The 118,637-nt window shown below is 42.9% G+C and overlaps 9 protein-coding genes across 9 annotated transcripts in view; 2 read left to right on the plus strand and 7 right to left on the minus strand.

The window, feature by feature from the left end:
- Positions 1–9,283: 9,283 nt before the first annotated feature.
- LOC308378919 (hairy/enhancer-of-split related with YRPW motif protein 1-like) lies at positions 9,284–12,480 on the plus strand. The gene is made up of 5 exons (XM_080855942.1): positions 9,284–9,473; positions 10,535–10,598; positions 10,711–10,794; positions 10,900–10,981; positions 11,193–12,480. Exons 1-5 carry the CDS (start codon positions 9,388–9,390, stop codon positions 11,795–11,797), a joined length of 921 nt encoding a protein of 306 aa, XP_080712068.1. The 5' UTR covers positions 9,284–9,387; the 3' UTR covers positions 11,798–12,480.
- Positions 12,481–13,681: 1,201 nt separating this feature from the next.
- Positions 13,682–18,268, minus strand: stmn2a (stathmin 2a; the record flags this gene model as incomplete). The annotated part of the gene is made up of 5 exons (XM_080855772.1): positions 13,682–13,741; positions 14,936–15,127; positions 15,533–15,708; positions 16,041–16,136; positions 18,250–18,268. 5 exons carry the CDS (start codon positions 18,266–18,268, stop codon positions 13,682–13,684), a joined length of 543 nt encoding a protein of 180 aa, XP_080711898.1.
- An 891-nt stretch (positions 18,269–19,159) lies between these two features.
- Positions 19,160–26,082, minus strand: upp1 (uridine phosphorylase 1). Its single transcript, XM_080856329.1, has 8 exons — positions 25,962–26,082; positions 25,729–25,828; positions 25,132–25,249; positions 24,872–25,030; positions 24,544–24,658; positions 24,016–24,225; positions 19,713–19,859; positions 19,160–19,406 (listed from the first exon to the last, which is right to left on the minus strand). Exons 2-8 carry the CDS (start codon positions 25,770–25,772, stop codon positions 19,216–19,218), a joined length of 984 nt encoding a protein of 327 aa, XP_080712455.1. The 5' UTR covers positions 25,773–25,828; positions 25,962–26,082; the 3' UTR covers positions 19,160–19,215.
- A 3,453-nt stretch (positions 26,083–29,535) lies between these two features.
- gra (granulito) lies at positions 29,536–30,463 on the minus strand (the record flags this gene model as incomplete). Its single annotated transcript, XM_080856176.1, has 4 exons — positions 30,309–30,463; positions 30,158–30,210; positions 29,793–29,865; positions 29,536–29,687 (listed from the first exon to the last, which is right to left on the minus strand). The coding sequence occupies exons 1-4, from the start codon at positions 30,379–30,381 to the stop codon at positions 29,536–29,538; spliced, it is 351 nt and encodes a 116-aa protein (XP_080712302.1). The 5' UTR covers positions 30,382–30,463.
- Positions 30,464–38,567: 8,104 nt separating this feature from the next.
- rbm12bb (RNA binding motif protein 12Bb) lies at positions 38,568–43,509 on the minus strand. Its single transcript, XM_080857196.1, has 2 exons — positions 43,404–43,509; positions 38,568–40,892 (listed from the first exon to the last, which is right to left on the minus strand). Exon 2 carries the CDS (start codon positions 40,867–40,869, stop codon positions 38,884–38,886), a length of 1,986 nt encoding a protein of 661 aa, XP_080713322.1. The 5' UTR covers positions 40,870–40,892; positions 43,404–43,509; the 3' UTR covers positions 38,568–38,883.
- A 7,965-nt stretch (positions 43,510–51,474) lies between these two features.
- On the minus strand, positions 51,475–55,199 carry LOC308379896 (tubulin delta chain-like; the record flags this gene model as incomplete). Its single annotated transcript, XM_080857159.1, has 10 exons — positions 55,026–55,199; positions 54,811–54,906; positions 54,666–54,727; positions 54,251–54,388; positions 53,360–53,501; positions 52,931–53,122; positions 52,551–52,646; positions 52,218–52,293; positions 51,806–51,941; positions 51,475–51,728 (listed from the first exon to the last, which is right to left on the minus strand). The coding sequence occupies exons 1-10, from the start codon at positions 55,121–55,123 to the stop codon at positions 51,475–51,477; spliced, it is 1,290 nt and encodes a 429-aa protein (XP_080713285.1). The 5' UTR covers positions 55,124–55,199.
- Positions 55,200–55,819: 620 nt separating this feature from the next.
- Positions 55,820–77,455, plus strand: setd2 (SET domain containing 2, histone lysine methyltransferase). Its single transcript, XM_080856427.1, has 23 exons — positions 55,820–56,060; positions 57,800–57,918; positions 59,386–59,407; positions 59,552–63,816; positions 63,920–64,051; positions 65,624–65,752; positions 65,936–66,059; positions 66,178–66,255; positions 66,483–66,580; positions 67,137–67,272; positions 67,529–67,663; positions 67,747–67,875; positions 68,023–68,709; positions 68,836–69,258; positions 69,374–69,422; positions 70,239–70,494; positions 70,638–71,526; positions 72,046–72,168; positions 72,673–72,809; positions 73,115–73,226; positions 74,093–74,167; positions 74,454–74,555; positions 75,292–77,455. Exons 2-23 carry the CDS (start codon positions 57,890–57,892, stop codon positions 75,454–75,456), a joined length of 8,295 nt encoding a protein of 2,764 aa, XP_080712553.1. The 5' UTR covers positions 55,820–56,060; positions 57,800–57,889; the 3' UTR covers positions 75,457–77,455.
- A 3,105-nt stretch (positions 77,456–80,560) lies between these two features.
- On the minus strand, positions 80,561–90,121 carry nradd (neurotrophin receptor associated death domain; the record flags this gene model as incomplete). The annotated part of the gene is made up of 6 exons (XM_080856982.1): positions 80,561–80,895; positions 81,176–81,318; positions 82,247–82,484; positions 83,976–84,347; positions 84,639–84,771; positions 90,080–90,121. The coding sequence occupies 6 exons, from the start codon at positions 90,119–90,121 to the stop codon at positions 80,579–80,581; spliced, it is 1,245 nt and encodes a 414-aa protein (XP_080713108.1). The 3' UTR covers positions 80,561–80,578.
- Positions 90,122–94,472: 4,351 nt separating this feature from the next.
- nbeal2 (neurobeachin-like 2) overlaps positions 94,473–118,637 on the minus strand; it is a 51,925-nt gene continuing 27,760 nt past the window's right edge. Inside the window, exons 25-55 of the mRNA XM_080855808.1 lie at positions 118,290–118,449; positions 117,925–118,013; positions 116,562–117,335; positions 114,565–114,743; positions 114,088–114,244; positions 113,250–113,393; positions 110,317–110,640; positions 109,189–109,338; positions 108,517–108,674; positions 108,154–108,278; positions 107,671–107,788; positions 107,244–107,401; positions 106,391–106,524; positions 106,114–106,221; positions 105,887–105,982; positions 105,502–105,626; positions 100,738–100,878; positions 100,388–100,518; positions 100,110–100,219; positions 99,829–99,946; positions 99,273–99,370; positions 98,809–98,922; positions 98,385–98,471; positions 98,140–98,249; positions 97,077–97,249; positions 96,328–96,422; positions 96,091–96,207; positions 95,677–95,838; positions 95,399–95,547; positions 94,941–95,076; positions 94,473–94,607 (exon numbers count right to left, since the gene is read on the minus strand). Coding sequence (XP_080711934.1) covers positions 94,500–94,607; positions 94,941–95,076; positions 95,399–95,547; positions 95,677–95,838; positions 96,091–96,207; positions 96,328–96,422; positions 97,077–97,249; positions 98,140–98,249; positions 98,385–98,471; positions 98,809–98,922; positions 99,273–99,370; positions 99,829–99,946; positions 100,110–100,219; positions 100,388–100,518; positions 100,738–100,878; positions 105,502–105,626; positions 105,887–105,982; positions 106,114–106,221; positions 106,391–106,524; positions 107,244–107,401; positions 107,671–107,788; positions 108,154–108,278; positions 108,517–108,674; positions 109,189–109,338; positions 110,317–110,640; positions 113,250–113,393; positions 114,088–114,244; positions 114,565–114,743; positions 116,562–117,335; positions 117,925–118,013; positions 118,290–118,449 — 4,848 coding nt within the window. The 3' untranslated portion in view covers positions 94,473–94,499. The remainder of the gene's footprint in view (positions 94,608–94,940; positions 95,077–95,398; positions 95,548–95,676; positions 95,839–96,090; positions 96,208–96,327; positions 96,423–97,076; positions 97,250–98,139; positions 98,250–98,384; positions 98,472–98,808; positions 98,923–99,272; positions 99,371–99,828; positions 99,947–100,109; positions 100,220–100,387; positions 100,519–100,737; positions 100,879–105,501; positions 105,627–105,886; positions 105,983–106,113; positions 106,222–106,390; positions 106,525–107,243; positions 107,402–107,670; positions 107,789–108,153; positions 108,279–108,516; positions 108,675–109,188; positions 109,339–110,316; positions 110,641–113,249; positions 113,394–114,087; positions 114,245–114,564; positions 114,744–116,561; positions 117,336–117,924; positions 118,014–118,289; positions 118,450–118,637) is intronic.

Here is a 118,637-nt window from a genome sequence, read left to right on the forward strand (position 1 = left end):
TATTTTGTCACATGCTTCTTGCGTTTGTTTTGCCACGCCATGTGTTTTCTGTCTTTGTCCCGAAACTCCGCCCCCACCTGCCCTCTGCCACTTTTCCACTTTTTTTCAGTTACCTACCACACCTGCGTTATTAATCACCCTGTTTGTTTGCCTGGTTGGTTTCTCCCGTGTCTGGTTGTCTAGTTCCCCCTTTGGTATTTAAGTTCAGTCTGTCTTGTGTTTCACGTAAGTTCGACAGTTTTAGCATTTTGAAAGAATCTGGTTTCTGTATTTCTACCCGTAGTCTTTCATGCCCTTCTTCCGTGTTTTGATGTTTTTTGAAGAAAATATTCATCTCCTGTCACGACTTGACACCCGGTGTCATGAGTTGGGACTTCCGGGCCGCTAGAGGCCGCCAAGAGTTTCTTTTGTGCTTCCTGTGTTATGTTGGTAGGTACATGTGCCATTGTTTACTTCCTGTGTCTTGTCCTTGTGTTTCCAGGGCCCTGTTCGGCGTACAACTGAAGCTAAGATAATTAATTTAGCTTGCAACATGAGATAATATAGAGATATGAGAACAGGCCAAGCCGGTCAGCTAAATTGCGCGTGCACGTTCTGCTTCAAAAGGCAGGAAAGGTCGATCACCAAAACCATGATTTTTTTAAAGGTACATTAGTCTAAACTCAAAGAAAAAGACTAATTTTTTTCTCCGCTAAGGCAGGATATGACCATGAACGCGTTATGAAGAATTCAAGACCATAATCATGTCAAAATCCAACACTGCCACCGCTGCAACAGCAATATAAGAAACTGTCTATAGGCTGTCTTAGAAGTGATCTTTTTTCCTTGGACGAATATGTGACTTTGGTGCAGCCAGGGTATAAAATTAACTTTTAGGCCTACCTGCCATTGGCATGTAAGGTGTAAAATTTACCGGCCAAAATATTTTTTTACCGGCCACTGAACTGCTCACAACACAAAATCATTAAAAAAGATTACAGAAATAATTGCTGATTGACCATTGGTCTTAGTACTACTAAGTGGGGAACTATATTAAGGTTTCAGACACTGAAAGCGTTGAGATGGGCATTAGACCGTTCATGGTCTTTTATGGACTCAAGTTTTATAGACATCGTACCAAGAACGAAAGAGCAGTTGCGGTTTGTAGAGTGCCTCTTGCAAATACTGCAGCTCATTGTGGGGTTATCATTGGACCCCATTCCCACTGCTCTGCTCAAGTCACACATCCCCACTCTCAGTCCTTTCATCACCAAAGTTGTTAACCTTTCCCTTCAGTCTGGATTTGTCCCACCTGCTCTCAAAGTTGCTGTCATCCGTCCCCTTCTTAAGAAGCCCACCCTGGACCCGGAGATTCTAGCCAACTACAGGCCTATCTCAAACCTTGCCTTCCTGTCCAAGGTGTTAGAGAAGGTAGTTGCTTCTCAACTTCAGGACCACCTCAAGCACAACTTGTTTGAAAAATTTCAATCAGGATTTCGTTCAGCCCACAGCACTGAAACAGCTTTGCTCAGGGTGACAAATGACCTGCTGATGACAGCCGATGCAGGATCACCCTCACTCCTCATCCTCCTGGACCTGACTGCTGCATTTGACACAGTGGACCACACTATCCTGCTAGAGCGTCTTCACACCACCATTGGACTATCAAACTCTGCACTCAAGTGGTTTCAGTCCTACCTTTCTGGCAGAACTGAATATGTCTCACTGGGAGGTTGCAAGTCCAGACAGCTCCCTGTCTCCTGTGGTGTTCCGCAAGGGTCGGTCCTCGGCCCCATCCTTTTCATTATGTACATGCTCCCCCTCGGACGCGTCATCAGCAGACATGGGATGTCTTTCCACTGTTATGCTGATGACACACAGCTTTATATCAAAACTGCCCCAAGCCCAACTGCAGCCATGTCATCTCTCAACGCCTGTCTTGGGGAGATCAAGGCATGGATGAGCAACAACTTTCTCCAGCTTAATAGTAGCAAAACTGAAGCCCTTCTTGTTGGTACTCCACACCAGGTTCAGTCATCCTCCTTGACTCATCTCACCTTCGACAGCCAGGTCATCCCCCTCTCCTCCACAGTCACTAATCTCGGAGTTAGGTTTGACTCTCACCTGAACTTTAATGATCATATAAAACACCTGTGCAAAACCTCTTTTTATCATCTAAGAAACATCTCCAAACTCCGTCCCACTTTAACCCTATCAGATACAGAGAAGCTTGTCCACGTCTTTATCTCCTCAAGACTGGAGTATTGTAATTCACTTTTCTATGGGATCGCTGGCAAGAACATCCAGAAGCTGCAATACATCCAAAACAGCGCTGCCAGGATTCTGATGAAGGTAACCAATATTACACTCACTACACTGGCTCCCTGTCTCTTTCCGGATAGACTACAAAGTCCTTATAATCACCCATACGTGCATTAATGGACATGCACCTCCCTACCTACAAGAATGAATTACTCCCCAAACCTCCACCTGCACCCTCAGGTCTAAAAACAGCTCGCTCCTCCGCGTCCCCAAAACCAAGCTCCGCACCATGGGCGATCGGGCCTTTTGCTCGGCAGCGCCACATTTATGGAACAGCCTCCCTGACCACCTAAGGGCAACACAGACACTGGATTCCTTTAAAGCTGGACTTAAAACTTTTTTATTCAGGAAGGCATTTCTGGCCTTGTGTTAAATCTTTTCTGTTATGCTTATGTTAATATTTAAATTTGTTTTTAATTTTATTGTATTATTATAGTAAATTTCTAATATGTAGGCACTCTGAGATTCCTTGGAATGAAAAGTGCGTTAAAAATAAAATGAATTATTATTATTATTATTGCTATCGATAGCCTTGGACACCAACCAGTCCCTACTCACTCCGCTATCAGTAAATCGCCACTTCTCGTTGAACTTTCTTTTAGGCCTACTTGCGATAGGAGCACAATCTACATGTTTTCGCTTCTCTGGTGGTTGCACCCCAGCAATATGTCGCCACATTATGATAGATAACGATTAGAGACAGTTAGCCTACGGTACGCGTCTTCTTGACCAACTGACGGACTGAATGTGAACGCTAAGGTTATTGCAGATAACGGTATATTTTCGAATGTAGAATGATGACGGCCAGCTATAATGAACCAATCGGTACCGCTTAGCGACCGTCGCCGAACAGTACCCTGGTCTGCGATTGTATCCTTTCCTGCGGTATCCGTGACATCTCCAATCTGAGCAGAGGTATGTTAATGGCATGTGGTTCTATTAAGTACTCACTCTCTTAAACCTTAAATCTCGAGAGAAATATTCGTTTGTGCGTGTGAACTTGATTTTGTGTGGTAAATGTAAACTCAGCTCAGCTGTCATAACAAGCAGGAGGAGAGCACCTTGTTTACCTCATGGTATGTGGCAGTCTCAAAACATCATAGCATTGTTTATTTAGGCTGCTCACATAGCATTTATCTTTTTATTAACAGGCCAAAGTAAAGGCTCAAAGTGGCATTGAAGATGTCCTTTGTTGAAAGATTAGTTTTTTTCTTTAATTATTGTCTATCATCTTAGCTAAAATGCTTTTGATGAGGTATGTTCACACATAAACTGCACATGAGTTATTCTTGTACGGCTTTTCCTCAAAGATGTGTATGAACTGCTGCTGTTTGATGATAATATACCTATAACTTAACAACCTGTAACTCTACTTTCATAAATAGGTTTCCCCATCTCCTCCCGTACCATGGGCCAGAGGAGCAGGACCACCTGGGTGAGGAGTTTCTGAATTATCAGACCATGCCAACAACCTCCCTTCAGGATGAAACTGAAATGGAAAACTTCTGGGCTGGAATGGCAACATGGAAACAAGGTATAATTGTCTTTCTGGCAGGTGTGGCTACATCTGTTGCTTTTATTAATGCATGCATATATTGTGTCATACATGATGCAAACTATGCATGTTGTATCTGAACTTTGTTACAGTATACTTACAGTATAAATCAAAACATGGTATGTTTTTCCATTGTGTCTTGGTTCATTTTCCATATGTGACACATGAGCCAAAGAATTTGAGAGGCTTGCTGCCGTCTCCAAGCTGGTCCTTGTGTTGCCCCATTCGAATGCAGATGCTGATAGGGTGTTTTCAGTTGTGGGACTGAACAAAACTAAGACCAGAAATAGACTGATATTTGATGGCACCCTGTCCTCAATAATGGCCAAAAAGATGGCCGACCTGGAGTCAAATGGGAGCCCCCCTCAGAGGTAATCAAGGCCTCCAAGAAGACCACAGGCCAGTACAACCTTGCCCACAGATCTTAGAAAATGACTAACCAGCTTCTGATCTGCATCTGATACCTAATTTTTATACAATGAAATGCAAAATGCGACAACAAAGAACCCGTACTGTTGCACACATTAAGACTTGTTTGCAGGACGAATGGGACAAAGTTACACCTGAAGCGCTTCATCATAAGGTGTCTTCAGTCCCTAAACATCTTTAGTGTTGTGTCAAGGAATGGCAACATTACAAAGTTGTAAATGCTTTACTGTCCCAACTTTTTTTGGAATATGTTGCAAGAATCGAAATTGAATTAAGTGTTTATTTTGAAAAAACTATAAAATTCATGAGGTAAAACCTCAAATAATATGCTGTTGTATTGTTTTCAATGTAAATCAGGTCAAAGAGAATTTACAAATCACTGCTTTAGTTTTAAGTTTAATTTAGCATTCTGATTTGGAATCGTAGAAATATTTAGTTGTTTTAATGGGCTTGAGATGTATTTGGGTTTAGTAGAGATTCTTCAGCTAAACTTAATACTACATACTAAAGTATACTAAACATTTAGATTGGTTTTCAGCTACCATTGCAAATGATGATCAAAGACATAACCCAAATCTAGGTTTAGACCTATACCCACTATTTGCTATTCTATTTATTTTTTGGTGCTGAAATTCTGGTTGTGACATAATATGATAATAATCACTACTACTACTACTACTACTGATATTACTACTAATAATAATAACAAGTGGTAATACTTTCCATGGCTACCGGCCACCATCCCCTGGACCAGTAGGGGGCTGCACTCTCACACTCATACACATGGCATGGCTGTGACAAGTCATCAGTCAGAATTTGTGGTCCAATGAAAACAGATTTGATAAGTAACCAATACAGGTCATCTGGTGCCTGGTGACATACTGCCTCAAACATATACATACCAATCAAATTACACACTTCCTTACCATGCTTCTGAAGTTACAGTAGTTTCTATTACCAGAGCCTATAGGCACACACACACACACACACACACACTGGACAGGCAGCTAGAGCAACAGGAGTAGAATTTAGTAGAATTCCACAAAAGTGAAATGGCTTATAATAAAAGACAGCACCTTTAAATAATGGAAATAGTAAGAGATGAAGATGAAAGGAAAAGCAAACACTGGTCATAAGTTGATAATAAAACAGTACAATCAATTATTTTATGACACCTCTTAAACTTAAGGTGTGAAAGAACTCAGCCTTTCTTAAAGTGTTTGTGTTGTCCTTCTCCATCTTTCTCTCTCTTTGTGCCCTTCCTGGTCATGACCTTCCTCTCTCCCCCATGTCTCTCTCTGTCAGTCACTGATAGAGATGTCCATTGTTCCCCAATTAGTGCTTGGGGAGTAAATGGTGCAAGAGATGAACATAGCCCTGAGGAAGTGCAGCACACACCCACACAGAGAATCTCTCTCACACACACACACACACACACACACACACACACACACGCTCTCTCTCTCTCTCTCTCTCTCTCTCTCTCTCTCTCTCGTCTCTCAGACTCACAGTGTGCCCCTTCATACTTCTCTTTGGTGGAGAGGGATTCTTGTGTGAAACAGCAACTGCCACAGCAATTGTGTAGTGCCCTTCTGACCCTTTGACACCATGGGAAAGTGCTGTTCTCAGCACACACATACTCTCACTCAGTAATTCAACGCCTTTCATACTTCCTCTCTCTCAAATACTCATTCTGTCTGCCTCATGTTCTATTTCATTCAACCAAGCAAGCAACCTGTACATTCTGTTAGTATTAAAGGGAAAACGTTTACTAAGGACAAAAACAATTGGTCCAGTATTGAACATTTTAACTGGCAACCACAAAACTGCTATACATGTAATCCTATGGGGCATGCATCCATGTCAAAGTTAACCTTTTTCTACAGAAATTGAAACTTAAACTTCACAAACTTCCACAGTAGTTTTTTTCCAAAGTTTCGTTACAGATATTGAAGTAAACAGAAACAGGCGTATCTGTAGGGATTCTTTCCATAATGTCAGACTTTTTGCCCCATGTGATTACATAGCCATTTTGCAGTTACCAGTTATAGTGTTTTAACTACTGGAACAATTTTGATCTCTGTTGTGCCTAGTAAGAATTTGGAGCTAAAAAGAGGAGAAAATAGGGTTTCCCTTTGAGATACAAAAAAACTAATAAAAAGCATCTGGGTGTAAGCATTGTAATAATAATAATATTATAGCATAAAGTGAAATTGATGTGACTGGTCAATCTAGGTTACTATACAATATACATATTATACCAACTGCTCCGCAGGTGACAGGGCTGAAGACATTGTGTTGGATCCTTAGATCCCACTCCCAAGGTAATTTCTCATTTTCTCTGAAGTAAATCAATTGTCCCTGTAGCCACCAATCTGAAACACAGACTATTTCAGTAGCGTGTACTCTTGATCCTATTGAAACACAAACCAAGGAACTCCACTAAGCACCAACAACACCTTGGAAGCAGCAGAACCAGGAAATGCTGGTTGGAGGGATAAGACCTTTGAATGGATACTCAGAGACGAGACCTCATTCCTCAGGCTCCAGTGGTATATGGGTGTAGTTCAAATACCAGAGCCATTCTCTCAGCACTCAGAATCTGTGTGTGTGTGTGTGTGTGTGTGTGTGTGTGTGTGTGTGTGTGTGTGTGTGTGTGTGTGTGTGTGTGTGTGTGTGTGTGTGTGTGTGTATGCCCAGAGGAACTCCAGGAAAGCTCTGTGGGTGGGCTTAATACTTTTCCACACCTTAAATCTGGACTCAGATCACTGGCATGCCTATTGGTGTAAACGGGAAGTGCTGATACATCTGTGCATTTGCAGGAATAGTATAAATGACTGGAGACAATTTCTGATTTAGTATGTTACCAAACAAAACAGGGATCTTAGGTATATTGACAATGAGAATGATTCAAGGCCATCTGTATGGTTTTACAAATGCTCACAGACAGGTCAAGGAGAATTTATATCTACAGTCACACATAGGCACACAGACTTGCAAAGAGGCACTCAATCATTCAATGCCATTTGTGAAGTGGTACACATTCTTCAGTCATCTGGGACCTTAAGACAGCATTCCTCTATTGTGGCACAGTTGCTGAGAGGTATCACTGTCTAGAAATATGAGATAATTGCACTGATGATCATGTCCAGTATACACATGTATACACATTCATAAATTCAGAGAGAAAATAAATCAAATATGGTAGGGCAAAAATAAATATAAATCCTCATAACAAATACACACACACACACACACACACCGTTGCACACACATGCACACACACACACACACACACACACACACACACACACACACACATACCAGTAGATACTTCCCCACTCCAAGTGGTTTTGACAGACACGTATAAGATATCAGGATGTGTGCACACAGGATGCACTGAGGCATGCAAGCTGCTACTGTTACTGCTGTCACTCAGTAAATCACTCCTTGGAGGGGAGAGAATGATAGAAAAGTATTTGTGTATTTGCTGGTTTGTGTGTGTGTGTGTGTGTGTGTGTGTGTTTGCTTTTAAGTGAGGCTGAGAGTGACAAGGCCAGCATGCTGCACCAGTGGCAAACATACGCGCACACACTCCTCCTACAGACTGGGGGAGAGGGGGGGTAGTCTATGGGGGAAGAACAGTCACTGGGGACGACTCACACGGAGATTGAGTTACCCCAGAATTAGATAAGGTCTGTGGGAAACAGTCCCTTCTGGACACACACACACGGTTGCACACGTGTATGCATACCCACACACAAACACTCACTTATTAGACACAAGGAAGCACGGGGGAAATCAAGGGGAGGTAGTCGGCACATGCCAAGATTACTACTCACTCCAAGCAACTGTCTCCATAATAATACTGCCACCCCTGTATATACAGTATGGCTTTCACTTCATTTCTAATAGTACTGTACCAAAAGGTCTGATAGAAAATGATTTTGCACTACAGAAAGTCCAAAGGACATTTTTATAGTAAAGAGAAGAGGATGCAACAAATACAACAGTAGGCCAATAGACAAAAATGAATGATCTTTCTACGTTATGAGGAAGGAGAGCGAGGGGCTTGGGCTTCTGATGAGGAAGCAGTTGGAACACTGCAGACATGCTGAACAGCAGTCAGGGGATTCTTATATTTTTTCCACAGATTTTGGCTTTTCCTCGGCCCATAATTGCTCAGGCAGTTGGAAAGTGTGGAAAAACAGGTATGGGCTGAACACCTATAGGACTTAAACAGGGCACAGATGAAACAACTTGTGTTTTCGCTGGTTTCAGCTTTGTGTCCCTATAACCTAAACCTGGGGTTCTCAGTCCTGAGCCTGGGCCCCATACGTTTAATATCTTCTATCTGTCTGTGCTGGCTGAAAGACTGACTGTCTATACCTACTGTATATGCACTTGGGAATGGCATTGTCAGAATATCAGAACTCACTTGACTTTATACTCAAGAGTGTTCTAATTAAACTTTAATCAGGTGTGTTTGGAGCAGGGAAAGACTATAGACGCCAGCAGAGTGTCCACAAAAACTGGACTTCTCCCTGCATTGTCTGGAGAAATATAAAACCTAAATTGAATTCTTAACTGTGATGAATGAAGTCAACATTACACTTTCCATCAAAGGCATGTTGCCATACTGTGTCTGATATTGCCTGGAGATATAAGATAAGGGCTCATTTAAAACATAACATAAACGAATTGACAAGACCAACAAGTGGCCCTCTGCCTTCAGAACAGTCGTCTGTTGAAGTCATTTGTTGGCAGAAAGCTCAGCTGTCATCGTCAGCCTCCCCAAGACACTTCCCACTGCCAACAGATCGATGGGACATGCAGGTGTGGAGGCTGTGAGAATTTAAATAAACAATGTCACTTGGAGTGGTCTATGTATTTCATTGGTCGTTCTGATTCCCATAGCCTATACAGGACCCGCCCCTTTGAGCATACGTTGTAAGTGATTCCGTGGGAACCCAACTTAACGCCAGACTGAAGACCACTGTTCAGCAGCGGAACAAACAGCGACAGAGGAGCTGCGATCTTGCCAGGACTTGCCAGGCCAATATATACTATTTTACTTGAAGTTTGCGGACTTGCAAGACAACATGAAGAGAGCTCTAGACCTTAGCTCATCCGATAGCGAACTAGATGACAGTACTGAAGTGGAAAAGGAGAGCACTGAGGAGAATGAGTATGCAATGTTTTTATAGGCTACTATTTGACAGTCACGAACATTAGCAAAAATTCAGACTAGTGAAGAATAACCTGTAGGTCATATAAAAGCTTACATCATTATGTAACGGACTCTAACCAGCCCGCTACGATAATTATAAATAAAATGTCTGTATGGTAAAGGAACGTGTAGCGGAGTCGTGGGCACAATCTGTCATCAATTTATTCACCTGCAACACAGCAGTAAGGGGCGATTACACACACACGAGGGTAATGCTGGTATCCCTTTAACAGACTTCCAAACAAGGGTAACTAATGAAAAGTTTGTAAGCTACCATATGCTGTCCAGTGTTACATCCATTACAACCTACCAGCTACAACACTAGTAGTAAAACATACAGTGATCGTATAGTGTATTTATGTAAATGATAAAATTGCAACCATAGAAACAAACATAGTACATGACAGATTATAAATGTAAGTATTCACTTCAAATTCAAATATAAGTACACACTCAGGCTCAACATACCTGCAACACAGCAGTAAGGGGCGATTACACACACACGAGGGTAATGCTGGTATCTACACAATAATGAATTAGCCAGTTAGCACCCATTTAATGGCTAGACAAACATTTACATCTAACACGTATTAAACGCCGCTAATTTGCATATTCAACACGATACAATTACCGGATATGATAGACAACAAGCTAATATCACACAAAAAACACATATCATGGGAAACTTTGAAAAATACATACTACTTATTCATTTTGTTAACGGAGAACTAAAGACACCCAGCTTACCCCTTTAACAGACTTCCAAACAAGGGAAAGTCTTGAGGTGTGTCACACCAATTATCGCCCCATTAGCAACAACACCTGAGCCCAGTAGTGGAACCAACAAAAATATATACATATATGCAGAGATTTGGGGAAGTTCATAAAAAGCACTAAACTTCATTTTTTACATTGTTACAATTAGGCAAAATATGTAGCCCACAATGTCATAACATCGACCACTAACCGAACTCTTTTATTTGTTTGTCTGTTTGTATGTTTGATTGTTTGTTTTTCAGGAATGTCTGCTTCTCAAGTGATGCACGACCCGCACCGTCTCAGGCGAGGAAGCGCCGTAGAGGGGTGCGTCGTGTTATATCATCGGGAAATATGCCAGATGATGGAAAACTACCTCACATTTTAATGTAGGCCTTATCTAGTTTGTCTTGTTAAATCATTTAATAATTCTTTACAGATAGTTGAAAAACGACGCCGTGACCGTATTAACAGCAGCTTGTCAGAACTGCGTAGACTTGTGCCAAGCGCTCTTGAGAAACAGGTGAGTTCGGTGGAGAGGGAGTCCTGTAGATAACCTTTGCCTAAATATCACTTGCAACTGGCCACATTGTATTTTAAGGCTGACAGTTATCTTGAATGTACACAGGGCTCTGCAAAACTAGAGAAAGCTGAAATCTTACAAATGACTGTGGATCACCTCAAGCTCCTCCACGCAGCTGGGGGGAAAGGTGGGCTATTTTTTGTCACAGTGATAACATCAGTCATGAACAAGGCAATTCGTTTGTGGTCCGCAATTTTAGGTATTTCTGATTATTTCTGTGTAGATTTAGAGAGCTCTTTTTATTTGTTTTTTATTTCTTATATTTCTTTTTTTTATAAGTAGTCCAACATGCAAATACTTGACGATAGATTTAACAGTGACATGTCTACTCCTCACAGGTTACTTCGAGGCCCATACAGTGGCCATGGATTACAGGAACCAGGGCTTCCGTGAATGCTTGGCAGAGGCAGCTCGTTACCTGAGCATGATTGAAGGTCTCAACACCTCAGACCCTTTGCAAGTCCGCCTTGTGTCTCATCTCAGCAGCTATGCCTCCCAGAGAGAAGTGCACTCTGGACTCGGGCACACAACATGGGGCCCTGGTTTTAGGAACCCCTTGCCTGCTCTTCTTCCCCATCAGCCCCTCCACTTGCCTCTGAAGCAAACCCGACAGAGTGTTTCTCCAGCAGGGTTACAGAGCTCCGGCAGCTCCCCTTCTCCTTCCCCTGCACATCTTTCTCTCTCGTCCCGACTGAGCAGCTCGTCACTCTTAAAGTCTGGCCCCTCACATATACCCCCCAGTGGGTCTGGCCATAACCTCCTCACCTGTACGACCGCTAAACTTCCACATCCATTCCTGCCCTCCCTCTCCCCCCTTTCTGCCTTTCCTCTCAGCCTGGGTGCATTCCCCTTGCTCACCCCCACCATGAGCCCAGCTGCAGCAGGGACAGCTGCAGTGAGGAGGCCCTACAGGCCATGGGGAACAGAGGTAGGGGCTTTCTGACAACAAACGCCTTCACTTCCTATTGTGTCTTTCTGAACTTGCTTCAACCTCACAGAGATGCCGGGGCCATCTGAATCCCTCACGTTGGATGAGATGTTGGTCAACAGCTGAGCTGGACCATTGTATAATGAGAACTCCTACTAACCTTTTCAGCTAGAAACAACATGATGAGAATTGTGGACTGCGCCTTTAAGGACAAGGCTGAGCAACATGTTTTTCATGTCTTTGCTGAATGTGGTGCCACTTTATATAGCAGACCAGTCGCTAGCATAAAAAGTAAATTTGGCTTATGTTCTCTCACTTTATTCCAGTTAGTGTCCTTCAAGTTTTTAAAATAATTTCTATGTGCCTGATCAATGTCCATTTGTTACATGACAATGTCATAATAATCTGAAGTTTGATGGTTAATGTAAAGGTTTGACATCCAGTAAGCTGCACAACTGGAACACTTTTCTCGGGACTTAATGTTCTGCTTCTATCAGACCTGGACACTTGGAGTAAGTTGATAGATATGCTAGATTTCTTATCATTTTATTTTATTTTTATGTCTACTTCTGTATGCTGTCACGGAAAAAGAAATTGCATGATTTATATGTTGAAATGAATGTTCTTGTTCTGGTTCAGTTCTGGGTTAACCACTCCACTGGATAATGGCAAACTTTTGCTCCTCAAATATTTCTAAATAAAATGTTCCTTATAAAGCATATCTCCATTCTGTGGTCAAATTTGCATTCAACCAAAAAAATCCAAAATGGATGCAAATAAATGCACATAAATTAGTGTTTGACAGAACTATTTAAAGAAGACTGACAACATCCACCACAGCTACTGCAAGTTCTGACCCAGTCTCATGGGCTTGCTATTCAGTATGTCTGATCACACGACCTCTGTGAACAGCACAGGAAATGGTTGAGGAAATACTTAACAAAGGTTCTCTGACCCCTTTATTTAGTGTGTCATTGGTGTGACAGAGAGAGGGAGGGAGGGCACTTCCTTAGTCTGTATCTTAATTTTCTTTTCATTTCGTACATTTTATAATAATCACTATGCCTTGTCAACATTTTTTCTAACTAAAGCATGTCTCCAGTAAACGAAATACTCTCATAGCAGGTGAAGAAGTCTGATGAAGCTAGAAAGCCACCTACTGGCGAGAGAACATATGACAGTGTGGAAGTAAAAGCATTGCCTTCTCAAAAATATTTGTGGTCAACACTGAACTGCTGGAAATTTGAAAGTTAAAGACTTAACCAACAGTTACTCTCATAATTCAAAACAAATAATAAGAATAATTAAGAATACATTTTAAACACTTCATACTACATTATTGTACCATTAGTGACCACATAAAAGGCAAGGGAGATGGCACATTCTTTAGAGGTCATATGGTATCCTGATGATGGTTATACCAGGGTATCAAAAGTCCTTCACATATATCATGGGAGACTAATTTCACCATATCATTCAGTATATACCTTAAATCCCATTCAAACACCTAGGCACACACAAACCTTTACATGGGCAACATGGCAGTTTTATTGAGACATTTCACAGACTGATGGAGAGGGAGAGAGAGAGAGGACTAGGGAGACAGTAAGATGAGTAATAAAAACAGTACTCATGTGTTTCTTTTTATTCTATGAAATCAAGCAAAGTCATTCATTCTGTTAAAGTGGGATGCTTGGATATTTGACTTGAATGGGTAATACTGAGATACTGAAATACTGTCAAGGTTGTGTTCTTTAACTTGTGGCATGTGCTTGTGTGTGTGTCTTGTATGTGAATGTGTGACTATGTGTGATTTTGTGTATGACTATGTGCATATTTAAAGGAGTGTGTATGAGTGTGTGTTACGGATGCTGTGGCAGGAGACTTGTGAGCTAGGTCTCACGCTGTCAGCTCCTCTCTCAACTCTTTGTTCCGGCGAACCACAGCTGCATGTTTCTCCTGGATAATGTGGACACAGGACACACACACACACACACACACACACACGTACACACACGTACACACACGTACACACACGTACACACAATCACTGTTAGGATCATATTTTTGTATAATGCTGATGTAAAAACTGACACCAGAGCTGTGGTCAAATGATCTATATATGATCAAACGCTCTTTTTAATAGTAGTTTATGCTGGAATTAGATTTAACCAATGCTTTAATTTGTGGTGTCTTAGCCATAATGCCACTAGAAAATGTAACTGTAAAACTGGTAAAAAATATTTCATTCACTGATACAAATATTTCAAAAATAAATCATGAACCTTTCCAACATTAATACTGTTGACTGGGTACTACTGACACCAAAGCTAACAGTTCACAAACCCACCAGACAGTCTAATGTTGACATTGAAATTGATTCTTGATTCTTGATTCTAGAGCTACCCTAAGCAGTATTTCTACTGTGCCAAAGAGAAATCTACTGCCAAAGCTGCATTTGTTGACATAAATGTAATCTGTGAATCACTTGTGCTGTTTTCACTCTGGGGAAACGTTATACACAATACGTGTTTAAAAACAATAACGATAACAAGCAATGAATAAATAAAATGAAGGGAGGTGACACATTGCCCTAGTGGTGTAAATAATCCTTAATAATAATACATTTTAATCAGTGAGAAGCCTCCTGCCTTAACAAATACAATTACGTCTAATGCATTCACTTTAATCCAAATTCAGGTTCAAATTCATGTGAAATAATTTTGGTTATGTGATATTCTTGCTTGACATTGACATAACACAATTTTCACTATCTTCACTTGCTATGGAAAATCTTCATATTGTTCGAGGGTTAGCACTCTTACCAATGAACTAATAGTCTTTCAATCATACTATCATATGTCAAACTATCATACTATACTGATCCTGGCAGTCAGATTTACTTTTAAATTATGGCTGTCAGGGCCAAGGTTAGATAAACTCCATATGACAGGAGAGAAACAAACCCCTTTCACTAGAAATTCCTTGAATACAGCCTAGATTTCAATTGATCTATCTTTGTCATGTTTATTAAAATGAATCCACGTAATCATCCACATGACATCTGAGTTTGTTTTCAAATTAGAGCTCTTCCTTTTGAATCAACCCTCACTATTTGACCTGTGCTCTACTCAGAAGCTCTCTTCATCTCACCTTCTCCTGCAGGCGCTCCAGGAGAGCGGCGAGGTGGGCCTCGCGATTCTCCTTGATCTGTTCCATTTTCAGCGTCAGCTTCTCCTCAGCCATCTTGCTGAAGTTGCTGTTGTCCTCCATGGCCTTCAGCAGGACATCGCGCTCGTGGTCACGCTTCTCTGCCAGAGCCTTCAGCACCTGAGCCTCCTGAGACTGTGTTACACAAGGGTTTTTTTAAGACAGTGTGTATATGTAGGTGGCAGTCAGTAAGTAGAAAAGCCATTCCACAGAATACAATTAAGAAAATGAAAAAAAAGAGTCCAGAATATATACACAGGGGTGATGTTGGATGTCGATCAAAAGATGTGAGATGCAGTGTCTGTTAGATCAGCTTGGCTGATGGCTGTGATAACTGTCTTTTATTGTGTAGTTTGTGTACCTGTGGAGTTCAGAAAAGGAATGCTTGATCCTACCCCTGTGACAGGTATGTCAACACAGTCCTTCATTTAAATTGAATCTAAATTTAGGATGTGTGGTGTATGTCACACATAGACATTAAGACATAGAGTTTACTCAGTCATGTCATCTTTCACCTCAACTCTAATGTTATGCACTCACTCTTCTTCGATCTTCAGCCGCTTCCAACTTCTTCTGAATGTCCTCCAGGGACATGTCCCTCTTCTTGGGAAGAGAACCGACGTTTTGGGCTGAGTCAGATGTCGGGGAGGGGGGCTTGAGGATTACCTCGAAGGCTTGGCCAGAGGCACGCTTACTGATGGGCTTGACCTCCATATCTAAGGCAAAAGAGAAAAGCCACCCAAACAAACAAGGTATCAGATCCTTTGTATTACAGTAATTCTATCTGGGAGCCATTTTTAAGACACTTTGCCCAGCACTGCAAATTACCCTGTCAAACATTTCCCTGAAGAATGTTGTTGGAGAATTCGATATTGGCCAGTGAAGTAGTCTATGAATACATTAATAAATGGTCTTCCAATATTGCTAACCAAACATAGGGATGAGTCATGTCTCCTCGTGCATGTACTACAAACACTGGTGTTTCATTTTTGGGGACAGCCAGTAGATTTTCAATGGCAAAACGCTGTAAAATACCTGTAGATCTTACCTTCAAACTCAAAGACTAGATTGTTGCGAACCTCTGGATAGAAGCAGGAGCAGATGAGAGAGAAGACAGACAGCTCCTTCATCTTCTCTTTGTAAGCTGTAGAAAACAGAGGTTTTGGTTGTGAACTTTTTGGTCCAATATTCTCACTTCAAAGATAGCTAGGGAGCATCACTTTCATAGGGGTTGTCTTTCATTTATTTACCAAAGATGAGACCATTCACTCAGATCAACATCATACGCACTCAGGTTAGAATAGAATAGAATAGAACAGTGGTGTTCATGTGTTTTTACTCTGCTAATGCAGTAATTTAGTGGAATAGCCTATTGGGAATATGAAGTAAACTAAGAGCGTTTTGTCTTATTATTTATTTCTATTTTTTACAAACATTTATAAAATGTTGAGTGTTTCAAGACTGAAACATGACATATCTGACGTGAAACTGATCTTCATTGCCCCCCATGAAGTTATTTGTAGTGGTATATCTTTGCATGGTTGTCATGAAAACTTGGCGTTGTTCTTCTTCTCATACAAGCAAATAGGAAGCACGTAGCAAATAGGAAGACATTTTTAATTAATAAAAAAGGCTGTAAAGCATTTTACATTTTGTAGGGATCTTAAAGCTTCAGACATACCATGCATTATCATAGTAAAAAAGTGGTATCACATCACTAAGCCACGGGAGTGGTTTTTAGGTTTATCACTCCTAAAATACTTCCCCTGTAAACATGATCCCATAACTGAATCGTACAGAGAAGTTGCCGCGACAACCAGGCCTCAGCTGGTGGCCGGCAGGTTGTCAATAGTGATTAGCCAGCCACTGCAAAGGCCACCATGTGGAACTTCCCTTTGCTGCAGGGCTGGCCAGGCTCCCATTGTGTGTTCTGTAACGTGCGACACCCATGCAACAGAGTCCAGCAGGGCATGGCATGTGGTGCAGCAGACAGCCAGCTCTCTCAGAGCAGCCGACCAGAACAGTGCATTCCAGGACTGGGGTGCTACACCTGACAACCTGCACACTCACCCCTGTCTGTCGACTACAAACAGACTGACACACACAGATATATTTGTCATCTAAGGGACGATATCAACATCAGAACCTTCTTTTAATCAAACTGAAGTGTGACAATTATGTCACAGTTGACAAAGACGATTATGGAGGATGTTGCTTCAAACATAGCCTGTTGTACATTGAACACACCAGACCTAAGAAGTCATTTGACTGGCCTACTTCGCCATCAGACATATTATGACCTTAGGGAAATACAAATATAAACAAGAATGCCATTGACATTTTCTGCAAACAAGTAAGGTTTTAATTATTAACAAATAAAACTATATTATTACATATTTGGAAATTGCACTAAAGAACCGAATCCAAATCTTGACTTCACTGGCTTTATTTGATATTTTTGCATACTTTCTCTTTTATCCCTGGCCAATTGGGATTGGCAAGTTATCGATGTGATTGTATACAACCAGTATAGTATTTAATATATGGTTGGCTATATAATTTAAGACTACAATTAGGAGAGAATGGTGGTGACACGTAAGTGAATTGGAGAAAATATTAGACATCATGACAATGAAGTAGGCTAGCCCACGTCGGCGAACATTCATAATTTAAGTCAAGCAATCATTAATGTAACTTTACAACGATGAAAATGCATAAAAAGGCACTAATAGTCTACAAAATGTGATGTCATGATAGTAGTCACGACAATGGAAGGAAACTGACTGTTTACATGAAATAACGAGACGCTCTGTTTCTTGGGTGGGGTCTGTCTGCATTCTACTGTGAACACAGGCGTTGGATAGCTGCAGGTGCAGCATCGTAAATGCTTCACCATCTAGGCCTATATCAGAGTAAAACAAATATCCTTTCTTACAGTATTAAGATATTTTCTTGGTAAATCCTGAATTAATGATGCATCTTTATGTAAGCCTATGACAGCCTGATCCATTCTTTTTAAATAGCCTAATAAAACAACGATACAGCGTGATTTCCCTTCAAATTACACAAATTTGCGAAATTATATTCTCCGAGCCTACATATGTATTTTGTTCTCCTGAGATATAGCACAATGACTTGTGATAATTTGCCATCATACATAACGGTCTGTTACCTGCCGACAGACGCAAATGTCAATCATAGGCTATACCGCCGACAGAAAAACGCTCTCAGAAAATGAAAAAAATTGTTCATCTTACCGGTTACTGTTTTGGCCATGGCTGTTGTTACTGTTATTTAACAATTCCAACAAACGTTACAGAGCTTTCCCGTGGCGTGAAGGAGGATGCTTAAGGCACTGAATCAGCAGATGACAATGCGTGCAGACTGGAGGTAGAGCCGGGTAAAGACAAGGATGGGAGCGGTTGGGTTAATGACTATGTCCGCGCAAAAGCAGATTGGCTACCGTGACGGCGTCTTGACGCGTATCTCGTCAAGGCTACAAGACGTTTATCGAAAACTCAATAGATTCGCGCTGTTCATTCATTAACTTGCAAAAAAATTAATACTGTATGTGACAATAGTGTTCCGCTGATTTGTTAAAATAAAACACATGTACACAATGTAAGCGTGGCCTACAATAATATTACAATTGCCAACCCATAGCTGAGAACAAGAACAGAACCAAAAGAACGATTACAGGCAGTTTTGTCAGTTTGAGAACACATACGCAATCTGTAATGGGTAATCTTTATTGCTGCCAAAATGCTCTTCATTACATACAGCAACAGGCATACATTTACTGACATCACTCTTCATGTTATAGTTATGCCCACCCAGAATTGCACATAGGTTCAAATGAATGCATAATTTACCCAAATTCTGGGAAAGCACTGCATTACATTATCAACGGAAGATCACCGTCAACTTTCTCTGGCAGCATTCAATGATGAACTGTTTGCAGTGTAATCTTCTTGCATGGAAAAAAAAGACATTCATATGCCAGTATGCCGTCATAATATAAGCAGAGTAATAAACATGTGTAAGCCAGAAATAATTTCTTTGTATCTTATAAAAAACATGAAAATAAAGCAACATAGGTGATTTAGGTAGAATTAAGGCCTGAAAAGCATCTTAAATCATACAACATTTAAAATAAAATGGATAAAAATTATTAGAAATTTAGAATTAACATTGCGAGTAAGCCACCGTTCCTGATGAAACTCTCAGGATGTCTTTGCCTTATCGACACCATGGGATGAGGATGAGAAGCCTCTGTTCATGGCATTTATACGCCTCTTGATGAAGTTCCCCACAAGCAGTTGAGGCCGCTGCTGGTAGTCGTTAAGGACGTCTTGAGAGCTGGTCAGCTGATCTCCCTTCTGACGATCCAACAAGGTCACACACACCACTGCCGCTACAAGGGAACAGATGATTTGATTATTGGCATTTGAATGGTGTCACAAATAGTCAACGAACAAACAAAATCACCAATATCTGTTGTTTTTGTTGCCTACACAACTACACTGCCTGGCAAGAAATATATCGTTATTTACTTGTATAATGACGACCGAACAAAGTAAATGAAAACATCAAAAGCTTAGGTGTTCCAATACTAAGCAAGTTGGTCAGCCTTTTCAAAATGAAATATATCTAGATGCTTCGTATTTAGCATGATACTTATTTTGTGCATTATACACAGATGGCTACCTAAATAACCTACCTTTAATATGGCTGAGTTTACACATGGCAGCAAATACAGAAGACTCCATCTCAATGTTGCGAACTCCAGCAGCATAGGCTTCTTTGAGGTATTTCTGTTTGTCTTCCTCTGTGTACGAACAGAAGGCCCCATCCAGCCGAGCCTGACCTGGAAGAAACGACGACAAATATGCAAGTATTAAAAAACAGACTGCCTGTTTGAACCAGGAGGCACTCACAACAGCTTTGTCCACAGACAAAAATCAACAACAGACATTTAGACCCATTGTTTAGACACACAAACACATTTATCAGCACCGATATTTAATTCAACCCTGAGAATAAGTGCTGACAATAAAAAAAAACTACAACGTCATTGTTGTTTGCATCTGCTAATGGAAACCAACTTGAAGTCGAATTAAATGGGCCAACACACAATGATTAGAGAGATAGCGCCAATTCAGTTTGGGGTATTCTTGAGCACTGTATTTTTGGGACTATAAACCACTTTACAGCATTTTATATAATTTTAAAAACAAACATGTGTATTGACCACACCCGTGTATTGACCGCAGTTTATTCAATATCACATCATCCTGTCATGTTAAACTAAATGCCAGTTGTGGTGCAAGCGCTAGTAGCCATTGAAAGTTGTATGGGATGGGCATTTCAAGAAAAAATGCTACATCCACTCCACGAACTTGCACACAGGCGCACACAGGCGCACACACACACACAAACACAGTGTTGTGTGGGAATGGAAGCTAGATGTAAGTCAAATCGTTACAACCCCCTGGCAACCACTGAATTAATGTGTTCAAGAAAGGTAAGGGGGACTTCACCCCCATCATTCACTTCATTGGTGTCAGAGTAAGCACTTGCTCCTGTAGGTACACCTGGAATTCGTCCATTGTGTTTGACTTTAATCAGTAACTTGCGTCTCGTTACATCCGGAAGCTACGTAAAACTTCATAAAAATGTAACCTGATGCATTCTTAACCACGCCCCTGAGCTTGGACAAAAGGCACGTCTTCCCAGATGTGATCACAGTGATTTGGCATTGACATTGAACACAGTGATTTGGTGTGCAATCAAACAAAGGAACACATACACATTCTTTCTTGCGCGCTCCTAACAGCGCAACCCCGAGCGATCAGGCTCAAACACACACACACACACACTCTCTCTCTAACACATCCCAACACTCCTTCAATTAATTAGTTAGTTACATTGAGCTAGATTACATATTGTGTGTTATTTTCTTATCATTGTGTCAATAAATACTTATATACACTGGTTTATTTAATGTTACACAAGAATGGACATTGCCAACCTCTTCTATTCAGAACTCCAATGACCTTCAACCATACTATTAATAAGGTAACTGTTTTTTTTTGTTACCACTGTGGAGGACACTACACTTTGTGTGGCACCCCCTAGGTGTTTAACTTAATTGATCTGCCTTTGGTTTGAATGGTTGATGCCTGTCCAATTGGGTGAGACTACCAAGATATTGTTGCTGTTGCAAGGACAGCACCAGCATGTCTTGGTGGCCCTCGCGAAGACGGTATTACAATTTACACACAATTGCACCCACATTCACCCGGCGCCTGCTCACAGGGTAAGGTACCTCCATAGTCTGGTTGACCCTTGTGAGGCTGGTACCAATTTCACCTACATTCCACTGATGTCCTCTTATTTCTCTCAGGATTGTTAAATATCTATGTGAAGCCAAATGGTTGTGATCACTCTGAACCTGATTGGTAAGCGGATTTGAGAAATTCAACTTTGCTTCAGATTATGCAGGAAATGGTGTAACTTGCTTTTTATGGTTGCATAGTTGCTATGCTAGCTAAGTAAAGGAAGCTTTGCCATTTAAACTGTTTAAGGTTATTTCAGAGTTCCATTTGCATGACATGATGGCTAGTTATCTAGCTGATGTAACAGTGTCTTCAAAATCATAACAGGGAAAGGTAAAAACCCTCAGGGTGCCTGTGCAGCTATAAACACACGCTAGCAGCTGCCAACTGTGAAGATGGTGCCCTGTGCACAAGGTAGCTGGAATAATTAAAGTCCATATTCACTTCATATTAAAATAAGTTCATATTACACACACTAGGGACTACCAACTGTTAAGATAGTTCCCTAAGCTAGAGATAGCAAGTATAGTTCATAGCTAGGTTATCTGGCAAGAGACCTTACATGTTTTACACCCCTATCGTGGAGTTTGGAGCTCCGTGGCATCCCATTAAGAAGGCTACAGTTGGAGGGGAACACACACACCCGTTTCCTTATACAGCCGCGGAAAAAATTAAGAGACCACTTCAAAATGATCAGTTTCTCTGGTTTTACTATTTATTTGTATGTGTTAAAGTAAAATGTACATTTTTGTTTAATTCTATAACCTACTGGCAACATTCCTACCAAATTTCAAATAAAAATATTGTCATTTAGATCATTTATTTGCAGAAAAATGACAATTGGTCAAAATAGCAAAAAAGATGCAGTGTCTTCAGATCTCGAATAATGCAAAGAAAACAAGCTCATATTAATTTTTAAACTACACAATACTAATGCTTTAACTTAGGAAGAGTTCAGAAATCAATATTTGGTGGAATAACCTTGATTTAAAATCACAACTTTCATGTGTCTTGGCATGCTCTCCACCAGTCTTTCACATTGCCGTTGAGTGACTTTATGCTACTCCTGGCACAAGAATTCAAGCAGCTCGGCTTCTTTTCATGGCTTGTGACCATCCATCTTCCTCTTGATCACATTTCAGAGGTTTTTTTATGGAATTCAGGTCTCGTAATTGGGTTGGCCATGACAGGGTCCTGATCTGGTGGCACTGCATCCACACCTTTACTGGCCTGGCTGTGTGGCATGGAGCATTGCCCTGCTGGAAAAAACACTTCTCAGAGTTGGGGAACATTGTCAGAGCAAAAGGAAGCAAGTTTTTCTTCCGGGACAACGTTGTACTTTGCCTGGCTGAGGTTTGTAAAAGACCATAAGGATTGAACCAAAGCGGACTGGAGGGTCTTCTAGTTCGTCTTCTCTGATGAGTCCAATTTTCAGCTTTGCCCAACACATGGTCGTCTGATGGTTAGACGGAGACCTGGAGAGGCCTACAAGCCACAGAGTCTTGCAACTACTGTGAAATTGGACTCATCAGAGAAGACGAACTTAGAAGAACCTCCAGTCCGCTTTTTTCAATCCTTATGGTCTTTTACAAACCTCAGCCAGGCAAAGTACAACGTTGTCCTGGAAGAAAAACTTGCTTCCTTTTGCTCTGACAATGTTCCCCAACTCTGAGAAGTGTTTTTTCCAGCAGGGCAATGCTCCATGCCACACAGCCAGGCCAGTAAAGGTGTGGATGGAGTACCACCAGATCAGGACCCTGTCATGGCCAGCCCAATTTCGAGACCTGAATCCCATAAAAAAACCTCTGAAATGGGATCAAGAGGAAGATGGATGGTCACAAGCCATGAAAAGAAGCCGAGCTGCTTGAATTCTTGCGCCAGGAGTAGCATAAAGTCACCCAACGGCAATGTGAAAGACTGGTGGAGAGCATGCCAAGACACATGAAAGTTGTGATTTTAAATCAAGGTTATTCCACCAAATATTGATTTCTGAACTCTTCCTAAGTTAAAGCATTAGTATTGTGTAGTTTAAAAATTAATATGAGCTTGTTTTCTTTGCATTATTCGAGATCTGAAGACACTGCATCTTTTTTGCTATTTTGACCAATTGTCATTTTTCTGCAAATAAATGATCTAAATGACAATATTTTTATTTGAAATTTGGTAGGAATGTAGCCAGTAGGTTATAGAATAAAACAAAAATGTACATTTTACTTTAACACATACCAATAAATAGTAAAACCAGAGAAACTGATAATTTTGAAGTGGTCTCTTAATTTTTCCCGCGGCTGTAGTTATGGCTGAGTGTGAATGTGTTCTATCCAATGTTTTATTAAATAGGATTTGTATGTGAAAGAGGGAGAGACACACGTTCTACCTGGAAGAGTTACTGTGCACATTACTAACTTCCAGGTGGAAAAAAATGCATTCCCATGTATGGACCGCAAATTTTACAAGATCAATGTATATACTGCAATTAAGATTAATAAGTAGAACATTTAAAGTATTCCTTAAACATTATCAAAATATTGCTACATTTTATTTCAATTTCAAGTCCAGTATCTTTGACCTCCCCAGTATTTATGCTGGAGATGATAAGGCCTTGCCACAATCACTTTTTTAGACAGGCGATTAGAACCATCACATGTAACATTTATAATCTTCACTTTTATATGGTTAGCTTACCCTCATAAAAGTCCATTGTGCACATAGTGTTAGCAACGACTGTTTCCATGTCTTCCAGGTTTTTACTGCATTGTAGCAGCTCCTCTGCCAGGTCAGAGTCTAGTTCAGTGCTACGGACCACTGGCTTCCCCAGAATAACTTGCTCAAAGCGTGGTTGGAAACAGGCATCCACTGACTGCTTGGTGATGACCACAGTGCCGGGTTTCAGGCCTGAAAGTGATACCAGAAACACAATACCAATAGCTATTGACTAGGCCAATTCTACAAACGCCCTTTCACTCCATCCAAGGTAGTATATCACACCCTTTACATTCAGAGGGCGAGAGTACAAATTTGAACCCTTATGCATGTTTGGCTTAATCTCAGTAAAGCAATGCTTCAAAATTTGAATGACATTTTACAATTACAACCTAATCTTCAAAATCGGGGTTGAACGGTCCTCTTTAAGGTACTTGTGGAAGAACTTTGTTAAGCGTGTACGATTACATTTCTGCAGTAATAAAATACTCATTAAGTGATGTGCTGTACCTATTCCACCTGAGGTTCCAATTCGCACAACTGTGACATCAGTACAGCGAGCATGGTAGAGGAGTTTGATTAGTTCATGTAGCATGATGGCTATTGAGGGAATTCCCATTCCATGCTGTAACATATGACACATGCAATTATTAGAGGGAACATAACAGCAGAAGGTTAAAAAAGGTGAATTTTCAATTAAAACAATCCATTTAGTCATTTTACCAACAGACAGAGCTATACACGGACATGCAGTCAGTACTCTGAAGTGGGCCGAGTTAAATTCTCATCAGACTGAAATGTAAGTTGTCACTCAAAAGAAAACTGTACATTTTCTTACACTGACTGAGAGCACCGGCCCCACTTTGTACATGGCATAGCGATCAGTCCCTGCACAAATGTTGGGGTAGTCAGTTTTGGGGTCAGCCAAGCCCAACTCTCGACCGATGTACTCTATGAATGCCTTCATCCTCCAGGGGCTGCCTCCCACACATACAAACTATGACAAATAAAACACTGCAGAAAATGAAAGAAGTGCATCACACAAAATTGAAACAAAAAAAAAATACTCGTATGGTCTCATTATGTATGTCGACCTACCTTGACGTCTCCAAACATTGCTGGCAAATCATGTGTGGCTGTCCCCAAGTGGAAATGGTAAAGTATATCCTCTTTCATGGCATCCAAATTAGGATTGTGCACAAGTACATTATTACAGCTAACACAGAATAGGAAAAAAATGTTTTAGGGCAAACATTACTACTTCCCTGAACTACGACAGTTTCCTCCTCAGTAAAACACATTCCCAATTAAGTACAAACATTATTGACCTGATTGATTTCTTCTACCATAATTATAACCTGCTGCAGGCTATTGTTGACAAAGGGGGCGGAATACGATAATAAGCTAAGCTTTACCAAATTAAAATAACAAAGCAATTAAAAAAAAAAAAGAGTATTTTATAACTGTACGTGCTCTGGAGCACGGAAGCAATGAGTGCGATGAGAACAAGCCAATTTCCACGTGTGATTAAAGGGGGCAAAGTATCACTGAAAACAAATGATGTAGTAGCCCACGCCAAATAATGTTATTAAAAGAGATATCACAGGAAGCACTTTTCCACTGCTGCGACGGCCTCATTATGTTCAAAAGTTATTATATAATAAATATACCTACGGTAATGAAAGGGTAGCCTACCTTTCACCTGCTCCGTTTTTCTCGTCATTAAAGCCTGGTGTCATTTTTCTTCGAAAACACAGAAGCTACTACAGACAAACTGTATTCCGGATGGTATACCCTGCAAGCAGACAGCTGATGAGTACCGATACCACATCTTCAATAGAGTAACGTGCTTACTGCCAAACATCCACAAATGGGGTTTATTCAAAACACACTACCAGGAGGCTAAAACGTGATAACTAATGATTTACCTGTGACAAGAGTAGATAGCGTGTATCCGAATATCAGTTTTCTGTTAACAGTTATGTTTGAAATAGGCTATCTGAATGCAGTTTCGTTAACTCGATTTCGACCCTTCATTCAACATCCGCTTTTGTCGTTTGGATTGGAATGGAGTACGTGACCGCGAGCTTTTGATACAAGGAAAAGAACGGAAGCCCTGCTGTTTGGCCGGTAGCCCTAACGGCGTGCTCGTGCCATTACGTTTATCAGACAAGGCTATAGATTCCCTTCTCAGGGTTAGACCAGAGTGAGAACGAATTATACCAGTCACTTTTGTTTCTAATTGTTCTGCCAGTTCTTAAGTTTTGCACTCTGACATGGGGATGAAGCCAGGTATGTTATGCATCATTCATCTGTTCAGGAATCTTGAAATAACTTATTGATTAAAAAAAATAACGACAACGACGCAACAATCATTTAGAATAATGTTTTTTTTTTTAATCATGGTGCCCAACAGTGGAATGACAGGTTCTGACTTATGTTTGGGGTCTACCAACATCACTGTGCAAATACTGCACTTAAGTGTCACTTTTCTCACTCTGTTTTCCAGGCCACATGTGCAAATTAAAAGGCACTGAGTGTAAACCAAACAAAATTAAACAAAGCACCCGCCTCTAATGAATAAACCTGGTTAGATAAACCTAAAAACATGCACTCTTGCTGATCACACAAGTTACACACCAAAAAGAAATAATCTGAAATCAAGTCTTACATAAACAAAAAAAGAGGCAAAAGGAAAGTGTGAAATTCAAAACAACAATCACAAAATATAATAAATAATAATATAGTTAAGACACAAAAAAAACACCCGCTTAACAGTTATTTACACTTCAGGCCACAATGCTTTGCAGTCTACCAGGATAGCAAACAAAAAAACAGTAGTGGTCCTTTTGGCATATCACCCACCACAGACCTACAGGTCTAAAAGTAATCCACAGATAAAAAGGATTTCTCTTCTACCTTTGCACTTTTCTTCTTAGGGAGAATTGTTCCGCTCATACTTTGCTAGGCACTAGAAAAAAAAGACAACATGAAATGTTTTAACACTAGTCATAAAGTCATTTAAAATGGCTGTTAAAAATGTTTACAAAACAAAAAAAAGATTTACTATTCCTCAGCTGAGCACAGAGTTGTCTCTGAGCACTACTTAGAGATGAAAACATACTTTGCATTATAAAAATACATCAAGGCTGTAAACATCCAAGGGTCTACCTACTTTTTCACTCCAAATGGGTAAACCTGAAGATGGTCTATATCTTTGCATCTACATAGTGCATACCGTCACTGCACATGACTGATTTCTACCTACTTTGACAGATAAGGACCTTTTGACTGATGTGCAAACTCATCGTGCTAGGTCTCCAGGAACATGCTGATGCTGGTCACCTGTAAATGGTCATGATGCTACAACACATAAATGTGCTAACACACTCCAGTGGTTGATCTTGGGTAACCAATAAGGTTGGGAGTTGATGTGTTTCCAGTTTAGAGAACAATGTGTAGCAGATGATCAGTACTGCAATATGCAGGGATTTGACCAGTGGACTAAGACTGAAATATATTATTTATTATATTATAATTTTTGGAGTCATATTTTATTAAATGCATACTAGATATAGACACCCAATATAATAATGACATGAAACTATAGATCAGTGTTATTACATTAATACATATCAGTGTCTTTCAGATAGATATGAGGGTCAGTACCAAATCTTAGATTTCTGAGTAGAAAATTCCATTTGATGCACACCAGTATGGTAAAGGGCCTTGTGACTATAACCATAACGTTACCCATTTATTTTCAGTCTCCTTATGTCTCTATCCTTTCTAATCTGTGGCATTTAGTAGGCCATGGTTTAGGTCAGTATGATCTCTTTCTGGCACCAGGATAATTATATTTTGGCTTTCCACCCAAGCCTAGTACTAAGAAGCCTGACCTTATCGCTAGGTGTGTACACGTCTGGATGCTAGGTATGAATAATGTAGAAGAAGAATGGAGAATATCTTTTTGTCACAATTTTGTGTTGTGCAGTGTTCGTTGTTGCTTCAGATTAGGCTTGTTGTTAAGTGCATGGGGATCACAAAAACAGTTTCAATAACAATTCTATTTATACGCAGATGATATTCAACCAGATGCCAGTTTTCGATAACAGTTGCAAAGGTTTTTTCACCTTCTGCCCCCTAAGCAAAAAAAAGGCTACAAGCTGACTAGATTTGACTAAACAGACCATACTAAGCCATTTCAATTTGAGTAGTCAATTATGTTGATTACATTGGGAAAACCTGACACTACAGCAAAATATTTAGTATTGGCCCCCCGCAATGGTAAATACCTAAAAGTCAATTGGATGATCATTCGTTGAGGTGCTCATTGCATCAAGCATCTTATTATAAAGCATTATATGTGTAGAAAAGTGTATGATTTTAGTGCATAAGCACCGTTGATAACTAAGACCTAAGATCTTTTACCTGGACTGACAGGTCCTCTTTTCCAGGTGATGTATTGCATAGAAAGAGCCTTCTGACATCCTGGACCCTCTAAACCAAAAGATAATGCAAGTGACCGTGTGGAATTTGTATAGCACAAAAATACACCAACGCCCAAATACACCAAAATGTATATATAATTTTGCCTTGTCCATGTGTCAGGTACAACCTAGCCAGCTGTCCTAATAACAATATTACCATGTCAATCAATATTACCACACTCATGAACTTATACTATATGCAAGCTTTTACCTGCAATGTAAATAATTGCCAGCATCAACATAGTTTTCTGTTCCATAACTCTACTTACCCTAGTAATAGTAACCTTACGAACGCACTGTATACCTACTAAGCTGTTCTACAATACTTGAATGCTCTCTACCCACCTCATCATTTATCAACATCATGTATATACCATGTTATGTTTGTATTGTACATTTACCACAGAAGATAATGGGTTTTAAAACCCCCCACTTAAAAGCCAAGGTTCTGCTCAAGGATTCTTCCTGTTAACAGGGAGTTTTTCCTTGCTCCTGTCGCCATTGTTCTTGCTCTAGGGGGGTTTAGGCCCTGGGCTCTGTAAAGCGCCTTGAGACAATTTTATTGTTTTGGCACTTAATTAATTAGATTGAGAAAATTGCTACTCCAAAACCTATATGGAATGATTTGAGAGGCACCTCAGTAGATAAGTACCTAAATATATTTTGAAATGAATGTAAACCTAGCACTTCTATTCAATTACTTTTTCCTGCATTCCTTCTGGATTTGGTTAGACAGCTGGGTTTAGGGTGTCAGTTAAAAGCTCTGCACCGCATTATAGTGAAAGTGACAAGATCAACTAATAGATTTCAAAGCAAAAACTGAATGTAACGGCAGTTAGCATACATTAGCATACATCTTTACACAATTCACAGCAGCTGTGACTGTAAGAGATAGACTTAAGTGCCAGTCTAAATGAATGGAGCCCATAGCATTTCCTTCACCCATCTCCTTCCGACCTTCTAACAGAGGACAAACACAGAGGAAAGCAATGGCAGGATTAATTAAATTATGTTATGTGATGTATATTGTGAACGTGGGAAAAAAGAAAACTCTTACCGCCTTGTCTAAAACAACTGGGTGCTCAGGTAAGAAATCAGGCCTTCTTCTAGCCATGGGAGAGCTGGCCACTTGAAGTAGAAATTCCCTGCTGTATGATATCCTTTCTGAAACCAAAAATATGCAGAATTATGAACCTAAATCCAGAGGAGTGTAGTACGGACAGATTTCATTTACATTCAGAACATTTATATCAATCAAAACATGCCTACCTTTCTTTGCAACAAGACCCTGGCTGTGTAGCTGAAGAATTTCATAAAACTGCTCCACTTCAATTCTATTAAGCTATAAAAAGATGGAATACAAAGACAAGGGATATTAAAAGATCTTACACTGGTCAGCACGATTTCGAATAATGTATGTAGGTTGTAGTGTAATCTTACAACCTAGATACTTTGACATTTCCTTTATTTCTTTTCACAAATCTAGATAAGTTGTTGCTCACTCTGCATTTAAAACTCATAATTAAATATAACTTAATTTTATACCTCAACAAACAGAATGAAGTTAAATGTTAAACCCAACACCACGAGTTTATAAACAACACTACAGTTATACAGATATAAAAACATCTTACTGAGGTGGCCTGTGATTGTGCAAAAGAATCAAAGTCTGCGTATCTCGGCTGATCTGTGATGAAGTACAACACGTTAGCAGTCATTCCACATAGATATATTAATTTATGTGTGTATAAATAGTACTCGTTCATCGATTTCTAAATAAATTACCTTGTTCAGTATTCAAGCGACGAAGTGGCCGGGCTGGCTCAAGGTGCTTCATCCGCCTCCTCGAGACTTCCATTTTCTCGTACGATATGAATGATGGTGCTTAGATATCAGGGCTGGACACAATTCGACAAAATGTCATTGACTGAGAGTAATATAATGTCATCATACGTAAGCTACACCTGTTTTGCTAAGAGCACTGTTCCGGCCGGGCACATGATCATAGATCAAACGTTACACGTCGCCTGCTATTAAAGTTTATAACGTTACATAATTGTTTCGACTTTTCATTTCTCATTTCTTTTCATTTCTTTTTTTCCCCCGAGTAAAGCAGTGGCCTTGTTTTGAGGTACTCGCACAATGCTGATGAACGATTACATTAAAACCCTAACTAGTACATTTCCATAAAAATGAAGACTAGAGCGAAAAATGTGCAATGCAACCTAGTGGACAATGGGGAGCGAGGTTTAGGCATGCTAGATGCAACTGTGATTTCAGCCACTAGGACGTTAAAAGTGACTTATAACCTTTCAAACTTAGCTAACGTTAGTTAGCAAACAGTTTTAGATGCACACTACCGAATGTATCTCATTATGCAATTCCCCTCATTCCAGACACTTTGAGGATCAAAGTAATTCTAAATAAATGGCGGACATCCTCATTTTGGCTCACATACGTTGCGAAAAAAATATATCTCCATCACTGAAGCAGTTGATCGCCGATTTGAGCTAACTATACAGCTTGAACGGTTAGTGTATTGTCTGAAAAACTTGTTAACGTTACATCAAGATACCATGTACAAAAAGTAAGCATCGTTAGTATATTTATCAAACGAGCAACTTCAGATTAAATCGAAGAGAACAGTTATCAAGTTCAACTCACATGATGTCTCTTCTCCATCCACGAGACACGCTCTCACACACCCTCGCCGTCACTCACGTTTCACCAACTAGCCTGTTGTCTGCGTCCCTTTAACGCAATGCCTACGCTAATGCTGATGGCAGTCGAGCTCGTGACACTGTTTTCGAAAGCAGAGGTGAAAATAAAATGGGACAGTAACTCGTGGTGTTTATTATTACATTTTGTCTGAGCAGTTTCAATAGACAGCCTGTAGCCAACCTCAGTCGGGTTGAACCAATCAATTTCCTACAGGAAAATACGCTTATACGTATACTCGACGACTTTTCATAAAAACCGCCTTTTTTCATATGGAGATCTTGGTTTTATTTCTTTCAGCTTGTCTCACTTTTACACCCTCTATTATGTACACGCCTCTGTGGTAAACTGCACCCCTATTTATTCTCGGGTTAAGGTAGTGCATGAGGATTTGGCTAAATGTTATCGTGGATCAATGTCTTCACAGTGGAATATTGTAGGAGACAGGCAGGCTACTACAGGTGGGCCCTAGATGATCACCAGGCATGCCCTCTATTGGCAAGGTAAAATTAATAATATAATGTGCAGACCACCTTAAGTGTAAAGGACAGGTATATTTCTTGTGATTGCTGTAGAAAAAAAAAATCTTTTGGATCTGTAGCACACATAATAGACTCTATTTGACAACTTGCATTTGTAATTATTTTACGTTATAGCATTTACAGATCATTCAACCCTTTTTAGTAACACACATGAAAAGATATTACATTTCTAATTCCACAGCGGGCCAAAACTCTCACTGTCACATGCAAGTACTCCTATCCAACAACAACCTAGTCAACCTAGTAATTATAACAAAAGAGTGTACTACAACCATCATTCAAAATACATGACAACCACAAAGAAGATACCTTTGTCAGCATTTCACTGAGGTTGTCAGGTGAGCACCTTCTTCCGTCAATGTTTTATTAAATAACACCTGACACCTGCTGAAGGCCCAACAGTGGTGTCCATACTAATGATGGGTTTGGACACATGTCAATATCAGAGACAACAACATACACACCTCAAGATACACCTCTAAAAGATTTCACATGCATACCTCAGTGTCTGGACGATGCACTGCCTGATTATATAAACTTCAATTTCATTATACTATGGCATGCCATAGTAGCCTGGATACCAGACCGAACCCCGCCCACAACATTTTTGGTCTGGAAGTTCGGTCTGGCACTGCTCCGTTGGGGAGAAAGTATCACAGATCCGAAACGGCTGTAGCCAATCAAATTGTCAGGGCGGCTTTATACGATGATGGACAGATGGCTTGAGTAGAATTAACGGTAGATTCGAAATCGTACCAAGATGGCGGCGTCTCGGGAGCCTGTTAGTGGGAAATATTTTATGTGAATTAAGCTATCTACACGACTTTTTTATGTCTACATCGACTCGGTTAGTTGTGTATGTGCAACACGAATGTTGCAGAGTATTGTAGGTCTTAACTGAAGCTCTCTAGACCATTATTGTTAGATATTTGCTAACGCATAGACCAAAAATCCATTGAAACACATAGTAGCTAGCCTCGCTGCTAATAAGTATAATGTGAGCATGCATATCTCACAGATATTGACAGCGCATTCATTTTAAAAGAGGAACTGAGAAACGCGATTAAGGCATTTGTCGATCGAAAAGATGTTTTGGCCGTCCTTCCTACGGGATCCGGTAAAAGTTGAATGTATCAGATGGTCATACTACGTTGCTCTGATTGGTTCTAGGTATCCAATTGAGCGAAGAGGCATTTTCTTTCCTGGTTCGTTGAAACACGCCCCATAATCACAGCTCAATGGAGCAGTATCAGACTCATATTCTGACTAGAATTATGAGTATGACATCGTCAGGCTAATGCCATAGGAGGGTTGGGCTGGGCGAGGTAACCCCTTCGGTGTACGAACCTGGGTGAGGGTAAAGTGTATGGCAAACTTCTGCAGACACAGTCTCCGCACAGTGCGCATGGTGCAAATTTTGTCGTCCGTACGGACTGTCTGTGTTGCAGCAAAATTTTGTGTCCATGCAGACGTATTCATAATTACTCCACAAGTTCGAAACTGAGCATTTAGTGGTTTGCATGTCCATATCCATATAGTGCATAGCATGTCCGCAGAAGTGTACCTCGACCTTAAGGGTAGGGGTTGGGGGAAGTAGAGTCCCCCGGAATTACGACCACGGATAAGGGTGACAGAATAAAAAAAGCCGCTTTATTCATGATTCTCTCAAATTTATACGCTTCTGAAATAGCAACCTCATACACAGTCAAAGTCTACCTTATGCGTGGCAAAAGGCCAAACTGCAAGCTCCACAATTTCAATTTGCTAGGCAAATTCTCCTCAACAGTATTGATAGCCTTAACAATTATTTCTCTAAGCTCTTCAACCTGTCCTCGGCCACTCAGTATGTGGAACTGTACCACCTGACTGAACTCTTCACCAGTTTCTCTACAGTAGAAGGAATCACCTCACATTAATATAAAAACCCTCTTCCACCAGTTTTCCCTGACTGATAGATACACTTCTACATTTGCTAGGTTACAGATTTCACCATCATCCTTGCCCATTTCAGATTGTCATTCATTCTTTTAACAGCTGACGTTTATTGAAGGCTCTAACACATGTCTTCTTATAACAGTAGCTGATAGTGGAGACTTTCAATAAAGGAGATAATGATATTTCTCTCTTTTTTAATGGTTTTATTAATTATAAAGTTACTGAATTATAGACCTTATTATCATTGTTGGGCCTGAATAATCTGTCATTTTCTGGATGAGGGTCTGCTACTGTTGAGCAAGCACACTGCATTATCTTATGGAAATGCATCTCTAGTGTCAATCATAACATTAACTAGCTGGTTAGAAGGGTATTTAGAATGAAGGATACACAATATATCGTCATTAAGTTATCCTGAAAGTTTTGAGTTTGGGTATAGTTTCTCATCAAGATTTAAGTTATAGATGAAAACTCTTCTTTTTGGATGAGGGGTGCCATTGAACAGACTTACATTCATTTCTTACAATCCCCATATGTCCGACTACGTTTAAAGAGTCTTTACCCACTGGATCTATGCAAATCATGTATTTTCCTGTCCCTCCCACGACATAACAGAGACACTAAGTTGACATTGAAAAGTACTGACATTAAAAAAGTAGCTTAAAAGAAATCCCACACTGAAAAAGTGAAGAATGAAGAAACAAAGAAAAGATTGTCAGAATAAACAAAAAACAATCATAACATCTTCTCAGTGGCCAAAGCTTATTTTAATAAAGTGTTTTATTGCTAATGTTCTATTTTTCAGTTTATTTTATTATTGTTAATGGCAAACTTAAAGTCTTAAAGTCAGATTCCTGCTTTCTGCACATAACTATCAAGCTATTTGCCTTCAAATATGAGACCAACCTCCTTGCTACCACACTAAAGACGACCAACCAAATACAGCCATATTTTCAAAACATATTCCAAATGCACATGCTTGGGCATCTATATTTTCATATTGTAATGTTATAAGAGAGGGGTTTTACATGAAGGTAGATCACAGATCACAAAATTCTTTCTTAAAGACCATCAAATAACAATGGACAAAAATAGTTATGTATTTGTATGGATGCTGGAAGATGCTTTAATTAAAGTACGCATTCTTCCTCCAAACTAGTGGTAGGTTTTGGCTAAATGATGGTGGTATATATTACAAAGCACAAACCACGTAATTCTTTGTCAAATCAACCTGCAGTTTTCAAGATGTACAGTACGTATTGCCAAAAGGGGTCTATTACACAAACTTTCAATTGTCTAAGTCTAAGACAATAATTGACCTAAAGTGTAGCATTTTAATAAGCATTGTTTCCTTAAAATATGCACCTCTTAACCCTCTGCACCTCTTTTGGAAGTTAAATTAAATTTTAATTATTTATATTGCCTGGCTTCTCTTAATGTGCTTAACAGGGCTGTGGCCTAAGCCTTGAGGGGAAGCATAAATCAATGGTCAGGAAAACAAACAGGAAGAAACCTTAAGGGTGACGGTGGGTGGTTACACAAGGCCAGTACTTACAGATCACTTTGGTATTTTCTGGATACTCCCTAGGTACTGGAAGTTTTCACATTCAATGACCTCACCTGCACCTGATATCTGAAACTGCCGTCTACTGTTGTGACTAAAAATATTGGGACCCTTGCATTTTTTTCAAATGATGCAATAATTTGTATGTGTATATATACAGTATATTATATATATATTAAAACATTTTTTTTATGATAATTGTGGAATAAAAGCATCTTGGCATATTGCAAGTGCATTTCTTTTGCCCCTACCCCATCCCCCTTGTCAAAATTAAGCTATGCTCAGTCTTAATGCTATGCTCTACGCCTGATTTCCCACCCGTCAACAGATTTAGGAAATCACAGACCAAAGCCCTAGATCGGAGGAAAAATGCCATTTACTCAGCGCCTGCAAATAGGTGCTTGATAGCTGTTCAAAGATGTGATCAGAGAGACACGCAGAAGACTTGCAGACACCTGACAGATATCTATCAGGCCTTTTGAATAAATACCGGGATAAAAAAAGTGTGTCTGTATATCACGATTTGTGACTATAAAAATGTTTTACACAAATAATTTCCAATATTACAAATCCACCCTACACCTTCAAAGCTATTCCACAGGTAGAGATACTTTTGTCTCTGATTTGGGGATGCTCAGGTTTGAATCAGCAATATCATTTCACTATCCACAACTGATTGAAAGTTGCCATTATTGTCTTTTTCTTATCAAGGTGGAAGAAGACTTTGGTATAGATTAGGCTGGGCCGCATAAGCAAAAGCTACTTGACTGCCTCAAGACCTGACTGCTGAGGAGACAGCAAGACTACCCAACTTGGATGTGTCCCTCATGGATGCAGTTGAGGTTTACACTGCAACAGTTGGGATGAATGGACATCGTTGGAGAATTACTGTAGCTTAAGAAAAATAATAAAATAAAAAAAACATTTCCAAAAACATCTGACATTTTTTTCAACATTTTGGCATTTAATGTATGTACTGAAAAGCAAACAAAAAATATGGTGTCAAAGTATACTGGTGTGAAGCAAACCAGACCTTCTGGGCTGCATATAGCATATTGTTAAGCAATGCGACTACCAAATTCATGTAGTTTAACATAATTCAGCACTTTGTCTTTCATGTTTCTATTATACCGTCCAATGCATGGCCATTCACTTTCTTTATCCAGGTCAATATGCCCCTCTTTACCATTTGATTGGTTGAAATCCACAGTATGAGCACTTTAATTCTGGGGATTTTAATGAATGTAAGTTAAGTTGAATAGCTGGCTGCCTTGTGTGGGATGTGTTGACCAGATATCAATGTCAAAGTGCTTTTTTTTTGTCACATGCACCAAATAGCTGAGCGTCATCAGAGCAGTGAAATTATTGTGACCTGGCAGGCAACATCTACATAGTACAAGGGCATAAAAGATCAAATACAAATATATAACATATAACATAATATAAGAGATGTGCTTCAAAACACAATATGACAATAACTGATACGGAAGAAGAAACATTCATTTCATGGTTATTCGATACATTTGGCCTATGCAGTAAATTCATTGTTTATTGTTGTTAAAGCCTTTTTAATGAGTTCGGTTTTAATATGCTATGCATTCAGTTAAAAGATGAGACAGTCGGGATTCCATCATTTGTGTGGAAGCAGAGTCTGAGGCAGTTCTAAACTAGTTTGGAGAGTACGAGGATAGTGCGTACACACTGTGAATGAGGCCCATTTTCTGGTTTGTTTCCTTGTAAAGAACAATTTCAAATGTAAAACTATACTATGGCTTGGCTGAATCTTAGTTTTTATAATTATTACATACATTATGCGCAGCTAACTTACATTTCTAATTATATATTAAATCAACACAAAGTCCAGAGTAAACCTTGCCTGTGAGACTATATAATTTTAGTAAATGATGTGTGCCTAAGAGGATGCAGTAAATGATGTGCGCCTAAGAGGATGCAGCAGCACTCTCATCAATGTTGTAAACACTGCTTTGATTCACACACAAATACATATCCGTTTGTGCAATTTAGTTGCAAATGTCAATTCTGGCAATGCTTGAATATAAAGTACATTTAGGTACTGAAGCTCGTTTATTATGACAGTTAGCAAGACTAGATAACTCACCTGTGCTTTGGCAGAAGGAATCATTTGTGCAGTGGGATCCATGACAGACTGCAGGGAAAATACTGTAACTGCACGACATTGTTTGGTTGAACCACTTTTTGAAATTATCTGCTTGCTCCCACAAAGAAGTCTTGCCCCTGGGCTCTGTGATCAGTTGGTGTAACAATATTCCTGATCGGATAGCCAAACCTGAGCATCCCTGTTGGCTATTCAGGAGAAGTGATTCAACGGTTTTGTACCTGTAGAATAGATTTGTAGGCCTACCTGTAAAATACATTTTAAACTGTAGAATAGGTATAACTGTAGGACAAATTTGTACCCACAGAATAGATTTGTAAGAGTAGCATGGATTTTTAACTGTAGGATACATTTGTAATATTGGGAATTTGTGCAATAATGTTTAGTTACAAATTGTGAAAAAGAGACAATTATTTTGTCCCTATTTTAATTCCATAGCAGGCTAAATATTTTGACCTGTCAGCAAGTGAAGTGTTGTGACGGCAGTGAGTGGAGAGCAGAGAGCGCAAGGCATGGGCTGCAGTCGGATAGTCTTTTTTGCTAAGGAAGGTAGCTAAATTGAGTGAAATGACCCGGAAGAATGTAGGTGGCAGCCATGACGAGAGCTGGTTGAAGTCTTTAAATGCTTAGGAAAGGTGCTTCAATGCCCCCTTTCTTATCCCCTTTAGCATAGGGTAGACTGGACCATCTTTTACAAAAGGAAAGGAGATAAAACCATACTACAGCTGTAACAACATTTTAAGACCCATGTCAGTAACATCAAGCGTCGCATAATCACATAGCCTAATGTAAGTGCAGTCATATTCTCTAAGCATGCACAGCAGTTCTTATGAATCCTCCTTGAATTCTGTTTAAGGTTTATTCTGTTAAAAGGAAGGTTTTCCTTATTGCCTTGTACTTTCTGTAGGGGGGTGAGACCTTGGGCTCTGTAAAGTGCCTTGAGCCAAGGGGAATTGTGTGCTACTTGCATCAATACAATTGAATTTATTTGAATGTGCAGATAAAAATGCTTCAGTTACTTTCATAGTTTAAAAGTAACAACTTTATGTGTTCCGTTCTTATTATTGTTACTTTTAACAATACCTGTTGAAAAAAAAAGCCAAGCTAGATAATGATATCAGGATAAAAATCATCAAACATACCAGACATTCAAATAAAGGTCTTTACTAGAGCACGCCATGTCATATCCTAGGCTGATACAAATATAACAATGATCATTCATTACTTAACTGTGGCCATTATCATTTTGTTGTGAGGCACTAGACATGGAAAAGCAAAAAAAATCATACATTGGGAAAACCACTTGTACATGAACATTACTGCATCATATGCCCAGTTCAGATTTTAGTTGTTTAATATGGAAAGATAAAGACTAAAACTAAGCTGACATATTTGTCTTTGAGCCCAAACATCAAACACAATACAAATATTACTCTAGATTTGCAGTTTCATATCTTGCTATAATCATTCAAACTTCACTGATACCTTTCTCTTCCCAATGGGCCTTCCATGCAATTCTTTAACAGCAGTTAATGCTTCACGGTGCGATTCAAACACAACTGTAGAAGAACTGTTCAAACCACTTCTGTCACACTGTACTGTCACAGATCCAGGAATCACTCTGTAGCCATAGCAGAAATCATAGATCTCGTCAACTTTGATCCGTGTTGGCAGATTTGAAAGCTTCACACAGCTTGGTTTATCAAACTGCTGCCCAGAAGACACAAAGCCTTGATTCGAGGGGCCCTCTCCTCTGCCTCCAAAAGCATCAGGGTGATCTAACTGCAGGTCATACTGGCCTCCTCTTCGCCCAAAAGTGTGAAAAGGCGTATCATGATGGTGTGGGTGGATGTCTGGTGGAGCCAAGCCATCCATGTACACTTCGTCTGCAGAGAGATTAGGTCTGCGATCTTGCGTTGCCGGATATCTCATCTCACCAGTTTCCCTTGGAATGTCATTCTGGCCAAAACCTGCCGAGTCAGAGATACCAAACTCTCTCATCTGAGCCCGGGTGATGCACTTCAACATTACCTCTGAACCCAAAAAACGTTGCCCATTCAGAGACTGTGCCATCGCTGCCTCATTTTCAGTTTGAAAAATGAGCAGTGCTTCACCAAGTCCAGCTCCATGTTCATCTCGTAGCAGAATAAGGGAATCTTCTGAAATTCTAAAGCCATGGAAGAAGTCCATAATCTCCACCTTGCGAACATCAAAAGGGAGATTGCGCACATAGAGGCAAACTCTGTCTGAGTCAAAGCCCTCTTTGCTGTGGGATGGTGATATTTCACCAGAATGTCTGGGCCTCTTTTGGTCATCTAGCTGCTGGTTCATTGACTGAAGCATGGCAATCATCTTCTCTTTAGAAATAGGAGCTACAGTCACGGTTTTGTTGGCCAACTGTTCCTTGTGGCGAGACAGGCCGGCACAATAGTCCCTTAGACCACTGAACAAGACAAAAGCAGCCCTTGTTCTTTTCCCATATTTATCATTAACATGAATGATCTGATCATCCTTCAAGGGAATGGGGTGGAAAAATCCTTTTATGTCCCTCTTCTCCACAGCATAAGAAATGTTCTCTACCATCACACAAAACTCCTCCTTAGAAGGAGAGGAAGATCGTGAACGGTATGCCACAGGTGAGCGTGATTTTGGGCGATCAGGTACATGTTTTCTTGAAGTGTACGAAGGGCTTGGCTTGGGACTGTACCCATTGGGGTCTATTGCTGGTTCACTGCCTCCACCTGCCTCCAGCCACTGCTTCTCAGCACTTGGATTGACGCGAACGTACCGAGATCCAATGTATTCACGGTCCCTCTTCAGACCCTCAGCAGCATCCTGGCTTGTTGCAAGTTTCACCAGGCCAGAACCGTTTAGCATGTCCCGATTATTTCTCAAAAGAATTATGTCATCAACCCGCAATCCCTCAAAAAATTGCAGCACATCTTCCTTTGTGACTGAAAATGGCATGCCGAACAAATGCAAGTACACGTTATCTTTGCTATCTGGTCCAGGTTGCCTTATCTGACTGCGTCTCCCACTGGAAAGTGACCCATTTCCCGCCTCTGGGTGAAGATTTCCATCTGCTCTTGGTCGCTCCATGGAAAGTTTCCCACCAAAAGACAATGGTTCAGCTTCTGCAGGTCGACCACCGTCTTTGTACGTCCTCCTACTATTGGCCTCTGGCTTCTTAGTGCTTGCCTCAAGAACCTTTTGCATCTCCGATCTGCTACTCAGCAGTAAGTTAACAGGGGACCCCTTAATGCAACCGCCCGAGCGACTCATTGCACGCCTGGCATCTTCATCAGATGCAAAGATGATGAATGCTTCCTCAAGCTCGCCACCAACGATATGCACCCCACCATCTGGGATTTTGAGGCCAGTGAAGAAATTGCGAATATCCTCAGAACCTGCCGTGATTCTGAGTCCCTGTAATCGGATGACCACAGCCATAACGAAGAACAAAACAACAGCACCTGCAGACAGAGAGGCATACAAAATAGCATTATTGGTGACGCAACAAAGCCACCACACCAACTTCCAGGACCTTCTTCTTTATGCTGTCTCAGCACCAGACCAAACACACTTGAGAAGAGCGGGATTAGCTACACGCTGACCATTAAACAACACTTTTTCTACAGTGTAACCAAGTCCACTGCATTTACACTGAAGAACATTAAAATGAAACCTTGAGGATAGATTTTTAGAAATTCACAAAAGGGTAGCTCGACATCCTGCCAAGCCGCCCAAACTGTGAACAAGTTAGTTAAACTGACAGTATCCGTCCAGCTCATGCAGAATCATCCATCAGCCTCCAACCACTTTCTGTATGTTAATTGGTTACCACATAGCAAATACTTTGATAATTCCATAAAAGCCTGAAGATGCATTCTGTTGTTTTTCCGTCTCAAAACAACATGCTGTTGTCCATTTCATACAAGCTAAAAAAGGCTAATTTCATTCAATTGGCAAACTGGTGAGGGAGTTGTGACATTGAGTGTCCCAACGCACCAATCCCAGGATAAAATTCTCCTCACAATGACATAAATACCGTTCCGTGTTTGTCTCTTCACAGAAAAAATGTCACCTCAAATACTTTCCGCTGAATATACACATTAAGTGTAATGCATGTTGTATTCATTGTAATTCCCTCATCCAAATACATGTTATGTAGGTAGCATAACACACCAAAGCCAAATCAAACCATGCCCACATGGAAGCACTTCATACACACAGAGAAGCATTTACAAACACTCCAGAAAGGTACCATTGGCAAAAATATGTTACATCCAAGCACTACAAAGACCCACAAATCTAAATCCCTCACAGCACACTCCTCACCCTATTTACGGTGCAACAATGAAATGTCGATTACACAGCAGGACCACGCACAATACATTGTCAGTATTCCCCAGTAGCATAGGGGTAGTTATGGGCGTTACCATCATTCAGATACTTCCAGATGACACTAGACACCATTTTCTAGTGTAATGATGCTGAGTGATGTACTACCAGCTCTTAAAACTGGCAAACAACAGGAAAACTATCATCCTAGAAGTAACAGACATCCTCTTTGTAGTCCTGCCACTATAGGAATAGAAGATTATATGTGTATATAATCAGATTCAGAATCTCATATCTTAGTAGCAAACAGTCCAGTTGAGAAAAATATGAATCTCCTAATAGTCACAAGAGGCAATGATAACCTCCTCTTAGAGCCATTCAAAATTACCATAACAAATCCATTTTGTAGAAAATACCCAAAAGGGAGAACACTGGCAAGCTTCCAACCTCCTTTGGATTTCACTGCTCTCTGTTTTACCCAAATCTGTGCGTTGTTATGCATCTGGGCATATGAGCATCAGTATGTTAGCAACAAACATAGTCACTTGAATTACAGATGGCTGCGGAGCTACCTGTCAAGGTAGTAGATAGATAAACATTTGAACATGTGCCCAGTGTACATAACGGGCCTAAACAAAACTCCAGCCAATTTCAACCCTACATGCCTGAATTTCCAAAAACCCAATTCCTGTGATTTGTTCATGGGATCCATAATAAAGAAATGCCTTAAGAATGCAGATTGTCAAAGTTCAAATAGGCCAGAAAACACTCGCTTAGCCATTGCTCATCAGCTTTGAAGAGAGAACCTATGCAACAATAGTAATAGACTGGAATCCTCTTCGCAGACAAACTAAGTTCAATGAAAGAGCACAGAGCAAGAAGCACAATTTCCGGTTTCAAACTGCATGTCAAAAGATGACACCTTTTGCTACATCGCTCAAATGGCTACCATCCTCTACAGTCTTATGCCAACATAGGCGCGCATACAGATCAAACATCGGTCCCGCAATTGCATTTATTACATGCACAAGAATATATTCTCAGACCCCCAACTGAGAACTTGTCGACTGTCAAAGAACACCTTTGCAAAGTTTTGCCATGTTTGACAGTAAGACACGCACGCCAGACCTGAGACCTTAAATCTCAGGCAGCCACAGGAATGAGCATCACCGTAGGCTACCCTGATAGCCTAACCACGGCGTCTTCAACTGGAAAATTCACCACGATGTTGTCTAGTTAGGCAGAGAACAAAGAAAGCCCAGTAACGTTACACTACATTTTTTTTTCCCATTCTCGTGCTCGGGTAATAGCGTTAACCAAACGTATTTTAGCAACCCATGTTTGGTAGGTTAGAGAAACGTTCGTGTTAAATTATCGCTCAACGTAGTTTGATTAACGTTTTATAAAGGATGAATATCGTAAGAATCGTTTTCCAGAACATTTAATTTCCTGATTGAAAAAGACCTAGAAAAAAAGGTTAGTCAGTTCAGATGTAAATAATAAACGTTAGCCTAAATTCGTTAGGCCCTCATGCTTAGCTTGGAGTATTCAATATACATACATGTATGAACGTCAGCTAGCTACTTTTTTGCTAACTAGGCAAGGAAACCTTTGCTGTCTAAAAAAATCAGCAAAGCACTTACGCTGATCACGAATAAAAAACAACCTTCTTGGTAGGTTGATCGATTCCGTAAATACGGTGTACAATTGTAGGAGCGAGTGGCCTAAAAACCTGCTGCAACATCTACAATAAACCCGTATTTCTGGTTAAGTTACACGAGCTGATAGAGCAGCTGCGTGTACATTTCAATATGGCGACCAGTGGTTTTTCTATTGCTTCAAAATAAAAGTCGAGCACTCTTTAGTATCTTCTTCTTCTGTAGTGTTTACTGGCAGTTTACAAACAATGCGCACTACCGCCATCTACTGGATGTCAAAATAATAATAATAAAGGAAAAACAACAGAAAACAACAACCTTAAAGGCACCCAGGGTACTGTTCGGCGACGCTCGCTAAGCGGTTTAGCGAGCTAAATTCCAGGCTAAAAAAAGACAACACCGCTTTAGCCAGTTCGGCGTACCAACTTTTGCTCAATAACCATGGTAATGAATCGCTTAGCACTAACCTGCTCCAGGGCAGGCTAACCAAAGTTTAGCTGGCTAAACTTGCCACACCCACGCCAAAAGGAGGGATCCCATTGACAAGGAGTCATATTATAGTTTGATTAGCGTAGGAAGAGTTCTTTGCGATCGCCAGGAAGATCCATTTCTCCATCATGATGAGTTCTTGTATGAGCGCTACCGATCCACCCGACAAGGAATAATTAATTTAAAAGACCTTCTCGAGTCATTTATTGAATACAACCACCGTCGAACATTGAATGTCTTCACTTTCTTGCGAGTGCCTTCATTTTTGTAATGTCGGCGATGCGGAGAACAAAGCACTCATAATTATATGACATTGGTACAGTTGATAAACCAGAAATAACTTTCATTCGCAGCCTGAGACGTGATTTTTAGTTTGCACATTAATAGCCTAACGTTTTCTTTGATCCCAGGTAATTTGAGAACATAACCCACCTCCATTACGGAGATATTGGCTAAAGTTGTTTTACCTACTTTAACTTACATCATTGCAAACATTTAGTTTTGCAAACGTGTCTAGTTTTTGTGCAGTAGTGAATGGTGGATGGTGGAGGTGGATGGTAAGGTGGATGCATGATAAGAAGAGAGAAATAAACACAATTTATTTGCATTGCTTCAATTTATTGAATTTCTCACATTTAGTCATTTAGCAGACGGTTTTATTCAAAGCAATTTAAAACTACAATTCTTACGAAGGTGAGGGGAGTCCAACCGGAGATCTGCTGCACGCAAGTCATACGCTCTACCCGCTGCACCAAAGTCACATGTTCGGCATGAGAAAAGATATCACTTCTTAGACAGCCTATATACAGTTTCTTTAATGCTGTCGTAGTCGCAGCAGTGTTGAATTTTGACATGATTATGGTCTTGAATTCTTCATAATGCGTTCATGGTAACATCCTGCCTTAGCGGAGAAAAAAATGACCCTTTTTCTTTGAGTTTAGACTATGGTGCCGTTATAAATGTCATGGTTTTGGCGATCGACCTCTCCTGCCTTTTGAAGAGGGACGTGCACGCGCAATTTAGCTGATGATTTTAGCCTGGGATAAATTAACGAGAGGTTAAAATAAATTAGCGCCCTTCACCAGACGGGCTTGGCCTGTTCTCAATTAGCGAGCTAGTTGCGAGCTAAATTAATTATCTTAGCTTCAGTTGTAAACAGGGCCCAGTGCAACTTTCGAGGCAAAAATAAACATTACATTTCTAGTCATTTTTACACGTAGTAAGTTTCAATAACTCCATACCATTACATATCGACATTCAATGAGCAAAGATGAGACGTCGTTGTGTAGTGAGAACTGATAGAAAATCGTAAACAACAACAATCTTTATTTATTAGTGCCACCAATAAATAAAGCAGGATTCCCGTCTGCAATTCTCGAGTTTTCCGAAGGCGTGACTTCACTATTTGCGAGCACATGGTTCTATTTCATGATGGCGGATCTAAGTTGTTCTGAGACGAAGACGAAGAGAAAGCGTGGTCGACCTCGTGTTTTTATTACACCACAGAAAAAAACAGAAGTTTCATAAGAAGCATATGGGTGTCGTGTGCTCTTGGGCGACAGATTTGACAAATGGAGGAAGCTAAGCGAGAGCTAAGCGAGAAAATCAGTTCTCACCACACAGCGACGTCTCATCTTTGCTCATTGAATGTCGATATGTAATGGCATGGAGTTATTGAAACTTACTACGTGTAAAAAAGACTAGAAATTGAATGTTTATTTTTGCCTCGAAAGTTGCACTGGGTGCCTTTAAATCCTATTTGCTAATTTGCTTCTGTAATGAATGTTGGCTGTCAATTGTCGAGAATGTAGATCAAAAAAATTATATATATATATATATATATATATATACAGTACTGTGCAAAAGTTTTAGGCAGGTGTGAAAAAATGCTGTAAACTAAGAATGCTTTCAAAAATGGAAGTGTTAACAGTTTATTTTCATCAATTCTTCATAAATTAACAAAATGCAGTGAAGGAACAGAAGAAAATTCTAAATTAAAACAATATTTGGTGTGACCAACCTTTGCCTTCAAAATAGCAATTCTTCCAGATACACTTGCGCACAGTTTTTGAAGGAACTCGGCTGGTAAATTGTTTCAAACATCTTGGAGAACTAACCACAGATCTTCTGTGGATGTAGGCTTCCTAAAATTCTTCTGTCTCTTCATGTAAACCCAGACAGACTCGATGATGTAGAGATCAGGGCTCTGTGGGGGTCATACCATCACTTGCAGGACTTTCTGTTCTTCTTTAAGCTGAAGATAGTTGTTAACACTCTAAGGTCCAAGGCCTTTTAGACTTTTCTAAGTTGTCTGACATGCCTTGATGTTTTTGTACATTTTGCTTAACTTAAAACATTGATGCACAAATGGAATATATGATTCTATTCTAGACGACCTCAGCAATAATATCATGTTAAGGAATGTAGTAAAAAAAAAAAGTTTAATTTAAATCAAATGTAAACATACCCTTGGAAAATCCTTGTTTCAGAGGTGCTCAGACTTTGTACATAAACACATTGTAAAGATTTATTCACAAGACTTTTTATTTCTGAGCCTTGTAAACATAGGTGTTGGCTAAACACATGTTAGTTTAGCATTCAGAAAGTATGTCTTGTTTCACTACCACATATTTATAATTTCAGAGTGTCCTGTACCATTCCTAAATCTGTGCCCCTACAAATGCATATTGATGAGTTGGTGTGAACAAACCTGTGACACCTCTCGCTAAGACAAAGGCCATATCCTAATGGCCCTAGAATGTCTTTGTGGCCCAAACCCCCCGGAGTGAATCTTGCCACATCATGACCCAATGGAGATCACTGAATCACCATCTCCTTATCATATGAATAGCTGTCATTTGCTAATGGGTGGGTCCTTAGCAGCAGAAACCCCACTCAGATACTAGAAAGTGCAACACATCAGTTCTATTCCCCTGACAAAGTGTTTATTTATTTTAAAATTTTGAACTGTATATATTATAAAAGAAAAGGGTTCAATGTTTCCGTGGTTGTTCTTTTTATGTCTCTAAGACGAAAACTCGCAGAGCTTTACATTTTTTTTGACAAAAAAATAAAAATATCCCGTACGAGGGATATAGACCTTAGACAGTTAATGACATTGGCTGTATGTTTGGGGTTATTCCTGCTGAAGAATACATTTGGTGCCAATCATACGCCTCCCTGATGGTATTGCATGATGGATTAGTATCTGCCTGTATTTCTCAGCATTAAGGACACCATTCATTCTGACCAAATCTCCAACTCCACTTGCAGAAATGCAGCCCCAACCTGGAAAGGAACCTCTACCATGCTTCACTGTTGCCTGCAGACTCTCATTATTGTACCTCTCTCCAGCCCTTCGGCGAACAAACTGCCTTCTTCTACAGCTAAATATTTCTAATTTTGACTCATCAGTCCAGAGCACCTTCTGCCATGTTTCTGCACCCCAGTTTCTATGTTTTCGTGCTTAGTTCAGTCACTTGGCCTTGTTTCCTTGTCGGGGTAGAGCTTTTTGGCTGCAACTCTTCCATGAAGACCACTTCTGTCCAGACTTCCCCGGACAGTAAATGTCTGTACCTGGGTACCACTGGTTTCTGTCAGTTCTGTGCTGATGCCACTGCTTGAAATCTTCCGATTTCGAAGGTAAATAAGCTTGATGTGTTTTTCATCAGCTGCATTAAGTTTCCTTGGCTGACCACTGCGTCTACGATCCTCAACGTCTTCTTCAAAAGAGCTTGAACTGCACATTTTGAAACCCCTGTCTGCTTTGAAATCTTTGTCTGGGAGAGACCCTGCTGATGCAGTATAACTACGTTGTGTCTTGTTGCTGTGCTCAGTCTTACCATGTAAATGGATAAAAAATAAACATTTATTGTTCACATTTTTCAAAGCATTCTTAGTTCATAGCATTTTTTCACACCTGCCTAAAACTTTTGCACAGTACTGTATATATATATATATAGTAATAAAGGAAAAGCAACAGAAAACAACAAACTTAAATCCTATCTGCTAATTTTGTTTCTTTAATGAAAATAATCATAGCACTAGTTATGTTTTCTGACCTAGGCTGACCTAATATGGTGTCTAATGAAAATACCTTCTTGACTTTCTCCACTTCCCTCTTTACTTTTTCTCTTTGTCTGGAAAATTTTAAACACCATAAAAGAACATGTTCAACATCTTCTGTTATTGCACAAATCTCACATTTTCCAGATGGATGTTTACGTATTGTATGCAAGTTGCTATTTAAACCAGTATGGCCTATTCTCAGCCTTGTGAACCAAACCTCCTCCTGTCTGTTCGAGTAGCTGGATTTGCTATTTGAAATATCGTTTTAAATTTTGTACAGGTGTCTACCCTTTACCTCCTTATCCCATTCTGTTTGCCATATGATTTTAATTTTTATGAATTCATTTTGTGTTGAATGAGTACCTTGATTTCTGACTTACTGAGTGGAATGTTTAACTGAATAACCTCTTCTTTTGTTGCCTCTTTTGCCAGCTTATCGGCTTTCTCGTTTCCATCTATTCCTTTATGGGCAGGGACCCACACAAACTGAATTGATATTCCCTGTTCATTGGTTTTAAAAATTATGTTGTTAATTTAATTTAATAAGTCCTGTCTGCATGATGATTCTCCACTTTGAATGGATGTGAGAGATGATAGAGTCAGAACAAACAACTGCCTTAGGGGGCCTGATTTCTTCTATCCACTGTAATGCAATTATAATTGCCATCATTTCAGCTGCAAATATGGACAAGTGATCTGATGTTCTATTTTTGATACAAATTTCATGATCAGGGATATATACTCCTATTCCCTCTTTAGTTTCTCTTTCCATCGTAGAATTTAAAGTAAAAAAACGATATGTGCTCCCAAATGATAAATAATCGTACAAGCAATTTTGTGTACTTGTAGGTTGTGAAAGGTCATGGAAATTGAATTAAAGTCCTTGAAAAGTCATGTAATAGTTTTGAAATGTTTTCATTGCCCGTGTTTGTCCCGGTAATGGAAACACAGCTACTGCAGGTCTTTACATAGTAATGTATAAGTTGCACTATTACTCATTAGCAGTATTAATGGAAATATGTATCTTTTTCAGGTATGTGGTCCTTGATTTCTTGATTTATAACAGATTAAATGGGGGGAAACTAGACGTAACGCAAAGCGTTACAAAATATGACCGACGAACTGTTAAGTAGGTTTTGGCACAGAATGAGTCATGGTTGTCAGTGTGCTTGTGTGTTTTAATGTGTTTTGTGTGTGTAAATTGGTTTGTGCTTCATTTTTATGTATTAAAGGAATTATTTGTGATAGATTTTGATGATTTGGTCATGTTATGTTTTGTGTACTACTTTTTTGTGGATTGTTTTGGTATATTTTGCTTTTGCAATGTAGTTTGTTAAAACAGGTCACATAAAGAGGTGTGGAAACAAAGTGAAGTTTCCAACCACAAACAGGTGGCGCTATAGGTGATATCAGTCAGGCATATGTACGCGTTCGGGCTGGATCCAGCGTCCACCCTAGGACATTTTCTCTGGATCAAACAATGTACGCAAGAGTTATAAGAGACTTTGTGTTTTGTGGCAAGCACTGGCAAGTTGGCAAAGTTTGAGGGTCTGCCACAGCCACACCTTCCGACTAATGAGAAAATCTTATACAACTTTTAGTCGCCCACGGCTGAAGAGTAACCTGACCACATTTCAAGGCGTTACCATTAAATTTGTCGGAGGAGTTCGATCAGATGGGAGGTGTGCAAACACCGTCAAAGCGCATCTTCCACTCAAAATGGCCGACTTCCTGTGGACCTGCCACCAGAGCATCAAGAGACTTTTTAGTACGTCCAAGCATGATGAAGACGTGTACCAAATTCCATCAAGCTACGCCAAAATAACCCCAATGTGCAGGGTTTTTTGCAATGTTCTAGGGGGCGCTACAGAGCCATTTTGCTCCATCCATGGACAAAAACTCTACTGAAGATGGACGGTTACAGGCTTGATGTCCCTGGCAAATTTGGTAATTTTTCGAGCACTTTGACATATATGCGATTGAGTTATAAGACACTTTGTTTGACAGTTACAGGCTTGATGTCCCTGGCAAATTTGGTAATTTTTCAAGCACTTTGACATATATTCGATTAAAACACCTCATTTTTGCTTTTTAATGTTCAACTAGGTGGCGCTATACATGTAATGACTGGTTATGGTATGGGTTGACATGGCCCCTTGACACAAACATACAAGAACAATTTGGCCCTCCAAGCCCGTACGGTTCTCGGGATATTCGAAGAAAACTGTGTCGGGCCACCTACAGGCCAGTTGGTGTATGATCATATAAATCAATTTATTTCATGCCCCCCCGTGAACGGAATTCCACGAAACTTAACGTGCAGTCAGAAGGTGTCATAGTGATCCCACACCTCCGATTTCGTGAAGTTCTGACCTTGTCAACTTACAATTAAAATGTTTTACAACACTCCATTTTTGCTTTTTCATTTGTAACCAGGTGGCGCTATACATGAAATAAGTGGTAGTGGAATGGTTGACGTGGCCTCTTAAGACCAACATACAAAAAAAATGTGGTCCTCCTAAGCCCTACGGTTTTCGACTTATTCACAGAAAACTGAATCTCCCCACCCTCTTTAAAACGGGTCCAGTCCGACGGGGGTGCAACGGATCAAAAAGAAAATCAATGGTTCCACGCTCATCTAGTGGGGCTACATGCCCACCAAATTTCGTGCACCTCGGTGTTTCAGTGTCCCGGGAATCGTTGACAGATAATCGGCAAACAGAAAAAGAAAAAGGAAAAAAAATGAAAAAAAAACTACGACTAAACCTATAAAGCGCTGCGGCGGTCATAATTATATATATATATATATATATATATATATTTAAAAAAACACCTATAGCTAAGTTCAGCTAATAGGCTACCTTCTCATTTCATGTGGTTATTTGCAAGAAGAGTCTGCTAAAATAAAAAAATTCACAGTTGCAATATAGAATGTGGTTATCTAGGGTAGTTAGCAGCACAACAGGTATCGTGCAAAACGTTGATACATTTTCATGTCCACTACTCCTTATAAAATGTCGTCACGTGATAACCCCCCAAGGAGTATGTTCTTTTTGGCTGAATGAAAAGGCAAAGCTATTTCAAAGCCCTCTTTAAGGCAATATTATTTCCTGCAATGGTGCCTTGATGCAGTCAATGTGCTTATACAAACCTACGTATATGGTGAACTTAGAGGCTACCAGAAAACTAAACATCCAGCTTTTAACTACATAAACATGAATAAAACACTGTAAGGTAATTTTTTGTATATATTTATTAGACACAGAATTCAATAATTCTCATGTAGGTGCAAACACAGGGTCACAGAACCCACTGAGTAAAAAAAGAGCAATACAAAAGTGAAATAGTAAGAATACAAAAGAGCCACAAAAAAGTGAGAGATATTTATTTATTTAATTTTTTTAATTTTTTTTTACAGTTCCACAAACTATATTGTTATGTTTTTTTTTTGCAAGTGATTTTGTCTGAAAATACTGTCTACGACAGTGTTGAACTCATATCAATGTGCATCATACTCCTCCACGACTTTCAGGAGAGTTTCAACAGCCTGCTGAAAGTCTTGATCCTCCACACCATAGCGTTCATACCAGTGTAGATAAGCTCGCACACAAATCATCTCTTTGGTTCGCTGTACCACGTGATCGAGCAAAGAGGTAACACTGCTGTGATTGGAGCAAACCGTAAGAAGGTGTGCATTTGGTGACAAACCAACCTCATTACAAGGATCTGAAAATAAGCACAGAATTCCACACTTTTATATAATATATTATTCTATAATATTCAATAACGAGAAAAAAAATGCCCTAAAACCTCTGGTGAACACTGAATACCTGTCCAGTGATCGACGGGGAAGGGGTTCCATGCTACACAACGATGTCCTCGCTTTAGTTTATTTACTGCACTGGACATTATAAAAGAGTTGTCCAGGTCACCTCTTGCCACTGCAAGGACAGCCCGACTGGTGTACTGAATTCAACTGATAAGGAGGGTCTGTCTGAAGGATTAGTTTGCTGAACAGAAAAAAAGCTAATGAAAGACGCATGTCTTTTGCTATGCAGCCTTTTTCTGACTAATATGCTCTTATTAACAAAAATTTGGAATGATGACACGGAAAGGGGTTTAAGTTAGCGTGTAATGGTCTTGAACCACCATGCGGCACACAACGACCCAGGTGAGATCTGAAATGAGAATCCAGGTAGATGCAGGCATATTGTTTTTGTTTCTCGGCATTTAAAAAGATACAGGTCTCCCTGCGAGAGACACCTGTGGTACAGACTGGAGAGTACTGCTTGCCAAACTGTCCCATTTCAGTTTTTCTCTAAAGAGAGACAAACATGACAAAAATGTAAATATTTGTTTACACAACAACCAAGGTCATACACAGCATCAGCTTTCTAGTATTTTCAAGTAATAGTAAAACACAGGCTTACAGTCAGTGCATTTAAATTGCACGTAATGTAATTATACTTCATTCTCTCCCATTCTCTTCCTACAATCTGGGTATGAAGTACAAGAACTTGAGCTACCTAAATTTTGAACTGCATTAAAGACGGGCAGAAGCATTGGAGATCACACCTGGAGCCTGCCTGGGTGATGGACAGGAGTTTAGCTGCAGGCATTGGGCACACAGACCGAATCAGCTCCCAAGGCTCCACACCTAAACTCCGATTGCTGCACACAAGCAAGCATGCATTCATCAGTCATAGTGAAATAAACTGGGGTTGCCCAATGACCCTTGGTATTCAGAGAGAGTGACATCTTTCAAGAATAAATTTAACTAGAACATTTTCATTAGGCCTACAATAATCATTAAACATTTTTATGAAATTGGTAGAACAATGTTAGCTAATATATTATCAAAATAAATTGAAATGACATTGCATTAATAAAATGAAATGCAATATCTGTGCTGCTGTTACACATTTATATATATATAAGCACTGGTCTGTTATTACCTGGCTGTTGTGAGGCTGTGAACAGGTAGCAGAAGTCCAGCGATGCATGAGACAATATGTTTATTCATGAATGAAAGAGTGCCTTGCAACAGACCACTAGAAAGTCCAGATGTGCCGGAAACCTTCTTCTGTAGGACCCCGCTATAGCTGAGGGCCTGGTCATTGTGAAAGAGTAGGATGCCATCAGAACTTCTGCAGAAAAAACACAAACGTGTTTAATCAAGCATGGCCCACCGTCATTAATTGGAAATAGTTTAACGCTGCATTTTTGGAAGTATTTAAACATCACACTCCCAAACAAAAACAAAATAATAATAATCTGATGTATAAATTGTAATGGCTGTTAAATCAAACAAAATGACAAATAATATCTTGCATGTTGCAACAAACAATATCGGTTATGTTTGTATATTCATTAGCAAGACCTACCTGTGTAGCGCAGCCAGACTCAGTAGGGTGTTGTAGTGCTGAAGTGGGCTCTCTCCACTCTGATGGGGAACCACAGACACTGTGAGAATGTGACTCACAGGAAACTCTGCACGAATTTCCTCACAAAGCCGTGAGCCCAGTCCTGCCAGAGCAAGAACATCACAAATGGCATTGATTCTTAGACTCGCAAATAAGACATAAAATGGAACACATGAATTAACTGTTGTCTCTCCACTAAGTTACATAACATCTAAAAAAGGTCATCAGAACACTTTCTTGCACAACTATGAAGTCAGTAAATCTGGGTTTAATAGAACCCTGTGTATTGTAGATCATTACCCTATTAAAATACAGCACACTCTGTTACACACAATGTTTAACTAAACACATTATTAGGGCCCGAGCTGCTGAAGGCAGCGAAGCCCTATTGTAACTGTATGGTTTCTTATTATTCTTTTTTTTTTCTGTGCAAAACTTGCTCGAAAACTCACCAAATTTTGCAGGGATGTTTGTTCTATTGTTCATCTATTGTTCCCCTTTTTTCCCCATAGACTTGCATGGCAGAACTCTGTGGCATTATGACATCATAATAGGGTCATTAAACTGGCTTGCACCTGTGCTTCACTGACACCTGCGCCAAGGTTCCAAGGCTCCTCTTCTCTCCCTCTCCATTCAACTGTATAACTAGGAAGGCTGTGCGATGCGCGTCAGCCATCGACCAGCGCCTTCCCCGACGTGCGCGCGTGCTCGGGCCCGCTCAACGCTGTTTGCAGCTTTAATATCTCATTGTGCTTCCTCCCTTTGTTCATATTTGCTGATGTACTGTAGTATATGATGAACTGATCAAAGACCAATAAGATCAAAGGCTTGATGTGATTCTGTGGCACTCACCAGATCCCGTGCCTCCACTGACACTGTGCAACATTATAGTTCCACCATAGTAATCACGTCTTTCTGCCTCCTGCCTCACAGCCTCCATTGCCTGTTGGAGCAGCTGATCACCCTCTTCAACCCAGTGTCCATGGTAGCCTTGTATTAATGTATTGGGAAAATGCTGTTATTTCTAAATTTGTATTTCCCATTCTGATCTCAAATACTGTGCTCATTCCTTTATACTAGAGGACTAATCAAAACACTAGATGCAGTAGCAAAATAAAGACAAAATGTAATTAGTGGGCACTTAGAAATTGACCAAACAAAACTGTACCAAATGGACAAAGTGATCTCTATTAAGTGAATTTCTATGCACTGTAGTTTTAAATTTGAATCACTCCAATCACTTTCTCTGCAATTGAGTGACCCGTACCATAGGCCCAGTTGTTTCCTCTGCCTCCTTTTCCTTGGACAATATTGGACTCGAGTAACGTTCTGTTGAACAAACACAGTTTGTATGTCAGCCTATTGAAAATGAAAACTGTAACCGACTTGATCGAATTTCAAAGTAGGCTCACTTATTCCTAACCAGCCGCTGAGCTCTTCTCAAAACCTTGGGATCACTGTCTACACAGACCACTGCCAAGGTGCCTTCTTTCGTGATGTAAGGAGACCTATCAAATAAGGCAACAAGTGTGTGTCAGGAAGAGAGAGACAGCGTGTGGGTGGAGAGTGGTCGTATTCTATGTCTATGGAGGTAACTATTAGTTTTTGTTCCATACATCCAACTCACCCATGTCCGCATTGTTCGGAGGTCTTTGACAGCATCTCGCACCATTCAAGGCCCACTTGATTTCCACATTGACCCACCTGAAGTATCACGGCCGACATCACTGCCAGGTCAACTGACAAGAAATTAGAGTGCGTTATGTTGTACACTAATCGCGTGTGCACTTTTAAAACTATATCGCCAAACTTCAAAGCACAAGTGCTCATAAAGACGGTGAGCTAAACTCCTCGTACAGCACCCTTAACCAAGAGTTGTTTTTTGTTGTTTTAAATTATTGCAAAGGCCACAGATTGGATGACTAACGTTGTATACCGACATTAGTGAAATCTAATGCGGCCCCTAAAGGCATCTTCCCACTTCCAGTTACCTGCCGTCTTCAATGCGGGCAATTCAAAACCATTGAGTGTCTCGCGGCTTGGTCGTAAATCTACTATGCTTGTAGCTATCCAACTGATGTTTAACGAAAGGAAAGTTAGGTAACGTAAGATTTCTATATGATAAAAACTCACTTCCCTGTCATCATTCTCGTCATGGCATGGGTTCGATGGGAGAGGAGGAGTCGTCGGGAGTGTGTTCTACCTAGCCTCAGACCTCACTAGCATAGCCTAGCTAGCTAAGCTTCACCATCAGCCCGAAGCGTATAGCTAGCTAGCCAGATTGTTCTCGTTCATCATAGAGATAGCGCGGTCGTTACCTAACGCTAGCTACCTTTCATGAACACATTTGTTTTACAGATAGTACCACGGTGATCAACTGATGAGTGTGCACCGTGTTGGCAACCTGATTGGGGACTAACATTGGCTGAGGTTAACGTCACATTATCTAAGGTTCAGTGCGTTTGATGGCTAGGTTAACGTTACCGTTAACTTAGCTAGCTAACTTTTCAACCAGGAGTTATTTTGTATTTTGATCAGTCAATGGTACCCGTGTGGATTTGACATCGGTGGCTATTGCTGAATGTGTTGTAACCAAGCAAATACACTGTTTGGAACGGACTTAGAAGATGGAGGACTATTCTGACCCAGAGCTCCATTCAAAGTAAGTATATGACCCTTTCTCTGATGGCATAAATTCTTTATCTCAGGCAGAAATCTCATTCAATGGCTAACTATCTGCAAGAAAAACAACATGTCTCCCAAATGTTTAGCTTGGTTACGGTAGCAAGGTTGCTAACGTTACCTAAGCTAGCCATCGACAGCTATTTAACCCACCTATCAGTTGGCTAGCCAGCTAACGTTAGTTTATTCCCGTAGTAACGTAATCAGACCTTTTCCTTATATTCAACATAATTTATAAAGGCTAGTACATAGTTGGGTAAATAGTTAACAACGTAACCGTAACATCACTCCAAGAAAGTATTGTTTTTTAACACATTTGAATACGTTTGGAAGTTGGACAGGTTAAGGTAGCTAAGAAAACATCTCGTTGCATGTTAAGCTATGAAAACCAATAGCTACCCACTATTAGTTGTCTTGAAGTTTTAAAGTAGCACTGTATTAACTGTATCCAATCTGATGCGTTAATATTCAATATATAGGTTGTAGAAATTATCCCAAAGTAGAATGATCAAGATGAACAGGACTACTGCAGGCCTTTGCTTTCAGGCCTTGCTAGATCCACGCCATAAATTTCTGTACCCGCTCGCTTTGATGACGTCTTAAGAGGAAAACAGACAAGAGGGGAAAACTACATAGAACCGTTTGTTTGGTCGTTGCTTAATTCAGACTATAATGTATTGTATTAGGCACACTTGAAACACTGCGGGTAAACACAATGTTGTATTACTTCCACTCTTAAAACGTAGTCGCCATATAACGTTAGACCCCCGGCCCTATGGTTGACCCGACATTAGCTAGCAAACAGTGTTCCACGATGTGCTACATTTCAATTTGCAATGTGCTGCCAACTCAAACGATTTGATATATTTTGTAGTTATTGTATACGTGTTCGTCGTACATTTGAGCATTTATTTCAGATGTGGTCATCTTTAAGCAGTACGTAGATACTAGGTGACTGATTGTCAGGTCTTTGAAAAGAGTAGCTAGTTAGATGGTATATGGCAAGATCACAATGGCTTCTTTCTTTCTCATTTAAACAAAAGGTAGCTACCAATGTCAGCTACAGAATGATATTGCCACTGATACCATAACATAGTTATATTTTTACCACATTTTTAGGTTGTGCTTTTGTGTTCAGGAATATTCAAACATCGAATCTTCCCAAAGGATTCCAGTCGAGATGTTTTGAATGTTCCCTATAAGGAGGGCACATGAGCATGCACATATAATGGCGTGACACCCTATCGACTTTCATAGTCATCTAATCGTTGAAAAAGGAAGAGCTTACGTCTGATGAAAAAAAATTGCAAATGGCACAAGTTCCTAACATGTAGTATGCTGGAGAGAGGTTGTTTAATGTCATTGGGTCATAGAGGGTCTTCAGCAAAATCAGATAGTTGGCGACAGCTTAGCATATCATTCTTCCCCAGCCCTATTTTACATTATGCTTAACTGACTCTGTTCACCTCCCACTGACATCCCAAGACTTAGCATCTATTCTCCAAGCGCATTTGTATAATGTGCATGAAATTGTGGTCCTGGTCTACATCCTACCATGGGGCGTTTATGACGGGGTGCATGTTTATGTTGCAGAATCATTTTGTTTTGGGGGATGGTGGGGTACAGATTCACAAAGTTATAAGAACAAAATGTCATAAAGCATGATGCAACCACTTTGTTTTCTTTGATGTGTATGATGTATGTGTATTTTACTCACAGGTGTCTACTTACGTCGGACAGCTTGCTCTGAACGTGTCTTCTCCCGACCCGCTGTTCCCACCGGGCTGCTTGCATCTCATTCAACTCAAAATGGATGGGCTGGTGAATGCAGATTTCAGGTACTGCCCTTCTGTGTACTGTGTTGTGTGGTGTCAAGTGACATGTTGATGTCCCTGCATTTAGTCCATGTGGATTGAACCAGGTGTTTGTTTCAAGTAAATCAAGCCATATCACCATTTCAACCCAGTGGTGGTGATGGCTGAGAGTCTAATTTGTCTCCTTAAAACCACAAAATATATATTTTTCCCCCCTGATTCACTAGGAAATATGTGAACTGTGTTACTGAATTGTGTAACATGACAAGCTGAAACGTAACTAGCAAAGACTGACGTGTTGTGCTACATTGAAATCTAATTACGTTACAGTCCCAGCTCTCTGAACTTGTAGGTGAGGTTGTAATGGCAGTGTGTGTCATCTTAGTTTCAGTAAGCTATGTAACCTAAATAAGTGAAGGAAAAACATTAAGACGAAATTATTACAATTATGAAATATGGTGATCCATGCAAAATGATCATGATGAACAAGTACATGATCAAGGCCTAACTGAAATAGCTTGTCAGAAATATGATGATCTATCCCTCGGCCATATATTTTAGTTGCCCAGATCGAAGGAAACTGTGTACCTTTTTTCGCTTCAGTCATCATATGTCACATAGCCATGTAAATCAGACTCTAAAGTACTGATTAACTGCACCTTATAAATAGGACAGGTGGACCGATGGGCCCCAACATGACTTTGGGATAGCTGTAAACATGTGTTTGGTGTGCAATATGATGTGTGATGTGTGTGTCATGTTGCCCAAAAATAAATAGTAGGCTCTAGGCAATTTAGCTGGCATACTTGTGTGCGCATTTTACTCTGTATGCTCCTGGACACCCACAGTTGTTTCTTATTACCTCTGAAATGAGCGGTTGAATAACGGTTTTCTGTTGAAGAACGTTTTCACAGTGTACATTTTTATCTGGCAATCTTTCAGTGGTACAGTGAACAGCAAGGATCATATTGTTTATGCCTACCCTTTTAAAGATTTAAACTACGGAGCCTTTTAAACCTTACATTTATTGACCACCTCACTGGTGACCTTTTTTTTTAACCTGAATACAACTTTATGTTAACAACAGGCCTAGCCTGGCCCAAACAGTCATCTTTTGTCCTTCCCAGTAAGACTGTCGGAGCAGTGAAGACCCCTCCCAAATCAGCTACCATAGCACGGTTGAGTGGTGAAGGTCACGGTCAGAGAGGAATCCCTTAGGGCCATCTAACCCAGTTGTGTCCTGGCAGCCTAATTCATATCAAAGTCTTATTTTGGAAGTCAGAATTAATTTAACCACTAAGATGCCATCACATCAGTAATACTTTTCTTTAGCACTGTGTGTGGTGGATGCCATAAGATTGCCTTTGTTGCACTAGGTTACTTGTATATTAACAACCTTAAGGCTATGGCTTTAATGCTTGGACCTTGAATTACCATTGCATCACCAGGCCTAATTTTCTTTATTTCCCTTTTCCGCATATGCCAACACAGCGCGGATGGAGGGAATGGATCGGTAAGTAGGGTTCTACACTGCTGTCATATCATGGTTGTGCATGAATGTCCTAATCAGCCAGCACACATGATGCATGACATTAGAGCTGTTGGCTGTTGCAATTGCACTGGTGAATTAGTTTTGACATGTTTTTGTTGTTTGCAGATGAAGGTGGACAGCCTCTCGAAGACAGTCATATTTAAAGGCCTTGCCCCTCGAGTGGTACTGTCAAACCGTCTCGTTCCCAAGGGTACCAAGTCCCTGGTTAACCTGGAGGAGCAGGGTCGACAGAAGGTGTCCTTCAGCTTCAGCCAGATAAAGAAGCCGCTACCGCCCATATTCCCAGCCCCAGGGAGCCCAGACAGAAACAGCGAAGCCCAGTCCCCTCTGCCCTCTGTAACCTCACCCTCCTCTGTAGCCTCACCCCCTCCTGTAGCCTCACCCCCTCCTGTAGCCTCACCCCCTCCTGTAGCCTCACCCCCTCCTGTAACCTCACCCCCTCCTGTAACCTCACCCCCTCCAGATCAAGCTGGGCAGCCTGCTGAAGATAAAAACGATAAAACTGATGCACCAAGGGTTTCCACCCCTGCACCAGAAACCGTTTCACATCAAGCTTTCATTTCTCCACTGCTGAGGCCTAGAGTTGACCTGGTGAAGATGCACTTTAAGAAGCAGTTTCTTAGTGTGTCTGTCATTGAAGAGGGTTCTAGAGCCAGTGTCTTATCGGAGGAGGTGCCACCAGAGATGGAGGTCCAAGTCCAGTCTATATCTAGAGTTGAAACTGAGCCGTCAGTGCCCCAGGCCAAGGGTAATGTTGATGACCCTGGCGTTACTGTCACAGAATCAAAAACAGTGGCAAAGCAGGATTCCAGTTTGTCTGGACCAACTCATTCTTCCCATATTGGGAAAGAGGACAAAGACTGTCCTGTTGTCACATTACTTAAAGATGGTAAAAAGGGCCCATACCAGTCTGATAGTACACTACCTGGTTCAGAATCAGATGGAGATTCTGTGCAGACATCCTCCAGCCAAAAGTCTGCAGATCCTAAAAGTTCATTAAAATCCGAAAGTCATACTAAGGAAGTTAAAAAGCTGCCTTCAGGTTCCAAGGTTGAAGAATCGGATAAGAAATCTAGAAATGAGAGAAGTGAAAAGGCTCCCAGTCATTCTAAGGCAGACCGCGAAGATAGACGGACATCTACACGGTCTTCCCGCTCTGACAAGGACCGGAGGAGAACCAAGAGCCGCTCAAGATCCAGGTCTCGGGGTCCTCGAACAAGTTCTTCCTATTCTAGATCAGAGCGATCAAGATCTGAGAGGCAGTCAAGATCTGATAGGTCACACTATCATGAGTCTGATCGGAGATCACATCGGAGCTCCCCCCATAAAGACTCCCGAAGTTCACGCTCTCGAGCTGGCCGCAGATCTAGAGACAGCTCTGACTCTGAGGATGATCATCGACGAACACGTACTCGTGGCAGTGACACCAGCAGAACATCCACCCGCTCTAGCTCTCAGAAAGACCCAAAGTCATCTTATTCGAAATCGCACAAAGATTCGAAGTCTGTAGAGTTGTCTCGTTTGCCAGAGTTGGACAAAAAAGCTCAATATTCCAAATCTGAGAGGTCCAGCGGAAGAACATATGACTCTGAAAACAGCAAGAGACATTCCCCGGATTCGGAATCTGTTTCAAGGAAATCTGGGACACACTCCAAAACTGAAAGCAGCTCGAAACTGTTTCATTCGAGTCCATCATCATCAACTCGTTCTTCTGAAAAGAAAACACAGAAAAGTAGTGGGAGTTCTGATTCTGATGAAGAACATAAACGGAAGTCACAGTCGCAAGGTTCAGACAGATCTTCAGGCTCATGGAGCTCTTCTTCTAAAAAAACAGATCAACACGACTCCATATCCTCGCCTAGCATGACTGCCTCAGAGATCAGACCATCAACTGATAAATTGAGCAGTCCATCCAGACAGCCAACTCTGCTGAGCCCAGACCATGAAGTTGAAAAGATGGAAGTGGGTTCTAGACAATCTGAAGCTAGCTTGAAGTCAGACAGTTCTGAAGGAGGTCAGAAAGTTTCACGGGTGCTTAACTTGAAAGATGATTTAAATGATTCCTCTATTCACATTGCAAACAGCAGCCCATCAAAATGTCAGGGTTCTCAAAATATAGTCTCTCTTCAAAATCAACTGAGTCCTTTATTAAACAATGCAGAGAAGATTCCATGTGAGGAAGTAAATAGCACAGTTAAACAGATGAATGATGGTCATGATGCCAAAGGTTGCTCCACAAATAATCAAATTGATACATCAAATCATGGTGAAGTCAAAGAAAGCACCTCTTCATTATTGGAAAAGCAGGTAAACGTAGCATATTTAAATTCTGCCAGTGAAAATAATGATTTATTACGAAGGGTGGATAAGGTAGTTGGTCCAGATCATAGTATTTGCCAAAATTTAGACAGTTCAAAAGTAAACATGTTTTCTGTGAAAAAATCACCATGTTCAGAATCCTTAACACATGACACTAAGTCTGATGACCATATTCATTCCAGTGTGGACGTTAACCCCATGCCACTGTGCACAGATATCACCTCTTGTGTAGATCCCTTATCTAAGGGTCAGGATACCAAGAAGCTTATTGTTAAAGAGGACCAGCCGGAACCTGTGCCCGTGAAGAAACCTGGTAATGTGAAAAAATCACGCTGGGATATTGTTGGTCAAGACACCCCCGAATGTGAAATTCCTCAGAAAATAGTTAGTCAGGACGCTAAGCCCCCTGTGAAGAAGGTTGTTTCGGTGAAGAGAATAGAGTTTAACAAGGACGATATTCTTGAAGATTCATGCATTAAGAAAGATTCTTTTTTGAAAAAGAACACTGAGGTAGATTGTAAAACTTCCTTGGATGGTCAGAAGGTAGAGAGGTTGCATACAGGTTCTTTAGAGATGGGGTCATTTAAAGGGCAGACAAACTTCACACTTCACACAGAACCCTGCAAAGCTAGCAGTAACCATCTAGAGAGTAAGTGTACAACTGAGCAGGAGATGGTTAAAAATCATACTTCTGGTACGAATAGTGCTGCACAGGCGCAGTCAAATGTTTGTGTTGGCAATTTGCTAAATGACCGGCCGAAAACCAAACTGTCCAAAGCGTTGAATGAAGACGGAAGAGACCACAGTGAGGACAGCGAATCTGATGATTCTGAGTCTGATTCAGATGACGGGACTTTGCCTTTGAAACGACTGAGCTCTGTTGTGGTCGTGCCGAAGAATTCCACCCTGACATTAGAAACAAAGGACACTCCTGCATTTTCCTCCACCTCCGGAAGTGCCTCTGGGCAACAGCAGATGTTTTGCCCACCAGCTGATGCAGATAAAGAAAGTGGTCACCTGAGGCATAAAGCAACTCCAAATGTGGCCTTTGAGAATAGTAACCACTGGATGATTCCTCATGCACAGGTGCCTGCAGGCTACCAGTCACAGAGCAACATGGTAGACAGTACAAGCCAGTTTGATGCTCCCAATGCCCTGTCTCACATTGAAAACAACAGCACTATCCATGAAGGAGTAAAAATCAACAACGTTTCAAGCCACGTTGGGTTCTCCCAACCGACAGATCTTCTTGGGGGCGCTGGCCAAAGTTGTTCAAACTTTGAGAAACCAGACAGTTGGCACAGTAATAGGACTAGCAGGAATCTAGCTAACTACATACCTGGACACTTACGCAACTTAAATGACCTGAACACCAAGGAGAATCATAGTCCTGTATATGGTCAGCATGAACTGCCCAGCAGCACATACCAGCAGCCTGACAGCAGCCATGGAGCTCTGGCTCAGAACCTTTTACAACAAGGGCATTTTGCCCCTTCCCAGCTCATCAGGCAAGGCCTCGATTATTGGTCACAGCCCTTGGATTCTCATGCTGTACATGTGCCTTCCCACCGTCAAGACCCTTTAGGACAGATCCATCCAGATTCTCTCACCAATGATCATGAAGAGGAGGCTGTGTTCAGAGCAAGAAGAGCCAGGGAGTCCATTGAACTGCCTGCCCCATCTGGTTTTGTACAAGCCAATGAGATTAGCAGCAATTGCAAAGGTTTTGCCAGTACCATTCAAGAGGGAGCTGTTGGATCCCATGTCTCTAAGGAGGAACCGTTTAGGGTCCACAGAGGAAGAGGGCCACCCAAGAAAAGACGTCAAGAACTTGAGTCTGATTCGGACAATGAGGCCGAGGTGGGGTTGGCCAGCAAAAGAGGATGTTTGGAGTCTGACCTCAAGGATGGCACAGCCCACAATAAAGAACAGAGGCCACTGCTCAGTCTTAAAGATTTCTTCGACCCTGGAAATTGGAAAGACAAAGCTAAAAGTAAGAAGATGCCACCATACTTTGACCTCATTGAAGAAAACCTTTATCTTACAGAGCGGTAAGTTATAAGCCAACGTTAGTGTTTAATTTTTTCATCATTACCATAATTGTTTGCAACTCTTTGTGGTCTAAATGTTCAAATTTAAACTTTGTCCTAACAGCAAGAAGAACAAATCCCATCGGGATATTAAGCGTATGGTGTGTGAGTGTTCACTCCTGTCAAAAGAGGAGAAGGCCCGGGGGATGATTGCCTGTGGAGAGGACTGTCTGAATCGCCTCCTGATGATCGAATGGTAAGGATTCTACTCTCGAGTTTACACTGTCCTACCATAAGGACTAGGGATGGGAAGATTCACCGGTTCGCCACGATGCACCGGCATAAAAGTTCACGATACGATGGCCCGGATCAAAAAAGTGTGGACCGGATACAATGTGAGATGAATCGCGATGCATCGGTTCTAACATTTTTGTATCGGTATAATCTCAATACAAGACCAAACATTTTATATTTAGATAGATTCCACCTCTCTTACTGTTTCTTAAACGCGCTCTCATCTCCACTGCTGTTAATGGCCGCTTCTCGTGAAGTCTATAACTTTTCTAAAATCACTATCTGTCTGCAATACCGCTCTCGGCCTCTACACAACTTCGGGGCTCTCACAGGAATAGACAGTGGGATAAGCGACTATTACTAACGGTGTTTTTCGCATGGAAGTCTCTAGAAATCTAGCACCTTATTGAACGAAATTAAAAAGAGTGAACGTGCAGTTCTCAGACACCACAATGAACACGCTCACAGTATCATTAATCAGACAGTAATACCCTACGTTCAGTTCACTTTCACCAAAATTATGAACGAGTTCATGAACTTTCATTCAATGAACGCGTTCAGACACAACACTGGCGCTTGAACCACGTTTCAAAGACCTGGCTTTCTTGGAAGACCACGGCACCAAGGACATGGTATTTTTAAAGATAATAGCAGAGGTGATGATGGAGGAAGAGGTAAGAATATACTCCATATACCGTAGCTAAACTCTCTATTTGTTACTTGAATTTACCTGTGCCTTCCTTAAATTGGAAAAGGAAATCTAGCAGCTAGTCTCCATTATACTTTTTTCTTCATCCTGATCATGTGGATCAACTCAAAACCTAAAGAAAAACCTTAAAATAGGGCAAATAAGTTAAATTGATTGCGTGAGGCATTTGATCCACATGTTTAGGATGAAGCAAACTGCGTTGTGACTGCTTGGTAGGCCTAAAAAAAAAAAAGAGAGAACACTTACACACGTACATGTATAAACATGTTATATTTTGTCAGATACCTTTTTAATGATTTGTTGTATGACAAATAAATGAATCATTATGAATAATATAAAATTGCATTTGTATCGCACCTTGTTGAATCGCATCGTGTCGAATCGCATCGTGTCGAATCGTACTGCATCGCAATAGGGGTGTATCGTATCGCATTAGTAGCTGCTTTTATGTATCTTTAATGTATCGGATCGTTGGCAGTGCATCGCGATGTGTATCGCATCTTCCTCAGTGATGAGATGCACATCCCTAATAAGGACTTATGTAATAACTTATGCCCATTCTGAATTCTCACTTAACTGTTTATCAGAAGTAAAATAGTTTAAAGACACAGGTGGTCATTAGGTGGTGCATCACAAGGCTGCATGGTTTACTTTAGAGAACCACTGATCATGGAACATGTCAGTGGATCAGTGATTTAGAGTGAATAAATACGTTTAATGCAACTGACAATTCCTACAGAGCTGTTTTTCAACAGCTCAAATATAAGTGCTCCTTGTTAGCACAGACTGATCTGAGTATTTTGTTGTCTTTGTTCATTATACCAGCTCTTCACGGTGTCCAAATGGAGTGTACTGCTCTAATCGACGTTTCCAGAGGAAGCATCATGCAGACTTTGAAGTTATTCTAACTGAGAACAAAGGCTGGGGCCTGCGTGCTGCCAGGGACCTGCCAGCGTAAGACATGTTTTTTGATGTTGATGATTGTGATAGAAGTGTCTTTTGTTCTGTACTTTGCATAGTTGCATAATCTGCTCTCGTGTCGGGATCTTTTCACGAAGTCGAGGTGTGTTCTAGAGTCATTTCAAAGAGTAAGGCTCACGGTTTTTATGAAACCTCTCGCATTTCATCTTCTTTCAGAAATACTTTTGTGCTGGAGTACTGCGGTGAGGTCCTGGACCACAAGGAGTTCAAGTCGAGGGTGAAGGATTATGCTCGCATGAAAAACATCCACTATTATTTTATGGCCCTGAAAAATAATGAGGTATTTTGAACTCTACCAAAGCAGCAAACTGTATTTGAGCTATAATACATTGAGCTATACGTAAGCTTGATATGCCGGTGAATTGAACGAATAATCAGTTGAAATTGTTTCTTTTCAGATCATTGATGCTACTCTGAAAGGGAACTGTTCACGTTTCATGAACCACAGCTGTGAACCCAATTGTGAGACACAAAAGGTATGTGGAAGTTTTTGGAATTTCTGGAAGTTTGGAACTAACCAGAGATTTTCACAAATTGATCATATCTTTAACTAGCTACCCCACATACATCTATCTCCAAAGCCAGAGTTGGGGTGACTTTCAATGATGTGGTTGACTGTATAGCTTCATGAAAAAATTTAGGTATATGTCAGTTTGGTGGTAAGAGTTGCATTTCTGACCAATCATGTTCAATCTCCTTGCAGTGGACTGTTAATGGGCAGCTCCGAGTGGGTTTTTTCACCACCAAGGCTGTGTCTGGTGGAACAGAACTCACGTTTGATTACCAGTTCCAGAGATACGGGTAAGCCTTGCGTCCCTGGCAGTCTGTCTGGCTGATGGTTGATTTTCTTTTAGGATATTTTATGTCCTTAAATATATAGTGATGGTACATGGTCACGTGAAAGGTGTGTTAATCTCGTCATTCACTCTAACCACCCAGGCTATGTGTAGTTTGGTGCACAAAAACATAAGAACAGCTTTTTACAGCAAGACGGTACCAAGAATCTTAAGGCCCTTGCATGCTTCTAAAGGGAGCATGAATTGCTAGGTGCTTACGCGTTGCGTTGGGGGTGTTGCCAAGCAATTCACACCCAGAACAATAGGTTTGCGTTAAATGGCGCAAGTCTAGAAAAAGGGGCCGACGCACGCAAGACGTAAAAAAAAAAAGACGTTGCGCCTCTGAGCATAAACCAAGCTTTACTTTTTAATCAGTGCAAGCTGTGCTGTTTGCAAGGCACATCTTTTGGCTGTTTGCTAGTTTGCTAGCTAGATTTAGACATTCAATGTGACAATTTGCATTTGTCTTGATTACTGAGTGGATGAGCTTCTATCCCCCCCCCCACCCCTGTGCTCCACAGAAAAGAGGCACAGAAGTGCCTGTGTGGTGCACCGGGCTGCCGCGGGTTCCTGGGCGGTGAGCAGCGAGTCAGCATCCGTGCTGCAGGGGGCAAGAAGCAGCGGGAGCGGACCAGAAAGACCGCCGCACCAACCACAGTGAGTACAGACTACACTACAGAAAGGTCACAACAGGCAAGCCATTGTGGTTAAGTAGGTTTGGGACCGACAGGTATCTGATTGCTTATCTGAGCAGTGATCATTAAAACCTTGGAGGTTTATTGGTTATAGTTGGTAAGTAGATTGCTATGTTGTGTTGGGGTAGATGCCTGACCTCTTGATGCTTTATGCATCTCCCTGATGCCAGTGTGCATGACTAGCTCTGGTAAAGCTGTGGTGTTGGCTGTTCTTGCAGGTGGATGAGGAGCTGGAGGCCCTGCTGGAGAACGGGGACGGACTGCAGGATGAGAAGGAGGTGGTGTCTCTCTGCCGACTCATGGTGCGGGTGGAAACCATGGAGCAGAGACTCACTTGCCTCAAGCTCATTCAGGTAAAGAGGGACACCGCTTTTACTATGTGCTTTAATGTAATTATGTGGGAAGGACGAGTTACATTGTCTTTCTCTCTTTGTAGAATACACAAAATCCATCATGCCTGAAGCAGTTTTTGGATCATCATGGCCTCTCATTGCTATGGATATTCATGGTTGAGCTTTCCGAGGCAAAAGGCAATTCGATTAACAATGTTAAACTGCAGCTGGAGGTAAGGGGACAAAGACTGAAAATTGCTGTGTAAACTGATTCTGTGTTAAAATGTATATATACTCTTTAATCCAGGGCTTTTAATCCATGCATACAAATAAAGGGAGCCCTTTCTGATGGATCTGGTGTATTTTGTGCATGGTTGTAGATCATGAATGCGTTGGCTGTGCTGCCAATCTCCACCAAGAACATGCTGGAGGAGAGCCGCGTGTTGCAGTTCATCCAGCGCTGGGCTCAGAGCCGACCCCAGGTGTTACCCTCGGAGCAGGACGGCTACTCCAGCGAGAGTACGTCCCGTGCCCAGACGCCCCTGAACACGCCCGACGGCTCGTCATCTTGTGCCAAACTGGGCCCCGAGCTAGACACCGACACGCCCAAACGCACTGTCTACCGCCGCCTCAAGATAGTTAGCGAGAACAGCCTTGACAGCGCCATGTCAGATGCCAGCAAGGCCTCGGACTGCAAGGAGGAAGAGGATGAAGAGGACGATGAGGAGGAGGAAGAGGAGGAGGTGACGCAGGTGGAGGTGGGAGAAGCTAGGCTTCCCCCGGCTAACGAGAGTGGCCCTGAGGTGGCTGACAGCACAGCAGTGAAGGGGAGTGCAGAAGGAGAGGAGGAACAGGCAGCTGATATCAAAGGGGAGGAAGAGGAGCAGCAGAAGAGCTCCTGTTGCACAACAAAGGAGGAGGAGCTCATGAATACAGAAACTGCTGATTCACCAGACGCTGGTCAGACGGACATCACAACTCCGCTAGAACCCTTGCCTCCTGCCCCTGATGGACATACAGAGAAAGTAGGAGAGCCCTCCAGTGAGACAGCGACCATTCATCAGGAGGTACATTTATTTCTTGTGTTTTTCTCATATTTATTTCGTGTTTACTCTGTGTGTTTGTTGTGTTCATGTTGTGTTTACTGTTGTTCATTTGAATAATCCAACAATCCTCCTCCTCCTCCTCCTCAGACCTCTGTGGAGAGTGCTGGTTCCATTCCAGTTCCCTCGGAGAGCACCCCCACTGATGAGACTACAACCTCAGTGGAGGCCACACCTACAGAGCATCCTGTTGCGGTGGGTGACGAGCCACCTTCAGATGCTACAGGTGAAGATGATGCTGCTGGGATGCCAAGTGAGGTCAAGCCTGCTGCTTCGGCAACCGTTGCCACAGGCACTGCACAATCTGCCCCAGACAACTTGTCTATGGAAACGACAGCTGCTTTGGAAACGGCCATTGTGCCGGCTGACCCGGTGGGTGTTGGAACATCATCACAGGACGAGGAAGAAGGCGTGTCAGATGTGGAGAGTGAGAAGAGCCAAGAGCCGTCAGTCAAGACGGCTGACATCAGTGAAATGGCTGCTAGATTATTGGACAGCTGGAAAGACCTGAAGGTAAGGCTGTCAAGAACACCACCCAAACAATTTCCCTTTTTCTTACACGCATACATTTAATCACATGACCTTCTTGCGTGACACAAGTGTGATGTACATCTTTTTTCTCTCTCAGGAAGTGTACAGGATCCCCAAGAAGAGCCAGGTGGAGAAAGAGACCAGTGGTAGGCATCTCTGCCATTGTCATTGTGTCTAGGGGACATTTCCCCCCTTCAATGTCCAGCAGCCTCAAATAGAGCTCCAGAAATATTCAGGAACCTCAATAGAAAGCTGGATGTATCCATGGATCATTCACTTATTCTGAGGCCCTGGGTTATAATCCTCGCTGTGAGGTACTGAGTCCTACATGTCCAAGAGGACAGTATAGATAGACACTTTCTATGTGCTCCTGGGGTGTTGAACCCATGACCTTGGGGGTGTTGGCACCACTCTCTACGAATCGAACTACAGGTTTGCTCTTAAGGGAGGCATGATGTTGATCAAACCCAGTGTTAGTCAGGAGAGAACTCTTTACAGGCCTGATGCAAAATGGCAACAAAGGTGGGTCTCTGCTTACTTGCTTTGTTGCAAGAGGGTGTGAATGGTTACCTGGGCAACATTGTATTGTTTGCTAGATGGATGGAGCTTATACTGATTTTTGACCATTACCTTACATCTGTTCTTTCTGTGGAGCTTTTCTCAATCCCATGTATTCAGTAGCATTTTGGGTTTTGGCTTTTGCACTGGAAAATAGTTCAGGTCGGCCCCTTTGCTAATGAACGGAAATAAAGTTATTGGTCCACTCAGGTTCTTCATTATGTAGTTTTGTACTCCAGGTTGACATGTTATTCCAAAATATAGCAGATAGCTAGTTCCCAACTGTGCAGATGGTGGTGTTTTAAAAAAAAAAATCTCAATCAAACTAGACCTCTTCAATGCCCCCTGAAAGGTGGGTATCCTTTTATAATCAATTTTTTTGTTCCGGCGACTCTTCCCTCCAGACCGTAGTCGAGATCGAGACGTGCAGCTGACCCCACGCACCCCCTCAGGCAGCCGGGAACGAGAGCGGGAGAAAGACAGGGAGCGTGAGCGGGATTGGGAACGGGAACGAGACCGGGACCGAGACCGGGACCGAGACCGGGACCGGGACCGGGATGGAGAGCGAGGGGTCCGCAGTGCAGAGCGCCGCCGTAGACGCGCCTCCCCTTCCCCCCCACCCCAGTCCACTTATGACCGGAGTCGCCGTGGTGACGAGAGGTACTGCTGCATCCTTACATATTCATACATTTGCTGCACGAGAGGGCATGTCTATTGTAGGTAATGCAGGTAAGGTGAATGTGCTTAGTTCATGTCCAATCAAAACACTAACCCATCCTTATTGTATCATTTTATGTTCCCAGGTTTGAGGCAGCCAACAGCAGTAAGAAGAAGGGTCGCACGAAAGAGCGCAACAAGCTGTCCACGGAGGAACGCCGCAAGCTATTTGAGCAGGAGGTGGCTCAGCGCGAGGCTCAGAAACAACAACAGCAACAACAGCAGCAACAACAACAACAACAACAGCAGCAGCAGCAGCAACAACAACAACAACAACAACAACAACAGCAGCTACAGCAGCAGCAGCAGCAGCAACAACAGCAGCAGATCCAGACTCAAGCTTTTGACCCGATGGCCTTCGGCTCCAGCCCTCAAAGTCACATTTACTACCCGCCTGGCTACCCCCTTCAGACCTATGTGGACCCCACCAACCCCAACGCTGGCAAGGTGCTGCTGCCCACCCCGCCCATTGAGCCCCTGTGCACGGCGGCCGGCGCAGCCTCCCCCACGAGCGGCATGCTTTACGAGCAGGCACCATCTCAGCCGCTCCTGTCAGAACTGCAGCCCTCCGCCGGCATCCAGCAGGCAGTGGTGCCCACTGCAGGGTGTATGCCCACGCACATCGCCTCCCAGATGGAGCTGCAGGCCGCGGCCGCTCCCCCTCAGTACGCTCAGCCTAACGGCCCAGCCCCTCAGGACCCAGCGGGCGTTGCCGTTCTGGCGATGCCCGCCCAGGTACCCGTCGGTCAAGGTCAGCAGGGCTACACCAACCTGTGGGACCCGGTGGGCTTGCAGCAGCAGGCAGTGACTGTGCAAACGCAGGCGCCACCCTCGGCTCCACCGCCGCAGCAGCCTCAGCCGTACCCAACCACAGCACAGCCACAGGCTGCCACCATATACTACCAAGGCCAACCCTGCCAGACTATCTACAGCCTCCCTGCTCCCTACCCTCCCACCAGCACTCCACTGATTCAGGTATGGGTGCCTCCATGATGAAGAAGCTGGAGGCACGGCACAGTAGCTATTAGTTAGTCGTCTCATTCTGAAACATCTTACCTCCTCATTTACATTTTATTTTACATAATGTTATATAGCTATCTGTGAGTGTGTAAAAAAAAATATCCCTCATGGTTATGAGCTGTCTAGACTACACTCTTTTTGAATAGACAATCTGCTGCTCTGTAGCAGTTTCATCAAAGAAAGGTTCAGCCTTATTTTTAAAAACAAGATTTTTTTTCTCAGTCTGCTTTTCTTGGGAAAATGTTAGAATAACTGACAACAGAATGGTTATTTAATGAGAACATCTGTGCAGAGATCTGAACCTGATAAAAGGCAGAAACACTGCTTACACATGGATTCCTGATGCGCTGTGAAGGGGATTTGTAATGTTTGAACTATAAACCCACCACCATGACGGGCATGGAACACTACAGAGGTGTGACTGTGTGTGTGTGTGTGTGTGTGTGTGACGTGTGTTTTTCTGTGCCTCTGCAGGCGTACACGGAGTCCGCTGGCTACCTGCACAGTCAGCAGGTGTACTCAGCCCACCAGCAGGGCCTGGTGGTGCAGCAGGGCGGAACGGTCACCACCATCGTCACCTCCCAGCCAGTTCAGCAGGTGCTTATAGCACTTCATTCCCACTCTGCAGACACACATCTCTTCCTATCACACTCCTGTGGTTTTATATCCCAAGTTTTACCCACATCCCATCTTCTATACCACATACAGAAGCACTGAAATGGAGAAACAAAAAAGTCAAGTGCACTGTTCTTTTGGTGAAATAGTGATTTACATATAATATAATATGTATAATTACATTACATATGTTATATATAATGAACTGATGGCCTTTTTTAATCACAAATCCTACTATACCTTTGAAGACCCTTCCCCATGTTCATCTCTACTTATGGGGAGGCAAAGTATGAGTGTGATGCTTAATCCATCCACTAGAAGGCGTATAGTACCCATTTTGCTTTGTCTTGTACAAAGCTAAGGCAATTACAGTTCTTCACCATACAATGAATAAACATCCATCACACAACTATCTGATCTACCTAAAGTTGTTGGTGTTGGTAAATCCTCATTGCACCCCACTAAATCCTCTGATTGGTTTTGCAGGAGATGATTGTACCCAATGGGATCATGGATCTTCCCCCTCCTTCACCACCCAAACCCAAGACTATCGTGTTGCCGCCCAGCTGGAAGGTTGCCCGGGATGGGGAGGGCAAAATCTACTACTACCACATCATCACCAGGTGTGTAGATGTTATGTTTGTTTATGAATGAATATGACCGCATGCTGAAAACAACCCTGCAACTATGGTATCTCCAACTTTAATGAGCAGATATTTGGAATCTACCATGTAGAGCCTCGCCTTATCATTGTGTATGTAACTGCCACTGCAAGTTTATATTCAACCACAGATGCTCTCCACAAATCACACACTGTTCATATGATCAGAGACATGTCCAACAGAAGTTCACAGGTGAAGTTGAAGCTCACAGTTGATCGTGTGTGTGTGTGTGTGTGTGTGTGTGTTTGTTTATGTTATGTCACTAGACAAACCCAATGGGATCCACCATGTTGGGATGTTGGCAGTGATGATGCCAGTGTGGGCAATGAAGCAGAGATGGACCTCGGCACGCCAACATACGATGAAAACCCATCCAAGGTAAATTCTACAGCTCCAGATTTATTTGATTCATTTGAGTTCTTACTATGTCACCCTCAAGGGTGCTGTCTATCTCATAAATGTTGTGGATGTTTATGTATATTTATTTTGAGGCAGTAATTAATTGTCAACAAACTCAAGCTCAAGGAATCCCACAACATAGGCGTGTACTCTGTTTGCATAGACTGGACTTCTGAAGGGGACCTATAGCGTCTAAATGAACTCTCTGATCCCATGAGTGAGAAGTGCATCCTGTCCTGTCAGCCCTGTGTTTGTTTTTTTCCCTCTCTTCCCCACTTTGCTCTCCCTCTCCTTTGTCCCGCTCCCACTATGTAGCTGGAGGGAATGCCTTTTGTTTTCTGTTTCTTCTCATTCCCTCCATCTCTTTGATGCTAACCAAGACCAGCTGAGGACACTGCATTCATTTGCCAGTGGTTTGTCTGATTTAGAGTGGAACTTCTAGTGAGTCTGCGTTGCAAAGGGAGCTCTTCACACGGGGGCACATTGGGGGCGTCAGCAAGGGTCTGGGTGGTTGGGAAACGTACCATCACAAAGCCAGTTTGTAAACTCAGCCTAGTGGGGCTTGGGCATGTGGGATTCTTGGTTATCATGCTCGTAGTAGAGGCGCGTACTTGAGTTTGGGGTCGGCTCCGTGTCTGACTCAGGTTGTTTTAATTACAGTGCTACTACCCACTGCAGATACACGCATTCTTACCGTGTCCACCTTCACAGAATTTCCTTTTATGCTTTTTGTAATCGTGTCTTTTGCCGTTCTGCCTCTGCTACTTTCTTGTGAATGTCAAAAGTGTGTGAAGGGCGAAAATGGCATGTAGTTAACAGCGATGTGTTACCCTTTGCATCCTCAGTTCTCCACTAAAACAGCGGAGGCGGACACTTCCAGCGAGCTTGCCAAGAAAAGCAAGGAGGTCTTCCGCAAAGAGGTGAGCCCATGAACCGCCCGTCATGAAACTCCCATATCTGCCCAGTGCGCTTTCGTCACGGGAATGTAGTCCACCCAAAAGAGGACACGCATAAGTGGGATGCCAGTACCAGATTTGCCAGTGAAATCGAATGTCCATGGTTACTGGAGAAATCTTACAATAAACAGTCTAGGGAGAAAGTAGACAAACAAGAATGGATTAGACTGATAATAGCCTGTTGGTACACTACCATGTGCTGTGCTTTATTTTGTTTAACACAATGTCTTTCCATACCTCCTTCCTTCAGATGTCCCAGTTCATTGTGCAATGTCTGAATCCCTACCGCAAGCCAGACTGCAAGCTGGGCCGCATTAGCAACACAGAGGACTTCAAACACCTGGCCAGGAAGGTACGGCAGTCACTATGCATCAGGATTCAAATATAATTCATGCTTACCTGAGCAACTATGCTCCTGTGATAGGAAAATTACACACACTACAGGAAATGAAAAAGAAAGTGTTTTTTGTTGTTGTCTATACTCCTCTATCACATCTACTACTGTTGATGGTTTGCTTTCACATCAGAGTAGAAGTCACTTTCTGGAAAAAAATTAAATACCAAAATCAGAGAAACAAATGAGGACGCAAAAGTGCGCAATAAAAGGTTTGCTAGAAATAATTGACAGCACAATTTCATATTGCCTTAAACCCCTTGGGCTATAATTTTTGGTCCTTTTTCACATCCAGATTTGTTTTTCTCTCTCATCTGTAAACCCCAAAATGAAAGGGGCCAGCCTGTCTGTCAGTCAGCTGGCTGCCTTCTTCCTAAATCCCAGTCCCTCTGGTGAACCGCAGGGACATAACGCAGGACAGGAGGCCTCTCAGTGCAACCCATGTGTGGGTGCATGGAGCCTAGCTTTCCGCTCTGCGGAAATTCCACCTAGAACATTTAAGAATAGATCAGTTAATTTTTACAGGTTTGACTTTGGTAACGTTAGCGATGGGAAGTTCATAGAAGCGGTTACTGAAATCAGTCAAAATGCTAATCTTGATATGGTTCATCTCACGTCTATTTGGCCGATTAATTAATGAGTTCTGAACTAGTTCTCTCACCCAACCCCCCTCCGCTCCTTTCTCTCCCTGCAGCTGACTCACGGTGTGATGAACAAGGAACTGAAGTCGTGCAAGAACCCCGAGGACCTGGAGTGCAACGAGAACGTCAAACACAAGACCAAGGAGTACATCAAGAAGTACATGCAGAAGTTTGGCACCGTCTACCGCCCCAAAGAGGACACAGGCGAGGTGGAATAACGGAAGACCTCATCACGTTAATTTCACACAAAAAGAAAAGAAAGAAAAACGAACACGTCACTGGGCCACTCTCGTCTCACACGCCAAACACCGCAGGGAGGGAGGGAAGAGACTGAGGGGAGCAGAAGGAGGTCAAACGGGCCGTTTCTCCTCCTGTACACTCCTCCCCCTCCACCCTGTCTGTCCTCAGATGTGTGCCGTATGAAGGAGAGGCGGGTAGACCCACCACAGCGCTAATGCTCTCCTGACAGGACTCTGGCCACATGTGCTCGTTCACCAGCCATCGTCAGCGTCGGGACGAGTGAAGGCTTACTGAAGAAAACAAAAAAGGAAGAGAGAAAAAAACTGATGTGCTAATCATGGCACACAGGGGTGCTAATATGCTTTTTCTTCCCCATCATGGATGGTTTTTACTCTGATTTTCTTTCTTTTTCTTTTTTTCTTCTTTATCCTGCAGCTCTCCTCCATCAGCCCCTCCATTTTTTTTTACTGCTGTCTTCTTGCTCTGACTCCTTCTCTCTCCTCATCCTCTTCTCTTGTTTCTTTTTAAAGGGTTGTCAGGCCTGAAGCAATGACTGCTTTTTAAACGAGAAAAGAAATAAACAGAAATGGGAACGAACAGAAGAAATGGAAATGGACTACCCCCCCCCTCATGTTGTCTTTCCACTGGAGTGTTTTTCCACCACCACCACACCTCCCCCATGAGTTACCAGCCATTGAGTTTTTATGGTTCTTTTTTCTGGTGCTTCTCTTGGCTGGGTTTTTTTCTTGGGGGGTGGGGGTGTCAGAGTCAGGCAAGTAGCCTATGTAGGTTCTGTTGTAAAACCACATGGGGTGTGAGAGGCTGAGGGCATCCAGGGTCATACTGGTGCCCCCCGAAACATCCCCCCCACCACCACCCCACACTCCCTCCCGTCTGAAGCCTGGGTAAACCACAGGTGGTCATGACTCGTCTCCCAGGGCATGTTCTCCCTCCACGGCTCTGACCGTCAGGATTCCTTGTCTTGCTGTTTTTATGTCCTCGGCTGTCGCTGGTCTCGCAGACCTGCAGTGGTTTTCCGCAAAGGCCAGCTGACTCACCCAGGCTGGGAATGGGATTATTTTAATGGCTTTTATTCAGCAGGCAGCATTATGCCCAGGGTGAGTGGTGGTAACGGCTGTCCCTGTCCTCTCCTGATCGTGCTATGCCACCCCATCCCCTTCTCTCTTTCTTTCTTTCTCTCTCTCTCTTTCTCTCTGGAGGATGGGCATGTAGCATTGTTCTTTTCTTTAAAAAAAAAAAAAAGGAAAAAAAAACTGTCCAAGCTCTTGCCATTTTTACATTGAATGAGTGCTTTATCTGTTTTTAATGTCTTTGCAATTCCTTGGAGAAGAATCCTAGAGGATCGACTGCTGACTTATCTTTCATGTCACACTTGAAAAACTGCGCACACACACACCTACACCCACACACATCATGCTGCAAACGCACTGGACACACACCCCCAGGGCTTCCAGTTACTGGACTGGTGTGCTTGCATCATTCACGGCTAGCTCTGTCCCCACCTCCAATAATTGCATTTAAGTCCATTTCAAATCCATGTATTATATTGCTTTATATGTGAATATATGAGAAATAGTTTTTGACAAGCATTTAAATAAGCAAATACTTTGTAAAAGGACTGTTAATCCACAATTTAAACATGTAAATAGCTGTAAGTATTCCCAAACCAGGAAGCAAGGGGAGTGGGGACAGAGACGACCTCTGGAATCTCTTCTCATGAGTTCGATCAACATGATTCCAATGAGCTTTTTTTCTCTGTAAGTGGGGTTTTGTTTTATTTTATTTGACTTTAAATGTTTATTTTTTTCCTTTGGGTTTGAAGGAGGACTGTGCGTTTCTGTTATGTTCTCATGGGTTTTTAATGTACAGTCCAACCCTCTCTACTTGTAAGTATTGTGCAACCACATTGTCATACTAAGTGTAAAAACGTTTTAAATTCAAATAAATTGTTTTATTAAAAAAAGAGAGAAAAAAAACATGGCTCCTTTCTTTTTAGCTTAGACCTTGTTCTTCCCAGAAGCCACAGCGATAGCGCCGTCACTATCCAAGCATAAGAGCTATAGCCAGAATATGATTATCTTGGGGTCGACCTAGTCTCGAAACATTCATTTCATTCTAGCGATGCCTTTGGACTTGGTCTTGGTATAGGCTTCTCTTACTAACATGGTCTTAGCTACAACACTGCTGTTGAGCGTGGGCCGTTAAAAGCTATATAGCTATCGCAGGGCCCCAGCGACTGACACCAGAGAGCGTATATCCAACTGTAAATTGACACAATAATGAAACCATGAAAGGCAACCCCCACCCCCCCTCTTCCGCGGGTCTGGCGCAGCCTGCACTGGGCTTGGAGCCACTCCTCAGACCGCAGCATAAGCAGCGCTGGCTGGAATGCGTGACGGCATGCAGCGCCGCCCCGGTCCCAGCAGCACGCCTGGTCCCACTTAGGACGAGAGCCGGCCCAGAAATCATTAACAGATTGTTCATTTCAGTTAGAGAGGAGCTGAGTGGGAGAGTGAACATGCAGAAGAGGGAGGGGCAAAGAAAGTGCTGGAAACGGTGGTGGTGAAGAGCCTATTACCAAATGTTTGAGTTTGTCATTCCACGGCCCTTGAACTAAATTACTTTCCTTATCTCGAAGACTCATCTAGAACTAAACGCTACAAAGGACTATTATAGAGACTACAGAAGTACCACACACAAAAAAGAAATATATATATATATATATATATATATATAAAACAACTTAGATAACAACTTTCAAACAATTGATAAGAGGAAACTTGATTGACATGCTCGATAGCCACAGTCAATCTATCAGGCTGGCAATGTGAAGCATGTCCTTGGCCAACACAGTTGTTAACTATTGATTTAACATTTCCTACAAACATCCGTAAGTACCTATTAACCAGCAAGTACTAATAACTGGTAGGACTGCAGTAAATAGATCCCAACTATGCTTACATAAGACCAAGTGTTTAAATACAAGTTTTATTTTTGTGTTCTTAATAATGGAAATGGTACAAAGAAGTGGTCTATAATGGTTATGAGAGTGTGGTAAAAATTCTTTAAGACCAGACAACCACGTAGCAGTAAGCAGAGATTCCATCTTTTTTCTCAACCGGGGTAAGGTCCTCAGAGCAATCCCAAGTAAAACTGGCCCAAACTATACCTCTATAGACACTCATTCTGTTAGCTTCTCAAGACCCACGTGAGTCGTACACACAGTTTAACATACCCTTTTCTAGACAGAAACCATCTACTTCATGGTGTCAATTATTTGTGTCAGCAACCATTTCTGCAAGTATAGGTAAGGTATGTCACACGGTAGCACATGTCTGGCTTAAGGAAATCCATCCAACCCAGTTATGTTCATATAGCCTATACATACCGGTAGATATGTTCCTCTTGTTACTTAGAGAGAGGAACTGTGCACCAAAGAATTGACAAAAAGGAAGAGCATTTACACAGTAAAAAAGTATTTAACTAAGCACATTCGTTTGTTAACCACAAGAATCCAACAAAAGCATCATGTTGAAATGGCGTCTTGATGTTTTGATGACGAGATGGGTGGGAAAAGTGAACTGCACTGGTGACTTTGAATATTTCTAATAATAACTAGTGGATGCTGTTGTGGGCATATATTTTTTTTCAGTGCTTGAGGTTTAACATTTTAGGAGCACCATTGTTCAGAGCATGACCAGGGCTTTACAGACCTATTTGTTTACGTAATAATAGGTAAGTATTTGCAACTGCCAGACAACAAGCCTGTTAAGTGTTCCCGTCACTGTACACCAAAGAGGGGGTTTCTTTAGCTGACTGGAAACTAAGTAATGGATAATCCCTGGAAAGACAAATCAAAAAAGACACTTGGGTACAAATGATGGATAGGCAGATGATTTGTTTTACTGATGAAGTCCCTCATACATTCTTCCCGAACACAATCATCTATTACTTTTATTATTATTATATGAAAATAGGCTTAAGACATTTATAAACACAACATTTGACTTGACAAGGATATGAAACAATGGCTGCTCATATGACAATAGTACATGGCCAGAACTGGCTGCTCATATATCAATAGTACATGGCCAGCACTGTAGAGCTGAGTTCTGGATGAGTCTGAGGTTTCACCAGCACGACACTCCAGAGCACATCCGATGGCACCCCATCAAGGGTGAGCCCCAGAAATACAAAGACAGAAAAACACATCACATAATCAGCGCATCAATCAAACAACGAAGCTGTGAACACAAAAGTCAGTTAAGTGACTCAGTCACTGCACAGTACTGTCATCTTAGATGAAAGGTCTTGAGAGCTGGGTTTTCGGAGCACTCACAGACAGCCTAAGCCGGCCAGGAACTGATGACCCCCGCCCTCCCCTCCTCACACACACACATGCTGCCTCAATGCATCGCTGTGGTTCTGTGCTCAAACATCTGCTCTCTGGTACACTCGTATAAACTTTAAGTATAAAAAACATTCTCATAGTTAATTATTTATTTATTTATGTACACAGGTATGAAAATTAATTGAAGGATGAGATTGTCACAAAGGTGAATAATATTTATGAATAGAAAAATTAAAAAAAACTCAGAATGCTCAACTTTTAAAGCTTTTCAGACTGCAGTCCGCTTCGGACCACTGCTACGTTCCTTCCTAAATGAAGGAGTGTCTATTGAACGTTTCACTCTTTGGTATGTATTCTTGCCCTGCGGTCCTGGTCATAAATCTGCTCCAGGCCTGGCAGAAAATAAATAGCATGCTGCTGGGTTCCAGGGGGTGGCCGGCGACAAACAGGAAAGGCACCTGGTGTCTATCTCCTATTCATCTCAGGGCTTCAGCCAGCATGCTGTGATCCAGCAGCAGGACCACCACAACTCTTGGCATGAAGAGCGAACAAATGTCTCTTTGAAGGCTGCGCTTCAATGACCCCTCCGAAGAGTTTTTTTTGTGTGTGTGTGTGTGTGTGTGTGTGTGTGTGTGTGTGAGTGTCTGGTAAGCTCTGTGTGAGAGCATGTGTGTGTGTGTGAGTGTTTCAGGGGGAGGGGCTGGGTGCTTCAGAGGGAGCGGAGTGTTTCACACCACAGACACACCCTGTGCGGGGCTGGTGAGGGTGGCGACCACGTCGGGCCGCTCGATGCGCGTCAGGGCTGAGCAGAGCAGCCCCAGCGTGGCGCCCTCCTGCTGGGCCCAGTCGCTCAGCAGCGTGTGCACGGGGTCCTCGCCTCGCCCAAACAGGTCCACGCGCTCCTGCTCGTAGCCCAGTGCCTCGGCCAGTGCCCTCCAGCCTCCCCGCGCGCCTCCTTCACCCAGGGCCAGCTCCACCTCCTCCTTGCGGTGTGGGGGCAGGTTCACATACAGACGGCTGTCCTGCTTGCTGTCTCTCTTACTGCCTGTAAGGGGAGGAGGAGAATCCAGAATTAGTGTGTGCCTCTGCGTGTGTGTGTGTGTGTGTGCGTGTTTGTGTGTGTGTGTGTGTGTGTGTGTGTGCGCGTGCGTGTGTGTCATTACTGTGTCCATATTGAATTCCTAAACTGTGCATTTGAGATACATGATTTTAGATCTGAAAATGATCTAACGAATGTGAACAGTACCTCGTGATTGATTTTCTTATTGTCATAGTAACAGATATGTGAGTGTTTAAGAGTGCTTTGATTCTGTTTGATCTCTGACCTTTGCTAGGCTGAGTGTCTTGCAGGCTGTGTGAGTCGAGGAAGACGCCGCTGTCGCTGTGCAGCTTCTCTCCCTCAGGGGCATTGTTGACCTCGGCGGCACGGGCCTTCCCCAGCGCTTGCTTCTGCTGGCAAGACCTCCAGCTGCAGCACACACACACACACACACACACACACACACACACACAGGTCCAGGGTCAGCTCAAGCATAATGGTCATGCAATTTTAATGGTCATGTCAAAGTGAATAAACAATATCCACCATTTTGGCTTGAACTAGGCTATTGTTTGCCCCACCTGCACCACAATAGTTCAGACTGAGAGCACTGGAATTAAAAGACTGGAAGTGGGTGCTCAAAATATTGCCTCCAGATCAAGTATTTCTCTGGATCATTTAGGTGGTTTTGAAAGGAAGGGGAATACAGATCTAGTCATACAAAACAATGTGCCAGACATGCTTGAGGCAGGAAGGGTCTGATGGATTCTTTTAAAAAGACTTATTGTGTAAACATGAAACACAGACTAGCTTTGACCTTGACAGTCTTAATCGAGTGCATGTTCTGTGTCTGAGTGCCAACAATTCTGTTCTTAACTAGTTCCCAGTACTTTGTTCTTGAGTTCCTCGCACACAAAGTGATTGTATTGAAACTTCAGACGAAAGAGCAAAGCCAGTCTTCGCACATACAAATACAAATCTTATTAATTGAGTGTGGACCACAGAAGTACCATTGTTCATACTAGACTTTTAGACTTTTGCCTTCAAACACTTTTGAAAACACAATTGGTAGCTTGACATCAATTGTCTTTGAGCAATGTGCATTTTATAGAGATACTTTTTTTTTTTTTTAAGAAATTACTCCTAGTCCTTTTAATATTGATTTCTCCAACAAAACATTTTCAGTAGAGCAAAGTTTCCTTAATCCTTAATTATTGCCGAAGTAACACTTAGAAATGAATATGTGCAGAATTTTGAAAAGTTACATTTGCTATTTCAAGCAAATATAAAAGATAAAATCCTGTTAGATAGAATTTGACCTTTGCCCTGCAGTACGTCCCCTGATGCACACACTCACCATTTGTAGGCCACATAGAGCAGCAGCCCCAGCACCACAGCAGCCAGCACGGACACGTACACCAGGATGTTGCTGCCTCCACGCTCCTCCTCGTGGGGCGGGAGTCCCGGGACGTCAGACCGTGGAGGTTGGTGACTCGTCTCTGTGTCCCCGTCCTCTACGTCTCCGTTGGGCTTGCGTGTGGGGTCACGGGGACCATCGGAGCCAACTGGCTGCGTGTTGAAGTGGAGCTTTTTGTCTGAGGGAGAGGCGAGCAGAGGAGGGCCGAGTTTTATTTCAGTTTTTATCACTGCTCAATAGAATAATCCATAAACAGTATATTCTGCTCGTCTGACAAGTGAGTATTGCCTGGGGAATTTGCCATTTTTCTGCTCAAATAACTCGACTTCTGCCATCATCCTGTTCCAAAATACGCTTTTTTTCCCCCTCACAATTCTCAGCTTGGAGCCATAAAACGTCAACAACTTCAAATCAACACGTTCTTTATGGCCCACCCCCGCCCCCTCCACCAAGGCTTTTATAAAGATCTGCTCATATGTGTCAGCACTGGAAGAGCTTTTAATTTTCTGTCCTGCACCACATCAACCCATAAACACATCCCACATAAAGAAAATGCCCAAAAATTAAAGGATGTACTTTTGGAGAGAGCAGGGCTCTCATCACTGAAGGGATCTAGAGCTTTTGTAAATGTGACAAGAGAGATTTGCATGCTAAATTTAAAATATCCGTTGAGAGTCTCACTGCAACTAACTTGGTCCATTAATTACTCTGTTTTTCTCCACTCACTCTCTCCATCTCATCTTATTTTGACCTTACATCCCTTCATGAGTCTTGGGAACTGATGTAGGCTGGTGGATGGCCTTTGGAGTCAGGATCTCTCCAGGAGATGTCGTGACCTAAGGCTATATCCACATTAATACATTTTGATTTAAAACCGCATCACTTTTGCTGCGTTTATATCTGGCGACCATATCACCCAAAATGGTGACTTAAACAAACGCTGCAGGCCCCATTTTAGTTTAAAAACTTTGGGGTTGCGTTTCAGTCAGAAACAGAGACTTTTGAGAACGATGACACCCACGTTTGCTTCCTGAATGGGTATTGTCAGTCACGACGTTTCCTTTCCTGATTCGTCACACTCCAATCAGATAACCCTTTTTCGGCAGAGTAGACCATCTGCTTCCTGTTTCCATTACATGCGCATGCCCAGTGTACATGAATGGTCACGTGATATGGGTTTTCAGATCCGTTAGTATGGACAGAGATTACTTCTGATATTATGAGATTATATTGGAGCCAATATATTTTAATTCTCCTCAGAGGCCCCTGCCTGAGGACCTGGGGATTTTCAGAGCACATAAGAGAGCCACTCCACTCCACTCCACACCACTCCAGCTTCAGCTCCAGATCCCAGCAGACTAACACAAGGGTTAAACACCACAGTATGACAACCATTGTACTTCAGACACTTTTAAAACTTTTCCCCTGCGGACCCCCTCTCCCTTCCTCTGTGTGTGTGTGTGTGTGTGTGTGTGTGTGTGTGTGTGAGTGTGTGTGTGCATGTGTGTGCGTGCACTCTACAGCTGCAGGCCACATGTACCTCTTCTCTCTCCCTCTGCCCACACATACACACGCACACACATTTACACACACACCATACATGTGTATTCAGACTCTCTCTCTCATGCACACACACACAAACACACAAAGACAGACAGTGTGCACTCACCCATGCAGATGGCATCAGATTCAGGCTTGCAGGCACGGATCTCCACTTCGCTGTCCTGGCATTGAGAGCACGGTGTGCAGGCCTTGAAGGTTCGTGGCTCCTCTGAGTACGCCGTGCCCACGGGGCAGTCTGCACACCCCGTGTCCCCCAGGGGGCCGCACTCCTGCGCCACCCCTTGCCCGCGCGGGCATGCCGAGCAGAGGGCACAGAGACTTCGGGTGTGATTTCCCTCACGCCACAGGTAGGAGTTGGGGCCGCAGTCGCACTGCGTGTCCTGGGTGGGGGTGCAGGCGACCAGCTGGGGGACGCCACGGGGACACTTGGCGCAGGGACGGCACTGCGGTGAGTCCTCGGCGGAGCTGAAAGTCAAACCTGACACATTTGCATACAAACAAAGGTTAACAAGCAATCCTATTCAGAATACCATACCCTCCCATAAAGTACCCTGTACTCTGTAGGTAATTCTTACAAAAAAGCAAACTATATCTTCTGACTACACAATTAGTACTTTTATTTTCATCTTTATGATCTTTCAAAAATGTACTTGAGATTATTCTCCTTTTACATAGTACATAGGAAAATTCGGCAAGTACCAAAATGGCTACGTTCAGAGTATGAGTATCAGTCTGGTGTGGACGGCTTCTTCATAGGTAACACACTCACCCTCGTGGCACGCCTCACACTGGGTGTTCTCTTTGCCACACTTCACGGCCACTCGTGTCCCAGATGGGCACACCTTACAGCATTCACCAGCCTCTGTGTACCTCCCGCTGGTGCAGATATCACCCACAGCAACCTGAGATACATACACACACATACATGTACCGTCAAAACGCATCCCAACCACTGCTTTCAACAACTGGTGCAAACTGTAGCAGAAGTCTCAGATGTGTGACTCTGGACAGCTGAGTGCCCTTGGAGGTGTTTTGCTACATACCTGACATGAACACATTTACAAACAAAGAAATGCATATTGGCTTCTAAATAACTAGCCTTCATTATGTTCCTTAATGTGAACTTAGCGGGGGCCAAAGCAACATACTAAGATCCTGGGGACCTACTGATCTGGCCATGCAGTACAGTGTGGCTGTGAATAATAGTATCAGCTTTACAGTACTGCCATAAACACTGCACTCTTTCATTTCGATGTTGCTTCTAAAGCCAGCCTGAATGAAATACACATAATATGCACTGGGGGTCTACAAAGCCTTCTACAAAGCTGACACCTTCACGCAGACAAAAAAGCCTTTTTACTTTTGCATTTTATTGACTGCAGTGCATCTTTTACGGCTTTGACAGGATGGTGCTTCCCAGGCCTGCATATGAGACAAGAGTGTGAATGGTGAGAACAATGGCCGAATCATCCTGAGAAGCTCTCTTTAGAGGAGGATCAAAGAGCGATTAGCAACTCAACAGCCTGGTGCTATCAGCTAGGGTATCAGCATAGTCCACAGATCTAGATTAAATCCACCCTCTTAACTCTCTCTCTCTCTCTCTCTTAAATTCTATGCATGCGTTTTATTGGCAAAATTACAGACTGGAACTCTCCCTCTCTCCCTTCTCTCAAATGTTTTACAGAGCCAATGTTTCTCACTGAAGCTACATAGGCTATATAGACTTCTAGCTGACGTTGCTGTGTGTGTGTACGTGTGTGTATGTGTGTAGTGTGTGAAACACTTCCCCAGGCCTGAAAAACTCTGTGCCACACAAAAACGAGTCTAACTGGTCCATTCTAAATGCAAAATAATGAATTACAATGTGTTCACTATGAAATGAAAAAATCTGATGACCAACAAAAGGATAAGTTAGAGAAAATAACATTAATACACTTCAACTGACTGAGTAAACGGGTGTGGATGTGTGTGTGACAAGTGTGTTTATGTGCTTTTAATGCAAAATCGGTCTCCTGAATTGATAGGGTGTGACTAAGGTTAAGCCTGGAGGGGTGTCTGATTCAGAAGAGACTGGAGTGTGTGTGTGTGTGTGTGTGTGTGAGTGTGTGAGTGTGTGTGCGTGTGTGTGAGGGAGAAATGCATACAGGGGTGCTCTCATTCATGTCTCACCCTTGAAACGCTTCCCTCATCCCTACATTCAAAGAGAGTGGTAAAAGACTACATCCACCCTCCATGAGGAAAAACACTGCCTCATCTCAAGGCTGTTTGATAGATTATATGAGAATGAGACATATCATGCAAACAAGGCATGTAGAAATACTGTTTTTCTAAGAGTCGATTCAAACCTTGTCCACAGAGTGCTACTATTCCTCTCATACACACACACACACACACACCCTTCCAGACCACGGCATCTTAAACATGCATAGCTTCTATCCATGCTTCTAACAGACGACTGGCACTCACACCCCTGGGGGCTGACAAGAGCAAACAGATGTCTAACAACTCACCTCCTTCAAAGGAAGCTAAATACTACTCTAAGATCTCTCTCTTTCTTTCTCTCTCTCTCACTCTCTCCTCTCTTGTTCTCTGATGTCTATCTGAGGAGCGGGCGCAGCGTGTGTTGACCTGCAGAGTGATTCACCCCCCTCCCCCCCCCACACACACACACAAACACATACACACACACACTAGATGTGTTGACAGTTAAGGCCGAATTATGCTATGTTTTAGACGTAACGCCTAAGCACGTAATTTACACAAGGAACTTGTTTTAGACAAGTTTTGATTTAAGGTTCGTTTTAGACGCAGAGCGTGTTGCAAAGCAAATTGACGCCAGAACTGTAGATTTATTTTGAGTTAAGTAAGCCTATTTATTGCAGCAGGACAAAGGAAAAAAACTTACCGGAGCATGAAAGTGTAGTGGGCGAAAGGCTTGATGTTATGAATACATGTGTTACACAAAATACAAATGTTGGCAATTCAGTACCAGTGGCGAAAAAGACATGACGCAAAAGTTCGTTTATTGACATCTTTTAATGACTGCGACAGGCTTTAAAACTATGTGTTTATGAGTTACATTATTTAAGATGAGGTGGTAAACGGTGAGAGAATCTCATCATGTTGTCAATGCTTGTAACTACAATGGTGCTGGCCATCAGTTAAGCCCACGTTAATGTTAACTTTTGTATATGAGCAGACCGGGCTCATTCTATCAAAATCGCGGGTGCAATTGATTGATTCACGTCAATATGAACTCAATGAATGATACCACCATGACTCACAAGTGGTGGAAAATGAATATGAAAGTATTTGTTCGTGAATTAGCACATTTTCTTCTAACAATCGCGGGTGAGAATGGGATATTCTCTAAGGTAACGGCAGGTTACTGTTAACTTTTGTATATGAGCAGACCGGGCTCATTCTATCAATCTCACTGGTGCAATTGATGATTCACGTCAATATGAACTCAATGAAAGATATCACCATGACTCACAAGTGGCGGAAAATGAATATGAAAGTAGGGCCTACCTATTTGTTCGTGAATGACCACATTCTCTCCAAACAATCGCGGGTGAGAATGGGATATTCTCTCCATAAATTCGCGGTAATTTAAGCATTCTATAAGTGTTTAAAGAGGATTTGTAAAGGAGTTCATGTCTTTGGACCTCTTCTGTTATGTTTGTTCCTAATCCATAAGAAAAGGCTTGTGAGACGGTCTGCAGGGTATTCATGATTTAAAAAAATGTCTAGGTCTAAAAAAGGCTGTAGTATGCTATTAACCCGGAAACGTGAGACTCTGTGAAAGGTTGTGGTAGCCGGCCAATCACAGCCTTTGCGAGCTGTGTAGGGCCGTAGTGTTTTAGTCGCATAGTCAGGAATTTTGGGCGACGCACTTAAGCACGTAAGGGGGGATATTTTACCCCGCAAGGGGGGGTTATGTATCTTACGTGCTTACGCGTTACGTCTAAAACAGAGCATAATTCGGCCTTTAAATAGCTCTCTTTTTGCCTTGCAGCATTTACAGTCGCCTGTTACTGCGCGATGCATATGCTTTAACCTGTCTCACAATCACTCTCACACAAGAGACAAACTCCACAGTCAGTCACACCTCAGTGAATACAATACCTTCACTTAAAATACCTCACACCAAAATGTGAAAGAATTTTGAATAATGAGGAATAATAAGAGTGCGTGTGTTTTAGTGAGTGAGTGAGTGAGTGAGAGTGTAAGAGAGAGATAGAGAGGGAGAGAGTCTCTGTGTGTGTGTGTGTGTGTGTGTGTATGTGTGTACATGAGGAAAAGAGATGGAAGAATCGTGTGCTGGTTAAAGGACTCAGCAATGTAACCACCATTTACTCCCAATTCCAGTTATTAAACCCATAGAGAGTGAGTTCCTCTAAAGCCAAAGGGAACGGAAGGACAAGCCAGACATTTTTGAGTGTCACCACAGTTTATCATGAGTAGTCCATATAAATATCACACATTTATAAAGCATATCCACCAGAAGAGCTGCCTTCTCGTTGCCCCAGGAGACCAATCACTGCACATGCGACCACCAAAGAGAGCCGGGCCTTTTAAAGGACTCTGGACCGTCAGTGGCCCAGCCAGTGGAGTGCATAAGCTGCACACGTTGGGCGGACTGCTGGGCTCTGGAGGGTGGGGGTGGATATGTCTAACCTGAGTGATGATGAGCCCATCTGCTCCAGCTGGGGGATAGAGCCTCACTCAGCTCCTCCTGAACCCTGACCCCTGCTCCTCACACCCAGGTGCCGGGGACACCTCTGTCACTGATGGGGGGGGGGCTCTCTGCTCTAACGCGGAGCCTGGGCCTGCCTCTCAGTGCTCCCCTGTGGGGCTATTGAATGCTGTAATCACCTCCAACACTGGGGGCAGGAGCACAACTGGGGTCAGAGCAACAACTGCTTCTGTGCCACAGGCATTTTGTATGAAAGTATTTCTACACTGACAGCCTGAGCCTCTGGTATTTTTTTTTTTAATTTCCCTTCACAACAAAAGTTCTTCACACACACACACACACACACACACACACACACACGCACATACACACACACACACACACACACACACACACACACACACACACACACACACACACACACACTACTTGCTTGACTCTGAACTTCAGACAAAGCACACTGGGTGCAAATCCAAAGACTTCTTATAGTCCTTAAATTTGATGACTTTGATACACATGAGCACAACAGTGACCAATGGAATGAGTTAATGCATAGAGAGTGAGACTCCACACAGAACGCCTATGTGGCTACATGGAACTTCAAGTTATTGAGCTGCAAATTCGACTCTCTGCTCTCCGCAAACCAGGAGAAAATGACGATAATTACTAGCAATACTTCAACTTGTGGCGGAGTCTGCATTCGGAACTGACAGAAGGAATGAGTCTGTCACTAACTGTGAATGCCAGTGCGCTGCTCCAACGGTGATGGGAACAACGCTGATGTAACTGTCATCGCTACAAAACGTCTAAACTAAAGTAATGTGTTCAAGCCTGGCATTCCTTTGCTCTTGAATCATCAAATATACACCGAACCGAAATAGAAGTGTTTTAGGGCGCTCTTAACGTTGCCTATTGCCCACGCCAAGCTCTTTCAGGACTACAACTTCAACGGTGTCTGCATGGCAAGCACTTCCAAGTTGGATTCAAGAATTGAATTAAAGTTGACAAATTAAAGCAGGCTCTTTCAAAGGCGAAGCTCTATCAGAGCCCATTGTAATTTGTCTGTATTAATCATTATAAAGCCGAAGAACATGACAAACCTGGCATTTTAAGAATTCAGAGAGGTAGGTTACAACGCCACACAACTGACCTGCAGGCTATGGGATGACTAGCAGACACATTTCCGAGAGGTTTAATAATTCCTAACAAGATGAAAAGAAAAAACTAGCAACATAATACATCTTTAAAGCGAACATACTAGCCTACTACAATGATATCGAAATATCGTCACTAATTTCAAGGGTAATACAATAATTTTGTGCAAATTAGACATTGTTCCCAACTGGGCAAACGGAAATCAGGGACATAATTAATTCGTGTTACGAAGAAGTTGTGTGTCAATGGGGAAATAATCACACGACTGGGGTAAAAAAAATGTTTTGCCAGAGCTAAGATCTCTCTTCAAAAACGTAAGCCTCGCGTCTCGATGAGACCGTGGAGGAGAAGCTTACCTTTGAGAAGAGAAGGAGCGCCCAGACCCACAGCAGTGACATCTCTTTTTCTTTCCCCCCAGCCAACAAAGAACCACTTTGTACGCTATCCGGTGGTTCTTCTTTGTAAGTCACTACAGTTTCTTTGATATGCGGATACGTTTTATTCAGACTAACTTCAGACTACAATTAAAAAAAATATAAAGTCATCACTCGGAACGGACAAAAGTAACCTAAACAAACTTTCTGTCAAGCTGGAAATCCCGGGTAGTCTTTTTCCTTTCAGTATACGCAGTTAGATGGACGCAAAAAGTGAAAACAGCTCCTTTTTAGTGTTTGCATTGAAAGATGAATACTTCTTCACCCCACTTTCTTGTCATCCGAAGTGGTAGACGTGCGCTAACAGCCTGACTTAACCCCAAACTTCCAAACCCTCACGTGCTCTCATGCGCGCTTTGCGATTGGATGTTTGGGCGGGGCAATAAATGCTCTGTGGGGTATTTGTATGCTGCAAAGGGTTATAAATTAAGGGGAAAGGCACCGGAAACGGCAGGAATCTTAGTACATAGCATGTTGATAACAGCCTTGCTTTGAAGCTTAGGCTATTTCACCAGGCATTTGCCATCATTACATTTATCATTTTGGACAAAACAGCGCACTGGTTAAGGCCATGGTGCTATAACATTTATTGTTATTATTGTTGTTGTTGTTATTATCATTATTATTAGTAGTAGTAGGAGGAGTAGTAGTATGTTTTGGCATAACGGAAGGTGGATTCTTCACTTCTGATTCAAAACTGCCCAGAACAGGCGTGCAAAACACTTCCCAAATCCCAGTGAATATACCACCTGGGGTCTGATCTAGGCTATGAGAAAACGGCGGCAATAGGATCTGTCAGCGACTTCAGTTACCGGTCGGCGCATCAAAAGAGGGCGAATTCCCGTTGTCAAGGGCTTGTTCTCAGCCCACGCTGATGCTACAGAGTTGATCCGGCACTTTATAACAAGCTCTCAAGCTCGTGAAGAACCCAGCTTGTAACACTGAAATACTTGTCCTCTAACCTCAGCTGAGAGGTAGCCAAAAGGCCCAGAATAAATTAGGACAGCCTTTTCAACGGAGAAGAAAATTAAAATTTGTGCTTTTTGTAACCTTATTAGGTATGGCAATTCAAGTTATGAGACATGTTTTGTCTGTAACAGCATGCATAATTAGCATGCAGAGACTTGATGTAATGTTATCTAGAAGTCAAAGTCTATGAGGTGATGGCTATCCCACATATTCACCTAGTCTGAGAAGCCCAAGCAGGCCTATACACAAACCACTCTATACCTTTTTTATATGATGCATAAAAACAGATTATGTGTTAGAAAAGACTTGTGATGAATTGATCTGAGCACTTAAGCCAGGCCCGGTCTTGGGACGGAAATAAGACAAGATGATCTGCTTTCCTCTTTCCATGTTGCAGCATCTGTATGTGTGTGTATGTCTTTGTGTGCCGGAGATCTGTCAAAGCAGTGTGAATGCAGTAAATGAAAGGATCCCTGCTCTGCCAGTATTAGTGGAGCCAGGTACACAGAGTGCAGAGAGGGGGAGTCGGAGACAAACTGATTGTTCGGATGGCAGTTAGAGGGTTGTTGCGGGACAGGAGGGTTGCGGTTGACAGGGACATATCAAACAACAGACTGAGGAAGAAGGTTACTGTATGTAGGCATGAGCAGGGGATGCCTCTTATCATCAGAGACGACGTGTCAATCCCCGCCCCCCACAGTAAGAGAATTCCACAACAGAGAGAATGCCTGGGACCCCACTCTCCCACCCCCACCCCCTGCAGCAGGCTTTCCTCCTTGTCTCGTCCTCTGTACTGCCTGCCTGAATTGCCCCCCTCAGGGTGTTTATGAGGAGTGGGGGCAGGGGTAACGGCATATTCGGCCCTCTTAGGGATCAAAGGAGTCTGGTGTTTTAAATAAAATGTGGAGTAACTGTGACCTTTTAAACTCACACAAAGTGCAGGAGAGGTGGAGACACACAAGCATGGGAATCTCTAAATAGAGACAGAGAGAAAAAAATGACATCAAAATGCTCCCTCCTAATAACTGACTCTGAATCTGTTCAATCTATTCAATAAAGTCAAACCTTCACACGTTCAGCAAAACACCCTTTTAATTCAGTAGGCCACACAGCATGGACAGCATCTTCACTTGGATCTTTTAGTCAAATTTGTTCATAGTCTTACAATCACAGACATAACGCAGCAGGATTAACAACTGTAACAGCAAGTCATCTGGAAAGCTGAACGACGATACATATGCCATGAGGAAAGACCCAGGGCTGATATGGCATTGTATTTGAAAAGATACATTCAGCACACAAGGAAACATGTGAGAGAGACCTGCATTTTGGCTGTCGTTGCGTTCACCCAAAATGTTTCCCTTGACACGAACACGAAAGGGCTGGTATATGTGTGGCACAGCAGCGAGGCACTTTTCTGCAGGAGTGAAGTGAACATGTGTCTGGTCCTGCTGGGGCAGTTCATTCAAGCAGACGTCTCACTGGCTGCAGAGCCACTTCACAGGAAGTACATTCTTCTGTTCCTTTTCTCCAAGTGCCACACACACACATACACACACACACACACACACACACACACACACACACACACACACACACACACACACACACATACACATCTGTTTCACACTCGCTCAAGATAAAAACAGTTTCAAAGCATTTCAGTGTTCAAGAGCAACAAAATCCTGCAGCCTTCAGCATCAGTACAGTAATGGTTACAGCATTGACAACCCAACATGGCAGTGAAGCAGAGCCACAAACGCAACTTTTTCTCACTAGCAGACTTTGACCAAACCTTCCCATACAGTCCTGCTCCGAGCTCAACTGGGCCAGTTTTAAGCTTGCTATAGTTGTGCAGGCAACATTTTTGTGAATTAGCTCAATGAGCCATATGCACTCTGCAAATAAGATTTAAGTTTGTTTTAGGTTGGAATGGAAAAAAAATGGTAGGGGAACAAAATAAATATTCACTTTACCCAATTTTTTTTCATTTTTGTCAGGGTAATCATGCTCAAATTCAAAAAGTAGCTGGTTCTGAACCCACATACTGCCGAGGAGAAACCTCTAGATTGTCAAGATAAGTAAACATATACCTGATTTTACTTTATAAATAAACTATCGTCGACACGCTGTAAAATGCCCTTATCATATGGTATTACTAAAACTGTGCCCAAACATGGTTCAGGGTTATTCATGGTTTGGTCTGGAAATGCATAGTGACAAAGTGGCATTCATGATTGACCAGGAAGCATTGTTGCTTCCCAAATAATACAGTGAACAAAACACAATTAATTTAAGAGCAAAGGCACTTCATCATTTAACAAGTTAGAGAGGCAGGAGTGTGTGTGTGTGTGTGTGTGTGTGTGTGTGTGTGTGTGTGTGTGTGTGTGTGTGTGTGTGTGTGTGTGTGTGTGTGTGTATATGTGATCTAGTTATCTGCCAAGTCTAAAATGTCAGTGTGGTTAGTTTAATAGGTAAAGTAAAGTAAAGTGAAGAAGGCTTTATTTGGGTTACGTGTGTGTGTGTGTGTGTGTGTGTGTGTGTGTGTGTTTGTGTGTGTTTGTGTGTGTGTGTGTGTACTACTCTGTGTATGATGTGGAGGCTTAATTATGGGTGGACTGTGAAGTGGAGTGTGAAGAACATCAATAAGTACGATAAATAAAAAACAAATATATGAAAAAAAAAAAACCATTAATCTGATACACACATAGAAATATATATTTTTTTTAAGGCATCAAAGAATCTCATTTAGCAACTGATTACAGTATCTTGCACTTTCAGTAAGAACGCAGCAACATCATTCACATTCCTTATTGCTTTGTAGCTATGAGCTCACACAGCAAACACAGGGAACCGCCGGTGTCCCTCTTGTGGTCTACTGGGGGTATTACAGCAGACACGCCTCCACAGGATGAAATGAAAACATTGAAAAAACGTAAAGCCTCAACAACATCCCTTGTTTACACTAAATGTCTGACACAAACCATTAGTACAGCAGGAGTGAGGAGTGTGTAAAAAAATTATCTTTGGAACAGCCTCTTTTAAAAGTACAACTACCAATTCAAAATGCAAATTTCTAAAAAGAGTTTCGTTTAAAAAGTGCAGCTTTGGAAAATAATTGCTTCGGTTCCCTTTATCCTTGCACACTCATATAAAAACAGTGGAAGTAGTGGTGGTGGTGGGGAGTGCTTTATCCCCAGCAGTGAAGTGCAGAGGGGCAGCAGTCAAGGCTGGGCCTGAGGACAGTCCTCTCGGCTCTCATGCCCCTGACCCCCTCATGGCCATTGGCCCTGCTGGCCGAGTCGAGGCTGAAAGCATGGTGTCGAGGCTGAAAGCATTGTGTCCCTTTGTGTCCTCTCCTGCGGTGTCCCTCTCACTTCCCTGCTGGCTGCGTGGGGATGTATTCCGTCTCGCCCGAGGACACCTGAGAGATGCGGCGCGTGGAGCCCCATAGTCGACGTGAGAACGTCCCCGAACGCACCTGATGTGGCGTCCAAGGGAGACAGAGAGAAGGCGAGTGAGTTTTTCTTTCATTACAATACCTTAGGATTTTTCATTTGGATAAATAAAATAAACCATCCTGATGATCCAGGTGGTCCTGTCTGTGAACTATTCTGACAAATCTTTAACAAGAGACCACACAAGCATTCCTGTGTATTTGCCCCCTGTGCCGCTGTCATTCCCATACATTTAGTCATTTAGCAGACGCTTTTATCCAAAGCGACTTACAAGCATGTATACACACTATGGCATACCATACAGTTCATCCGTGTGTTTATCATCAGTGCTGTGTTCACAGTGCGTGTGGGCTCACCTCCTCTGGCTTGCCGGTTCCAACCACGATGAGTTTTCCGTCCTCCAGTCCCACCAGCACGTGGCTGTTCTCCTTAGTCACCGACACGCTGCGGATGGGCACCTTTAGCGCCAGCGGCGATACAGACAGCTTCAGGCTACACAGATGGACCGATGGACACAAAACACATTCCCAATCATTAAGTGCCACACATGAAGTAGCTACACTCAAAGTATATTCTGTCTGTAGAGGACAATATTGATACTGAGTTAATAGGTATTACAAGTAAAATGAGTGTCTCTACAACAGTGGTAGTTCATGACTATTGAGGAAACGGCCTGGCACTTGAGGCAAATTATGGTTCTGGATTAATACAACTGAAGGTGAGGATATGGCCAAAGTGGCCAGGGTTCTATGGTCTAAAGAGCTCTGCTTAGGGTGGACTTGTGGTAAGGTTATAAGGTTCTAAGGTCTCTCACCTGAGGAGGTCTCGGATGTGGAGGCTGCCCAGAGCGGTTCCCAGAATGACATGGTCCTGCACCAGGTAGAGAGCAGACACCTGCTCCTCCAGAGAGACAGAAGCCAGCTGTCTCCCATTCACAGAGTACACATGGAGAGAGGACATGTCCTGTGGAATAACACCAGAACATGCGTTATCACAAATGACCCAGTCCCTTGTGACCCAGTCCCTTCCCAATTTCTTACTGCATCCATTTCATATTGTCCATTCACACAACCTGACCGTGTGTTGCTGTACCTTTCCAGCGTGTCTGCCCTCCGCCACAGCGTGGGCCACCAGGTGCCCCTCCATGCCAACGGCCAGTTCAGTGATGCGGGAGGAGAGGCCCCCCTCACAGGCCGGCCGCAGAGAGCGCAGGAACTGCCCCCTCCGGACACTGTGCACAATCACTGTTCCATCCTGAAGACGGGCAAAGAGAGGAGGAGAGAGGTTCATTTCAGTTCAAACTCCCTTCATTTATTCAGTTTCCTCTTCAATGCACTGGCAAGGCCTTTTATTTCCTCCCTTTTTCTGAAAACTGGAATTTCAGGTTCAATCCTTTGACAGTCCTTCTGCTGTGTATTTCCGCAGTCCTTATCGAATTCCTCATGGTGTCACTGAACAGTACCCAGAAGGATGTAATGCATATCTGTATAAGTGCTGCCTTCTCACCTTTGACCCCGAGACAGCCATGTCAAGCTCGGTGCTGATGGCCACGCAGGTGACCTCCTGGTCATGTCCGCAGAGCACCTGCACAGGCTTTGGGGAGAGTCCACTGGAGAAGCCCCCCTGTATAGGCAGAGCAGGGAACAGAGGCCTTTCATCAGACGAAAACAAATGTAAAAAAAATGTGTGCATCTTATTAGAAATGTGATATACTCCTGTCTATAGATGATGTGGGGAACAGACCTGCTGTTGAACCTGCCAGATAATGCAGGAACAATCTCGGGAGCCAGAGATGAGGTAGATTCCACAGAGGTCCAAAGCCAGACATGTGACAATATCTGTAAAACACACGCACACGCACACGCACACGCACACGCACACGCACACGCACACGCACACACACACAGTAGTGTTAAAACATAGGGGGGTAAGGGTGAAAAAACAGAACAAGAACCCTAAACAACCCACTACTGGTCAAATTACGTTTTAAGTTACAGGCTTCTGTGCCGTAAGAGCACTATTTGGTGATGAGTTTATAGCCTATATCTTGTACTTTTATAATACCTAACATTTAGCCTAAATGTTAGAAGGGGATAGCTAGCCTAATTATTAATACCTACAACAAACAATTCAAGCCAATCATAAAACCGGATTTGATCTAGACAGATTTCATCCATAGAATAGAGCTCTGATCATATAAAATAAAAAGCGTGTTTAACTAATAACACATTCTAGTTTAACTGATTGAAATTAAATGAAATGTTTAACTATTCAAATGTAGATGCAATGTTAAAATGTATATGCAACAGCTGATGGATCTGTTTTTTATTTTATTTTATTAAAAACAGGTATTTTTTTCCCTCATAGTTAGCCATGAGGGGTTAGGGAACCACTGGCTTAAAGCAACAACTCTACTTTATCTGACAAACTAACCATTATATAATATATATATTTTTATTTGTTTTAAATACAAGCCCCCATCCCCCCCTCACCTATGTGCCGGCAGATCCTGCCCACTAGCTTGCCCTTGCCCAGCATGGTGACCCTGAGGCTGCAGTCCCAGTGACCTCCGCTGAACAGCAGGCGCCCGTCATTGGACACCACCAGCACCCTGGGCCCGATGTCCACGCCTGGGGAAAAGGGCCCACTCAGGAACCTCTGAGTCCTGAGTGTACACACACACACACACACACACACACACACACACACACACACACACACACACACACACACACACACACACACACACACACACACACACACACACACACACACACACACACACACACACACACACACACACACACACAAACAGACACACACACACACACACACACACACACACACACAGACACGCACACGCACCATATTGGAAGCAATTAGACTCTGAAAACACAGCAGCAGAGCTTCAAACATCCATCTATACATACATCTTATACAGCTTCAGACAAGAATTCTCTTCAGCGCCTAGACTGGGATGGGTATTCTCAGTGGCCAAGGATGAAACCGAAAAAGGCATTCACTAACTTTGCATGCTTGTGTCTGGGTATGGAGAGAAAAAGAGAGGGAGAGAGGGGGAGAGAGAGAGAGGGAGAGGTAGAGAGAGATAGAGAAAGAGAGAGAGAGAGAAAGGGAGAGGGAGAGAAGGAAAGGGACAGGGAGAGAGGGAGAGAAAGAGAAAGAGAGAGGGGTTGGTCGTTTTGATTGTGCCATCTGTCTGAACTATTAGTTTTCTTCAGCAACAGCCTCAGCCTGCAGCTGTCATTACTAATGATGGCGGTATAATAGACACACAGTGCTCCACTCTTAAAAGCCTTCCTTCTCTCACTGCACTTCAAAGCACCCCTGCCCACGATGTATACTCTGGGTACCATACTACATAATTACACACACACACACTCACACACACACACTCCCACACACACCCCATCATGCCCCTAATTAAAGGCAGATCTTCCTTGGCATGTGGTGACATAATGGACATCAAAGGTGGTGGTGATGTGTGAGGTATGACCCAAATGTGTGTGTGAGTGAATGTGTGTGTGTCACACTCACTTGGGGTTGGACACAGTGGGGTCCTTTGTGAAGGAAAAGTAGTTGGCGATGCTTTTATCATAGGGCAGCCAGCTGTGGGTCCCGATCAAACCGTTGGCACTTACTGACACCTGCGTAGGACAAGGCCATTACATTGTGGAGTGGGCATGACTCAGTTTTTGTGTGTGTGTGTGTGTGTGTGTGTGTGTGTGTGTGTGTGTGTGTGTGTGTGTGTGTATGTTTGCATGTGTGTGTGTGTGCCTCACCAGCACATCTGATCCCTGTATAATGAAGGATCTGGTCTGATTTCGGGGAATCACAGCTTGCACTAAAGGCAGCCCATCACTCACCACCTGTATGGTAATAACAATAATACTGATCATATAGATAACACCGTACAACGCCTTTTCTATTCCAGAGCACACATACACAGAGCTAGGGGACACTAAGGAGGCAAATTATAAAGTAACTGACATAAATACAGCAGAGTGATATAGAGATCATAAGGATGCACTGGGGCAGAGGCACAGGGGTAGAGGCACAGGGGTAGAGGCACAGGGGTAGAGGCACAGGGGTAGATGCACTGGGGCAGATGCACAGGGGCAGATGCACAGGGGCAGAGGCACAGGGGTAGAGGAACAGGGGTAGAGGCACAGGGGTAGAGGCACAGGGGTAGAGGCAAAGGCCTACCTCCACGAAGGGCCGGAGCTTGTCCAGCTGCTCAAACAGGTTTGGGGGGAGAGTGTCCATGCGGGCCAGCCGCCGTGAGGCACTCTCTGAAGACATGCGGGGAGGGTGATGCTCCTGAAAGACAAACACGGCACACAGTCGGTCAGATAGGTCTGGGGTCAGACAGAACTCAGGCCCATAATGGATGGTGGACACACAGCAAGAGACACAGGATCACAGGAAGATGTGAGAGTTTCAAAAGACTGAGACAAATGAAAAACACAGGCAGACGGATGACTGGCACAGTCAGGAGGAGGCTCAATCAGACCGTCTCAACTCAGCTCAACATATACATGCAGAGCCACAAACAGATAGCCAAAGAGAAGTACACAGGAGGAGACAGACGATAGAGACAGATGGAGTAGGTGGCTATAAGTGCTCCACCTCCCTCTTTTTAGAAAAGGAGAGAAAATCTGAACTCTGACCTTGAGCAGCTGACAAGGAGTCTGACCAAAGTTGCTTATGATGCCTTCTAGAGCTTTCCGCTCTGTCTCATTGGCTATAGCATCCAAATCCACTGCCCCTGTGACATAAAGAAAGACAAGATTTTTAGAAAGAATAAAATTACACCATACCACTGCAGATTACTATGCACTCACAACAACTCACAACCAGACACACACACAAGATCATAATTACCGATCCAATATTACTGATAGTGCAAACAGTAGGTTGAAAGTGGCAGTGTATGTATAGTGACGAGTGCGAAAAGTGGCGATAGTCTATCAATGTCAATTTAGAAGCCTGATGGCCCTGGGGAAGAAAGTGTTCTCCAGTCTGCGGGTCACACACACACACACACACACACACACACACACACACACACACACACACACACACACACACACACACACACACACACACACACACACACACACACACACACACACACACACACACACACACACACACACACACACACACACACATGTTTTAGATAACTAATTTCAGGAATTACAAATGCATCACACTCATTCACACCTTCATAGGTGCAGTAGTAGAAAACATTGAGGGCCTTCACTGCCTCTTCTCCTCGCTGCTTGTAGCCAAAGATCAGGTCAATCCACTCATGGAGGTGGCCAGACACGTGCTCACTTTCCTGGGACACAAAACAAATGTATGAGCTTCACAGGTTAGGGAGTGTTTGTGTGTGTGTGTGTGTGTGTGTGTGTGTGTGTGTGTGTGTGTGTGTGTGTGTGTGTGTGTGTGTGTGTGTGTGTGTGTGTGTGTGTGTGTGTGTGTGTGAGAGAGAGAGAGCTTACCAGAGCTTGGCGGTGTTTTCTGATGAAATCGTCTCGAGATGAAGCCCAGTGAGGCAGCAGCACATTACCCACAGGCTCTTGAGACATCTGCAGGCAGCCCAGATCAAAGCCTGGGTGCACACACACACACACACACACACACACACACACACACACACACACACACACACACACACACACACACACACACACAAGATCATAATTATATCACAATTATGCACACTATGTATATTCCCACTTCTAGGCCCCTGAGGAGTAAATAGGGCAGAAGGCGGTACCATTCATGTTCTCCAGGAACTCTGGTAAATAGAAGAACTCCGGGATGAGCTCCTTGACGTCAACTGGGCTTTCCATCCTGGCCTGCCACGCTGCAGCCACTGAGTGGAACTGCCTGTCCGCACAGTCAAATCTGCAGACACGAACACGAACACGCGCACACACACACGCACACACGCACACACGCACACACACACGCACACACGCACACACACACACACACGTTTTAGGATATCCAAACCACTAAATTCCAACCAAAACCCATGTCAGTGTTAGCGGGGTTAGCGTTAGCGGGAAGGGGAGCTTTAGCGTTGAGATCTGTAGGCTCATCCTTGCGTGGAGGCAGACCTACCTGCCGCTCTGCAGCTGGATGTGCAGGTTGGTGAATGGCTCCATACGGATCATGTAGTGCATGACTCCTGCGGCATTGGAGTAGTGTGTGCCATAGTGGAACTTGTCTATCGTGCCCGTGGAATCCTCAAAGCTCTCATATCTTTGGAGGGAAAGAAAATTACAGCAGTTCAGTTCAGTGGTTCAGGCATACTTTATGCAAGTCATGAAAACCAACACAACTCAAAAGTCATCATACAGTAATCTGTAGTGCAAAACTAGCATATGTAAACTAGCAAGTAATATGAACCTGCACGGAAGACAAGTAACCATGGCCTGATTATATCGATCATAACCTGGATACTGACCACAGTTAACACAGAACACATTTTTATCAGTAACTAATGATGAATTATTCCTTGATTTACACAAGTCATCATGACCTGAACGCAAGTAGCAGATGTTTGCTTTGAATAGAATACATGTTATAAGACATATAGGGCCCTATCTTGCACCCAGCGCAATTGACATTGTCACCGACGCATGTATCATTCCTATCTTGCACCCGGCGCACAGCGCGATTTTCCCTCCAGAGGCGCGCTTCGAAATGGGCGGGGGCGGAACAGAGAAGGCGTTTCTCTGGCGCAAGTGGTATTTTGCAGTTTCAAAACAATGCAGTGCGCCGTGCGCCATTGACCACAAAAAAGCTGGTCTAATGTCAGAGGCGCAATGTCTAAAGTCTGTAACGCGTATTCAGAACGCTATTTTAAGGGCGCATGTGCTTGCCCGCACAGTATAGGACCTATAGGCTACACTTTACATCTGTCGTCTACACGAGAGATTTATACCAATTTTTTGGCAAGCCATATATAATTACAAGGAAAACTAGAATGCGTTTCGTGAACGAACTGCGAGAGTGTGCTTGCTCACACAATGAAAAACAGTGAATTGAGAGGGACAGAGAGTAGAGGTTCCTTGGATTTGGCGCAGGTGTCAGTGAAGCTCAGTGAAGCACAGGTGCAAGCCAGTTTAATGAGCCTATTATGATGTCATAATGCCTCAAAGTTCTGCCATGCAAGTCTATGGAGAAAAAAGGTGATGGAAAAAGAGGAATAAAAAAGGAGTGGCAAGGAGTACCGCCACGAAAAGATATAGCAGGTTGCACCGGATCGGGCCGGACGTTTCGGTGTTTGAACGGCGTCTGTACCTCGAACGGGCGAGGCCTGACAAACTTGACAACAACAATACTGTGCTTCCCTTCGAGCAAGCACACTAATAAAGTATTCATTGTGATATCCATATCCAAGCTATTTTAAAAATAGGCATACATCTAGTGTACACATTGACCCAAATGATTCAGGTTAATTGTAATGGCAGTGTTGTACCCGATTCAGCACCCTCCGCGGCAGATGCACCCCCTCGATATTTAGTCTTGTGAAACGCCGTGTCAAATACATTAAACTTGCTCAAAGGAAAATTAAGTTCATTAGTGTGCTTGCCCGAAGGGGCGTTTTTTACTATTTTTTTTATTCTAGTAGTTTTTCTTGCAGCTAACTACTCCTCGCCCGATTGAGATAGAGACGCCGTTCAAACACCAAAACGTCCGGCCCGATCCGGTGCAAGCTGCTATGACTTTTCGTGGCGGTACTCCTTGCCACTCCTTTTTTATTCCTCTTTTTCCATCACCTTTTTTCTCCATAGACTTGCATGGCAGAACTTTGAGGCATTATGACATCATAATAGGCTCATTAAACTGTCTTGCACCTGTGATTCACTGACAACTCTCACTGACACCTGCGCACGGTTCCTCTTCTCTCTCTGTCCCTCTCCATTCAACTGTATAACTAGGAATATTAAGAGACACCTTCCATACCAGGGCTCTACTCACTCATGCATACTCACTCATGTTTACTCACTTGTGCATACTCACTCATGCATACTCACTCGTGCATACTCACTCATGCATACTTACTCATGCATACTCACTCATGTTTACTCACTCATGTTTACTCACTCATGTTTACTCACTCATGCGTACTCACTCATGCGTACTCACTCATGTTTACTCACTCATGCATACTCACTCATGCATACTCACTCATGCATACTCACTCGTGCATACTCACTCATGTTTACTCACTCATGCATACTCACTCATGCATACTCACTCATGCATACTCACTCATGCATACTCACTCATGCATACTCACTCGTGCATACTCACTCATGTTTACTCACTCATGCATACTCACTCATGCATACTCACTCATGCATACTCATTTGTGCATACTCATTTGTGCATGCTCATCCAGCAGGGAGAGCTGGAGAGCTGACACCTGCCCCAATTCCAAGGCACTTGTTCTCTCGGTCATGGCCGCAACAGAGCAAGCACACTCTCGCAGTTCGTTCACGAAACGCATTCTAGTTCATTTTGTAGTCATGGCTGGGGTAGGCTATATATTTCCACAGAACAAAAAGGTGTTCTTTTGCGTTCGCTATTATCCGAGGTTTATGGAAGAAAAACATTGGTTGTTTGTACTCTTTAGAACAGTTCTAAAGACTGTAATTAGTGTGCTTGCCCGAAGGGAAGCACACTATTGTTCTTCGTTTTTTACTATTTTTTTTATTCTAGTAGTTTTTCTTGCAGCTAACTACTCCTCGCCCGATTGAGATAGAGACGCCGTTCAAACACCAAAACGTCCGGCCCGATCCGGTGCAAGCTGCTATGACTTTTCGTGGCGGTACTCCTTGCCACTCCTTTTTTATTCCTCTTTTTCCATCACCTTTTTTCTCCATAGACTTGCATGGCAGAACTTTGAGGCATTATGACATCATAATAGGCTCATTAAACTGTCTTGCACCTGTGATTCACTGACAACTCTCACTGACACCTGCGCACGGTTCCTCTTCTCTCTCTGTCCCTCTCCATTCAACTGTATAACTAGGAATATTAAGAGACACCTTCCATACCAGGGCTCTACTCACTCATGTTTACTCACTCGTGCATACTCACTCATGCATACTCACTCGTGCATACTCACTCATGCATACTTACTCATGCATACTCACTCATGTTTACTCACTCATGTTTACTCACTCATGTTTACTCACTCATGCGTACTCACTCATGCGTACTCACTCATGTTTACTCACTCATGCATACTCACTCACTCATACTCACTCATGTTTACTCACTCGTGCATACTCACTCATGTTTACTCACTCATGCATACTCACTCATGCATACTCACTCATGCATACTCACTCATGCATACTCACTCATGCATACTCACTCGTGCATACTCACTCATGTTTACTCACTCATGCATACTCACTCATGCATACTCACTCATGCATACTCATTTGTGCATACTCATTTGTGCATGCTCATCCAGCAGGGAGAGCTGGAGAGCTGACACCTGCCCCAATTCCAAGGCACTTGTTCTCTCGGTCATGGCCGCAACAGAGCAAGCACACTCTCGCAGTTCGTTCACAAAACGCATTCTAGTTTCTTGTGTTCTTCTCTTCCATCTCTTTCACAAATAATGAAATCGTAGTATAGTATTTTTCCCTGCGTTTGTTTAGGCGAACTGCTTTCCTTTCCGATCAAGCGAGTGGTGCGCGCTCCCTCGAGGGGGTGCATCTGCCGCGGAGGGTGCTGGATCGGGTACAGAAGTATGGGTTCCCTGGCGTCCTTGGCGCTATAGACTGCACCCATATTCACATACGTGCCCCCCCAGTGTTTTACACAACATTGCCATGAATCATGGATGTGTCAATGACATAAATGAGGATAGATTAGAGGACTTTAGAAGACGTGAGGTTGAACGGCATGTGCCGATGGGTGCAATATTATTACCATGCATACATAACCTAGTGATTCAGTGAGGGTGAACCCAAAACATCGGAAAGTATGTTTTTGTGACTTTTATTTCAAATATGTTGCCACCAAAAAACGAATGCTAGTAACTGAAAAAATACAAACGAGAAATGAAAAGTAGAACCATTTATCCAAACAAGCATGGGAAAATATTGCCGTGATTGTTTCTGGTAACACACGTTCTGGTGGCCTCACGGTCTTCCTCCCGGTAATTCCGCCATTACGATAACAAGCCGCTTTGCAATATGCGCTCCTCGCTCTTAAAGGGAATGTGAGATGACGCTCTGATTGGTTTATTGCATATTACGCCCATACCACACCTATGGCTGAGTAACCTCCTTTGGACCAACCCTTTTGGTGTTTTTTCCGCCGTTAAAATAGCAACTGCGCCATAGAGCAGCCCACACAGCTACTTGCGTTTGGCGCCGTCCTACTTGCGTTTCTGATCGGCAAGATAGGGCCCATAAGGTTTTTGGATGCCTTATTAAGGCTTTAAGGCTAACAAACGCCAACAACAGCACACCTGGCACTGATATAAGGCATGCTAGCATACTAATTAACGTCTTATGGTGATATGGCTTGCCAAAAAATTGGTATAAATCTCTCGTGTAGACGACAGAACGTACATTTCTTCTTTTTTATATTTTCACGGGGTAGTCCGACCCAGACCACAGAACTGCACAGCACATAACCTAAGTGGCTACCTCATATGACAGGTAGGAGTATCTGTCCTTCACATGAACATATACCCTAAAATGAATGTATTAATTTGAATTAGAAGATGATACCAGCATTAGTTGCTTATAAAGACATGCTTTAAAAGGGGGGAAATTGTTGCATACTGTCTCTTTTTTTAGGTGTTAAAAAAGTCTTTCAGGGATGTATACAAGCTCAAGTCAGACATACTTCTCTTTGACGTTCTGCGCGTGGCGTGGGTTCACCACCCCAATGGGTTTGGATAAGTCACGGAACACAGCAGGGTCATCCAGGTCCAGAACCGGAGAGGTGTAATCACACAGAACCCAGGGGAACTGCACTCATGCACACACCAACAAACACACAGACACACAAGCACACACACACACACACACACACACACACACACACACACACACACACACACACACACACACACACACACACACACACACACACACACACACAGACACACAGTTTGATATACATCCAGTCATGCTGATGCACATATACAACACCTAGCAGAAATATGACACAGGCAATAAACAGAGGGAAAAGATGGAGACGGAAAGGAGACGCAAAAAATGGGACTCACCACAGGGTACTGGGAGAGGTCATTGTAAGTGCGGCCAGCTATAGTGTTGAGCTGCATGAGATACTCAAAGTTGGAGATCTCTCTGTGAACCCATTTCTGCACAACACAAGGGAGACACGGGAACATCCTTACTCTCAGCTGTACAGTTTTTTATAATCCAGTTGTAAGTACGTGCACATGTGTGTGCACGTGGGTGTGTGTGTGTGTGTGTGTGAATAGGCATGTACCTGTGTGAGATTGGAAGCTTTGAGGAGTTCCTGGGGGGAGCGAGAGCCAAAGTAGAAGAGGTTGGGAGGACGCAGCCCCAGGATTCTAGAGTACACCTTGTTTCGCACCTGCAGACATTTGAAATAACAAACATTGCTTTGATCTGCATGATGGTGTGCGTGTGTGTGTATTGTGTGTGTGTGTGTGTGTGTGTGTGTGTGTGTGTGTGTGTGTGTGTGTGTGTGTGTGTGTATGTGCAAATAGATGTGTTTGTATTGTGTTTGTGGTTGGACTCACTTTCTTCCTGAAGTTGATGAAGTAATGGGACTGGTCTATGAAGAAGAGCTCCAGGGCAGACCTGCGCAGGTTATACCTCCTCAAGTGCACCTCTCGCAGTTGGCTGAGGGGTCGTTTCAAGTCAAAACCTATACCTGAACCGAATACACAAAGTAAGACCCTATACCTGAACTGTATACACCCTATGAGAAATCTATGGGGTATGAACAGAAATGATACCCAATGTTTACACACATAAAGGAAGCAGACACACACAATATAATAAAGCCCTGAACCTGAGGGTTACTAGCTACACTATACTAGCATTAGCATTAACTAATTATTAGATCATACCTCTTAGCATCCGACCTAAACATATGTTCCCTCTTACTGTTATACATGAGTATCATCTTGTCTTTTCCTTCCCTCTCCCTTCCTCCTGCTCCTCCTGTCGCTCTTCCTCCTGCTCCTCCTCTCTCCATTCCTCCTGCTCCTCTTCTCTCCATTCCTCCTGCTCCTCTTCTCTCTCTTCCTCTTGCTCCCCCCTCTCTCTTCCTCCTGCTCCTCCTCTCTCTCTTCCTCCTGCTCCTCCTCTCTTTCTTCCTCCTGCTGCTCCTCTCTCTCTTCCTCCTGCTCCTCCTCTCTCTCTTCCTCCTGCTGCTCCTCTCTCTATCCCTCCTGCTCCTGCTCCTCCTCTCTCTCTTCCTCCTGCTGCTCCTCTCTCTATCCCTCCTGCTCCTCCTCTCTTTCTTCCTCCTGCTCCTCCTCTCTCTCTTCCTCCTGCTGCTCCTCTCTCTATCCCTCCTGCTCCTCCTCTCTCTCTTCCTCCTGCTGCTCCTCTCTCTATCCCTCCTGCTCCTCCTCTCTCTCTTACCCTCCTCGGTCTCTTCCTTCTCACTGCTGCCGTCGTAGAAGTACAGGTGGTGTGTGGTGACCTCCAGGCGACCTGGAACCACTGAGATATTGGTGATGAGATCACAGTCTTCTGACAGCACCAGCTTTTCTTTCTGACTCTCCTCCTCTCCCTCCACCCTGAGAGAAAGTAGGCGACAAGGAGGAAGTGGAGAAAGAGTGAAGAAAAAGGTGAAGAAAGAACAAAAGATGTAGAAGAAGAGGACAGAGTTGAAGACAGAAAGAAAACAGGAAAGAAGAACGACGGTGAAGAAGAAGACTAATCTCCAGACACCATCTACAAAGCCTACTTTGCTTTGCTAGTATACAGGCAAAAGGCAACTAGTATGTTGCTTAGCATACTAGTTTAGTGAAATCCAGTGTTGTTTTGCGAGGGTGGGGTGACTTACTGGTTGACTGGAAACATGTCCTCATCCCCGAGTTGATCGTCCTCCATGTCACTCACTTTGGCCTCCTTTGCCACGGACAGGGGGATGGTGTCTGTGTTACTGCGAGGGCTCTCAGCTCCTGAAAATCAGAACCATGAATCACACCCCACACCACAATACAGTTCCAGCATGAGACAAAACGGGAGGATCCCATGATAACAACTGCACTATACACACACAAAGGTCAATGTTCTGTGTGTGTCTGTGTGTGTGTCTGTGTGTGTGTTTGTGTGTGTGTGTGTGTGTCTGTGTGTGTGTGTGTGTGTGTCTGTGTGTGTGTGTGTGTGTGTCTGTGTGTGTGTGTGTCTGTGTGTGTGTGTGTCTGTGTGTGTGTGTGTGTGTCTGTGTGTGTGTGTCTGCATGTGTGTCTGTGTGTGTCTCTCTGTGTCTCTCTGTGTGTCTCTGTGTGTCTCTGTGTGTCTCTGTGTGTGAATGCATCTGTACCCATATTATCCCTGAGTGCAGCAGCTTCACTGTAAGAGTCGTAGTTATAGTTGGGGACCAGTTTGAGACGCATCTTGGAGTAGGTCTCTGCATTGGACAACGTCCACTTCACCTCCGGCTGGATTCTGTGGGGGCACATTAGAGTAAGTAAGTCTACAGTAGTACACTCTTTTGGTCTGTAGAAAAAAAAACAGTCCAAGCACAGTGTATCCTCTGCCACTGCTGACTGTGAATACAATGACAAAACAAGACAAGCTCTTGCCTGTCTACACAATAATACTATTGCATTAACGTGGGAAAGACTGAATAAATCCATAGATTATCCTTTTAGAAGTGTGAAATGAGAGAGGTGGAAAACAGCACCTGTGTGCCCAGGCAGCTCTCTGGTGGGTGAGGAGCCTCTGAAGAGCCTTCCAGTGTTTGACCACCACCGACTGCTGGCTGAGGCTCTGCTTCTGGATGCCGTGATAGTGCCCGTTCTCCAAGCGCACCCGCTTCAGGTAGGGGTCCACGATCACCTCCTGCAGCCAGACACCAGACACAGGTTAGTGTCTGAAGGCCCACCACTAATATCATAGCACTCCTGTCAACACTCAAGTCTCTATCAGCATTCCTGGGCAAGATTCCTTATTAAATACCTGAGGATTAGATTCTTATTACCGTCTACCTAGTCATAGTGGATAATCATGCATTCACACATACAAACACATAATGTTCATATTCCTCTATATATTCTCTCTCACACACACACACACACACACACACACACACACACACACACACACACACACACACGCGCACACACACACACACACACACACACACACACACACACACACACACACACACACACAGATACTCTTTTCTCTCTCTTTTGAGGTTTGAGGCGCTGAAATAGTAGCACAGTATGTGTTGGTTTAGTTTCAGCATTCTAAAGCTTTGCACTGTCAGACATGCTTAAGTCTTGCCCTGAGAGGGAGTCTAATCCTGAAAAGAAACAGCATGTGTATGGTGTATGGTGTATGGTGAGGTGACCTGGAACTTGGCTTTGCTCTCTGCGCGTTCCTTGTCCCGGATTTGAGCTGTGCTCATCAGGTCGTCAAAGCAGGAGTTCCAGAAGTTGGACATGAGGTCGTGGCTCTTGCTAAATGTGTCCAGCTCATACTGCTCCATGGTCACCTCCACCTACAAGGATGAGAACAGGGCTTGAATGAGCACACTCATTTCTAGCACACACACACACACACACACACACACACACACACACACACACACACTGTACATACATACATATATACATACACAAACACACAGATGAATATGTTCACCCACATAAAACCACTCTCCTTCCTTTATTAAACAGAACCAGTCAGAACTGTATTTTGTTGCCAAACCCCATAGCCTGCTAATGTAAATCGTGATTTGTGTAGACTCAGAGATCTAAACAAAGCAGATTTATTAATGGTCTCTGTCATAGCAAACATACTCCAGGTGTACAAGATAAAATGCCTTGTTTAATATCATTCTGCCATTTCAGTTTTAGGAAGGAATGGGAATACATCTCAGAGCTCTGTGTATGAAAGAGTGTGTGAGAGTGTGTGTGTGTGTGTGTGTGCGTGTGTGTGTGTGTGTGTGTGTCTTTAGTGGTTGTAGAGGCTCTAATGATGCTTTGATCTTAAAGCCTTCCTATATGAGTCACAGGGCAGCAGGCGAGCAGAGAGATCTCTTTGCACCCTTTTAATGACGGGGGTGGTGAGGGATGGAGCACAGAGTCAGTTCGTGTGTCTGACAGAGTCAGAGTGGGAAGGCATAGATGTGAGTGTGCATGTGTGTGTGTGTGTGTGTGTGTGTGTGTGTGTGTGTGTGTGTGTGTGTGTGCGTCTTCACATCTGTATAGATGTATATGTGAGTCTCTAACTGCAGAGGATGCATATGTTTGTGTCTTCTGTACTTTTTGAGCATGTGCTTCAATATCTGTGTATGTATGTGAGAGCAATTATGTATACATGTGTGTGTGTGTGTGTGTGTGTGTGTCTTTGTTTGTGTCTTTGTGTGTGTGTGTGTGTGTGTGTGTGTGTGTGTGGCTGTGTTTGTGTGTGTGTGTGTGTGGCTGTGTTTGTGTGTGTGTGTGTGTGTGTCTGTGTGTGTGTGTGAAACACTGACGTGATTGTGGTAGAAGTCCTGCCATTCCAGTGTGCTGCAGTAGGCCTGCAGGTCCTGGGCGAAGGTGGCACTGCCATTGGTGGGGGGCAGAGATGGCAGCAGCCTCTGCAGGGTCACTGGGTCAGCGTGCTGGTCCAGCAGCGTCCGCACGATAGGCACCAGCTGGCCAAAAGTCTCGGCCTGCCTGCTGGTGTCGACAGCTGTGCCCCCAGCTGGCCACAGGGGGGCGCCCAAACGGCCCAACAGGAAGCAGACCTCCTCCCAGCCTAAACACAACACTGTCTGCAGGAGACTGTGCAGCTTCACACAGGCCATCACACACACCTACAAAGAGAGAGAGAAAGAGAGAGAGAGCGCGATAGATAGATAGATAGACAGATAGATAGAAAGAGAGAGAGAGAGAGAGAGAGATAGAGAGCGAGCGAGCGAGCGAGCGAGAATTTCAATTATAAAATAATAATTACACAAATCTTCTGTGATAATTCTTCTAAATGAATGCATCTGTTTTTTCACTTCTTCTAGTTAGCAATTATGTTGTGTTTAACAGGTGTACTGCTATTGTATCCTACCACCCTTAATCTGCTCCGACAACTACAAATCCAAATCCACATGCACCAAGCCAGCCAACATAACTTAAACACAAACAAAATTCCCATACACCTTGCCAGGCACCTCTTTCTCTCTTCTTCTATATCATATTATGTAATACTGATACTGATAAAGTGGCCATATAACCTACTGCTAATTGTTTACCTAAAATTATCTCTTTATCTGTTTATCAAATAGATGTTTACTAACCAAATGTTCGCTCTTTTATAGCGTGACCTTTGCTTGTAAATGCTAATGGCTGTGGAAACATTGTTCGTCATATCACCATATCCATTACCTACAACTACTTACTTACCCTACACTACCCACTCACTGTCTCTTTGCCACCATCAACATAGTTTTCTGTTTCATTACTCTACCTACCCTTGTAATAGTAACCTTACGAGCACTGTATATCCACAAAGCTGTTCTACAATAATTAAATGCTTATTCTCTATCAATTTTGTATGCATCATATACCATGTTATGTTGTATGTTGTATGTATGCTAGCAGGCTAATCTTGATACGTGTATGAATTCTTCTGCCATGTCCCCCCCCCCCCCCCCCCCCTTCTTTTTATATCTCTACCTGGCCGGGTCCAAGCAGATGGGCCCCCCTTATGTACCGCAGTTCTGCTTGAGGTTTATTCCTGATTAACAGGGAGTTTTTCCTTGCCCCTGTCACCATTGTGCTTGCTGTTACGGAGTTCAGGCCTTAGGCTCTTTAAAGCACCTTGAGACAGTTTTATTGTTTTGGCGCTATATAAATAAATCAGAATTAATTTGAATTTAATTGTATCTGAGATTGATAATGGCTCAAGTCTCCACAGGAGACTTTTCATCAATATAATGAATTGGTGTCAGACAGTAAAGAGGAATAAACAACTTATCTCATCTGCACAGAATCCCTCCACCTACTACAGCAGTTATACTGGGCAGATTATGCAGCAAATGACATGGGAGTGAATGGCTGTATGGCAGAGAGAAGTCACGGTGGTACTCCACTGCCCCAAAAACAATTTCAGAAATTAAACTGCTAATCAGAAACTGATATTTAGAGAAAAGAAAGAGAATAGTTCACTTCTCCCATCCAGGTCCCTTTAAGGTCTATTGAACTTGCCTGTAAAGCTTTATCTTGTTCAACCACAAGTCTATTAGCAACATAAATGTCCTATTTTTGTTCTTAACCTTCCACGTGCAGAGGAAAATCCCGGGAAGCTTGTGTGTGTGTCCCAGGCATGAGTGCAAAAACAGGAGCATAATAACCCAGAGTGACACACGCCACTGCTCGTGATAATCGCCACATGATTGCTGAAGTGGCACTCCTCAGAGGTGACCTAGAATTAGGTCATGCCACTCTGGACAGGAAACGCCAGCTAGTTCCTGTGGTGTACTTCAACCACCATACAAATGGCAGGGCTTCGGGTTTCTGTCTCTGGGTGCTCATGGCCAAGCCAACCCATCTGAGGCTGGGCCAGCCTAGTTCATGAGTTTAGCTCTTAGCATCATGAAAATCTACAAACTTGTTCTATAAACGATTGAGGACGGTGGAACAATGTAAACAGCGCCTATATCACAAGAGACTGTGGGAAACTATCGAAGGTATGTTTTCTTTTATTGGAAAAAGACTAAAGACATTTTAAAATATTTAGAGACATTTAGAGCTGTTCACATGTTTCTTCTGTGCAAGTCAAAATATTTGGTTTCTGAGTGGGTGTGTGTGAGTTCTAACTATACTCCCCTAGCAGAATGTTCTAACTATACTTCTTCTAAAAAAATCTGTATGTAGAGGATTGATCCATATTTGGCCTGGTATTTCCAAACAGATGTTCTGACATGCCCGGGTCTGAGAGATGCGGGGATATAGTGTTTCATTAATCACAACGGTTTTTATCAGTCAGACGGATTAGTCATCTTGATACAGGCAGTGACTCCTCCACAGGCTGAGACGTAAACCACAACTGTGCAGACAAAGCAATATGTGTGTGTGTTTGTGTGTGTGTGCAGACAGTTGTGTTTCTGCCATGCATATTAATGAGGAGAATCAAAGAGGGGGCCGATAAACTACTAAAACAGAAAGGCTGGATACCTGAGTGCAAGTCAGTGCATGAATGTGTCTCTGTGTGTGTGTGGTTGCATGAGAATCTATGCGTGTGTGTGTGCGTGTGTTTGTGTGCAAGTGTACACATGTGCACGTGTGCATGTTTGTGTGTGTGTGTGCGTGTGTGTGTGTGCACGTGTGCATGTGTGCATTTTTGTGTGTGTGTGTGTGTGTGTGTGTGTGTGTGTGTGTGCATGTGCATGTTTGTGTGTGTGTGTGTGTGTGTGTGTGTGTGTGTATGTACCTGTGGATGCTGTTGCTGGATATATCCTGTGATGATACGGAGGCCGACGTGGGCCATTTCTCTGAGCTCAGGGGCTGAGGGGGAGGCTGGAGGAGGATGCCATGCCTGTAGCCGATCCAGCAAGTTCACTACCGCTTCAAAGATCTACAAACACACACACAAACATACACATACGCACACGTAAATGAACACAACACTTACACAATGGCTTCAGAGATCTGAAAGACACATGACGCTCCATTCCTGACAAACAACATCCCAATCTACCCACATGCAAGACCCACCTACGTAAACTTGTTACACACACACGCACGTCCACATGCATTCAGGTCCCCAGGCACTCCCAACATACTACAACAATGAGAGGAAATGAATCAACCCTCACACATTCCTCTCTAGCACAGACACACCCCGTGGAACCTCCCAGGCCTCGCATCTCTCCACTGGTCTGAGTTCAGTTGTAACGCTTACTTCATGTTCAGTGCAACAGGGTGATCTCAACCTCAATATAAATATACCCTCTCTATTGAAAACCCTGTTTCTCTATTGGGTATTATTATACCAAGACCCGCCAAACAGGAACTAATTTATAACTTGCACGCACCACACCCACTAGATAAGACACATTAAATCAGTGACCTTCTCCTTTGAAAGTGTCCTTATCAGTCTATTTGAGTATATTTGCCCCAAGTATCACTTACCAAATACTCACTAACATGCCCATCCATCTCAATGTGATATTCAATGCCATTTTCCCTCAGCTGTGCTAGTTAAGGAATGCTGATTTGATACTGATAGTGGTGGATCGTGTAGGGTGCTTCTCTGGGTGGGGACTGACCTTCTCACTCCACAGGTTGTGATTGTCGGTGCCCTCCGCAAATAGGAAGTCTTGGAGCAGCCGCAGGAGTCGGAGCAGGTTAGGGTGATGGGGTGGAGTCACTCCTGCAGCATCCCGCAGGTCTGACAGAGATGACTCCAGCATCATCTCTAGCAAACTACACATACACACACACACACACACACACACACACACACACACACACACGTAGACACACACACACGTAGACACACACACACACACACACACACACATTTAGACATGACATTGTGGTTTCACTGATTTCTAAATTTACTGTATTTAAAATATAAATTTGACGACACCTATAAACTAGATCTCTTGTACAGGGACACCTTTATTTGATTGCCTGTGAGAGTACGTGTGTGTTCTGTATAGTTTCCAGTGTCAAGGTGTCTGTATGTCTGTCTGTCTGTCTGTCTGTCTGTCTGTCTCTCGTCTGTGTGCATGTTTCTGAACCTGCGCTTGATGTCATCAGGCGGGCGGACCAGCTGGCAGGAGCTGCCCAGTTTGGTGAGGACAGAGAAGACCTGGCCTCTCTCCCTCCACACCATGTCCTCTGGGCCCTCAGCGCCTCTCCACAGCACGGAGAACACGATGTTAGTCAGCAGGTTACACAGTTCCTCCTCTGGGGCCTGCTGCAGGAGGGAGAGAGAGAGAGAGAGAGAGAGAGAAAGAGAGAGAGAGAGTGAAGGAGAGGGAGAGAGAGGGAGAGGGAGAGGGAGAGAGCAAAAGAGAGTGAAATAGTGAGAAATAGAGACAGACATACATAAAGAAAATCAGAAATAAGAAACATACAGACATCAAGACAAACAGAGAGAGTTTCAATTTATATATTAAATTTCATACGAAATTTCACGTTACGTTTTACTATTTTGCTATACAAAATGGAAGGAAGAAAAGCAGACTTCAGCTTATCAACATATAGATACTGTACAATAAGAGAGGTGGTTAAGCATCTTCTATGCAGAGAATCCACACATCTGGGGAAGGCAGACTCTTGAACAGTGGACAGCATAATTATTACTAATTACTACTGATGAATCCATTTGGTAGGAGTTGTTCAGTGACCGCAGACGTGCATACTGCAATAGGTCTGATGGCAGAGGTCATCCCACCGTACACACACACCACACACACACACACACACACACACACACACACACACACACACACACACACACACAGACAGAGGCAGAGAGAGACAAACCCCAGGCTGACTGCTGAAGGGTGAGATATGAAAGGAAAAGAGAAAGGTTGAGGGAGAGAGGAGGAACAGATGCTCAGTTCCTACTGTACTTCCCCAAATCAGAAATTGAGTGCAGACATTGTTCATGTTGTAAACCACTATTGCGTAAGATGCCACCATCACTCATATGAAACTGCAATGGCACTTTATTTTCATCTTAAATGATCGTGTTTAAGGGTAATTCATCATAGGAAAACTCTGGCGATCTTGTCTGTGTGGCTGAAAACTGTTGTGCTGTTAAAGGAAGTGATACAACTGGCCTTCTTTTGACTACTTGAGCATCTGGGGCATCAGTTCTTTTGGATTAGATGATGGTCTAAAAATAGTCAGAAAGAGCTTTCTTCAGAAAGTGGAGGCTATTCCATGCAAAAAAATACAAAGAAACTGAAGATCTCATACAAAAGGTACACGCTGTATCCTTCACAGAACAGTGCAAATTGGATTTAACCAGGACAGAAAGACTGGCTACAGTGCACAACTGTGCAAGTAGATAAAAGAACCAGAATCTCTCATTTGAGAGAAACAGATGCTTCACAAGTCCTAAGCTGGCAGCTTCATTAAATCAACAGTACCCAGAAAACTTAAGAATACGTCTTGTCTTCAACAGTGGAGAGGCTCTGAAAAGCTGGCCTTCTGGGTAGTTTCAAAGAAAAAGCCATATCCAAGGCTGGCCAATGACAGAAAAAGACTCAAATGGGCAAAAATGTACGGTAGGGAGTGGAAAATTAATGAAAACATGTTATAGACAACTTTAAGCCGAGGCGTTTGGATCACTGAGAAGAAACTTTTTGAGGCACGGAACAATTTTAAAGTTGCGCTGGACTCTCTCAAGCACAGCAAAGGAAATACGATTGTCTGAAGGGTAACTTGGTCCTGCCATCTTAAAAAGGAAACACGAGGAAAGCTGTAACTCCATAACATGCCATGCCATGCCCTGTGGACGGCACTTAACTAGAGCTAGTTTCATTGTACAACAAGACAGCGAGACCTATTTATGGAAGAGTCAGTCAATCTGTTATGGTGCAGAGTGGAATTGCTGCAAATGGAGGGTTTTTTGAGAACAAAATTGTCATTTCCAGCTGATATCATTATTACCAACTTTGTCAACTTTTTCTGTGTGATTCCAAACTTTGAAACGGTAGTGTATATGATCCTGTGTAAGTGTGAGTGTGTGCGTGTGAGTGTGTGTGCATGCATGTGGGTGTACCTGTGGGTTGGAGGTGTTGGAGATGCTGTCAGCAGTGGGCTGCTCTGTGCTGTAGCTGGCCTCATCCAGTACGTTGGACAGGCTTGAGCTCTTCCGTGGCCGGGACCCCAGGAAGGGCCGACTGTGCTCCAGAGGGGAGGGGGTGTCCGACTGGCTGCCGGCCCGCGTGTGGGAGGCCAAGCCTGGCCCCGCACCAGCCCCACCACCGCCCGCCCCCGCGCCAACAGCAGTCTGGCCGAGGTCCAGCTCGAAGGGGGAGGTACCGAAGGGCGAGAGGGGGTGGTAGAGGCCCTCCTCCTCCAGCCGGGAGGCGGGGATGTCCACCATGTTGGAGAGCGAGGAGGAGCGGCTGCTGCGCTCCGTCGAGTCGAACGACTTAAAGTGACCCGACTCTCCGAGGCCCTTCAGGGAAGCGCGTGGCGGCGGCGACTGCGAGGAGAAGTCGGAGAAACCCTCCGAAATGTCCTGCTGAGCCTCCGTTTCTTCCTCCTCGTCCTCTTCCTCCTCCTCCTCCTCCTCCTCGTCTTCGTCCCGGGTGCTGTAGGGGATGAAGACGTCGCTGGTGCGGCTCTCGGTGGTGCTGTCGTCGCGGCGCAGCAGTGGGGGGCGCGAGGCGCCGGGCTCCAGGGAGCTGTTAGGGCTGGAGCCAGACTGGCTGGCGGCGCGCGACTCGTAGGACTCCTTCACGTAGAGCTTGGTCAGGACGTCCTGCCAGCCAGGCTGACGGGCCAGCTGGCGAACGTACTCCTCGTTATCATAGATAAGATGGAAGAGCTGAGAGAGAGAGAGAGAGAGAGAAGGGTAGAGGGGAAGACAGGGGAAGAAGATGGAGGAATAACCAATCAATGTCTTTCACTATCACTTTTTCTTTAAAAAAAATGTAATCGTTTGATCATGTCTTTCTTGAATGCCGTTGCTTAATTTCAACAATGAAATTACAATGCATGGGGGTTTTACAACATTAGAGTGACTGGAGATGAAAAACTAAATGCCAATAAATGACCAAAACTTCCTGAAATCCATCACAACAGTTAACCTCAATGTGATGTTTTAGCTGGTCATTTCTTGTCCAAATGTATACCTACTGTGATTATTAACTGTGATTATTAACACAGCAGGTAAACAGAAAGGTGCTCTACTGAGCGTAGCTTTTACATCTCAGAACACACGATGAGAGACGAGGCTGAGAAGGGGCGGTAGCTGCAGCTTTAATCTTTACATCTTTCATTTTATATTCCATGATATTTAACAGACAGAAGCAGAGAAAGAATTTGATATAGGTTATGAATTTCAGGATAAGTATGGGGGAGGAAGGGTGAGTAGAACTGGAAGGAAGATGTGGAGAGCAAGTCTTGCTGCTGACCTTGCGACAGATGTCTAGACGCACAGTCAGGTCAGAGCGATGGGACAGGTACACCACAGCCAGGAGGTCTCGGAAGTTAGGAGTTGGATCTGAAAACAACACACAAGCGCCATAAACATAAGCATAAGGATCCCTACAAATGGACACACACACACACAGAGATGAGTTTCCCCCGGTATGTAAAAAAAAACGTTTTTTTTTTCTGCTTCCACCATGATCCACTATCTGAGATTAAATACCCACAGTGAGATGTCCAGAGAGTGCTGTGATTTGCTTTAATGATTTATACAGAAACACAGGAATCCAAACACGCCCCTAAACACAGACACATTATCACTCCAGGTTCTCTTCTGTAATTATCTTACCTGTGGCCAAAACCTGCTCGTAGAGGCAGCGAATGGTGGTCATGGTGACGGGAGTGTCTCCAAGGAAACAGACCAGGCCGAGGTAACCCGAGTCTCGAAGCTTGATGCGCTGCTTACTGCGCTCCTGCACGCGCTCACTCTTCAGCACTTTATAAAGCACCTGAACACCATCAAAAGAAGAGAAATAACTTATTTATGAACGTCTAGCATTTGCAGGCCATGGGTTCTACACTACACATTTGGCAATTTTGAAATATTTCAAACAAATTATGAAGATTTGGCAAAGAAATTGCTAGACTGTCACTGTACATCTGCAATTTGAGTGCAGTAGTGATGACTTAAATGAAT

The sequence above is a fragment of the Sprattus sprattus genome, assembly GCF_963457725.1.
Source record: "Sprattus sprattus genome assembly, chromosome: 18".
NCBI lineage: Eukaryota > Metazoa > Chordata > Actinopteri > Clupeiformes > Clupeidae > Sprattus > Sprattus sprattus.

Coding starts and splice junctions, on each gene's coding strand:
- setd2 (XM_080856427.1), top strand. CDS start 57,890: ATGGATGGGCTGGTGAATGCAGATTTCAG. Junction 59,408..59,551: donor CGGATGGAGGGAATGGATCG/GTAAGTAGGGTT, acceptor TGTTGTTTGCAG/ATGAAGGTGGACAGCCTCTC. Junction 74,556..75,291: donor TCAAACACCTGGCCAGGAAG/GTACGGCAGTCA, acceptor CTCTCCCTGCAG/CTGACTCACGGTGTGATGAA.
- LOC308378919 (XM_080855942.1), top strand. CDS start 9,388: ATGAAGAGAGCTCTAGACCTTAGCTCATCCGATAGCGAACTAGATGAC. Junction 10,599..10,710: donor CGAGGAAGCGCCGTAGAGGG/GTGCGTCGTGTT, acceptor AATTCTTTACAG/ATAGTTGAAAAACGACGCCG. Junction 10,795..10,899: donor CAAGCGCTCTTGAGAAACAG/GTGAGTTCGGTG, acceptor GAATGTACACAG/GGCTCTGCAAAACTAGAGAA.
- rbm12bb (XM_080857196.1), bottom strand. CDS start 40,869: ATGGCTGTGGTCATCCGATTACAGGGACTCAGAATCACGGCAGGTTCT.
- upp1 (XM_080856329.1), bottom strand. CDS start 25,772: ATGACACCAGGCTTTAATGACGAGAAAAACGGAGCAGGTGAAAG. Junction 19,860..24,015: donor CACAATGGACTTTTATGAGG/GTAAGCTAACCA, acceptor CGTTTCTTCCAG/GTCAGGCTCGGCTGGATGGG. Junction 19,407..19,712: donor TAAACTCAGCCATATTAAAG/GTAGGTTATTTA, acceptor GTTCCCTTGTAG/CGGCAGTGGTGTGTGTGACC.